The sequence below is a fragment of the Pelmatolapia mariae genome, linkage group LG9 (genome assembly GCF_036321145.2).
Source record: "Pelmatolapia mariae isolate MD_Pm_ZW linkage group LG9, Pm_UMD_F_2, whole genome shotgun sequence".
In the NCBI taxonomy this organism is placed as follows: domain Eukaryota; kingdom Metazoa; phylum Chordata; class Actinopteri; order Cichliformes; family Cichlidae; genus Pelmatolapia; species Pelmatolapia mariae.
Genome location: NC_086235.1, coordinates 28095874 through 28219961, shown reverse-complemented (window position 1 = coordinate 28219961; position 124088 = coordinate 28095874). Strand labels below are relative to the sequence as shown.

The 124088-nt window shown below is 39.0% G+C and overlaps 1 protein-coding gene across 3 annotated transcripts; it reads right to left on the bottom strand.

Moving 5' to 3' along the window:
• Positions 1-29772: 29772 nt before the first annotated feature.
• Positions 29773-99559, bottom strand: col11a1a (collagen, type XI, alpha 1a). 3 transcript variants are annotated; one of them, XM_063484054.1, is made up of 67 exons: positions 99209-99559; positions 94347-94511; positions 93830-94043; positions 91417-91579; positions 83989-84111; positions 82454-82546; positions 81267-81365; positions 79507-79791; positions 78277-78342; positions 77907-77948; positions 77727-77789; positions 75757-75831; positions 75540-75623; positions 74704-74760; positions 73754-73807; positions 73595-73648; positions 72585-72638; positions 72414-72467; positions 71471-71524; positions 71008-71052; positions 70748-70801; positions 70609-70653; positions 69836-69889; positions 68384-68428; positions 67900-67953; positions 66112-66156; positions 65677-65730; positions 65515-65559; positions 64114-64167; positions 63881-63988; positions 63755-63808; positions 62900-62953; positions 61837-61881; positions 61587-61640; positions 61350-61394; positions 59011-59064; positions 58324-58377; positions 55349-55402; positions 54797-54904; positions 52568-52657; positions 51426-51479; positions 50227-50334; positions 50021-50128; positions 49007-49060; positions 48798-48851; positions 48582-48689; positions 46748-46801; positions 46609-46662; positions 46379-46432; positions 45869-45922; positions 43953-44060; positions 43508-43561; positions 43304-43357; positions 42259-42312; positions 39800-39853; positions 38281-38388; positions 37900-37953; positions 37366-37419; positions 36509-36616; positions 35491-35544; positions 35368-35403; positions 35217-35270; positions 34860-35100; positions 34119-34231; positions 33640-33708; positions 31854-32087; positions 29773-31291 (listed from the first exon to the last, which is right to left on the bottom strand). In XM_063484054.1, the coding sequence occupies exons 1-67, from the start codon at positions 99321-99323 to the stop codon at positions 31145-31147; spliced, it is 5427 nt and encodes a 1808-aa protein (XP_063340124.1). In that variant the 5' UTR covers positions 99324-99559; the 3' UTR covers positions 29773-31144. The 3 variants fall into 3 exon arrangements, with proteins under 3 accessions (XP_063340124.1, XP_063340125.1, XP_063340126.1); XM_063484055.1 differs by lacking the exon at positions 79507-79791; XM_063484056.1 differs by lacking the exons at positions 79507-79791; positions 81267-81365 and having other exon boundaries at positions 99209-99558.
• Positions 99560-124088: the final 24529 nt, after the last annotated feature.

The following is a 124088-nucleotide window of genomic DNA, read 5'->3' as shown; positions in this document are numbered from 1 at the left end:
TTTCTAGTTGTTTATATGGGTTTCCTCCTACAGTCCAAAGACACGGAAAGGGTAAACAGTGATTCCTGTTTGGTAATGGATGTGGGGTGGATAAAGTCCTAGTGTATAGCGTCTAGACTTGTGATCTAAAACAATTTGAGTAGAGAGTAAGACTAGAAAAGCACTATGGAAGTACACTACATTGCATTCACACAGAATTTGCATATTGCCTCTAGAAAAATTGTAATAACTTCAGCTATGTTTAATTATTAGCAGCATTATAGTTTTATGGCATAAAAATGGCATTCACATCACTATGTAATTAGAGGTAATTGACTCCTCTTGGTGTGCTAACACTCGAAAGTGGGATGATAAACAATAATCTTATAGCTATCTATATAAATTAGAGATGATGTAACATAAGCATGTTGACATGCTCATTTTGAGCGTCAAAGAGCCGCCAGGATGGAAGCTCAATAGAAAAAGTGACATACATTAAAGACAAAGTGTCACCAGTGACACTGTTGCCAATGTGGAGTGATGCGCAGTGTTACACTGTGTAAACACAGGGACTTATGATTGGTTGATGCCTCAACATTATTTCTGTGCTAGAAATGTTGAGCCCAGCCAACTTTGATTGGTCACATTTTCTTTTTCATCTGTACAAGGTCAGTCTATCCTTAAAAAATTTACTCAAATCTCCAGTTTGTCCTACTCAGAATGCAGTTCAGTAGATGCTGGTGTAGCTGATGAAATGTTTAATTCTGAAATTCATTCAAACAAGCCACATCCAATATCATGTTATTATTATTCATGCTACTATGAATTAGGGGGTAGCTAAGTAGAATTGTGCAGAGGATTATGGCTAATGTACATGATGATTAAAATAAGGTCATTTTGATTCATTTGCTACACAGATCAAACAGACATGCAATTCAACCTTATCTTTCTTTGACCCATCTTAATACATATTTACATATAGAGAAGGAGGTCTAAAAAAGAAGAAGAAGAAAACATTCTTCATTTACTTCCCAAGCTCTAAGCCTTAAAAAAGTTATTATTGTTATTTTCACCTGGGAAAAACACCCCCAGATTTAGTCAACAGTAACATTCAAGCAAAATCTTGAGCTCTCTGGATAAGACACACTTTAGTTTCCTTATCCTCATGCCAAAGTAAGATTTCAAAAAATACCAGAAAAAGTAGTTTTACTTCTGCAATATCTTATTAAACATGCTTAAAAGACACAACAAAACAAAAACTCTCATTTTAAGCTGTAAATATTAAATTTCTATACTCTGAGGCAGTGTCATTGAAATTAAACTTTAGCTTTGAGAAGTTTTACCTGAAAGAAAGAAAAACATTTATAAAACACACTGAGCAGACAGAAGCAACAGGACAACTTAAACAGATAACACCCAAAAAGGTAAAAAGGTAATAAAGCATTGAGATCTCCAGGGGGATATAGTAATTTGAGGGTAGTTTGAAGGTAGTTCAAAGAAGTGAGAAGTATACTAACTGATACCACCTTCATCAAGTGCAAACATCGGGAATATGAAAGGTTAAATATTAAATGGCTCTTTATAAAGCTTTTAAAATATAACAGTTAGGACGCACCAACAGTGGACACTAAGCTTGTGTCTGGTTCACTCGTGATGCTCCCAGATGCTCTTAGAATAAATGTGTAAAACCTTTACAATTAGTAAGTCTGGATAATGTTTTCCTCAGCAAACCAATTAGATTACATCAGGTGAGATCAGATTAGCATTGTGCTTTGTGGCCTTTGCTTATTCACCCCCTCATAGTTTACTTCTAATTCCTTATAGGATGTTTTTCAGCAGTCTGCTGTTCCAGGTGTTTTGCTGTATTCAGACTGCAGCACAGTGTTTCTTTAGTAGCAGACAGAAATTTTGGTCATAGTTTTACAGCAACGGGGAGTGAAGCAGTTTTCTCTACACCACCATAAACACTGCTTACCAATGAGCCCCACAAAGACTTTCTCAGCCCTACTTTTTAAATGAAGAAACACTGACAGTGAAAGGAAAAGCAGCTTGCATCCGTGTTTGCATCTTAATTAAATGTGACCTCTAGTTTTTTTTTCCTAGGACAATTAAAGGAATTAAATCTGTAGTTGAACAGAAAAGAAATACCAGAAGTGATGCGATGCCTGTTCCCACCAGTATAATGGAGTCTTAATGGAGCAAGAACAGAGCCGGTTCAGACGGTTAAGTTCAAGTAATTAAAATTAAACAGACCTGCTACTGCTCGGAGACCAATGGGCTTATTTCTATATTCTTTAAGAAGATTGTGTTTGGGAACTCCAGGCTCTGCTGTTTGTCATGTGTAAAGCTGTTAACACACATCTATGTACAATGCTTTTGCGTCATTTATTGCTCCATCTCTGAATAGTGCTATTTGTTTTGATGATTCAAAGCTTCCATCTGATCGCTGTTTTTTTACACCTTGAAACAGCTCAGCCTCACACTCTCTTTGCTTCTCATCTCCCTGTGGTCTTCAGTTCTATTTTGGACTTATCAAAGGTCATCAGTAAAACACAGAAGTACAGCCGTCCATAATGTATCAGCTGTTTAGCTGGTGTATGAGACACCATTAGTGTTATTTCACATTAGCTGAAATGTTTGCACATATGTCTGTGTGCTTACCAGATGTAAGCTGAGGTTAAAGGTTAATGCATCACTGAGGGATAAATGTTTGTGTGTGAATGTGTGTGTGTGTATGTTCATCTACATTAGCTTTCTTTGTAGGGCATCTAATAAGTAGTCTGGGGAGCTGGCCAGTCAGAGTCTCAGTAAACAAGATTTACCAGCAGCCACAGTGGGGTTTTTTGTTTTGTTTTCCCAGTGGTTTTGTTCAGAAGGGGACTCTTGAGCTTCAGCTCAGCGTGGAAGGGCCGACTTTTTAAGATAGTTAAGCCGTGGATGATAAGAACACACCAAGTCCAAAGGAAGTGTGAGCAGTTCACATGGACACATCTTAGTATGGGCAAGTTTTCACTCCAGCATGGACTGTAAAGCCTCCAGATATTTGAAGTAGCAGCATGGCTGGTAAATAAACACTGATGTGGACGGTGTTTTTAACAGTTTTCATAAGTACTTACCTTGTTCAAGCTGAAGCTGCCAGTCTCACTTCCAAAAATCAGACACTCCAAAGCAGGGCACAGCGGTATGATCGGGGCATGTAAAGTATATAATGGTACACAGACAACAAGAGCCGGATTTTTATAGATCCTTTGTGTCTGATATTTCATGGCACCAGATCTCTACTGCAGTGAAAGAATTATGAAAGATATGTTTGAGATAGGTCCGTTACTCATCAAGGCAAGTTTCATTACAGTTTATACAAAAAGTTTGAAAAAAGCACCAAAAGCGATGTGTGGATTCCATATGAACATGACTAATAATTGAAATTATTGAAAGTACCTTTAATCCACTGATAACATAAAGCTCATGGTGAAGTCAAAGGAAAGGTCAGCAGAGCAGTAAAGCCTGTAAGATTCATCACCTGTGAACCTGTGAATGTGTATTCAAGAAATCAATGAGTGGTTGTTAAACTGAGTCACCCATGAGAGATGAAGCATACCACGAAGCATGATGTGCTGCTCCATGCAAAGGAGTTATAGAGTTCTACTGTGCAATGCAACATTTTAACTTGTTGTCATCATAGTGGCAACAGTGACATAATATTTGAAAAAAAGTGCTTTGCATCCAATTTATACCATAAAAACAATGTGCCTCCATGGATTTCTCCAGTCTGGTTTAAAAGACGTAGACAGTCTGTCCATGACAAGTGTCTGTCAGAAAAAAGTGTTTGTTCACATTAATGAAAAATAAAAATGTTTTGAGATATCTCATAGATCTATAGGGGTCTTAACTTCTTTTAGTCAAAGGTAACACAAGAGCAGCACTTGTGCAAATCAGGGGGACATCTGAGTCAACAGGGGGCACTCTGTTTTACACTTTAGTTTTAGTTTTACACTTGAATTGCTGAAGTTCTCTTCTGTAACATGATTGATGTCAGTAGTTCACACATGCACAAACACTGTAGGCTGATTAAAGGTGTTTATCTCCAATCAGAGGAAAGAAGGAATAAACTCATTTTCTTTAAATAACTTTCCAAAATAAAGATGATACTTAAGAGCAAATGTGTACAGTTAATACTAATATATGTTAGATATATATGAAATATATCAAAACTAACACAGTTAACAGGCATAAAATAGCAGTTTTTTGCCGACAAGGTAATTCCTGAAGACCCATAACCTGAAAACTTGAGCCTGGATCTTGTAATTGTTGAAGCAATGTGGGATAATCTTGACAGAGAATAGAACAAATGGCACAAAAGAGGTTTGGTTGTCCTTCAAAGTTGGAGAGCTTTTCCTGAAGACTACTCAAAGAGATTACAAGAAAGCTTGCCTTGGAGAATCCAGGATGTGTTGAAGAAGAAAGTTGACTTTCAAGCTCATTATAAAACATGCAAACTCTATAAAAATATAAAGAAAAGAGGTTAGCTCAAGACTTGTGCAGCACTGCATGTTTAGCATTTGGTGCTCTATATCCTATTTGAGAAAAGCATTGAAACTTAAAATGCTTCTTACATCCTCTTCAGTTTGTCAAGACTCTCTTCTTTTCTTACCAGAAACATCACACAGGCAGACATTAGTGCACCATCCATAGCTCTGAAAGCTACAAAAAGTGAGTGTGCATGTGAATCGTGTTTTTCATGCCAAAGCTTAATAGACCAATATCCAATTTTTTTCAAAATTGTTCTTTTACTCCTTCCTCTATTTCCCCTTTCTTGTGTTCTCACCCTAGCATTTTGCAGGAATTGCATTCCTAGCCTTTTGCTGTGCTCATCTAAAAACCTTATATGCTATTGCTTTGCTATCCTTTTACTGTCATTCCCTCTGCTGTGCTATTCCTTTTTCATACGCTTGCTTCCTCTTTTCTGGCATTAGTTGCTCAGCAACATCAAGTGGTATTTGTTGGTACAGAAAAAATAGTGAGGCAGAAACAGCAGTTCATTGTGAGGGGTCTTTTGTCATTCTGCAGAGCTGCAGGGTCCAAAAAGCAAATAACTTTGACTGGAGTCATACCGAGGCTGTCTTTTAGTGATTAAACATTTTGCTAGTTATTATTTCAAAACTTAGAAAACAAAATAAATATTGAATTTATTTATTTGATGTGTACATCTAAGTATAACCTTTATTCTGATGTGCAATGAGTGACAAGCACACTGTTAATACAGGAGTGCACATTACTACAGCACCAGTTTGTGGCAGTTATCCACCGTATAATACTGGGTTTTATGGGATGATGCCAAAACCACATTCTTGAAGAGACAATAACTTTACCAGTGATCTGCCAATATATGTATACATATACAATGGATACAGTGAAGGCTGTGAATATGAGTATAGTATTAAAGTGGTCGATGAAGCCACTGTGACATCATATAAGATTATTTTAAAGTCACAACTGCAGCTCCAGTGTGGAGACCTGGCGGGCAATCCACTGTTCCAACACATATGTGAGAACAAACTGCAAATTCTTTATAGACTTTATTAATCGCACACTGATGATATTCACTTGTAAATTCACCTCTGGGACTGTTGCAGTATTTTAACCACTAAAAACAGTGACATCCCTGCCAGATTTCTACTTTGGCGATGTTTATACATGCCACATCTTTTAAAGTCTCTCCAGTTACTCTGTCATCAAAGTGTACAAAAGTATATCCAGTTATATGTATTTTCCATCAGGATGTGTCAGTAACGTGGTTGAGAAATTTTTTCATTTTCAGGCCAAAGTTGCCAGTTAACTAGCTAATGTAAGTTAATATTCAGTTCAGCATTATCAGGATTAGTTCTCAGGAGTAACATCAAAATTACTCAGAATTCTGGGGCAATAATGACAAATGAGAAGGTTATATGACATGAACCTAGTCAAAACACGAATAAATGACATACTAACAGCCTTGGCTGTTATACTATGGAGGAGGGATTGTGGAATTTGGCCACAACATTTGCATGACAGCATTAGCAGTGTGTTCACATCCAGAGCCTTACCCTATGTTTTCCTAGCTGTTGTGCAAAGACTGAGTGGTCAGTTGTTAGCATTTTGGCTAGACAGTCCTAATAAAAAAGCTAGAAAGCACAAATAGGAGCTCATTTTGCCTTTCAGCTGTATTTTCCCTTAATTATGTGACATCATGTGAAAACAACAGTATGAAACTATTGTTTTATAGCAGCCAGAGGTGATGATACTTCGACAAGAGTGCTACGTCAGCTGAAAATGCTGCCTAGCTTGGATAGCAAGGTGTATCCTGTAGACTGCTCTGTCATACACTGTGCGTGCATACAGTCTTAAAAATAAATCAGCTCGTGTAATCAAAATCAAATCAAAAACAGATGTGTGGCATTGCTATAGCTATGCTAATCTTTTACTTGTTAATGCAGTTTGACTTTATTAATTAAACTTCCACTTTCACATGTCAGGCTGAAAAAAGTCCATTTGCAGAAATAACTGCTCAGTGAATAGCATTTAGCTGCAAAGCTAGGGCTGTATTAGTGTACCTTATCACTGTGAGTCATTAATTTTGCTTCAGATGATGTCATTAATGGGAAATAGTTGTCATATTTTATTTATTATTTTTTTGAAAATCAAAAGCTCATTACTTTGCAGATTAATGTTAACCCACTATGTGAGAATAAAGTTTAAACATGTTTTATTTGACCTCTTCTCTGCTCTGATTAGCATTCTTGGCTTTATGAAAGGAAGTTTTGATAAATTCTCATTGTGAGAGATAAAATAGACTCATTGAAATGGTGTTTTCTCTTCAAATGAAGCTCAAGAACCTTCAGTAACACACTGATCCTACTGCGCATAGCTAATTACAATGTACAGTGTGCCAATTAGCTTATACTTGGATAATTGGCTGTTGAATGCTGGAAGCTGAGTGGCCTCTTGAGTATGACTCCTCCTTTGTTTGAGCCAAATATAGATCTCTTTATTACTCACCATAATAAAATAGGCTTTCGCCTATTAGTCGGATTTGATATTTAAGACAGTTAAGAGTGTAATGCATTCTGCCCCTGTATCTGGTATTTACAAGATTATGCTAATTTAGCCAAAGGATTAATTCGATTAGCTGAAAACCAATTTTATTAGGGAATATATATTTCTCCATTATACTTAAAGCTAATTTTACCAATAGCCGTGCATTTAGGGAAAGAAATGCAGGATTCTCTGTCTGGATTTCCCACAGATGCTGAGGTTAAAGGTTACTATGTACGGATTTCACATTATAGAAAGGTATACTGTGTGGCACTTATAGAGTAGTAATGCACGATAAAATTAGAGTAAGCACTTTGCTCATTATGACACCGACAGTAAGTTATTCAGTTTTGCTGTATCTCTCATTTCTTTATTGATTTATTCAAACATGCACAAACATAAATGTAAATGCAGCATATAGGGAAAAAACCAAGTCTGTATGATTCTATCAAACTTGAAGTCAATATTTGGTACGATCATCTTTATTCTTCAACACAGCCTGAACTCTCTTAGTCAAGTTTTCTTGTATTTCTTTAAGTAGTCTTCAGGAATAGTTTTTCCCAGCTTCTTCAAATACATCCAGAGATTTGCTTTGGATGTTGACTGCCTTTGGTTCGGTTCTCTGTCAAGGTAATCAACACTTCTTTGATAATGTTGAGGTGTGGGGTCTGGGGATGTCAGTCCATGACTGTTACTGATCCATATTGTGTTTTTCTAACCAGGTGTGATTTTACTGCATTGGCAGTGTGTTTGGGATAATTGACATACAGAAAAACACGTTCCAGATAACACTGCATGCTGGACTAAAATCTGACCACACTTTTTTATGCATTCCCAATCCATTTTGACAAAATCCCCAACACCACCACTGTGTCTTACAGGCGCCCGTAGACACTCGTTGCTTTACCTCTGTCCTGACCTCCTCAGTTCCCACATATTTGATGCTACAGATAAATCTACAGCAAAAATCGTTAATACGATGGAATCTTTTAATCTGACTCAACAAGCATCAGGCCCCACTCATAACAAGGAACATGTTTTAGAGCATGTTTTTCTCTGGGCCTGAACACAGACTATTTTTATATCTGAACACACGTGTATTCTTTTTAATTCCTCCTCAGATCTGACTCATCCTACCATCTATTTATCTCTCGCATCATCTTTAAGTAGATACATTTTCTGCTGTATTTAACCTCAATTATCCTTTTTGTTTTCCTGAACAATTATGCAAATTTCATGGTCCAGTCATTTAATGATTACAGGTTATCTGTTTTAAACGAAGCAGCTCCTTTTAAAACCAGAAATGGCCCTTCTGCTAAATCCTTACCCTGGATGAATGAAAGTATTGACTGTTTCAAGTGTAGCTGACAAAATGTGGCGCATTTGTGAAAATCCAGAAAGCTCCAGGTTCATCTTAATCATCATTATCTAAGAGAACTCCTACACTGTTTTAATAACATGGTGAAAGATGGAAGAGCTACATATATTTCAAACTTAATTCAAAACAGCAGAGGGAGTCCAAAAGTTTTACTGGACACCATCAGAAAGATTGTTACACCTGTATCTCCTGCTCAAATACCAAGAATATGAAAACTTTCTTTCCTGCTTTTTTTATAAGGGCTAACATATCAGAGCAAACATTAATCCTCCTGCTTTCTCTGCGACACCATGCCTTAACTGGGCATCAGCTTAAAGAGCTTTGCACCGATATCTCTGAATGCTCTCGTCCAGTAGGGTTGATAAAATGAAAACCTCTTCTTGCCCACTTGACATTTTACCAACCTCACTGCTCAAAAAGGTCATTCACACAACTGGGCCATGAGTTTGTTGGATAATTAACAACCCTTTAACTTCTAGCTGTGATCCCTTCATATTGTAACCATTCTGTTATTTAACTTCTTTTAAAAAAGCGCTTACCTTTCCCTCCCTCAGGATTTTAGACCACTTTCAAAATTTCCTTTCATTTCCAAAATTTTAGAAAAGGTGTCTGTGAAGGTTCTCAGTCATCCAGGTCATCGTAGTCAAAGGAGTTTGCAAAGAAAAGCGTCTGGACTTCTTTAAGTTGCTTGAAGACATTTCACCTCTCATCCCAAGAAGCTTCTTCAGTTCTAAGATCAAATGGTGGGGAGTCCCAGATTTAAACCCAGTGGGAGTATCCCCCCAAAGAGGGACAAAGGACCCCCTGATGATCTTCTAATCACATGAGCCAAGGTGTGAAAGCGGGTGTGGGACCTAATCAGCCAGGGTTTCGGGTGAGCTCATTGTGAAACCTGGCCCCGCCTTGTCATGTGAATTTCTGAGGTCAGATGGCCCAGGATGTGAGTGGGCATTAAGGCGTCTGGGGAGGGAACTCAAAACTGGATTATAGATGGCAGACAGTTGGTGTCGTAACCCACTGCCTCTGTTCAAAGATGGTCGCTCACAGTGGACATAGATGGCCTCTTTCACTCCTCTTTCAAACCATCTGTCCTCTCTGTCCAAAATGTGAACATTGGCATCCTCGAAAGAGTGACCTTTATCCTTAAGATGCAGATGGACTGCTGAGTCTTGTCCTGTGGAGGTGGCTCTTCTATGTTGTGAAGTGGCTGTTTGGTCTCTCCAATGTAGAGGTCTGGGCATTCCTCGCTGCACTGTACAGCATACACCACGTTGTTAAGTCTGTGTTTTGGAGTTTTGTCTTTCGGGTGAACCAGTTTCTGTCTGAGTGTGTTGCTGGGTCTGAAGTACACTGGGATGTCGTGCTTGGAGAAAACTCTCCTGAGTTTCTCTGATACACCGGCTACATAGGGGATGACAACGTTGTTGCGTCTGTCTTTCTTATCCTCCCTCGATGGTGTCTGATCTTCTTTTCTGTGCCTCTTTGCTGACTTCATGAACGCCCAGTTAGGATAACCGCATGTTTTGAGTGCTTCCTTTACGTGTGTGTGTTCCTTCTTTTTTCCCTCCGGCTTAGAGGGAACATGTTCTGCCCGGTGGTGTAGGGTCCTGATTACTCCAAGTTTGTGTTCCAGAGGGTGATGGGAGTCAAAGAGGAGGTACTGGTCCGTGTGTGCGGGCTTCCGGTAAACTTCGATGTTGAGGTTGCCGTTTTCTTCAATGTGCACAGCGCAGTCCAGGAAGGGCAAGCAGTTGTCCTTTGTGTCTTCCCTGGTGAACTTGATGTTTTTATCCACGGCGTTAATGTGCGCAGTGAAGGATTCCACTTCTTGTGTATTGATTTTGACCCAGGTGTCGTCTACATATCTGTACCAGTGGCTGGGTACTCTTCCTTTGAAAGAGCCGAGAGCCTTCCTTTCCACTTCCTCCATGTAAAGGTTGGCTACAATAGGTAACACGGGGGAGCCCATGGCACAGCCATGTTTTTGTCTGTAGAAGCCTTCGTTGTATTTGAAGTATGTTGTGGTAAGGCAGAGGTCTAACAGTGTGCAGATCTGATCAGGTGTGAAGTTGGTCCTGTCTTCCAAGGAGCTGTCTTCTTGTAGGTGTTTTCTGAAGTGAAGAGAGAGACTACATCAAAGGACACCATGGTTTCATCTGGATCCAGGGTAAGTTTCTGGACCTTGTCGGTGAAGTCGGTGGAGTTCTTGATGTGGTGTGGGGTGTTCCCCACGAGAGGTGCAAGGATGGTAGCAAGGTGTTTCGCAATGTTATAAGTGGCTGAGTTTATGCTACTGACTATGGGTCTGAGTGGGACCCCTTCCTTGTGGATTTTTGGAAGTCCATAAATGCAGGGTATGGCATCCCCTGGATAAAGGCGGTGATATGTAATGCGGTCAATGATTTTGTCCTTTTCAAGGTCTTGTAGATGACACCTGGGTCAAAATCAAGACACAAGAAGTGGAATCCTTCACTGCGCACATTAACGCCGTGGATAAAAACATCAAGTTCACCAGGGAAGACACAAAGGATAACTGTTTGCCTTTCCTGGACTGCGCTGTGCACATTGAAGAGAATGGCAACCTCAACATCGAGGTTTACCGGAAGCCCACACACACGGACCAGTACCTCCTCTTTGACTCCCATCACCCTCTGGAACACAAACTTGGAGTAATCAGGACCCTACACCACCGGGCAGAACATGTTCCCTCTAAGCCGGAGGGAAAAAAGAAGGAACACACACACGTAAAGGAAGCACTCAAAACATGCGGTTATCCTAACTGGGCGTTCATAAAGTCAGCAAAGAGGCACAGAAAAGAAGATCAGACACCAGCGAGGGAGGATAAGAAAGACAGACGCAACAACGTTGTCATCCCCTATGTAGCCGGTGTATCAGAGAAACTCAGGAGAGTTTTCTCCAAGCACGACATCCCAGTGTACTTCAGACCCAGCAACACACTCAGACAGAAACTGGTTCACCCGAAAGACAAAACTCCAAAACACAGACTTAACAACGTGGTGTATGCTGTACAGTGCAGCGAGGAATGCCCAGACCTCTACATTGGAGAGACCAAACAGCCACTTCACAAGCGCATGGCACAACATAGAAGAGCCACCTCCACAGGACAAGACTCAGCAGTCCATCTGCATCTTAAGGACAAAGGTCACTCTTTCGAGGATGCCAATGTTCACATTTTGGACAGAGAGGACAGATGGTTTGAAAGAGGAGTGAAAGAGGCCATCTATGTCCACTGTGAGCGACCATCTTTGAACAGAGGCGGTGGTTTACGACACCAACTGTCTGCCATCTATAATCCAGTTTTGAGTTCCCTCCCCAGACGCCTTAATGCCCACTCACATCCTGGGCCATCTGACCTCAGAAATTCACATGACAAGGCGGGGCCAGGTTTTACAATGAGCTCACCCGAAACCCTGGCTGATTAGGTCCCACACCCACTTTCACACCTTGGCTCAAGCGATTAGAGGATCATCAGGGGGTCCTTTGTCCCTCTTTGGGGGGATACTCCCACTGGGTTTAAATCTGGGACTCTCGGCCATTTGACCTTAGAACTGAAGAAGCTTCTCGGATGAGAGGTGAAACGTCTTCAAGCAACTTAAAGAAGTCCAGACGCTTTTCTTTGCAAATTCCTTTGACTTTAGAAAAGGTGGTTACAGAGTTTCTAATAATATTTTAGATACTTTTTAGTCATATCGGCTAAACAGTTCTTCTTCAAATAATACTTTATATATATATATATATTTTAATGCATAGAGACTGGAGAAGTCACTTGGATGAGTGACAAAACGTTCCTCCCACTGGAAACGCTATGTCCAGATGAACAGAATCAATTTTGGGGGATTTAATGCAAAGAGTTTAATATTTTTGTTCCTGTACTTTTAGATTTTTCTTCTGCCAGCATCTTTGGGTTAGCACTGAATTGGTTCTCTTCCTGTCACTCCCGTGCTTCCACTTGGACATCCTGAATGATTTTAAGGACATGACATACCACTGTTACACAGATGATATCCATCTATATAAATCATTCACAATATACAAAAACGTTCTAAAGAACTGAATGGCAGCTAATTATTTGTCTTTTTTTTTCTTTTTTTTAAAAAAAACAACAACTTATTTTTGTCTCTCTTAGCTTTTTCCCCCCATGGACTCATTTCATCTTCCTGTGAGAAATGGGTGTTTTGATAAGTATTCAGCTTTGATAAGCATCTTGGCTGTTTTGTACAAGTTTCTACAAAACAGCCAAGATTATGATTATGATTATATATGCTTTTACCTGATCATGCATTGATTATTCCAATCCATTATTCCTTTGCCTAAGGAAAACATCCCTGGATCACTTACAGAATGCTGCTGCAAGGCTTCTCACCAGTTCATCTAAAAGGTCCCATGTCTAAGGTCAGCTCATCAATAGTTGTTGGTGCTGCCTAGGTCCAAGTTAAGGACACAAGAAGACTGTGGATACAAGGAGACTTAAAGGTTGTGACTCCCAGGTTGTGGACCTTGCTTCCATTGCACTTTCTGTGGCCGCTGTTGATACCTTTAAAAGAAGCCCAAGATTTACCTGCGCATGTGTGCTTTAGTTTTTTAATTTAGTTTTTTAATTTAGTTTTGTCTATTCATACTTAATGGTTGTATCTCATTTTATATTGTAACACGTTTTGTGACTTTTGTTCTTGAAAAGCTCTATAAAATTAAACTTTACTACTTACTGACATAAGAAAAAAACAGCTGCCCTTCCATTGAGGCCATTTTAGATCAACTGAATAGCCAGATGCGTCTCTCAGGACCTGTGTCAGGTCTTTATTGTATTTTTTTCCTATTTCCTAGGGACTTTCAGATTCATATGTTCTTCTACCATATACAGTTTTAGATCTACCTACTACTTATCTTGTGACCCACTTTTCTCATTTCCTTAAAATGTTTATGAGCACAGAGCACACCATACCAAGTTTTTTGGCATATAACTGGTTAATCACCTTGTTTGTTATCACTGGCATTTTTAATAGATTCAGCTAAAGGAATGGGAACAAATGATATGTTTTTGTAACAGATTGCCAGCAACAAAGTGCCAAAACGTACTATTTAATATAGGTTCTTTACTCAAAACCATAAAATGAGGGGTGGCTAAATACTTTTGCACGATAACGGATTATTTGTATTGTTATTTGATCCTAACTGGCCACCCACCAAAATGGTAGTAATGTCTAATAATTCAACCCCAGTGAATAAGCATAGCCTACATATTCTGTTTATTTAGCCATTCACGGTGACCACACTAAAAATTTCTGCATTATTCAGATTTGATTAAATAACCTGGGCTCATCTCACCAATATGAGAAGGTTTGAGTGGATGCGTCACATCAGAGACATGTTCATAGTGGCATCAGGTAAATATTAAGAAAAGTCCTGCTAATACAATGCAGCCTCACTTTCCACATACCAAAGGCATGGATCTCTGCTCACTCACTTCTTTAGGAGAGCTGCTTTTCTGTTTGGAAGAGAGAACAAACCCTGAGACTTTTGGGAGGAAACAGAGATCACAAAGCACTGCTAACAAACACTAAAATATGTACACTCTATGAAATATTAGTGCAGACTTATCTGTGGATATAAGAATCTGCTATCAATTTTTTCATGCCAACTAGGACTCTTAAGTTTAATATCGCGCTTATAAAGAACACCCTGAGTATATCTGATGACATGGGTGAATTATTCCATTGATTTATTCCCACTGTAACTCACCAGATTCTGAATGATTCATAGTGGTCTGGACCCTTGCTGCAAATATAATTAGCTTGTCTTGCTATATCCTCTCCTATTTTCAGCTCACTTTTCAGATCTCTCAGTGTTTTTTTTCTTCTGTTTTGACATGAAATATTGTATACTACTGAGATGTGTGGACAAGTAATCTCACTACTCTTGCTGCTTGACTGGCAAGTCTTGGGGAAATGTCAGCTTGCTCATGCTGAAACACTGCTGAATCAGTGTTTGTGTGGATTAAATTCAGCCAAATTAACAATAATAATATGGACCAAAGCTGCTGTTGGCCTTCACACAGGGGACACCGGCAGCAGTTAAAAGTCCAGTTTTGATCCCATTTATCAGCAGTTTACCCCGTTACTTCGTACACGGTACACCTTGGCACAACAAGTATTGTAATAACATTATATCTATCAGTAATGAAGTAATTTAACGGGTTAGAGCACTGGAGGTTGTAGCTCATCAGCTGAGTTTGTGTGCAGCAGCAGGAAAATGGTGATGTGGGCTACAGCTGTTCATGAGTGAAGATATGAACATTTCTTTTATTCTTAGTGCACGAAAGAAGAAGTGTGGAATTGTAAACGGCAAACTGCCACCACAACAAAAACACAATGGCATTATACTGCTAACACAACTTTGGCTCTTTGCAAGCATCTGCACATATAGCATGCTAACAAAAAGCTAGCCAAAAATCCAGAATGATGTTCAAGCTGAGTGTATGCTGACCCCCAACCCAACATCCAGAATCTGAACTTAAACAGGCAGCAATGAGAGGTCAGACCTGCAGCATTCATTTCTACCTGTTCATGTTTCTCAGCAGAATAACTGTGGAGATCACATTGAAGTCTAGTTAGGCTGGTTTTCAATTTTGCCTTGTGTGTCAACATTATGTTCACATGTGAACACTAAAAGAAAGATAGTGTGTCCTCATTAGGGGCAGGGATAACTCAGTAGGTAGAGTGGTGGCCCCGTGATCGGAAGGTCAAGAGTTCAAATCCACTGAACGGCTGCCCTAAGGTACTGTCCCTACACACTGCTCCCCAGCCGCCCAATGGCTGTCCACTGCTTCACTGAGCGAATGGGTTAAATACAGCGAGGAGTTTCCCCACGGGGATCAATAAAGTATACGTTGTTGTTGTTGTTGTTGTTATTAGGAGGAGGAGGATCTGTATTGGTGTTTGGGACTGTAGCCTTTTTATGGAGTAATACAAATATAATGTAATGAGTAGTGTAAACGGGTTGCTTTCTCCGGTGAGTAACTGAGTAATTTAATGCAACACTTTTTAGAAAAGTAACAAGTAATGTGCAACAAATTATTTTTTATGAGTAAACACCCCAACACTGCTTATTAGTCCAGCACTAACCCATCTTCAGTATCAATTGCTTCCATCTAATGCAAAATGTTTGAGAGCATTGTCAGAAACATGTGAATCCAGTGTGCGGCGGTGAAGAGCACATCTTGCCACCTCTCACTTGCAAAAACACTCCTTTACTTGTGAATGACTCCTGCGCTCCTTTCCAGCTGTACTATTAACCAAAACTTGGATTCAACAAGGACTTTTCTTAGGGGATTGTTCAAAGTCCTTCTGGAAAAAGACATTTAGTGAAGGAAGTAAACTGAAAGGGGCTAAAACAGCAGAGTAAATTTAGACATTTTTCATCACACAAACTCCTAGGTATTAAAGCTAAATGTGTGTGAATGTTTAAGCTAAGACCCAAGCATTTTTAGGCATGGATTTTTTTAAACCCCCTTAAAGTTTGTATTAAGAACAAAGTGAGAACTGAGTGGCATCAATAAGGCAACGATTTTTCACCTTATTCTTAGCACCTATTCATTGTGTTAACAACAGCTGCCATATTTGAGTATTCTTAATAGCTGTGATAATTGTTTCACTGTGATTTAACAGAGTAGAGACATCAAGCAAGAAATCATGAATTTGCTTTCTACATTTTTATAAATTACTTGTCTCCTAATTGTTTTGCAACCTAATTAATTTAATGACTAATTAGTTCTAAACTACAATAAAAGACTGCTGTTTCTTATGGTAAATGGACTGGTTCTTATACAGTGCTTTTCTACTCTAACTGAGCTTTACACAACTTGCCTCATTCACAGAAGCACTTTTATCTAACATTCACACTCTGAGCGAAACCTTAAGTTGCATGCAGACTGGAGTAGACAGGGACTGAACCATCAACCTTCTGATTAGTAGGTGACCTGCTCTACCACCTGAGCTACAGTCACAGAAATGATTCTTTTTTTCCTCTGTCTTCTACAAGGAACAGAATAACATGCTTCATAGATGTAATTTTCCAGATAAAATGTCAGGCTCCATGTCAACATGCCCTATCTCAAAGGTTCCAGCATCCACGATTTTCTCCTATGTGTAAGTGTTTGTGAGATTAAGGTGAAGATCAGTTCATTTTCTTCGGCCTCCTGAGGAGAGAAATGCTGTGACACTTTTTTTTTGCTCAGGCTACACAGAGATGAAACTGCTCTGGAGATGTATCATTAAAATGTCAGGCCAGATGGATCGCGGTCAAATGCGCAATGATTGCTTTCAGTTCACCTCCATTCCTGAGGGTCTTAATTTCAAGTCTCAGTGGGAAAAATGCCTCCCAAGTTTTTCACATTTAAATGCAAGAATATCCTTTACTCCTGTCTGTGGTCTTCATCTACTTTAATTTATTGTCAATAAATACAGTAATAGTGAGAGGCTGAAGCCTCTGCCTCTCTTTACAACCACCTTTAATCAACATCCGCTGAGGTGATGAGGCTGTTAAATGAAATTTGCAATGTGTGAAGAAGGTTGATGTCTTTATTTTTGAACTTTGCATGAACATAAAATGAAATTCTATCAGCATTTGAATGCAGGAACAAATGCTTTCATATCCAAGAACATTAATGTCCTCTACTCCGGTGGGTTTTTTTCTCCTCACACAATCTGTGCTGAATGTTGTGGAAAAATTGTTATGTTATGTGAAGGCTGAATGAGGACAGCCGCATGTCATTTACTGCACCGAGGACCTGTTTAAAATCAGAAAACAACCTCTGTGTTAATGTATGTAAGGAATACATAAGGGATAAGAGTGGACACTTAATAAACATAAAGGCATTGTCAAGTAGGACAAGATATAGTCCACGTTGTGCAGCCATGGAGGGGGTTCTCAGGTCAAAGGTTCAGACTGTTGATGTGAAACATCATCAATTTTTGGCTAAATTAAGAAATTTGGTTCAAAACAAGTTTTTCATTGCAGGTTGAACACACGTTGATATTTACCAGGGTGATTTTCTGTAGATCTCTAAACCAATTTTAATGAGTCAGAAGCTTGTAAGTCATTTGAAGGTCATCACCATTCAGCAGCTCAACACAATTTCAATAACAATGATAAAAGAAAAAATAGTGATAGGAACCCAACGGGCTAACTATCTACAGCCGTGTTGACAAATAAAAAAAGGAGCTGGCTCTGAAAGGATGACAGCATCTCAGTGGCGTATAGTTTATGTCCAAATGAAAATGTCATTCTTTCAGGTAGACTATTTTGGACGTCAGGACTTCAAGTGGTCGTGATGTGAATAAGGCTGTCGAGGAGGTGCACGCTAAATATCAGATCCATCAGTGGTGGGTGGATATGTGCGACCTTGTGTAGAACATTCTTACCTGTGAAAAGCAAGTGGCATTCTTTGCAGAAGGAAACAGTGAATGTGAAAGTGAATCCTGTCAGAGTTTCATGGCTTTCTCTTATTTTCCAGCCATCCTGTGACTGAAGAGCTATCCAGACCTTTTTCTTCAATTAAAAATGATGTGAAAGGACCAAGTATAGTATCAGAAAATTTGTTAGAAATACACTCAAGTATATACTGAAAAACAGTAGTTAATATGCAAATTAAATGCATATAAAGTTAACACAGATGTTTGATAAGCATGCAAAAAAAATGGACGATCAGTTTAAAAATAATATTTTCATGCAATATTTACTTAAATATGAAGGGGAGTAAAATGATTAGTTTGACCGGGGGGGAAAAAAGGTATCGTTGTGTATTATTCTGCTCCACAAACTGCTGTTGTGAGTTCAGTAAAAGGGACCTAATTGCTAAGATGAACAGCAGTCAGTGAGGTAGAATAAACCAAAGGTACTTGGATAAAGTCTGTGGGAGAAGGCAACAAAGGTTGACAGTGAAATAACAACAGGTGGCTGATGAGTTGCTGGGTTAGGGTTTAGGTAACTCCTACACAGAAAACCCTCAGGGGACAATGTGAGGGCACAAAGAGACACTCAGAAAGGATGCAGGACACACAGACAGTTAAGCAGAAGGGTGCCTTTAATTCAGCTAACATGTCTACATAATCTTTTCACTCGACTCTCATCTCCACTTTTTAGCTCTTTCTAGCCAAGACGTGAGTGAGAGCTGGAATCAGGAGAAGGAAGAGATGAAAAGCCAAAGCTGCCAAATGACATTGGCTCTTCAGCCAGTCTCAAGACTGAGGAGGTGTGGCTTTTTGTCACATGGCGCACCACTTGATAACAAATCTCTGTAGAATACAAATGTGTTCCCGTTCTCTAAGCTCCTCCAGAAGCTGCCTCTTTACTTTCACCTTGAAGTTCAATTAAAAAACTGAAAGCTTATCCATGATGATGATGATGGAGGAAGGTGGGGGATGATTTTCCAGATCACAGGATGAGAGAAGTTGTGTAAGTTAGCATAAAGAAAAGGAGGGAGGAAATGTGGAAGCAGGTGGAAACAACCCGAAAATACAGGAAAGAAAAAGAATGTTAAAAGCTCCAAGTAAGAGGACAAACACGAAGGGAGGAAGATACAGCAGGGATGGGAATAATGTAGTGTGCGTTTTAATGACCACAGTATAGTAAACACACACACACACACACACACACACACACACACACACACACACACACACACACACACACACACACACACACACACATTAACTGACCAAGTAAGCACAAGTAACTGCAGCATTTTCAGAGAGTTAATAATTGATGTAATCCTAGAGACAGACCACAGACTTCACTCAAGATGCTTATAATACACTCAGACTATACAGGTTTTTGCTGAACTTGTTTACTTCGAGGTATTGTTTGTCTGACATCAGCTTGATTACAACTTTATAATTAAATGTAAATGCATGTATGATGTATTCTTGCCCTTTCAAAGAAATTACTTTTGAAAAGTCGACTTGTTAAATGTTTTAACAGGTGCTGCCAAGATCTATTCTGCCTGCCCTGTCTTCCCCCGGCCTGGGGTATTTGCCTCCCGTGTCCTTGGCTGGTAAACACAATCTTCACGCTTGTCCCTTACCTGCTATTTAAGAGCGTATCGGCTCACTACTTCCCAGGAGATGTACTAAAATTTATTGGTAGCGAGGTCAGAGAGCCTGCTGTCCTGTTCGAGATTCATGGCCATGCACCGGCTGCAGCACCCCGTGCATAGGATGAGAGGGTGGAGTGCAGAACTCATCTAAACTTATTCAAATGAGAGTGTGTCTTTGAAGCATTGCATGGGGTGAGCTTTGTTATGGTTCCCAGTGGATGTGCCGTTGACAGTCTCAGGTTTTCTAACGAGGGGAGCCTTGGCATTTGCCTTAGGGCTTATTCACAATCACTTCGGGTGCTTCTCTGATCACTCCCTCTGCTTCTTTATACCCTTCTTTTTAATTGTGACCTTGAAGTCCACTAGAGCATTTTAAAAGGCAAATATAGAACAAGAACAAATACACTAGCTGCCAATTCAGGCCATTTTATTCAATGAATCCCTGATAACAGTCCAAGTTTTTTCTCCAAGGATGTTCTGAGAGTGACTGATACCAGTCTGTCCACTCGGACTCTTGAAATTCATCCAGAAAACTCCTACATGGTTCTGTCTTCGCAGTCAGTCTATGACATGATTATGACTGCAGACCTTGAGACATTAATACCTGATGATGTTCAGCAAGAAGAAAGCATTCCACTGATTAACAATCAAGGGGGTATAATGTTAACATATAATAAGTATGTCTGTTGCTTTCTTCTTAAAGAAACTGAATTGAAACGACACTGAGCCCTTGTGTGTCAGGAGTGTTGTTGGAACAGCTCAGATGCATATTGAAAAAAGTCTTGTGACTTCTAAACCCCAAAACACTCTATACTAGAAATCAGTCCACCCTACGAATCGGATCCCCCGGCACAAACAGACCAACGTAGCACATGTAGTTAAGTGCCAAGAGGATTTACATGAATTATACACTCAAACAACCTTTACCTAAGTGGATGGCTCAACACAGAAGAACTACCTTAGACCAGAACTTTGCATTTACATCCATAGCCCAGTGGCCACTCTTTTAATGAACAGGATGTACATAACCCGTGCAGGGAGGGACATGGTTTGAGCAGGGAGTTGAAGAGGCCACTTACATAAAAAATGAAGTCTTAGTGTACATCTTCTCTGGATTCTCTAGTTCTCAGTGAAAAGTACACGTTGCCATTGGACGACAGTCATGGAACTGATCTCTCAAAATATAGACTCAACTCCAGATCAATAATAATGAAGGAACAATAACGAGGGAACATACATCACCTGCTTGTGGTAAACCTTTTGAATTAAAGTTGTAAGTCTGCACTTCAGCCACAAGTTGATTGTTTTATTTAAAGCCCGCTGTGGTGAAGTACAGAAAAAAAATCAAATTGTACAAACCTTTAAGGGCCTAAATTTGAAGTCTTTTAAAATGTGAAATTATTAGGAAAATAAACAGCTACTTATTAAAAACCTGATACTGGACTCCCCTTGAGGTCTGTCAGTTCAATTAGACAAAGAACCAAAGAAAATGTGCTGCCTGTTGACATAATGACAGTCATTAAATCACAATTAAATCAAATCAGTGAGCATGCAACACTAGTGAGTGACCCTAATTGCTTACTCCGATATACTTGTCAAGACAGTCAAAAAATGCCAAACTATCTGAAAACAGAGTAAATCAGTTGAGCTTAATGTTATATGCCAACATTTAAGTGCAATTCAATCATAGAGGTACACAACTGGTGAGATTTGTGAGGACTGTGGGTAACGCAGCATTTTGCATGCAGGGCTTCAGCAGGAGCTTGTGCTACATGAATGATAAAATTACAAGGTCTGCAATTCAATCTGAAATACCCAGGGTAATCAAAATGTAAAAATTACAAAAAACAATCAACTTGGAGTTTAGTTAACAAATGAAAACTTTCAGGTGTAGTAGAATCTGCAGCGAGCTGACTTTTGCTGTACGTAGAAACAAACACTACTTGCAAAGTAAAAAGATGAACATAAAGTAAGCCAAACTAGTTATGTGTCTTTGTGATGGACAGAGTTGAAAAAAGCAGGAGTCGTCACAGAAATTATTAGAAAAATAGGGTTTCCATTTATTTAACCCAAAAATTATATTTACAAAAGTAATAAATGTTGAGCTCATAAAAGAGGTCAAAGAAACAAAACTGAACTCAGGCAAAGAACTGCAAACTTAGCAAACCAAAAGACTGCCCAAACAAACATAACTGACCTAAACAGGAAATGACACACAAGGTTATATATAATGGTGATCAAACCACTATGACACACGAGGGGTAACTCAACAAACACAATCATAAACCACAAAAATGATGCAGTGCAGTCTAGTTTGTTATTAAACTAAACACCAAGGAAGAAAATCCAAACCCACTAAATCCTAAACTCAAATATTTAATCAAATACAAAAGTTTTTTTAATTAAAGAAAGTACACGTTCTCCCCTTCAGCAGGAAGTGGTGATGCTGTCCAATTATCCCTCTTTATATTTAAGGCTTCAAACCACCTTTTGTCTGGCAACCCCCAGAGATCATGGCAGGTAAGAAGCAAGTAAAGAAACAAAGGTTAGTCAAAAATCAAACAAAGTAATAAACTGGTATGAAGACATAAGTAAACTGAATGTGCATGCTTACAAATAGAACAAATGTACCTAAACCAATCAATAAACTTACTGGAAACTAAATAATGTGACACAAATATTTAGATGACAATCTAGTGTTTTTGTCATTTTATTTCACATTTCTTCATCTTCTTTTTTGTTTGGTTTTGTACTGAAATGAGTTTTTTAAATAACGTGTAAAGAATCTTTTCAAAGTTTTGCAATGGTACCAACTAAAGAACTGCAGGTCTTTCAGCTGATTACAGACAAGCTTGTAAAACATTTTTAAAAAAATGTTTAAAAAGTCCCATGTAGCTGCTAGTTGTTATCGAAGTAATTTCAGCTCACTGGCTTCCTTCAGCCCTTTCATCTTCTTTAGACAATACAGTAACATGTGGGAATGAGGATGCTAATTAATTCAAACACAAAAATAGCTTAGAGCGCACACAAACACACATAAAGTTGTCCATGTTTGAATATGATAGTGACTGTCAGGAGATCATTTCCTTGAGTTTCCCAGCCAGTGTATTGTGTAGATTTCCTTATTTTTGACTATTGCATTGAGTAGAAATCCAGGCTGATGCATTCAGATGATTGCCACTCACTTTCTGTGCTGACTGAGCACTCAGCCTGCATGTTTGATGCACTGCTTTTAGTTGCAGAGTCATATAGGAGTAGTAAAAATGAAGTGCACATCTGGTGATAACCCAGCTGACATGTAGAGATGTCCTGAACAGAAAAGAGTGAGAGGAAATTTGGAAGGGAGAGAAATAGCAGTTCAGAGCTGAGCTTTGCTGTTATTTCTTTTTAAAGTTTAACATTTGGGGGAAATTTCTGCTGTAATCATTTATAGTTTGAGCATTAGCCAATTTTAATTCCATAATAACAGCTGAAGTCTGTCTTTGAACACTGAAACCACTAACTGTCAGGTCAGATTTGAAGTGAATAACACCGGTCCCGATTGCCACTAGAAAATTCAGTTTGCATTAAAGCTCGAGAGTCTCCACTTAGCTAGTTTACCTCATTTGAACCGTGAAGCTTCTGTTGCTTTCAGCCAATCAGAGCCTACTATTGTGGCACTGACAACTCTCTGTTTTCAAATTGCATTCAATTTAAGTCATTTTAAGTAAATTGCACTTTTTCTTTTGTGAAACATAACATTGAAAATAAAATAATGATAATTAAGTAATGGAAAACATGATGTGACTCAGTAAGCCATCAGCCCTCATGATTTAGCCTTTCAGGCTGTGTGTATTTGCTGCTGACATTTAGGCTCTTTTCAGCTTTTCTTTATCGCTAATTGCAAAATGACAAAATTACCTCCTGCAAAGGTAACATCAAAGTACCAAAATGGTAATAACGTCATTCAAAAATGCAGTTTGAATCAGCAGGATGCAGTAGATAAATGATCTCACTCCGACACAAGGCACACTGGCATTGACGCACAAGTTCCCTGCAGAAGAACGTGATTTGCTAAGCTACTTTCACAGCCAAAAGCAGCCAAGCCTGCGCAACAAAGAGCTCTGTAATTATACTGAAAAAGCAAGATCTGGAGAGGTAAACACACCGGCGGACATTACCAGAGTGACTTAGAAATGTATTTGTGTGATCTACTGACAGCGTTTGAATGTATGAGAACAGACTCACCTTTATCATTTCCATATTGTTTTGCAATCAAGCAGACCACAAAATGGTGTGAGTGATGACTAAAAATAAGTACAGGTTTTATACATGTTTTTATTTTACAGAACAAGCAGAGGAACTGCTCGGTGTGGAATAACTGAAGTTAGTGGAGGAATTGATCAAATACATGGCAAAACCTAACCTGCCAGCAAAAAGGACATCTGTAACACAGCATGCCCACAAATGCATGTGCAGCATGCGGACAAAGTACATTGCACAAGATAACACGAGCTTATCAGTCATAGCTGCTGTAGGCCTGACCAGCAGCCAGCATCTGTAGGATTTTTTTTCTTAACCAAAATCATCCACCAACATCCATCCAGGATCCTAAAGCCATTTAAAACAAAGAAAAAGAAAAAATAGTAAAAGAAAAGGGAAATTTATGGATTATTAAGCTGAAGATTTGATGTTGTCTAGACGTGTACTGTAGGCATGACATGAATCCTTACAACGTTTGTGAAGGAGTTGTTAGAGCCCTGCTTGAGCTCTTAAAAAGGAGAGGCAGCAAACAGAGAAACGCACAAAAACAAAAAAAGAGTTCCAAGACGTTTTGTGACAGAGGGCATTGCATAATTCCTATTATAAATTTGGAATAATCTTTCTTAGCAACTGATAAGTTCTGATAATTGAATATATTTTATTTTTCTATTACACGACTCTCTCTCTCTCTGATAGCTCGACTGTTTTGTGGTGTACACATTCACTTAGTAAGCAAAACTCTGACAAATCAAATATGTGGAGCTACCTGCTGTGGTGACCCCTAGTTGCAGGCAGCCAGCTAACAGTAGCTTTTAATCTCTCTCTCTCTCTCCCTCTCTGTTTTTAGCACTTCCTCCCACCACCTGCAAATGAAGCCACATCAAGTAGAAATTGGTTGACATGCTGTTTTTAAGTCTACAATGATATAAGCAGGAAATTGACCAAAGCAAAGTTGTATGATTGTGTGATTGTAAAGCCTGTATGATTAAATTTAACCCCTAAATTTAGCTGTTTGAAAGGGGAAGCCCACACCTTTCCATCACACACCTTTAACAACTTTAGCAAATCCTGAGAAGTTTTGTAATCCCCAGAAAGGGTTTGTTCTGTTGAAAACATTTAATCTTATTTCCATTTATTCTAATTATCTTTTGCTTTCAATACTATATGTTTTCTGTTTTTAGTGGTATGAGGTTCCCTTGCATCATAATTGTATGAGAAACTGTTAGAACGTCTACACCTCGATCTCCAAATAAATAACATGTTCCTCATTCTCATGCCACGGCGTCAGGCGTATTAGCTTGCTGTATATGAGCTTGCTAAATCGACCCTGTCTTGTTTTCATTAAAAAGGAGCTGTATGCTACAGTTCAAGGTGATTTTGATTAAGAATTACCGCTTTCTTGTCTCACTAGAGTATCTTAGCCACACTTAGTTCTTGCTGTGACTGTGAAGTCCCTGTGTGATCCTTGGGGTGCCGTGTAATCTTTTCATATCCACTGATCCAGAGGAATAGAGCAGTAATTTGGACAGCCAAATGCTTTTCCTCCCTCTCTGCTGAAGCAACTGAAGACTTAATGTTCCCTGTGAGTGGTGTCCTTGTAATTATTTACCTTCTGTATACACTGAACCAACACAAACATTTGCTGGAGTCAGTAAAACCGGACTTGATTAGGTCTATGAATGAGTTTAGAAACAAACTAGACCCATCAACTGCTTATAAAAGTGCTGTGGTTTTAGGTTTTGGATATCTTATTCCAAAGCGATCTTTATTAACTCCAGTTAGGGCAGGGGTGGGCAATCTCAGTCCACGAGGGCCGGTGTCCCTGCAGGTTTTAGATGTGTCCTCGAACCAACACAGCTGATTTAAATGGCTAAATTAGCTCCTCAACATGTCCTGAAGTTCTCCAGAGGCCTGGTAACGAACTAGTCATGTGATTCAGGTGTGTTGACCCAAGGTGAGATCTAAAACCTGCAGGGACACCGGCCCTCGTGGACTGAGATTGCCCACCCCTGGGTTAGGGACATGAAATAGAGATTTATGTTATTAAAAAGCTGCTGGAAACATGATCTTGTGTTAGGGACAACCAGAATATTGTGTTTTCGCTGAAATTTGAGGGTTTCCCCCACTTGACATTTGGCTTCTTTCAAGTTGCACAGCTTAGTGTATCTTTGCTTTGTTGTTAACAAGCTATTGTTGTGATGCTTTTGAGCCACGCTACTCACTAATCATCAATCATTCATCCGGTGCAATTGCAGCTTGTTTTGCCCATTGATCTCCTGTTAATAAAGAATGATGTTCTGTCAGCGGGACTCTTTGAGATCTTGTTCTGTGCACAATTCACCCCACAGTGTACGACAGCAAATGCAGCAAAAGTGACATTTATATGGTAATGTAGGAGATTATTATTACGACTATCTTTCACAACAACTCAAGGAAGTTTGATTGCTTCATTTGAATAAACTATGTGAATTGAATATTTAAAAAGAGCTATTAAGGGTGTGAGCAATCTCTTGAGACACACGCGGTATTTGCTAAAGGACTATAAAGAAGGTTGGAAGTAGCGTGAGTTGTGGAGCTGAATTTGCTTCTGAACCCATGGGGAGCATTTCTTGATTGTTTTGCTTGTGTGCAGTTCCACATGAGTATTCTCTTTGGTCGCTTCCCTACAAAGACCCACTCTCTGAAGGAAAAAAAAAGATAAAAGAAAATGCAAAGTCCATTTCTTTTGCTGCCTAGCACAGACATGTCAGTTGTTATTATGAGGATTTCTTCTGCACCTTTCAAGGAGAAAATAAAAGGTTTAGCGGTGGTCAGTCCTTTGAAGTGACACAGGCCATTGCTAACATTTGTTTCAAGAAGGCGCAGGAGGACTGAATACTAATTAGGCCTGTTTTGCCCCTCATAATTTCAAGGAGAGAAGGGGAGCTGCAGAACTGCAGTGATTTGGCTGGAACAACCTACACAACTGTAATGGAATTACAATTATTAGAAAGACAATGGGCACTTTCAGGATGAATTAAGAGGGATGCAAACTGTAGAGCAATAGTTTTACATTTGAAATGCATTTATTTGATTTCTCAGCCATTAGATAGACGAGGCCTGTCTCTGTTTTCGTTAATACAATCACGTCTAGTTACTGTGGAGTCCAAGAGTAATCAGCAAAGACACACAACACTGTATTCTTGCCATACACGCTTTCATTCAGCTTTTTCAAGTTACTGATGAAAAAGCAAGGCCAAGTACCAAGAACTTTCAACTCTAGAACAAACCTGTGGAGATCAGCTATATTCTAATGACCTCAAAGGCTAATTTAAACTCATGTCTCTATTAAACAATGATAAATCTAACCAAACTTTTCCTTCTCTCAGTGCACCAAAGATGTACTCATAAACTGGATTTTCTCTTTTTGATTACACTCTGAAAATGTTTTATGCACCAGAGTTAGTGATTATATGGTATTTTGCAAATACTGTTTCCATGATTATATTTCGATAGCAATGTTAATATTTAATTATTGCACTTTTAATATGCTCCTGATTTGATTTTGCTACCTTTGCGCAGAGGCAGACCAAGCTAGCTGTTCATTGCGTTAACTGGTCATTACACTAACCAGCAAAGTGCTTCTGTTACTCTCTGACACAAACATTGAGCAAATTAAATGGTCAGGTTTGATGTAATTTGTTGTTGGGAATTTCATTACTCGTGGACACAGCCAGGGTAGTTTATTATGATTGCATATTTTCAGTTATTCTGTTAAGCAAAGCTAGCTAGCCTTCTGGCTCATATTTACAACACTTGACAGTGGCATTTCATCTTTATGGTCTATACACATTATGGATTGTAGGAGTTAAAACAGGCTTTAGCTCTCCAATTCTAACTTGAACTTAACCACTGTACTCACAATTTTCCTCTGTTTAAAAAAAAATGAATTAGCGATTTGATGACAAAGTATTGCCAGACTAATAAAACAGATATTTTACGAGCTTGATTTAAATCCCCTTTTTAGATTGGGGCCACACTGGGCCATGTTTGCCAGATCACTTTAATACAAAACATCTGGTCAAATAAGTAATGCATACATGAACAACCAGCTACAGTATACAGTCATGTGAAAGAGAAAGTTTTCACAGGACTTATTCACCCTACAGAGGGTAAGTAGTAGCCATGTGCTGTTAATCATATGCACTTGATTAAGCTTAGAAGTTTGGTGGTCTGGAGTGTTCACCAGAATCTCCCCAGGAATGGACCACCCAGCAAATTCACTATAAGGTCAAAGTGTGCAGTTTGCAGAGAAATTGCAAAAAACCCAAGCTCTACATCTGAGACTCAGTTAGCATGTTAAATGTTAAAGTTCATGTCAGTGCCATTAGAAAGAAGGCTGAAGTACTGTAGTATGGCTTGTTTGGAAGGGTTGCAAGCTGTACAAACAACAAGACCTCTGGAACAATGACAGATGAGACCAAATTGGAGGTATTTGGCCCAAATGTGCAGTGCCACAGTCAAGAAACCAAACACAACACATCAGCTCAAATACCTTATGCCAGCTGTCAAGCACAGTGGTGGAGGTGTGATGATTAGGGCTTGTTTTGCAGACACAGGGTCTGGGAACCTTGCAGTTGCCATGCCAACCGTGACCTACTCAGTGCACCAAAACATTCTAGAATCAGATGTGAAGCCATCTGTCCAACAGCTGAAGCTTGTTCCAAATTGGGTCATGCAACAGGAAAATGGTCCCAAGCACAGCAGCAACTACAACAGAATGGCTGAAAAAGAAATGGCCTGTATTTGTATAGAGCTTTTCCAGTCCCTAAGGACCCCAAAGCGCTTTACACAAGCGGTCATCCACCCATTCACACACTGGTGATGGCAAGCTACATTGTAGCCACAGCCACCCTGGGGCGCACTGACAGAGGCGAGGCTGCCGGACACTGGCGCCACCGGGCCCTCTGACCACCACCAGTAGGCAACAGGTGAAGTGTCTTGCCCAAGGACACAACGACTGAAACTGTCCGAGCCGGGGCTCGAACCGGCAACCTTCCGATTACAAGGCAAACTCCCAACTCTTGAGCCACAATCGCCGCGATCTAAGTGTTGCAGTGGCCCAGTCTGAGACCAGACATAAACCTGACCGAAGTGCTGTGGGGGTCATACATAGAATTATTACTGATAGTCCCTGCTGCTGATGGTAGCTCTACGAGCAACTGAATCATGCGGCGTATGCAGTTTCTCACAGGTTTGCAGAGTGCTATGAAAACTTTCTTTTTACGACTGTATTCTTACTTATCAGATAGAAAAAAAAAAAGGATAAAAATGCTTTAATGATACTGTAGAATGAGATTGTAACCTCATTCTCAGCAGTTATAAATTCAGCTTTATTTTGTAAGAGTGCTGTAAAATAGGAATATCTGCTGCTCTAAATCCTTTTCGTTTAGGTAGCTGTGGTTTTCACAGAAATCTGTGCTTGGCACCACACTGAAAAGCCACGGCATAACTTGGTATATTACCGCTTTCAAAGTACTATTAATGACTTTGGTGAAGGGGATAAATTCTGTCCCCACGAGGGCTAAAAATAATTCAGGAGAGGCAAGGATACATAGACCAGCGGGGGAGAAACCCCTCAAGTAAATTGCACCCAGCATGTAACATCTATATGCAAAGAATAATACTCTAACATTCAACCCCACTTGCTGCATTTTTTACATCCTTTTCTGTATAAGCCCAGTTTTTTTTCCACCAACTGAATGAAATAAAGTGTATTCCCTGGAATTAAGTGTTATTGTGTGCGCATGCTTCTCAAATAGGCATCATAGTGAAATACAGCATGCATTTCACAGGCTGATCATAACCAGGGGTAAATAAGCAGCAGATACTGAAATATTTAAAAATGAAGGCAGGTAAGTCTCTTTCATCCATCCCATGGCAAATAAAAGACATTTTAAGTTTCCATTCATATACTCCAAATGAAAGTAAATTAGTGTAAGATGGTACTTTATTGGTTTCAAGAGATGGAATTGCACCAGCCCAGAGTCTTAGTTGAATGAACATATCCTTGATTTAAAGCATTTCACATGTACAGTAGGTAGATTTTCTCCAAAATCATCTTACACAAACTGTTGAGACATTCAGTTCACTGTTGTTTAGAATCCGGTTTTTAATATTTAAATGAACTATAAAAAGCACATTAAAACATCTTAGTTACAAAAATGGGTCACCGAAAGGGATTCTCAATGCATTCACAGAAGGATCTGAACAGTGGATCTCTAACAGTTAATGTATTTCTCTCTTAAAAAAAAAATCCCCACCCAAATATATATAAACTTAATTGCTTAACCAAGGTATATACAGGGCATGGCAACCTTGCATCTTAAAGGTTATCAAGAAAGTTTGAGGTATACAACCAAAATGAAAGCCTGTCAGAAAATGGAAAAAAAAACAAACAAACAAAAGAAAAATAGAATTAAATAAAAGAAGATGAATGCCATGATTGCTTCCTACTAGCACAGGATCACAACATTAGTGGGAGATGTTGTCATATACGTGCGGGTGTAATACTTCCAGTTGTTTCACCTACGGTCACAAGGGCAAAACAGCAAGTAACCTCAAGCTTTGGACTGTCAATATATACAAAGGGCATACAGTCTAATTTAGCAATAGAGAACTGTTTGAATGCTCACGTTTATTTTCTTCATGACATGTACACAGTAAGTGTTGGAACAAAAAGACAGAATTATAAATTGACTTGACTTAATGATGCCTTTAACTTACACTGTATGTCTTTAAACCAGCGTTGAAATGAAAGAGCCAAAAGTGAAATCTGATACACATGCAAGTTTTGAAAGTGGATTTAGAAATAAAAGTTTTGTACAAAATAATAATTACAGTATTTTATAATTAGCAAAATACACCTTCTTTTGTAGCACCTCTTTTATACTTTGTGTGTGTTTTGAACAAGCACCATTGTTATTGTTGTTTTCATACAGCACCTGGAGAATCCATAGAGGAGACGCGTGTCACCCCCCTTACGTCGCCCGACCTCCTCTCTCGGTTACGTCCGATTCACCCTCCTCTGCCACACGATTCGATTGTCCTTCACCTTTGCTCCGTGACGTGGTTAAGTCATGTGGTTCGAGCCCCACAAGGGCAACAAGTATTTTCCTGGGTTACACATACATACATGGAAAGACATGTTTGCTACACCATCTCTTATTCAAAACTTGCATGTGGCATGGAAAAGGGTGGGGGGCTAAAAATGGGGTTTGGTAGTACCAAGAATGTCTCAACTTGACTTTCTTTGCTGGCCCCATCAAGTCCTTTTTTTGTTTGTTTTTTGTTTTTTTTTTATTTGACTTTTTCATTTGTATTTAGCCAAGGAAGCAGACAGGCCCAACTTCAAACCCAAACTTCTGGTTCGGATCCCCAAAGTCAGTCAACATGACATCGATAATTGGAACCTGATCAATTTTGGGAGTATTAATCTCCATCACAGTCTTTCCGTAGCCCTTCCTCGTCTGCAACAAGAGAGAGAGGAACACATTAAAAACAAACAAGCAGTCAGATGAGAAATGATCAAAAAAATAAACCGGGACCTTCAGATGTGTGCTCAATCTGTAAGCTCATCATAAAGCCATTTCATTTATATCTTACAGAAAAAAGCTACTGGAAAAACTCTGCTGTTTGGAGGAAGATGTTACCAACTGATAACTTTAATTGCATGAGTAATAAAAGTTGTAATTAAAGTAATTAAAGGTGCCAGCAGCTCAATTTTTTATCCATTCTCTGATATTTTCTCATTTTTCATATTGTATGAATGTTTGGAATCAGTTGAATGATTTAAATTGTGATTTAGATCACTCAACTGTGGATGTAAAAGCCCAACAAAGCCCAGTATTGGAACCATGTCAAACTGCATTGTCTCTTTTAAATAAATGAAATAAATGAATAAAATAGCTCTGTTCAACAAATGTGAATTAGATAACAAACAGAGATTATAACCATTCAAAGCAGGAATGTTCTTTATCTTTAAATTTAATACACCACAATAAACATTCTTATTTAGGCGGTCAAGCTTACCTCGCATCCATCTGAGATGGCCTTGATGAAAGGGTTGTTCTCGTAGGACATCTCCTCATCATTGGCGCCCAAGAAACGCAGCGCCTTGTCGTAGCTGTCGCTAGAGGCGTCGTACCACGCCACAGACTGGTGGCAGCTGTAGGTGAAGTTTTGTCTGGCTGAGGCTGTCAGTAGTCTGAGGAAGGTCATTTGTACCATGTTTATTGCGTTACCATCTGCGTCGACATAGGAAAACTGGACAGAGATGGAAAGAGAGAGAATGAGCAGCAATTACCAAAAGTTTGTGAAATACATATAAATAAATGTGATGACTGATACCTGATCTTATTTAACAAGAACAAAATGTTCTGTCTCTCCATGCAAGATGGTACAAACTATGTGAAAAACAGTGCAAAATAACTTCAGATCCCTAAATACTTTAAGTTTAAAGACTCATGTGAATAGTAATGTATGTAGTATGGATGCAGAGCATCCGTACACATGCGCAGACTTGCAGACAAAATATGAAGAGTATATGAAGCTATAAAATTTTTCCTGCAGCAAACAGTCACAGGGCTATTTGCATTGATGAGAAATAGTAGAAAATGGTTTACAGTAGACACTGTGTTGTTCTCTTGGAAAGCTTCAAGAGAAACAAGACCTTTAGACACGACACAGTTCTGACAGATACTTTGTGTAACTCTTGTCTGAACATGTGCATTAAAAGCACTCACTGTCCAATGTCAGGAAATGCACCGCGCTTTCAGTACCTCAAAGTTGTGTCATTTTCTGTCACAGCCAGACTTTGTGCTGTTGTGGAATGAACCATGACACCAGTTTGATGGAGCGGGACAAACCTGGTTCTTTTATTGGTGAATACAGTAAATAGCTGACGTTTAGAGAGAGATTTTCACTGCCCAGGGACAGAGTGAGGACAGCTGGAATACTAACATCCTGAAGAATTCTCCTCGGTTTCACTCTGATGTTTTAGTGATACTTTCTTCTGTATATGGCATAGTCTGGTTATAGAAATGTTTCAACAATAACCATTTTATGGGTGGTGTTACTGTCTAAGCAAGTTTTTGAAGTTCAATGATAAACTTCAGTGTATGCACCCATAAAAAGCAAATCCATACCTGCTTTAAATGTTTTTGCTTTCACTCTCAAGGTCATCTTCTTGTAAAGCAGTGCAGTGCTTCCAGCACCTCTGTTACATTTACATTACTCACTAAAAGTCCCGTTTTGACTCCTTGACTTCTTGCACTTCTGATCTTCATCTCAGGTTTGGCAGAGATCAACTTCTGTGTCAAACTGACCAAACCTTATATTGCAGTTTGGGCCTCCAAGTCAGGAGAAAGTGCATTAGATCAGTTCTTTCTTTCTTTCTTTCTTTTTTAAAAAAAAAAAAATGTTTTTACAATTACAACTGTGAATCTTGCCCAAAGGAAAAAACTGGTAACATGTTTTTGCATTTTTTATTGAAGTTTTTGCTAAAACAACACAATCATGGGACACGACCAGGAGTATTTGCCCCTGTTTTGACACACTGGAGTTGATCCAGCAATTGGGATAAATGAACACTTCCAAGTGAAAATGGGACTTTGACAGAGTGACTGAAACCTAGCAGGACTGCTCAAAGAGACAACCTTGAAAGAGTTTGTAGCCAAATTCAAACTAAGCCTTTTTTTTTTTTTGCTTTTAATAGGTGCTGAATCATGTTGTTGAACCAACAGCTGACTAAATATGTTTCAGTTTATGTTAGATCTCTAAGAGATGGATGAGAGATGAAAACAAAAAGAAAACTTACTATTTTACCACGCTTAAATTCACTAAACCATGAACCTGGGACTTCTTTGGGCCATGAAGATATTCTGACCTTTGGAAAATAAAAAGACAAAGTTTATTAATATTTTAGATTATCACAGGCATAATATGTGAACGTTTCTGTTGTATACAGCAATGCCTCAAGCATAGCATCAAAGTTTATCATCCGGGAAAGAAGATAAAACTGTTATTTTTATATCTCCGAGAGAACATTTTCACAAACTTCTTGAGTTGAATCATTGTGTAGTGTTTGCCTCTCGGTGGTGTTTGAGGTGCTTGCACAAAATCTGATCTGAACAGGTTTCTACCTGCAGCAGATCAAACAGGTTCTTATAACAATGGCAGCCTTGTGATGTGCCTTCTGTTGCTTCATTGTCTAAGCATAATGGCTTAATAGTAATTTAGAAAGGATGATTAACAATAGTCAGTTTGAAATAATTCGTAAAAACCTAAGTTACTTACTCCACTGGACTTCTTATCCGGATAGATGCAGGTTTCGCCTCCGGCAGTGAAGTTACAGTAGACTTTGAAGGAATCCCCTGAGCAGCCTTGATTCGGGTCAATCCAGTACTCACCTGAAGAGAACCAAGAACAGCCAAATTTTCTCTTCAACTGACATCGATAGAAAATTGCAGAAAGCTCAATTTCAAACGTTAGTGTGCTTGATTTCTTTACCTTAAGTAAAAATTTGTTGCTCATTTTCATGGCTCACGCACAGCTGGATTAAATGATGTTTTTATGCCTGAGCCAAGGTACATTTTATTCCTCAAAGGAAGTAAAGCAGCAGTAATAAACCTACTGCGCAGCAACAGCTATGGTTATAAGCTTTAGAAGCAGATAATCCCACATTGTACCGAGAGGACAGACGGCCTAAAATTCATGCATTAATTATAAGGCAAAGACAGGGCACAAAGTTTCAAAAAGGAGATATACAAAGAACTATCAAACAAACACTAATGCTCACTAATGAATTTAATTCTTTCAGAGCAGGTCTGCCAATCCCTGTTATCAGCCGGTTTTATTTTTTTCAATAGAGAATCCATTTGTCACAATAATGGCTGTTAGGATGAGCAATAGTATCTGAAAACATGAGGAGAATCTCTGGTGTCTGCTTCTCTGTGCTGATACATATCCCTATGAAACATGACAACAACATGGGTGTGTTTTCCTTTCAGGCTGAAGTCTTGCTGGGCTTAAACTTACCATCGGCAAACTCTGGGTGGCAGAGCTGCAGATCTTTACATGTCCTGGCGGGGTTGTTTTGGGTGCCCATGGGGTATTTCATGCGTTCAATGTCTTGCTTAAGGTTGTTGAGGGAGCCAAAAATGTCCTCCATACCCTCGCCATAATCCATGATGGTACCATCTGACTGGATATCACTGGAGCGCTTTGTCTTCTTTGGTGACTGAATTGGCAGGGGCTGGATAGCTTCACCTGGTGGGCCCTGTAAGGTGTTTTAGATTTCATACAATATAAAAATATGCAACAGACTTTGTACAGTGGTAGTGTGACAACTTTAAGGTAATGGAAACAATGGAAACAGTAGTTTAAAAGACTCACAGGAGGACCAGGAGGACCAATTGCACCAGTGTCTCCTTTTGGACCAGCAGGACCCTTTAAAGTATACAAACATGTTATTAAAGCTCCATTTAAAGTAAATGCTTACTGTCACAGCAGCAATGCATTATTAGAAACATGGGCTTGTACTCACACTTGAACCCTTGGCTCCTTTGGGACCTTGAGGACCCTGTATGACAAAGAACACAGTACAGCAATTTATCAAAGTCATTCTGTTATGAGATTAATATATAAGTAGAATAAGTAACAAACATACGGGCAAACCAGGTGGGCCTGGGGGACCAAGGGGACCAGTGGCTCCAGCGATACCCTGTTATGAGATGAGATCGAAGTAGAAGGTACATATATTTGAAAGAAAAACAAAACAACAACAAAAAACATTGCAGGAAACAGAATTACTGTCAAACTTGAATAATTGGTGACATAAAAAAAATACGATAAGAGAACCAGTGACATTCAAAGAAAACTATCAAAAGTGGCCAAACACTGCACTTGTGACAGGGCTGTTGCTTCTCAGACCTTAAAGTAAACATACTAATCTGAATAAAATGTTTACATTCTTTAGCTTTGATAAAAGGAGGCAGTGCAGTATCACAAGGATAGATAACCAGCACACCACCTTAAATCACTAAACGAAGGCAGGCTGAAGACTACAGCAGAATGTGTTACAAATGTAACATATTCAGTGATCCTGCAGTGTGTGTATGTTTTTTTAATGGATGAAGGCTGTCATGTCCTCCTTTCACTACTGCTTCTTATTTAAGTGGAAAAGCCAGAAAAAAAGAAGTCTGATTTTTAATGATGTGGCTCAGAATGAAAGCAGTTTTTCACATCACACAGTGTGATATTATAACAGCAGGTGTCACACACACATAGAAACTGACCACAGTCTTAATGAGTCGTCAAAGAATATCTATACTAGTGTTGATGCTCATATACTTGAACTGCTTGTTTCCATGATGTTGATATTCTACATGCTAACGCAGTGTCAACTAAAGAGTTTGGTTTAAACACCTCACAGCCATAATTATACAGTTTTCTCTACACATTTTAAGCAATTTGCATCAGTAATCCAATGAGACAAATGTTTTGGATACAGCAAGAGAAGAGATGTGCAGTGCATTGCAGAGCTCTAGTAAAAAACTGTAGTCAAAAACAAGTGACTGTGGCAAGATCTGTGGCCACAGTAGAAGGGCAAATGGGCTAAAAATGGCAAGAGGTGCAGGGCAAGTGGCCTGTGGACCAGTGTGGGAATAGAGTCATCAATCACTTACACTGTCGCCCTTGCCACCAGGAGAACCTTGAGGCCCGGGCAAACCTCGGTCTCCCTTCTCTCCTTGCTCGCCAGGGGGTCCAATCAGACCAATCAAACCTGGGTGACCCTGCAGGATGAAAACAAATGTCCCTTTGTGAACTCTACCATAAAAAAATTTTCATATCTCCCGACAAAGGTGAAGTTATTTTTTTATCCCCAAAAATGAAATGTACATGGGAGGCTGCGAAGGGTGAAGTTTCATTACAGTACAAATCCTCAGGGATTAAAACTGGAATGCCTTTCTTACAGCACACACCGAAGAACTTCTCTGAAAATCAAACATGAGCCAGGCCAATTCACAACACCAGTACATGATTACTGAGAAACCGGTAAGTTCTAACCAGGCCCGCTAAATTGACAACATGCAACACGGTGCCTAAATTGTGCACTTTTAAACTGCTCACTCCCAAGCCGACCCTGTCAGTGGGTGGGAGGCAATTTAGCTTAGCAATGTGTGCTGTCTGAATATCCTCTGCAGTTATATTTCATCAGCAAATTTGACAGTGTTTAGTTTAGACAGATTTACAGTGATACATCACATTCAACTGCATATTCAATCACTTTAAGGCATTTTCCCTTACAGAAAGTATGACAGAACTCATTTTGGTTAATTTTAATGTAAGGGTATAGTTGTCTTCTTAATTAAATCTGTTGCTTTTGATAATTTCCAAAAGGCATGGAAGCTGGGTAGAAGTTGTAGTCTTGACTCACTTCTGCCCCAAAGTTCCTCTCTCTAATTATAGGGTTATCTCCTATATCAAAGATGAGAAATGAAACCAGTCTGCAATCAGACGAAGAAGAAAGTGCTACGCTCACCTTTTCACCTTTAGAACCCGGGTCACCTTTCAGGCCAGGAAGACCAGGAGGACCCTGAAGAACAATAACTGAAGTTAAAAATCAATTTTCACAGAGACGAACAAAAAAAGAAAGAAAGAAAAGAACTCATGACAGTACAAGCAAAATTGTAAAGTTACAAGACTTGATTTTTTTTTTAAATGAGGCAATAAAGAGAAAGAAAGGGAAGACAGAGTAAGAGAGAACTTGGAGTGTCAAAATGAGAGGGAACAAAAGAAGTGACTCAAAAATCACACGTTTCACAGAGAGGGAAGCAAAGAAACAACACAAAAGATGAAAATACTTTCAATTGAGACATTGTTTAAGGGGATAGGCTATGGTTTTGTTAAACAGCCAAATCTGGAACAAGTCTAATGTGAGTTAACTTCTGCAAGTCTGGAAGCAAGAAAAAACACTGTTTCAAAAACACCCCCTTCCAACAACACCAGCTCTAGTTAGACAGATAAATGCCAAGAGTAGAAGGCAGAGAGTGTAGGGGACGCTATGCATACTAACCATAGGACCTGGTGGGCCATCTTGTCCTGGGGAGCCGGGCATTCCTTGTTCACCCTGTGAAAAACCATTCAATTGTAGTGAGCATTAAAGGCTGCTGTATTTTCTCTGGTTTGCCATTGATTTTCTGTGCCCAGCATGATGATTAATAGCCCAAACAGGGAAGAAAAGTGTGCTGGAATAAACAAGCGAAACTAAAGTATAAGCCAAATGGGAGTATTGATTATTCCATGAAGTCTATCATCATGCCTTAGCCGTAGGTTTTTTTTTTAGAAAAAACGTGTGTGCACTTTGAGTGTGAGTCTTAGTTTAAGTATGCGTATCACTCTGGAGCGGAGTATATCGTATGAACAGGAAGGCATCATTACTGAAGCTTCAACTTACCACAGGGCCTGGGATTCCACGCAAACCCTCTGGACCAGGTTTTCCTGGAGGTCCCTGGGGGCCAACTGGTCCTGTTTTACCTGCTGGACCCTCCACACCTGACTCACCCTGTATGTGGACATACAAATGATCTAATGGCAAATGCAGGTTTTAAAGTAGCTAGTCCAAAGTGTTCAGTCATTGAGGAAATTTAGGAAATGTGTCCTGGAGCCTACAAGCAGTAAAACAAACAAATAAATCAATATGCACACAGTTTTTAGGTAAGCATAGCCTGCAAGCACTCACCACAGATTAATGACAAAACCAGTGGTATATAGCTGGTTATTCATAAAAGTCTTAATGTGTAATAGCAGTGTGTAATATAATGGGATAGATTAAAAAAATGTGTGTGGCGTCTGAGATCTGCAACACACACACACAACCTTTGATAGCTTATTAAGTATTTTTCTGAAGCGACTCAGCACTACAGACTAATTTCAACTGCAGGCTGCTGTGAGTTTTAAATTATGCCGAGATAGTATCTCGTCTTTACACTGGGTAAATGGGGGCCAGTAAAAAATTCATATATAAATAAATGAATAAAATTAAAAAGATCCTGAGTTTTCAAAGTTATGTTCCTGTTGCTTTACACAGGGTTGAAAATGGGCCCAATAGATGGTAGTTACTCTGGTCATGTTTTAATCAAAAGCTCGTGAGAACATAAAGTCCTCATGTTCTACAGCTGAATACTGACAAGCTGTAATCTGAAACACAGCATTATGCAAACAGAGCACATGGAAATAAGCTATCATGTCTGAGCTGCAAGGCACTTACAGATTAAAGGCTTATTGCAAAGCTGTCAGAACAACTTCACTGAATTTATTATGACCACTGTGTATGACATCTGCAATGTTTTCGATCAGGAATCAGATAGTTAAGGCCAAATCTCTGTTTTAAGAACACCGTAGAGTGTCATTCATTAACAGTGATTATCAAACATGTATGCAAAGTGTGCAACACTACTGGCATTAAAAAATATTATTTTCTTCAGGTTAACATCCACATCCTCCCTGTTATCCATAAACAGAGAGGTATCTTGTTGCAAGCAGCATCTGGTGTTAAATGTTTTTGCCTATGCACAAAGCAGCAGAGCATGTGTGTACATTTAGACAATGATGAAACAAAGAAATTGGCTTACAACAAGTGCAAACTCAAGAGGAATTTCAGCGAGCTCAGATTTGCACAAAAAAGAGAAACGCATGATAACTGAAGAATACCTGAGGGCTATACGTAAATAGCCTTGACTTCCTTTGTAGGCCTCGAAATTAAGCCACAGAACAATAGGAGAAACAAGTGAATCTCGGTTTTACTCAAATAGACTGTGTTCATAAATTTCCATCTAATCTGCGATGGAAATTAAATGACTTCAGCGCTTTTTTGGCGATTTTAATTCCACAATGTGGGCGCAGTGAGGGAGGAGGAAGTCCGAGGGACTTGCTGAGACGGCTCTACTTTGCAAAGGAAGAATTGATTTTCCTACCTTAGCGCCCTTCTCTCCTTGCCTGCCCTCTGCACCAGCAGCCCCCGGAGGTCCCTGAGGAGGATGATAGTACACTGCTTCAGCATTCCGACATAACATCAGCACAAGCCAACTGTACAAGAAGACTGCACAAACACGTACAGTAAATGAACATCAGAGTTATTCACAGACTAAGTTGTTACTCTGTCTGTTGGCTCATTTTTTCAAGTTACATACAACTCTGCATCATGCATATTTCGGTCTCAAAAGGAGAATCGCTGGAAATTTTTGTCAGTTGTCTTTCTAATTAAATTCTTGGTGGATGTTTTCTTCAAACAGGGTGATTCTTTCTCTATCATCCAGTGTGAAGTGCAACAGGTCTATTATGCAAAGACCTATCTGAATGACTCTCCTGTGTCTGCCTTCAATAATTTGCAATCAGCCATGTTAAAAAAAAAGAAAAGAAAATCACATTTAAGAAACACACACAGAAACACTTCGGTCAGAGCCGACAGTTGTTGGGTCGTCTTATCTTTCTGGTCAGGCTCTTCGAGGCCCACAATGATTTCTTTCAACTCCACCCTCTTCAAATCCACTCTCTATCCAAATTCCACTCTGATCTGGCCGACTGCAGCCTGAGTGCTATTGACTGAGAGCCTATAATGTGAGCTTGCCTCCTGTCTTGGCGCTTTCATCTTCTCCTGATGTGCACCTCTTACTGGTGATGAAGAGGCAGGCTCTTGATCAGCACAAAGAACCATTTCAGTAGTGGCACAATATACAGCAGCTAGAGTCAATATGTAGGTGTATGTCAAGGTTGCTAAAGCACTTTGTCATATGCCATGTGTTTAGGATAGAGATTATTAGTGTTCCAGTTAAAAAAAAGAAAAAAGAAAGAAAAGCTGTGACCTGTACCCAAATAAAAAGAATTAAAGCCAGACGGGGTTAATAAATTTTCCCACCTCTCTTTTTTCAGGAAGCATAGGTGAATAAATTTCCAGCATTAACGCATTATAAGAATAAATGAAGCTAAATTTGTGGACAGGCTCAACTGACTAATTAAGAATCACAGGCTGAAGCAGACAACGATTTAAGGACGGTTGCAGATTTTTAAAAGGCCAAATGCAGAGAAAATACAAAAAAGTGTTAGGAGGAGTTATGTATGAGCGACCGGGCATGGACTACCAAGGATCTGTGTGGGGGGAAAAATGGCCCTTATCCTAACTATAATCCCTAGGACATTAAGGTGCAGCATATGCTGATACCATGCTAAAGACTCGGAATATAAATTTGACTGGAGACATTAGAAAAGCAATCAACCCTGGTTTATAAATGCACGACATGTTTTTTTATCCCATTGGACCGAAGCCCAGTGCTTTTCTTTGAAATGCAGTGAGGCACTCAAGTTTGTAACTTTTCTTTCAAATTCGGGAGAATAGCTGCTCATTTTCATGTGGACTTTGAGTTTCACATGGGATTGAAAATATGTTAATGTTCAATCTTTGAACTGCGCATTCTGTTCAGCAATTTATCGGCTTTGATATTTCTCACTGACATCTCAGCCTCATGAAGTATATGAAGGACATCTGTTTTACTCACATTATCTTTTAATGTGGCTATATGCTTTTTTTTTTTTTTTTTACATTTTAAATCAGACCTGCAACCTTGAGAAGATTCTCCCAACGTTGAGATCCTCTATTATGGCAGCCAAAATCGTAGTGGTGACAAATCTCAGCTGTCACACATCCTTTGACTGGTTGCTGTGCACTGGCCTTGACATCACTCAGCTCTTCTCTTTTAATAACATCCTAGCAATTTTTCCATGTCCATGTTTTTGTTTTGCTCTGCCTGTCAGTCTAGCACCCATGGATCAATAGTGTGTCAGACTCGCTATATATCTCTCTCGCGTTTGCTCTTTCTGCCATATGGACCTAAATGAGTTTGGAACCCACAGATTCTCGCTTTTTTTTCTCCTCTTCCCAGCAATTTTTTCGGTAAGCCTTTCCAATTTCTTGCTAAGAAAAAAAAATTGATTCATGATTTTCACATCCTGACGTTCATCTCTCAGTAGGCTTTAAGGCGGCTTCTCTTCGCAGACAGCGGAACGCCTCGACCCCTTAAATCTCCCACTTTGTTGTCCCAATTCTACTTTTAATGAAAATGAGTCTCTCCGAGCTTTACTGCCAAAATTGAGCTGTTGAGGAGGAGTTGTCGCAAAGCGAGGCAGAATACTCGCCCGCTGGCTAAAGAGGCTTTGTACAGTGCCAACAGAAATCCCACCTCCTTTATCTATTTTAAAAACGACCTAATACACATCTCAAATGAGCATAATAAGTTAAGATGTTATAGCTGACAAAAGCGTTAGTTAGCAATGAAAACTGTAACAATGGGACCATCTGATTGGTCGATCGTGGATTGTAGCTGGAACCATACCAGTGATGTAAACACTTTGAAATGAGTTTTAACTGCCTCAGGCTTACTCTCTTGCCAGGTGGTCCAGGTGGGCCGGCTTCTCCTGATGGACCTGGAGGTCCCTAAAACAAGCAAGCCAAAAAACAAAAGAAAACAGAGAAACACTATTAACAGTTTGCATTAACAAGTAAATCTGTACTGATTATGAATTTTTATGAAAGCACAGCATTCGTCTTCTGTCTGCCAGAAGGATAATAACGCAGAAGCCGAATACACATTTTGGGAATACTAAACCCCTCGATAGTCTGTAAGAGTTACACCCAGACCCAAAGTTGGATGGTGCACAGCACTGCTTGAAATAATACACACTGTGTTCCCTGAGATACTTTCATCCAATTATCTCTGAGTTAATTGCAGACAATCAGAGTATTTTTTTTAAACATTCAAACTGGTAAATATTCACAGTGTTAATCAGCTCATTTTTGGGATGACTGCACAGTGACATATAAATACAAAAGTCATGGTGTGTAGATCTGATTTCAAAGAAGGGGAAGCCATCATATGAAGTTCACGTTATGTATTAATATACCTTCTAAATCAACATATTTCACTGCAGCATTCAAAGATGCAAACCGGCTTCATAAACAAACAAACAAAAAAACTGAATATGTAACATCGGTCGAGTTTTTCTCTGGCAATGATAAAGGCTTATTTACATCTATAAATATTCAGTGTTGTAATTCGTTGCACTTTACACGGGGCCAGCACATTAATATGTGGATTTTATTTCTAATTACACTTAATGAATCTACAAAGCAGATAAGTCCATTTACCCTACACCCATACGTATGAGGTAACTAGCATGAATTAAAATGCCGCAGTGTAAATTATTTACTCACTAAATATAATTAGAGCATTTAGTGGCAAACTTGTGGTGGAGTACTAAAGTCTAATATAAAACGAAAAAATAATAAAAGCACTGTGGCAGAGAAACTGACTGTTAAGCTGATGTCCTCATATGATGTGCTTGCACCAAGTGTACCAAATGTTATACATGATATAAGGTCATGCAGTCATTTCTTCATTCCAAATTATAAAAAAGTGTCAACTTACCGGTTGACCAGCCTCTCCATCCTCTCCTTTCTCTCCTGGTTCTCCATCAGTGCCCTGCAAAAAAGACATTAGAGATTAGTCTGACACTGGAAATATCCATTAGGACCATACTCTTTAATTCTTGCATTAAACATGATCCACCTGGAACAGAGTTATACATACTCTGTACTCTATATAGGGCTAACATAAGGGTTTCATACTTACAGCTACACCTGGCTCTCCAGGAGGGCCAGGGTCTCCAGGGAATCCAACAGGACCCTTTGGAAGAAAGAAATAAGATGATGAGATGCATCAGTGTTTAAAAAAAGACATAATTTCCCTGGCTTCAAGCATTAAGGATATGGTTAGTAATTCCGACAGTGATTTAGACTTGGTGTACTTGGTTACAGCCTCTGAAGGAAATATGATGGACTTAATGATAATGTTGCAAATCTTTGAGAAAAGGCTTCACTGCATCCCATTTCTATGCAGGCATAAAATATAATCTCCATCAATAAAAAGGCTTTTTAGCTCTTGAATATGTTCTAGGCTAAAATTGCCTGCCTTATGGCTGCAAGAGATATTTCCTTTAGAGCAGTACATTTAAGCTTGTCTGAGTCTGTCCTAAAAAAACTCTTATAGAGATATTGAGAGTATGTGCCAGACGTACAGGGTTGCCCTTTGGGCCATCATCTCCAGGGGGTCCTTTGGCGCCAGCAGGTCCAGCAGCTCCAGGGGGGCCAGCTTCTCCTTTCTCTCCCCTCTCACCTTTAGGTCCCTGTAGTGATGGGGGGCAAGGGAGGGCATTCAATACATCAATTCCACAAGAGGGAGCATTTTTTTTTCCCAAGGCTGACACTGAACAGGATGGGGTGATAAAAACAGACAAGCAGTCAGAGGCTGCTGAGAGAAACTGGATCCAAAGATCATCCCAGTGTGGGTAACAGAGCACAGCAACCCTGGATGGTCAACAACACTGATATGAAATGAGGTGCAACATATATTTTTTTAAAAAGCCTTATTTAAATTATATAGATAAAATATATTTTAAAACCTCCCTGATGAAAAAATGTGCTGGTTATGATTTTCAAGTTTTCAAACCGTGTCTATTATTTGCAAGTCCAGTTATTAAGTGTTGTAAAGGATTAAAGCTGATTTGGTGAGAAATCTGGAGAAGATTTGGATACATGCGAAACAATCTTTTATTCTGAAAATTCTGACTTTAAAGTAATTTGATTGTAAATTTAATGGAATCTAGTCAGTATATAGTCAGTTTATACAAAGATATTTTCCTTACTGATCAATAATTTGAGGAAATAAATCTTTACTTTTACACATTTCAGGCTCTTTTTATTAATTGCTTCATGTTTATGAGGGTGAAAAATCAAGTCTTTGAGCGTACGAGTTGGTAATTAATGTCCTTGGTTCCTGCAACATTTCTTAAAGTAAGATGATTCAGAGTTCAGTTAAGATGTGGAAACAAGCAAACAAACAGAAAACTAGAAACTCATGTAGTCCACTACTGTTTCATTTCTTAACATTCTTAATATTTTTATTATTAATTAATTAATTGTGTCTGAATCTGATGTACAGCATGTAGAGGTTAATGTGTGTAAGCAAATAGGATGAAAGCTAGATTTAGATTTATTTTATACTAACTGAACTATACGGTACCAACACTATTGCTTATGATAGGAACGTAAACTGCACCCTAACTCTGAAACTGTCACACCAGCAATTCAATGACGAACTAATAGAGGGCATACATGACACCTGTAATCACACTTTTTTACAACTTTTCAATCTGCTGTTGTACCTCAATAATGATAACTTAAGCCGCAGAGCTAAAAAGCAAACACTTATGGGTGTTTTTCTTCGACAGCAACAAGGTCAAGTGTATGACTGCAGTACATTAATGAGTTTAAAGCTTTTAGAAGTAACTCCAAACAAGTATGGCACTGAAGAGCACTTCCGATTTCTTTCAACATCCCCAGTGTAACTATCAAGAAGGACAAATCCCAACTTAAGCTGCATTAACACGGATGTCTGATGTTTTGAAGGCAACTTGCTTCAGGGTTGCTGCAATCATTGTTCATAAGGTCAGAAGCAGTGTGCAGATCCTCCTGCTAATTAGGCTATGTCTTAAGAGTCTAGGAAGAGACTGGGCTTGGCAGGTCATGTGGATCCAGGGTGCAAAGCAGAAGAGTCATGCTGAGATGAACTACCAGCTTAAATGTGAGGAACAATTACTATCATGGTGATGAATACACAGTGTCACTTACAAAAAACAAACAAAAACACCTCCTCATTAGGTTGGAGTTGGTTGTAAATATACCTGAAGTTACTGAGTCTTGCTTTTTTTCCTTGTCACTATTCAATTGCAATGGTGTGCACAAAGTGAGTTTATCCATTTTAAAGACGGGCCCTACAATCACGCTACAGTGCTAGAATCTACAGTAAAATACTGAATGTATGTCGATAAGCATGGTCCGGTGTGTAAACATGTAACATGTAACACAGTGACACAAATATACATTAGCAACACATATTTAGCTTGACAGAAAACCAAAACAAAAGCTTGCTTACCTTAGTTCCAGGCTCTCCAGGTGGTCCTGGGTTTCCAGCCTCACCTTGCTCACCCTGTGGTTAGACAAATGTCAATGTCAAAACAAATAAATCTTCAACATCACACATTTTTTTTCCAAATTCAGATACGATATCTGAAATTGAGCTATAACTACCTAGGTCATACATGAGAATAAGTATTATTGTCAGAATAAATAATGAAATTATTACTAACAGTTAACTCTATTAAATCTATAACTGTAGCTGACTAATAATGTGCCACTACATTCAAAGTATTTGTAGTCCTAGTCCTGGAAGTGCTATAAAATTTTTTTTTTTAAAAAGACATTGTGTCCAAGCACTAAGTCATAAAAACATACTGAAATGAAAACGCGGTGATCAAAAACAAGAAGGCAACTGGGTTGTCTGAAGAGGTTGGCTGGAAGGTGTAAGAGACTCTAATTCAGTCTCAGTGCCTAACATCCTTCAGTGCAGGCACAACACACTGGGGTGCCAAGTTTTGATTCTTACCTTCTCACCTACAGATCCCATGGGGCCCACACCACCTGGAGGACCTTGTGGACCCTGCAGCAGGACATAAGAAAGAGATAAATCATCATCAATCACCACAGGGAAGGACAAGTAATGATATAAAGGCCTCACAATGTAAGTTGGTAGAAGTAAAAAAAAAATGTCACAGACTAGTATGCATATGAGTATAGTTGTACTTTGTACAGTTGTTAACAACTATTTGTACGTACATCAGCTCCACTAGGACCCTGAGGACCTCTGGGACCAGGTGGACCAGGGGGGCCCTGCAGGAATGAGTCAGACAGTTGTTACAGTGTATTTAACAAACTTTTATAAGTACTAACAAATATCGAGTGGTTTTTCTCTTACCATAGGTCCAACATCGCCGTTCTCACCCTTTTCACCAGGAGGTCCTGGAAGCCCCTGTGGACAAACAAAATAAATAAATGATCATGTTACTAGAAAAGAAAACAATCATTTTACAAGAGTTGTTAACTGTAGTCACAACGGCTGATGCTACTGATGCAGTGATGCTCTAAAATATTAAACGTATCTGTGAGCCAAATGTGCACAAATGAATTACTTGAATTCATGTTTCACCCGCTGTCTGTGTTCAATTAAATATTCAGTGAGTATGATCAGTAAGGTCAAGGAAAACTGCTGCCCTAAAAGGTTGAATTTATTAGCCTCTATGTTACGTACTTGTTGCCTGAGCAAAACAGGGGGGGGGTTAAGCTCCCTTATGAATTCTTCGGTGAAGGTGTCATGTTTTTATTCTACAATTCTTCCCGCAGCTCTGCAGACATGTAAGAGAGTACTGATCTATTATTTCTTTCTCCTTTTTGCAGTCAGTAACTTGTCCATCCTTATTCCAAGGTGTAGACATAAATCCTGCTCACTCATTCTTGTAAAATAAGCTGCGTGGTCCAGACCTCATATGTGTTTTTGATCTGCGACATTTCTACCAGTAATTGCCATGATATCACTGCTGAAGGTTGCTTTGCTTCTGTGTGATTTAGGAGCTGATCGTGAGTGAGTGGTGGAGGTTTGCTGGGGGAGATCAAAGAATTTATTTCTCCCCACGTTACACTAAGGACACACAACGAAAACAAAGACCCTGTGCTGACTGTTTTGAGCTTGTGCATGCATGCGTCTCAGCATGTGTGTGCTCACTGGGTGCTGAAAAAACGGTGTGTGGATGCATGCTAATGTCTCCTGTGCTGAGTAATATAATCTGTGTAAAGGTCCCGTCTAGTCTAAGATCATTAGCAGTGCTACTCATTATGTAGAATAGTAAATGTGCTCAATGAGGACCAGACTATTGGAGTGGGTCAGTCCATGCAATTAATGGAATCGTGATGGGAAGTGAATTACTCCCAATTAAAAGTCCATTGAATAAAATCCTGCAGAGACAGGATAGCACCGCGGATTGATGAATAGCAGTCTATGTAATTTGATCAAGACAATGACCCCAATCTCTGCAGTAAATGCCCAACACGTCTAGCTTAAGAAGTTGATTACTAATAAACAGATAATTACAAAGAAATGAGGTCTATCTATGGGAAAGGTCCTACCTCGTTAGAATATTATCATAGTTCAGGAAAACATCATTAAAGTTTATGTGTACCTTTTTGTGTCAAAGTGTTGGGTTTTTAAAATGCCCCCAATAACTTCAGTCTGGCCTAAAGTATTTCCTTGGATGAATAACCCTCACCAATGAATACCATACAAAAGAAAAATACGCCACTGATAATAATCTATTTTGCAATACATGCACTGGCAGGCCTCGTTGGTTTTTGTGAATTCTTTGCGGGGGCTGACACTGCACAGAGACGCCAGGCCGTGATAAAAAAAGGATTTTGTCGTTGAATGGAGGTGAGAAGTGCAATCGTTGCAGGTCAAAGCAAGTTCACTGGCCGTGACATTCCAGATCCAATTAAAATGCTTAAGCAATGGTGTAAATATGAATTTGTTTGTGTCTACCATTTTTCCACCGTAGCTTGTAACCTGAAGGTCACAGAGTAGTTAAAAAAGGTAAATGAGTGTTTCTGACTATAACGTGTGACATCATTAGACACACTATTACAGGCAGACAGAATGGAAAAAAAATAACATGAATATTATCCTGTGTGACAGCTACAAGACAAAGAATATATATATATATACATATCTTACAAATTGTATTGATAGTTATGGCACAAACCTGCAGACCAATAGGACCAGGAGGTCCAGGGAAACCTCTGGAGCCCTCATCTCCCTTCTGTCCAAACATGCCCTGTTGACCCCTGGGACCAGGCTCTCCATCACCTCCCTTATTAACAATAAACAGAAGTAAACATGTGAACAGCGCTGCTGTGACCTCCTGCTCAGGTTTAACGCCTTGACTGAATGCAACTTCTTATTCTTCGTCAGTACTTACAGCAGGACCAGGAGCGCCTACAGGACCTTGGAGACCAGCTGGACCAGGAGGACCCTGAGACATACAGCGAAAAATGATGCCACCAAAATGCACATCCCCACAGAGTCAAAGAAAAATCCAAGCACCCATGAATCACTTTCTGACTAGAAGTCTAACGGGCTATTTTTTATTTTGAAGAAGGATGCATATAAATGTTCTGTATCACCTACCTGTTCTCCCTTGTCACCTTTGCTTCCTTTCTGACCTGGTTCTCCAACTTCTCCCTGGTAAAGAAACACACACACAGTCAATTTTTGAGATAATGAAAAACCACTACAAAATCAGTGACTTGACTAATAACCAAAACATGTCCCAAACCCAACAATAAACAACAACAATAATAGTTATCAGCTAGTGCTGATATTCTTCTTCTCTGCATATTTGCAAATTCAAGCCCAAACACCACATGTAGGATTTAAGACTTCTAAATGAGCATACTACATTCTGTTATTGCAAAATCACTGAAAACCTCAGCTTAACAGAAATATACATTATCTATAACTGTAATGGTGAGAGGGTATACCCACACAGTCTGCACAAATGCACTCCTGGGACTAATTATTAGACCTGAAACTAACTATGTCAACCTTTCTGAGGGCCATAAAGGTATGCATATGTATAATATTTGTTCTTGATATTAAGGTGGAATATCAGAAAATGGTTAGGTTAGGCTGAATATTGTTTTCATTCCCAGTTTCAATTGAAGATAAATTACAGCATTTAATACACGGTGACAAGTTTCATTCTTTATCTAATTTTATGTAATGGAAGAATGAGGTTCAAGAAGAAAATAAGTGCTTCCTGTCAAGGTGCAATTAGGTACTTTATTTCCCGAGAGTTGCACTCTATGCATATACAAGTACAGAAATGTATTTTGTCAGTCTAAGTTAATGCACTGCAAATCTCTGCATAGGCATTTGTTTGGCAGCTTTTATAGAATGTCTGATAGTAACCCTAAAGGCCATAATAATTACAAGAAATGAATGATGCAACAGCGTCTCCTGTAATTGTGCTTTCTGGTACATCTGTTTATGAAGATGGATAAGCAACAGTTAGAAAAAGAGGAATATATTTTTGTCGCAGATTAATATGGGAAAATGACTGATTTACCAACATGCCCCACTTAGGGAACACAAGCAGCTGTAACAGGATGAAATTGGTGGTGCTGAATGTAGGTAACTGACCTTGTCACCATCCTCACCAGGTGGGCCCTGGGGTCCAGCAGGTCCAGGCAGACCTACAGGACCCTGGACACCATCACGACCAGCTGGACCTTGAGGCCCCTTCTCACCCTATAAGAAGACAGAAATGTCTTTTAATTATATTCTGAAAATTGGTGACCAAAGAAAAGACAAGAAGAATGAAGCTTTAGGAGCAAAGTAACACTTACAGGTGCTCCCTTCTCTCCAGCGGGACCTGGGGGACCCTGAGGGCCAGGTCTACCAGATGGGCCAATTGGACCTCCTGGGCCAGCAGCACCTCTCTCACCAGGAGAACCCTGTAAGCATGAGCACAATGCGAACAAGATTAATGAAAAACAAGGGCAGAAGGATTTTTTAAAGATTTCAGTTTTGTTGGCCTGTTTGCACTGAACAAACACTAAGGACATTAGGAAACTGGCAAAGAAAGACCCCACTGTGTCTTTCTGTTAATAATGTATCAATAGATACACAGCTACACACAAAACTCTCTTTTTAAAAGGAAAAGTGTGAAAACATTAGCAGAAACATGCAGTATCAGGTGGCTTTCAAGTTCTAAAAGAGAGCAAAGCTCATTGAAAGTAGTCAACATTATCTCCTGTCAGGGAGCCGATGTCTTAGTGGTTCTCCAAGCCCTGAGCAACTCTCACCTGCAGCTGAAATGCATTACTAAATGACACAGACTTCTGTTGCATATATATTATACTACTCAGTGTTCAGCTCAATCCATAAAACATGATTATGAATGATACTCAGCACTATTTGTTTTATATCATCGATGCAGTGAACCAACCTGCATGCACACTAATTTTGTTTACAGAAACACAACATAAAAACTCTGAGTATAAAAGCCAAACAGATCATTTAGACTCTGTTTTTATTGAACAAATGCTTTATGTAGAGACAGGGATGCATCTTCTTTTTTTTAAATGATAAATTCATACAAACGACTGGTAGTTTTGACTTACTGAGGCTGTTCTACACTAATCAAACTTAAAACACTACAACGTTCAACATAACAATAACCCTAAATATGTAAATAAATAATAAAAACTTAAATCTGGTTTATATTCTATTTAGCCAGTACTGTGTTACGCAAGTGTCATGATGACACAATGGGCATCAGCAGAATATGTTCGTGTGCAGTGTGGCATGATCAGCTCAAAAAGAACATACTACAGTCTCAACTTGGGTAATAAAAGCCAGAACAAACAAATATCTGAATTAAAGTAATATTTGAATATTCAAGTCTTAATAATACTTCAAATGTATAGTGTGGAACTATCTAGAATAATCTAAGATGATAATATAAATGGCATGCAAACCAACATAATCCAGAGAGCATAAAAACAGTTATCTTTACATAGCTCTCAGGTAACACTGTACTTACAACAGGACCAGGTGGACCCTGCGGACCCTCTCCTCCCTTCAGACCAGCTGGGCCCTGAGGTAAAGATGGAACAAGAGACATAAATACTTTCACACAGCTGTTGAACTTTGTGTTTTAATTGCATTTAACCAAGCCAATCTCCACTACAGCTGAGCGCTGAGATTTTCATCCTAGTAAACACAAATCAAAGGCCAAAGCTATAGATTGCTAGTGTATTGTAAATCTAATATCTGTAATACATATCTCAGTCGCAATATACAACACTTCAAAAAACACATTTCATCTATAATTGTGTTGTTGTGAATACTGCAGGGAAAGTGTAGTGGGATTCTTTTGCACATAGATGGCTGCTTAAAGTTGTAAGCTATTGTATGGGTGCATACAATTTTCTCCATCTTGTTCTGCATATGCAAGCTTGTAAATTCAGTTTTGCTCATGCAGGGGTGTGCATAATACGCTAGACGCATGTGTGCTGTTTTATATATTTGTCAGTTCCCATCATGTGCATGTGCAGCTCCCCAGTGGGCCACAAAAGAACACATAGCAGTATGGGTAATGAGTTTTTGCTGGCTCTGGCTGTTTGCAGGAGTAAATTACAATGGCAGAAAACAATCAGTGGTGCTGCTGTCCTGCAGAGCCCGACTGACCTTGAGGATGGAGGAAGCACAACACTTCCTCTCCCTGCAGTATATCCATTCCCAGATAACCCAGTCTAATTGCCAACATTTCTCACTTAATAATTTATTAGGTAAATAATGCATATAGAAACAGCACATAACTTTGCCCTCCCCACAAGAAAAAATGTTTGGGTTAAACTTTTACAAATGAATCCCTAATCAACAATTCCCAATTCTGTAATACAGGCCCAAGATCCATTGCGGCTGTTAAAACAGCGCCGTCGGTGGCAGCAGAGCAATGCCGAGGCACGCCTGTTCATTTGTAAAATGTCACTTTGGATTTCCTCTGCATCGGATTGATCACTTGGTGTGAATTCCGGGGCCGGAGTCTGTAATGAAGTGACTTGCTCTAGATAGATGCTGGTTCATTTATTATGTAGCTATGTTCTGTCACTTTCTACTAGCAAACACGTGTAAAGGAAAACTGATGATGATGAATAGATGCAGGTGAAATGGAGCACTTACCGGGGCACCGGGTAAACCTCTCTCTCCAGGGAAGCCACGAAGACCAGGGGGACCGTCTTTACCAGGGGATCCCTGTGGCCCAGGATCTCCCTATACAGGCAATAACATATGTTTAATTGGACTTACTATAATTCAAAATGTTGCATTAATTTTTAAGTATAACTACAAATGTGTCATTTGAAACTTTCCTGTACCAAACTAATTTTTACATTAAGACTGTTATAAAAGATGAATCATCTGCCACCATTCACAAAGATTTTTATTCGGGCACTGTTGCTGAATAATAAAAGCTCACTTTCCATAGAAAAGTATTTAATAACTTCACTCTTCATATAGTCTCAGTCTGAAAAGGTGTTCATTCTTTACTGCAGGAGTATGGCCTTGTAATGAAAAAGACTTACAATTACTGTTTTAGTATGTTTGATATATATAGAGAGATTTTTACACAAAACTACATCATCCACATAACAACTGCTAATGTAACTTTACTGCATAGGAACTGATGATGTTAGTATGGGTTTGGAGATGCAACACATATGAAAAGAAAACCAAGGGATTTTTAGTTGCACTACAAAGAAAAACTTGAAATTGAGAAACTTATGAAATGACCAAGTCACTTAATGATTCTCAGCCCACTGGTGGAATATGCATTGTAGCCATTTATGTATTTAAAAAAGGACTACACTGCAGTGCTGGCTGCTGAGTAGCAGGAGGCAGAGAGAGAGAGAGAGAGAGAGAGAGAGAGATACATTGCACTGGGAAAATGAGCAAATATATGTACTAATGCCTCTGAACTCCCCAGCAGGGACAGGAGTGAACCCGTTTCAAAACTGACAGCCATCATGAGCTATTAGATGCAATTAGTTTTACAGACACATGTTTCCTGTGGATTCATTAGTACTGTCATTACACAGTCAATAAATAACTCTTAAGACCAATGCAGTATTGCTTTTGCATCATCAGGCACAATATGAAACATAAAGACTTCAGTCAGATTTTAAAAACAAAATCAAAAATCAAGAGTACTCCACTCCAGCAGCCAGTTTCTTGCTACAATGAAGCAAAACAAAAACCAAAAAAAACAGAGAAAAAAAGACAAAGTTCACATCCTTCTGGTGCTGTATGCACAAACTCAACCCTTCTCTAACATAAGACATCTCCTTCAGAAGTTCTTTTGTGTTCTGCCTACAAGAAAAAAACTTTGTACTGCATCCTCACTGAGTACAGATTTTTATTCTGGTTTGTTTGTTTTTCTTTTTCTTTTATATGGTGCAATTCTAAAACAAGGACATTTGACTTCAGAAAAAGTAACTTCTGGCTTCGTTTTCTCTTCTTTAGTGCTGGCAGGCTGACTTTATCTGCAAACAGGGAGGCAGAGAAGAGTGGGCTTGAGAGGTATAAGAGGATTTGGGCTCTGCTGCCAAGGTCTCTTCAAAGTGTCCCTGGCATACTGATGCGCAGGTCTGAACGGAGTAGGAAGGAAAGAGGGCCTGTGACTGGCACAGGGTTTGGAGTTAGCCGACAGACTTGATTAAACTGTCTGCTTGGGGAAGACAGGGAGAAAATGAAAGAAGAACACATGAGGATTTGAGGGTTGTGGGGGTTGGGGAGCAGGGTATGCTGAGTGGCCCTGGGAATCAGGGGGTTGGTTAGGAGCAGCCCATACTTCTACAAAATGCCTGCTGTCTGCTCCTAATGGGCACTCACTTCTCGAGCAGGGAGGCCCAGTGAGAGAACGTAGCCAGACACTGCTCAAATCTCAGCCTCTGTATCTTCAGCAGTCACTTCCTGCAATTTTGCACTGTCTAGCATAGAGAGCAATGGTGATAGTCGGGTGATTGCTGGGATGTGTTTCTGCGCGAAACACATCCCACACTCTCACAGTGTTATCAAAGCAATATGTAATCTATCAAGCATTGTATGCCCCCAAAAAGTATAAGTGTTTATGAGGACAGCTGGCTCAGTCTGCAAAATCAAATCATGTAGAACACTGTGTAGGTTTAATTTGCAGCTCGTGTATACACTATTGAACTTCCTATCAATGTCATGGGCATCCTCTTCTTCAGTTTACATGAAAAGCCAAGGCCGCTTTTCTTGTTTGTTTGTTTTTGAGTGTTTTCAGAAGGTTAGTGTGTAAAAGTGTTAGCTGCTAGAAAAGCATAGTTTGCTATTATACTATATCTAAAATAAATTGGAAAAGTAAAATTAAAGGGAATCCAATATACATACCTTGGCTCCCTCCTTGCCAGCAGCACCTGGAAGACCCTGCTCTCCAGGTGGGCCAGGAGGTCCAGGGTGGCCTCTCTCACCGACGGGACCAGTTTCTCCTGTGGGTCCCTAAGATGTTATCACACATTTGGATTTACAGGTCAATGTATGAAAATGACCATAAATCAGTAAGTTACATTTAGAAAATAAGTAATGAAAGGCTTTGTGAATTTTACAGCTGTTTTTTAACTTTTCTATTTTCGTAACCTTCTTTAAAATGTGCCATATAAATAAAGCTTATCAGTTTTTCACTTATAATTTATGCCAGTACCGTAGAGACCAAAGTCAGTAGGTGTCCAAGATCCAACTGAGTAAATGATGACCTATCTACTGTATATGAGCAATTATGTGTTTTCTTTTAATTGCCCACAGTACTTCTTGTTGGAATAAAATTGTAATATAGAAGAATTTGATCCACAGCACTGCCAATACAGCACTTACTTTGTATCACCTTCTGCTTTGCTGTTTCTTTAGTAATATATGTATTTGCCTTTCCTGTATATCTCCTCTTACCTGGGGCCCAACAACACCTCCTGGTCCTGGAGGACCGGTCTTTCCTTGGAAACCCTGAAAAAAGAAAAGAGAGAGTATGAAACCTTATTTATACAAGTTACAGCAGCATTGGACACATAAATCGTATCTATTCAAGCCCATGTAAAGCAATTATTGTGATATTATTTATGATGATGAGCAGGGATTTACTATATGTTTGGGTCTGACGTTTCCTTGATTCTGGAACAAGAGTTTTTCAGCTTCTATCCACAGTCAAGGATATATTGTTTTGCAATACAGTGCAGGGTAGTAAATAACTAGAGTTATATGTACAGTTGTTTAATATGTTGCATATCTTAATGTCTATGTGGACATTAAGTCTAAGCTTTTAGCTTTTTTTTTGCTTGCCAAACCAGGCAGTAAAGACACTCAGATAATAAAGTGGGGTACCTGTACTTGGATGCTATAATTAAGATTTAAAAAGCAGACAACAGACAACAGATTTGACATGTAACTGACAATAAGAAGAGTAAGTCTTTTCTTTTCATTTGTTTGCTATGAGAGTTACGGATTTCTACATGAAGAATAAAAATGTGCAAAATTATGACATTTTGGCTTCTAAGTCCTATCCTTCTTCTTATAACTGGGCTTTGGTCGCTAACACAACACGACTGCAGGCTAACTCGTGGTTCCCAGAGTATTTAAAAGCCTTCAGCTTTCATGCCCCTCTTCTGTGGAACCAGCTCCTAGGTTGGACTTAGGAGACAGCCACACCCTGTACTTTTAAGATTAGGCTTCAAACTTTCCTTTTTTGATTTTGCATATAGTTACCCTTAAAAATCCCTTAGTTATATAATCTGTATTTAATCATTAGTTATTATTAATCTCTGGCTGTCTTCCACAGTGTATCTATTGTCCTGTCTTCCTCCCCTCACCCCTACTGGTCAGAGCAGATAGCCGCCCCTCCCTGAGCCTGATTCTGCTGAAGGTTTCTTTCTGTTAAAAGGGACCTCCTATGAGCAAGCACCAAGAGCTTGCTCATAGGAGGTCATCTGATTGTTGGGGTTTTTCTTGAATTTAATTTGAAATCTTTAATAAAATACTGACTTTATGTCAATAAGGTGACATAAAACTCTGGTCATGTTGTGTATGAATGTGTAACTAGCCAACTTCAAAGCCAGCAGTATAATAGTATAGCTGCTCTACTACTACTGCATACAGCGTTAAGTGTACAAGTCACCATTAAGTTATATGTTCTCTGGGAGAATACAGACCAGTTAGTTGTAGTTAACTTTTAAGTTTACATTCACAGCATATGGCTGATTTGCATTGAAGTACTCCCTGTGGATACGTTTAAGCAAATTTAAACAGCAAAACAGGACGAGCCAAAAAAGATCCAAGTTCAAAATTCCCGAGCATTGAATCCAACAGTGCAGTACAAATCAGATGAACTTCTGTCTTCAGGGAGAGGAACAATCCAATCCACATTGACCAGAGTCCAAGTGCACTCCAGTATATTCCTGAAATACTAATTAAACAGTTTTCTTAAAACACACTATTAAGTGTACTGATACAACCAGATAAAGAATGGTATCTTCTACCTGTATCACAGCTGTAATAAGGCTACACACTTGTAGACAGTGAACAGTGTACAGCTTAATTAAGCTTCCTGAGAGTTACTGAGAAGCAAACAAGTACAACCCCAGGATCAGCACAAGAGGAGTGTTAGATGAAATCAGCTTTTTCTATTGGATCCCTCATTCTCTGGCCTTTTCTATAACCTATACACACTGAGGTATTACAATCGCAGGACATTTGATTTGAAACTTATTATCCTATAACTAAACAAAGTTTCAAATGCAAACTTCTTACAAAGTCAATACTGAAAGACTTATGACTCCAGGCCTATTGATCACTATGTGCTGTGATTTATGATGATGTATTTTTTAAAGGAAGCCCTCAAGCCATGCTGCTGCAGCATCGGCCGTGGCTTAGAGACACCGGCTCAAATCTTTATTTGCACTTACTTAAATGTAACTTGCATTTCTGAGGATGTGCGCCTATGAGCATCTTTATTGCTGTGTGGAGCCCACTCATCAGCACATAAACACCTTAATGAAGACTACTATTGGGGCCTGAATTACAGAAAAGGCAGGGAAGCACTTGTGTGTGCTGTATTATATTATCTAAGGGAAAGAGGCAGATGGAAAAGGAAGCTTTGATAAAGGCAATGATGTCAAGCTTTTAGTAGAATCATTGTCCTCCGAGCCTCATCAAACCATGGTGCACTGGTGCATACCAAGCGCAGAGGAATCGAAGAGCGGGGGATTCTAACTTCATTTGATCAAATCTTACTCTGCTTTGTTTTTTTATTGTTGTTATCTATGTGCCAATTCAGCCATTTTTCATTTAGCTCATGCACATTTTGGAACAATAAACAAACAATACAAATAAAAAAGCAACAAACTGTTTTATCCTGCTGCAACAAATATTATGCTGGCTGGCTTAGTTATCTCTAAGGTGTTATTGTTATACAGTAGGCAGTGATACACAAGTAAACCTTAGTGGAACTAAACAGTCAAGGCTTAGCATCTATTCACTGGATATTTGCAAATATGCCAAAGTAACAATAAGATAGAAACTCCATCAGAAATAGATGGCTACACAGCCCACAGTCTGAGCCCTGTGGATTTACCTCGACGGTGTCTGTGTGTATTCTGTCTGTGTGAATAAAGACCAGCTGAGCAGCAGACTCAGGCAGTATTCACAAGGGCTTTCTCTTTTAGAGTTTGCTTTACGAAATGGGTCTGCACCCTGTAGCATAGCCACACTAATAAGTCTTGTTTTAAAGTAGTTTAAATGTAGAAAGCTAAAAAAAAGTATGTATAATATATATAATAATATATACATATATATGTGTATAATTCTTAGATCATGCTGGGTTTAAGTTCAGCGTGAGGTCTGTAATGTTCATACAAGATATTGCAATTACTCACTGTTTCTCCACGCTGGCCAGGGTGTCCGGGCAGCCCATCCTTGCCAGGTGGTCCCTGTCAGGTAGAAAACAAGACATACATTCACCAGGCAGCCAGGGACATTCATTGTTATCACACTTATATCTTAAGTGACAGCCCTTTGATTGTGTAAAAGTTTTATTTTTCTAAGCAACAAGTTTTATACTACAATTTTGTGCAAATGGTTTGTGGGCAGTGTAAACATAATATTGAGAAAGGAAAAACCTTTGAGTATCCTGAAGTAGTTGAATGGTATGGAAATAGGCTCAGGGTTGTTTTTTTTGTTGTTGTTTTTGTTACTGGCTGAGACGTGAGAGCCAGCTATGAATCTAACCGGAATCAATAGGTGGAAATTACCACTTGTCTCCTGCCTTGACTGGGTAGTGAGAAAATGAGCTCTGCTTCAATAACAGTTAGAGTAATGACCTCTGAACAGAATTAGGGATATTGCTATGTATTACTGCACCCTATGAATTCTTCAAATTGAATCAATTGTGACTTATAATGTTTGCAAACAGGCTAATTTGCTATTGCAACACCGAGGAAGGGTAAATAAAGTAAGAGATTAGACACAGAGCCTTGCAAAACCACAAAGCCTCAGTGTAGATGGTTTTTTAGTCTGAGAGACCAAGTGGCTTTCTTCTGTTCCAAGGAAGGAGAAATACTTACTGGGGGGCCCTTTGGTCCAGGGAAACCTACTGGTCCCTGTGGTCCTTGAGGTCCCTGCAATCAACACACAGTCAAATTAAGGTTATGACATTATGCAAAATGCAAAACAAAACCTAAAAGTGAAAAAGTGTCAGGCTCTGCGATTGCTTATGACTAATTCCAAATAAGGTTGGAGAAATGGAGCTTTTCGAATTGAAAAACTAGCCTCACCATGAGGTGAGTAACTGTGCCTCAGGTCATAAATGATATGATATGAATACTGGTAAGACTCGCCTCACTTTCTAACCACACAGAAAAGTAGTGAGAGTGAAAGTGTATCTGGAGTTTTTCTTTGCAATGATTTATTTGTTCAGCTAACCTTAAAATTTCAGTAGCATGGATATTTTTTGAAATCCAATATTATATTGTTATAAAGATAACTTAAAAAAAAGTCCCTATCTGATCCTACTAAATCAAGCAGACAACATCACAGGGAAGATTATAATCATGGCAATAATAATAAGCTAAAAATACCTTTTGAATTCTCCAAGTTCATCAACATTAACATTAACTCCAAATAAACTTTGTTGTATCCTAATATATTACTTTCCATTGTTGTAGAAAATTAGCTGTAGCTTATCAGGTAACAAATCTTCATCAATGTTGCTGCATATGCCAAATACTGTATGCTCAGTTTATATAATTAATGAGGGGTTAAAACCAGCTGAAAGCTAAACTGCATGTTAAAAAAATCAGGGTAATGACTAAAAACTGTTATACAAATAGTATCTTAATCAATTAAGGAAAAAAAGTGTCTTTGCCACCCACAATGTTACAAATAGAGACATTCATATTGTGGGGTTGTGTATCCGAGTTTGTAGAGTCAAATATGCTGAAGAAGGATTTCAGTTACTATACATTATTGAGGTAACAAGTGTTTTATTTAAGGAGATTAAACATAAATCGATGAAACATCTAATACAAGTTTGATTTTCTGCAGTTTAATAAAAGCTTCAAAGCTGACTCGATCATTTAAGCTTATCTTTTAATCATCCTTATTCATCAGATTAAAATTTATTTTACCTCACTTGTCCATGTTCATAGGAGTTTAACAAAAGAGGCTGTTCATACTGTTACAGAGTTCATGACACTACATCTCAGACAGCTTAAATATCAAAGAACTGTTGACAGCAGTCCATTAATATCTGCTTCAATCACTGTGCCATTACTGTATTAGATCAGTAAAAGAAGAAAACTTTAAGTCTGTGAAAGCATATCTATGATAAACATTTACCTTTGAGACTGAAAAAACTATTTTATGACTGATTAATGATGAAATCCCTGTACCTAGCCGAGGACAAGTAGGAGCAACATGTGCCATTATTGCATTTCTGTTGTTACCAACTTTCAACTTTCAGAAAAGAGGCTCAGTTTTCCCGATCAACTAAAATTCATCACACTGTGTCAGTACAAATAGTGCTGGTAAATGCTAATGCTAATGCAAACAGAGCATATGTTGCAGGTGCTTAACAGCCTTCCTTCTTTCAGGCCTTCACTAAATCAAGCCAATGTTTCTCATTTCTTTGATACACAGCAAAATCAAATTCCACTAAAACGGCACTAGAAATCTAACAAAATCTAATGGAAGTTATTAAATAAGGTGTCACTGCTGGGAATCTCTTTTTGTGCAGCAACTGCACACTGTTTACTTTTCCTTTTTTTTGCTGAGTAAGCCACCCAGCACTAAACATCTAGTTTTGAAGCGCTTTCTTTCCTTTCTTTCCTCCTTTCCTTTTGGAGTGTCAGTTTGAAATGCTGCAAAGGAGCAATTTACTTTATTGCAATGCTGGGAGCCAAGTGATAGGGTGAAAAAACACAAAACAAAAATGCTGCTGTCTGTAGGAACAGTGATATAGCATTAAGGCAAAACCCCAGCTGACAGCAACGTATAGAGCAGCAGTCTTATTATAATATTATATGATGCCTGAATTGCCCCTTATTAAAAATGAAACAAACGATTTATCGATTGATCAACTAATTTCTTAATTATTTCCAGTCTATCTTTATTTATTCTCCTGTTGAACTAGAAAAGTAAAAGTAAGGCACAGCCATCATTTTAGTAGATGCTAGAGATCTACTGGGAAGAAAAAAAGCACATTATGTGTACCCTACTAGGTTAGCATCTTTTCTTACTATTTATCTTTAATGCTTAGAATCCAGTTTGATGAGATAGACCTAATACCAACAATTACAAGTATATTTCTAATGCAAGGACAACAGCAACAAACTGGTATGGATCTAAACCTTATGTGCTTTTAAAATGCATAACAGCCACTGCAGACTCAGTGTGTTGGACTTACTCTCTCACCAGGTGGGCCAGGAGGACCGTCGTTGCCTGCTGTGCCCTTCAACACACAAAAACAAATCATCATCAGCTCACATTTCGCCGTTTTGACACTATGCAGACTGCATTTAGCGCCCGGACAGGTCGGAAGCAGAAAGCAGCTCTATTTAATAATGTTCAAAATGACAAAGTAGCAATTTAACTACTACTCTTTGTAAGTAGTGTTTTGTTGTAATGGCTATAGCATCAGAACCTTGGGTCCAGGTTTTCCTGTTGGACCTCTGGCTCCTCGAGCGCCTCTGGGACCCTAAAGAGAGAGAGAAAAAAGTCATGTTAAGCACACGACTTTATGGTAACATCATATCTATGATCAGCCACAACAGTCTAGTTCAACAGCTATAATATATGCACATAATTTGACTAGAAGAATAATTTAAAAGATTCAACAATGTTTACACTATTAGCCCATTAATCACAAAAAATATGGCGTGAACAGCACCTACCGTCGGACCTCTTTGTCCTCTCGGACCAGATTTGCCAGCAGTGCCCTGTTAGGTAACAAAAAAATTTAAAAAAGGCTTAAGCACAGATTCTGCTCGTCTGTCCTCATCCAGCATTAATCCACTTAACATATGAAACCCCATTAACATGTGTTCCACACAAAGCATCTCTGCTACATCGAGCAACAACCAGAGAACAGTGTGTTCCCTGTTCAAGCAGGGAACACACTGTAGTGGCTCATTATTTCCTTTTAACTGATAAATAAACAATAATTTGTAATTACAGGACACAGTGCAATGTCATTTACTTGTATGGGCCTACTAAGAAAAGCTTGAAAACCTTTAATTTAAACTGTGATCACATTAATAAATGTAAACAGGTCATATGGCAATATAAATAAAGAGTACAGGAGTTATGTTCATTGAAAGCAAAGATTTTTTTAAGTAACTAGTTGGCTTCTCACATCAGAAGAGAAATTTTGACTTTGGCTGGATTGCTTCATTTCACAAAATAACCTCTGTGTGCCAAATAAAGCTGTTAGATGGACCTGGCTTTAGTCAAATAATACAGTTTAAAGTATCCACTTAATGGTTCTGAGCCATTTAATAAAAGATTTTTAAGCCAATTTATTTAATAACTCTTTATACTTTTAATAATCTTTATATTAAAGTGGATTTCAAACTAATACTCTCTCCCATTACCTCCGCCTTTAATAAAACAAATGGTGTTGAGCTGGGGATACCTGGCTTACTGCACACATCAATGGTGAACGTGCAAATATGAAAACTCAAACAGCATCTCAGCAACTCTCCAAAACTGCGTGAGTGCAACTCTTTTTCAAGCCAAGAAATGAGGCCATGGGCTCAATGAAAGCACAATTGTTTCCGCACCTTTTGTTCTCTCCCCGACATTGATTTCGCTGCTGTTATTCATTTATTTATTTATTTATTTTTGTGCCGAGTCACCATGCAGATGCTTTGTAATGGGAATCAATTTTCTTTTGTGCTGGGCCGTGATGTCGTGGTGATTTTCATACACAAAAACTTAATGCATGTGTTTTCTTACCCTGGCTCCTTTCTCGCCATTGGCTCCGGGGAATCCAGGGAAACCGCTTGAGCCCTGTCGACAGGAGGTAGATATGTCATGGAGGGAAAGTACAGAAACACAAGAGAAGCTGTGAGGGTCAGCACATGCATAATAATTAAAGCTCATCCTGTATTTATCTGCACTGCTGTTGAATGTCATCTTCAGTTACTTTTACACTGTTAACTCCACGCTCCTGTAAAATAGCCTGAATCTAGAGTTTGAAACATAAAGGGGTTTAAAAAAGCTGTTCCTTATCTATACTGCACTTTCTTGTTAAAGAACATTTTCTCAGTCCATATAAAATAATTGACACACTGAAACAAGAGGAGGGTAACTTTACAACATGGCACAAAATATCTTTAAACACGAGACAAAGCGACATTTTCTGTAATCATACTGTGAACAGGGGAATTTTAAAAAAAGCTTACCTATTCTGCAGAGCCTCAAATGTTGCATTGGGGACATTCAACAAAAATTGAATCCATGGCAAACTTTACCTCCGTAAAGCAATAACACTAAAATTTTGCACTGCCAAAATAAAGCTGTATTGTTTACTCATTTAGGGAATTATAGCCTTGTTAGTGACACCTAATTAAAAAGTGATGCCAATATTTTTTTAATATTTTTTTTGAAAAATAACCAAAAAAAAACCCCCAAAAAACCCAGCGTGCTACCTAATATGGGATGTTTGTCAGCTGCGTTATTTCCGAGTAACCTGGCAAACCTGATGACTTGAAGTACCACAGCCAACAAAGTAAACCACCATTTAATATTTGTTATCTATTATTATCCAAGAAAAAACCCAACAAAAAACCTTGATTTTCACAAACGTACCTTAGGTCCTTGTCTTCCAGGATAACCTGGCAATCCTGGGACACCCAGTTTACCCTGAGAGACATTAACACCACAAGTAAGCACAGGAATACAATTTTAGCACAACTGCAGTCAGAGCTATGTTACCTTTTCTCCAGCAAGACCAAGAGGACCAGATTCACCAGGGGGCCCAGCTCTGCCTTTAGGACCCTCAGGACCATCCTCTCCACGGGGCCCAATCAAACCAATTTCACCCTACAATCAACAAATATATAATAACATATGGTTTCATTTTTATATATCTTAATTCTCCATCCAAATAGTAAAGATTCGACTAAACGTTGAGTCATCAGTGTTTTTATTTCAGTCAAGCTCCTCACCCGGTCTCCTTTAATTCCCATGTCCCCCTTGAAACCCGGGAAACCGTCCTCACCCTGAAATGAGAGAAGTTAGTGAATTTTCTGGCATTTTGGGGGTTAATTTACTATATTCTTGCTAAAAGCATTGTTTAACTGTCTGAAATTGATTATTTTTTCTAAGAAACTCCCTGAAACTTTTTTTAAAAGTTATCTTTTGAAAATCTTTTAAAGCTTCAGCCTTCTTAGGTTCACCGTGTAAATCACAGGATTGACAGTGCTATCTGCTGGTCAGATAGTGGAATAGCACCTGTATGGAAACGTAAAGCTGTTGATATTTTCATCCTCTACATTTGCAGCAGTGCCCATTCACTTTTATTTGTGACTGTTCATATACCGATGTACCAAATTAGAAAACATGATATAATTTGCTCTAGTTTTAAAGACACTAGACACTCAGTATATCTACAATACACCGAATGATGCTCGGGTTTATTAACTTTGTGAAACTCGTAAATGGACTGAAGGACATGATTGAGTTCATCCAAACTTATTCCTCTTTTCTTTGAAACTTTCACTTGTCCATGTTTTCAACTCTCTGATGCATAATGCAGTACTGAGCACGTCTGTTGCCACCAACTCGCATCGCAAAGACCACACGCACACACCTCAAGAAAAGCACATCCTTTATTCATAACAAACTCTTTCTCCTCGAGGTTTTGGCTTTTGGATCTCTTGCTATAAATAATTCAATAAAAAAATGATATGAATACCTGTCATTGTAGTAAGAACAACATCTCTCAGTCAGATATTAGATTTTTTTTTTACAGTGACACAGCTGTATTGATCTTGAATAAAAGTTATGCCTATCTATATATAAAAAATATTAGTTTAAATTCTACATGGATACATGCACAGTTCAACACTTCAAAAACTGCTTGGAATTGATTGTAGTGGGCTTTCAAAAATATTCTAGAGCATGACAGCTTTACATTCAACAGTGGATCGAGGGTCACTTTAAGAAAGTCTCCGTCTTTGCTGAAGAAGGCTATCGACTGACCTCTACATTCAGGCTCCAGCAGCTGTCCACTCCAGCTCAAAGGACTCAAACCAAAGCTGGGAGTGCAGGTAAACAGCCACTGTTGGAGAGGTCCTGCCTGTGACGTGCAACTATCTGCTGGCTGTTCCCAAACATTATTTTTGATGCCTTCAGCTTTATCACAAGTTTAGACTGACAGTCTGCAATTCACTATGCCAACTTCCTTAACAGAAACCAAGGGAGTTATCCCATTGAACTGACTCCCATTTGGTTCCTTACTTTGACTTTAGCAATATATTATGTATAATTATTAAGCTATTTTTCTTCATGTTTTATATCAAAAACTTGTGTAAAATAATATATATATTTTAAAAAGACATATATACCTTCTCTCCCTTTGATCCCTTGAGACCACGGACACCGTCTGCACCCTGTAGGACAGAAGCCAGAGATTAGAATACGACACAATGATGTCTAGCGGGACAAACTACTGTAGAATAATAAAAAGCGTTTGGACAATCAAATACATGCTTCATCAAACATCATACCTTAACACCACGAGGCCCAGGATAACCAATGGGACCCTGTGGGCCTGATGGACCCTGGAGCAAAGAAACTGTATGAATACTGGGGCTAACGCTTAGCAGATAAATGCAGATGGCATTAATAATAACTTGTAATTACATATTTAAATACACCGATTAGTGTCAGTTTAAGATGACTAGGTTTGCCATTACAATTGCATCGTAAACAATCAGTGTTGGTCAATTATTGAACCCAAGCTTGTAAATAAATTGCTCATTAAACTGTAATATTAAATAGTGGCACAACATACGCTCAGTTAACAAAAGGTTATGTGATCTGAATATGAACAACAATTAAAAGGTTAAATTAAAACAAATATTGCTGCCTGATACTATGAAATGAAAAAAATAAAAAATAAATAAAAATAAGAAAAAACTATGTGACTTCAAAACACCTACTTGGGCTCCTTTCTCTCCAGGTGGCCCCTCCTTACCAGGATGACCCTGCAAAACAAAACAAAGACATCACAACATGGTTAAAACTTGCAAAACTATTCAACTTAGTGAATGCTGTGACCTAATGTGTGTCACTGAGCTACGTGATGCAACCGTTTATGATGTTGAAGCAACTTCACAAAAAAGAACCCCAGTGTTTCTCTCTGAATTTATATTAATATCAATTTCTAGCTTTTGTGCTGTCCTTCAAACACATGGCAAACAAACAAAAGAGTTACTATTTCAGAGCAAAGCTGAACTGTAGTGCATTCACACAATGCTGCATTAATTATAAGGGTAAACTTGTGTGCTCTATGGTGCTTTTTTGCAAACAATAGCATAGTATATTAGCAGATATACTACTACAAGTACAAGTTTTTCTAGTAATAATATTAAATTAGATATTTGTGTGATGGCCACTGATGAAGTAAGGTTTATCGTACAGACAGACAGGTTGGATATAAACTGCCCACAAACATATGGGATCCTTTAGCCTCTGACATTCCCGATCTGAAGTGTGAGATTGAGGTAGAGGGCTGTAAATCACCAGGCTCTGGGGCCTGAGGCCAGCTAAGGCTGTCTGCCTGTTGAACTTACACACCTCTCCAAGTAAGGGCAGTGAAGGAGGTATGACATGAACAACTACGGGTCTGAAATAACAAGTCCCGTAGGCTATTTATCAAATTTCTGGTGATGGAAAATGCCACGAGAGATGTCTGAGGTACAGCTCTGCCATGTTGCACAAAAAGGATTAAATAAAAATAAAAATATTGTCCATGTGCATTTTTTGAAGCACATAGCTTGCACAACAACTTCATTTATAGTCTGAAATGCATATGAGATATTTCAAGAAAAACAAACAAACAAAAAAGGGGGCTATTTCCAAAAATCATTTTACCAACAGACTGAAGGTATAACACAAATAAGTCAAGGAGTCACTGTATATGTGTGCATCTGTGTGTGCGCTGTCTGTTTTCTTAGCAATCTACTTTCCACTTGGTGGGTTTACTGCAGAGGATTCAATAGAGAATAGTTATTTCAGGTCATTTGAATGAATGGTTCTTATTTAACTGTATAAGCTTTTTATTTTTTCTGCTTTCACAACTTCTGATAACTTGCAGGTGAGACGTGTGAGACGAATATTCTCAAAACCACCTCCACATGTAAATTTTCAATCTGTGTGCGTTATGGCCACCACAATTTTACAATGTTCCAGACATGGTTCCTGACTTTTAAGTGGAAGCATGTAACTAATTTAACTTGGGTTTTGGTTTGATTGTTTATTAATGACCGCACTTTTTGTTTGCATACTTAAGAGCAATTTTTAGTAAAAATGTCCATTTTATCTACCCAGCACCCATAGTTAAATTCTTAATCTATGGGAACTAAAACTTTCCTTTATTTTTGCAAAGCAAATAAAGGAAAGGCTCTTAAATTGGATTGTCCACAAACTACACTGTGCACGTCTATTGTTTCGCTAATCCTCAATAATCGTAGGTACATTAGCTGTGCAGCTATCTTTGAACTTGGTGGTTATATAAAAGTACACAATTGCCCCATATTTAAACAGCAAATTCAGTACTTAACTACTACTAATACTAGTACAAAATAAAAAGTAAAAAAAAAATAGCACCCACAATTTTAGTGAATATTAAATGAGTAAAGTGGTGTTAGATTATCTTGTTTGTGGGATATGTATGTGTGTAATGTTGATATACAGTATGCATGTATATAGTTCACAAGAGCACTCACAGGAGGCCCATCAGCTCCAGGTAATCCAGGCAACCCCGACCTGCCCTGAGGTCCCTGTATGAGGAAAAGAAAAAGACAGATTAAAAAAAACGTCCAGAATTCTTATGAAGATCACGTGCAGGTTCAAATAAGCTAAATGCAACTTTTTGACTTTAGTAATTAAATTGTAGTTAGATAAATACAACTAAGCTTACTTAACAAACAGACATGACAAAGAAGTATGCAGTACATAGCATACTTAGCATGAATCTTGCTAACCTGCAGATACCAAATTTGCCTTATTTTACCAAATAATGCAAAAGTTACATCAAATCATGAATCTTTATATCTTATATCAAATACAGTTTACTGATTCGGCAACTTAATAATTCCTCGCACAAGACTACGTTTGTTGTACCAACAAACATTTCATTCAATCACCATGTACAAACCGTAATGCTTTAATAATAAGCCATAAAAATAATGAAGACAGAAATAAACACACTTTTTCTCCAGGTGGTCCAATGGGGCCTTGAGGACCAGGAAGACCCTGCAAAACAAGAGACAGATAGAGATGAGAGTCGCTATAGCAACAACAGGCATGCTCAAACACATGCGCAAGCTGGATAAACTGAAAAGTTTGTTGGAGCTGTAAATAGTTAAGCTGGTAAAGAAATGTTAAGCTTGTGTGTTTAAGTGTGCTTGTTCTTTCTAAGTGGGGTATATTGGCCCTTAGCATGCTTGCAAACCCTTAAATATTTGTTTATGTGCTCCCATATATGCAGTCCCTACCTGCCATTGCCCTTTATATTTGTTGGTTTGGTTGTGTTTCTGGTGTCCTTGTTTCCCATGCTTTTGTCTTCATGTCTTTCAGCATTAGTTATTTATCTTTTGGTTACTTTCCGTTGTACTGTGAAAGTTCGTCTTCCCATTTGTCTTGTATTTTTACTTCCCACCTTTGCTCTTTTGCCTTCTATGCCTGACAGTCGGCCCATGTGCCTTTTTCCCACTTGTGTGTCATTTTTTAAACCAATGCTCAGTGTATACAGAGGCTACAAGCAAACTGTTAAACTTGCTTAGGAAGAATCCTAACAGACGGAAGTGACACAGAATCTCTCTGAGTGGCAGCCATAATAACCCTTAATAAAAACTGGATGAATTTTCTAATGACTAAGGAAAGGTGCTCCAGTGATTCTTTCATCACCTCCTTCAGCAGTAGATAGACTAGACCAATCCTTTTATGAAGTGAAAGGAGATAATGCCCTCCCATTATTCATAGCGACATAATACGTGAACATCATTAACTGCAATGAGCATAACTGACATGTGGCAGCTAAATGTTCATTAGTATTGCAGTTTCTATTTGACGCCAAAACGTGCTGATAAAATTTGAACCTTCAATGAGAGGTGACCTCTCAGGTGAACATTATTTGTATTTAATGATGAGTTCGAATTCCGTTCTTTGTAACAAAGTGATATTTTTCACTGGTTTCTCTCTTTCATAAGACTTGCATGTAACAGCACAGTAACACTGCATGAGGCATCTAAGATGTATTTTGTGTAGTCCATCTTTGAGACACTGTTTCACCACATCAGACCCTCATCAACAACATCCGCTGCCACATTATTAAGCTGTCTGAGATTCTCTGACCGCTGCACTTCTCTTTTCCTAGGTCCTTATAAATTCTGCCTCACACTTTTCTTTGACCTCATGATGTTTTCCACTGAAGCACAACGTAACACTATCTGATATGTGCTTATATATTTATGTGTGTGTGTCAGCTTGAAGCAACAGTTGTAGAAGCTTTGCAGGAATTAAACCAACACAAAGACAATGAATACAAAACCAAACAAATAGTTCTTCTCCTAAGATAAGTCCATGGACAATATCCCTGCACTGCACTTGTCTTTGCTTGTTTCAGGTGCAGTGATGACACCTCATGATTGATTCGTTCACCTGTGTCCCAGGGATTCCCTGCTGCCCGGGTGGGCCTGGCTCTCCTTGAGGTCCCTGAAAAAAAAAAGAAGACTGTCAAAACTAGACAAGAAACATTATTCCCGGAGCAACTCTCACAAATACAGTGCAGTTGAATTACACCCAGTGTGGCACTGTTAAAAGGTGTGCTCTGTCGCCAGGACTATTTACTCCCCAGATAACAAAGAAAAAACAATGATATCTCATGGGATAAGTTACAGAAGAATTTAATTAACTAATTGAAATATTTCGGTATGCCTACTTTTCCCAATCTGCTTCATATACTCCAATCTGGATTGCCTTTTTACTGAGCTTAATGTATTTTACTTTGGTTACAAAAGCAAAGTCCAAAAAAAATCCACTCTTTCCTAAAATATCACAGCATGTTTATTTAGGGGTCTAGGACAAAAATAAATGAAAGAGAGGCTATACTCTTGGTGGACATTTAATTCTCAATAGCAGCAAAACATATTAATAACACATTTCTGTAAGTTGTTGTATTTATATATATTTATCTTAACATAATGTAACTTTTAACACATCTTTAAGATATAATGATCACAGCAGACTCACAACTGAGCACTGAACCTTTGATCTCACAGCTGTGCATCCTACAACCTAAAAGTTAACTTTAACAATGCGCACTGAGTAAAAGCATTCTGTATAGTTCAGCCCAGGGTCTGAAGATCTGCAGCACTAAAAGCTGATATAGTCACATGTTGGTGACTATAATAAAGAGGAAGCTGTGTTTGTACCATGTTTCCTTTTGGACCTTGAGGACCATCAACTCCAGCAACACCCTGCAGAGGACACATTAAACAAGACTCGTGACCGATCATATTAATTGCAGGCAGTGATACTACATGAGGACATGGTAAAAGTCAGAGTACGTACAGGTGATCCAGGGGGTCCTGGAGGACCACGAGGTCCCAGCAAACCTCTTGGACCCTATGAGGAACAAACGACAAAGAGTTCAAATAAACTGAGAATTGTTTTATGGTCATAATATTCATGAATAATTGTCAGAAGGGCACTACTGCCCCTGCTGGATGCTTGTGTTAGCTTTTTTAAATGACTTAAGGAAGATCATGTTGCAGCTTGTTGTCATTTCATAGATCTGGGATGGCATGATATAATAAAACCAGGAGCCTTACACTCTCTCCAGCTAATCCTCTAGGCCCAATCTCTCCATCCTCGCCCTGAGGGAAGAAACAGACAGAATCAGAGAAAATGAAATATAATGATCTTTACTGAACTTTTAGTGTTTATCATATTAATTCAAATAAACCAGAGCTGGAAGTAAACAGTGGCATCTTGTATTATATATTAATAATCATCACTTTTAATTTTAGGTGCTCAAAATCCTCTATCAGTTAGAGCTTTATGTTAAACCACTGCAAACATTACTGAATGCACCAACAGCCAGGAGTTGGTTATGGTAGTTTCATAAGAAGAAAAGGTTAGACACAACCTCCCCTCATTCCCAGTTCCCAGTCTCAACCCAGCTGCTGCTGCCTGAGGGCTGAGCTGGTGAAGCACATCTGATCTAAATAAGTATGTTGGTGATGCATCTCAGCTGAGTGCAGGTATTTGAGAGATAAAAGAGGAAGCATTTACTCTCTGTCCATCCTCTCCAGGGGCACCTGGGGGTCCCATTGGTCCTGGTTCTCCCTGAGAAAAAGAAGGAAAAGAAGAAAGAGATCAGAAAGGCACACAGGTTGAGGTTAATGTCTCACATTATGATGTTTTTCATTTATTTTGTAGAATTGTCCAGTTGGAGTTTTTAATTTGAAAACTACGTTAGTGTCCTTTCATTCACTGGTTACTTTTTTGTTTCTTCATCCTTGCATACTAAACACATTATGTTTTTACTTCCTGCTGAATCTCACTATACTGTAAAAGCCTTCATACCAAACCTTTACTGCTATAAACCTTTGCTGAGAATGAACCAAATACGACATCATAACACAGATTTCGAATAACCAGGTGACACGCAGGATGGCGTACTCTACAGTGATTTCATTCGTAATTTTTCAATGTACAAACCAATTACCGAGCTTCAGTGCGTGATTAATGCAGGTACATTAGCGGAAGCCATGTAGCAAATTATAAATTGTTAATCCATTTTCCCCTCTTGGCATAACAGTTCTTCACTCAGCACACTGAAATTTAAGGATGTTACTCAACATGATCTTAGAAAGATACTGAAATTCCAAACTATATCACCCACTACAGCCACCTAAAAGAGATCCAAGATATCCAAACCTTTGGTTATTATTGTAATCTAAGACGGCTAATCTTGTATAACTGAGAGAGTTTGTTTTAATGCCAGTTTTGTGACTTATCACACGAGGAAGCAGTGTTTTGTTCACCAGCTCAAAAACATCTAGAGTTGTTTCTCAGGCAAACAATACTCTGTTTCATATTTACTCTCAGTGACTAAATCTCACAGCTATTCTAAATCAGAGGGATCTGCAAAAGGAGCAGACTAAAAAGCTGCTGTTTGAAAACATTACAAACTGCACATGATTTAACGTATGAAGTGCCATATTATGCTCACCCTGTGTCCTTTTTCACCAGGCAGCCCAGGAAGTCCATCAAATCCTCTGTCACCCTGTAAGGAAACAGTACGCAATATTACAAAAGCAATCTTTATATGGACAAGAGCACTTCTACTATTTGCTCTTTTCTAGTGAAATAAACTTTAAATGTTATTTAGCAGCATTTGTACCTTAGAACCTGATTCTCCAGGCATCCCACGGGCACCATCAGCTCCAGCACGACCCTTAAAACAGAAGAGAGATTAAAAATATGAATACAGATTTTGATACTGCGGAGAAGTTGAGAACATAACTATTGGATTCTAGATAAGTAAGATAATAATATTTTTTTTGTTATATCTGCTTTAAAAACACACACTTTCTATTTTGTATTTTGCTATCAGTCTCCTTTTTCATTTCTGTAGAAAACTACCAGCGATTGCGTTCTATTTATATCATCAGATAAAATGTCAATATTTGTTTTTTCATTTAGATTTACTCTTCCTGTGAGCCAGTTGGCTTCCTGGATGTTGCAAATTCTTACCGATAGATGAAGAAAATTAGTATTTGTTTGGTTGTTATAATCAGTAAATAATGAAGTAAAACCAAAGAATATGTTTATTTTTCAGATTCGACTCATTTTTGAAGGGCAGTTTACATTTCTCTTATTATCTCTATCTCCTCCTTGCCTCACTAGTTTTTAGGGAAAACATTAGAAATGACAGTGCAAGATACATTTCATCCACTGCATCTGTACATAACTAGCTTGCATACTATTTATTTAATTAAGCAATATTTAATCACATTTTGTGACATTAAAATCAGCTAAGGTCCTGCATTTTAATTAAGCTTGTATTACTAACTTGCAAATGACTGGTTTATGTTTATTAGTATCCAATTAGGTCACGATGTTTGGCCCTGCGGAGGGACTGAACCGTGACACTAATTGCGCCCTACATCCATAGTCAGTGTTAATGTTTTGGCATTTTCAGACAGATTAACTGCCCAGCCATTGATCCGAGGATTGGAGGGACCACAGGCCTTTAAGCACATCTCAAGCAATTGTTTGTTGGAGTGGAAATAAGCTTCTCAGCTACTGAGGAGGGACGACAAGTACAAACAACCACACAACAAACACAGAGGCATGCAAGCACACACACACACTGCAGTGCGAGTGCTGGAGGTGAGTGAGTTCACTCACCCGCTTGCCTGCCTTGCCAGGCTGCCCTGGGGGACCTTGGGTGCCACGAGGACCCTGTAAAAGCACACGAGGACCAGTTTGGTGATCAGCAGCACTATTTATTTCTCAGTTTGTGTGAAATGTTTTCACCCATTCATTAAGTCATAACTTATCCCTCACCTGAGGACCAGGGTCTCCACTTTCACCTTTCAATCCAGCAATGCCAGGTTGACCCTAAAGTAAGAGAACACAAACCAAGCATGCTTATATATACATATCTTTTCAAGCTTTTTCACACGCAGTTTCCTTCAGGACAGATTACGGAAAACAGTTCTTTAAAGAAAACAGCAGATGGCGACATTTTACAGCACACAAACCATACACCAATGCTCATAAAAATAAATATCACTGCACAGATTATTTTTTAAAAGCACAAATTGGCACATATAATATTATAAACTCTAAGACACTCCTATCAGATTTTTGAGTCATGGATTACATGCACCTGGCTTAAACGCTGATCTTTATTTGCTGCAAACGATTTGTTTTCAGCTTCTAAATTCTTTGTGCCAAGTTAGAGTTAAAACTTATTTGCAAGATTAGACTGATAGCTCCAGATCTAGCTGGCACCAGAAGCCTAAGATTACACATACAGGTACAGTGATAGATCTGTGTTTTATCTGGCATTCATCTCTGGGCAAGTCTTTTGTAGGGTCTTTTCCTGGAGATAAGCTGTGGATCTTGTATCAACAAGCCCAAGAAAAAAAGTTTGCCCGGTTGCAATATGTAAAGCAGCTGTTAATACACGTGTATTTTTCCTCTGTTCCACTGAGCAACAAAAAAAACGTATTACTCTGTATTTGATTGTACTTTCTTCTAGTACCAACAGTACAAAGAAAAATGCACAAGCAACAAAAGAAGATATTTTATAATCCAGTCTAATACAACACTGCATTTTTAAAAATATGCATTTGATTAACTTAATCTTAAAGACTTGTTCCAGATATACAATGGCTGTAAATAACAACTTTAATTAATACAATCAAACACAAAACTATGAATAATAAACATGTTTACAGATTGAAAAGCTGTGTTGCAGCATAAATTCAACAGGATAAATTCTCACTCACCACTGGCCCCGATCTTCCTGTCAAACCCATTGGCCCAGGGGGTCCTCTCATAGCCAGCTGCAGGTATGGGCACAGACAAGAGCAAGGTCAAACTTCACTGAGCAAAAAAACCCATTCATAATACTTTTTGCAAACTGCATAAGCAGCACATAATACATATCTTTATGCATTTTTCAGCATTTTCCTTTCCATTTTACATATTTTGATAGTCTGTTTTCTAGTATCCTGGCATGTCTGTACTGAATAATCCTTTTTTTTTTGGTCTTGGTTAAGAAAGTTTTGGCACTGCTTGCACTCCATGATCACTACATCCTATTCTGAGATGCCTCTCATCTGGACTGCAGTAAACATTCTTTATCATCCTCCAGTTGCTGTCTCATTGTGATGACTTATGTTGTCGGCAATTTACATTTTAACATTTAATAATCAGATTTAGTAATTATTCGGTTTACCTGTTCAGTTATTGACTCTAAAGTGAATTGTCGCTTTTCGTCTAAGTGCCCATCTTTTCTCCCACAAAGATGCAAAGACTACACCTGTTTCTTAGCCCACCTGCAGACGCTGAGCCCCTGAAGTATTTTTAACAGTCTCTCCTGCCTGTCCACCTGTTCAAAGTGGCCTTTTCATGCTGTTGCTCTTTAGCCCACTGGGCATGTCTCCTTTTAGCCCCACAAGGCCAAAAAAATGCAGTGCAACCCCTCCTCACCAAAATGCTGTCTCTGTCTTCCTTCCCCTCCTTTCCCCCTACAGCTCTATGTAGCGAGCAAGAGGGGGGTGGGGGTTTGTCCACAGCCTTTTGGTTTCCCTGTGGCTTTTAAAATGTTGTTTCTACTTACTCTAGCCTGTGAAAGGATGGCCTGCGCTTGGGCTTCTTGGGCCGACACCACTGGACCCTTCTCACCATCCCCGCCGAAACGGAACTGTTGGACACACACAGACAGCGCATTTTGTTCAGCTCACTCTGTCATCACTACGCAATATCCTAAAAATGATCCTGGTTATGGATATATGATAAGTTTGGATGGAATGTAGTTCTGCTGTATGAGCACTTACTGGAAGCATCAGCATGGTACCAGGGGGCCCCGGCAAACCGTCAGCACCAGGCAGACCAGAGCGTCCAGGAGGACCCTGTGATACAGAAGAGGCAAAAAATTATTAATAGCATCAACAGTAAAAACAAATTATGGCACATGAAAAAAGTGTAAAAAATAAATTTCCATAGCTGGTTATCTTTATAACATCTAACCATTAGCAAATCAGTTGTGGCAAAAGCTCTCTGGCAGTTTTCTGTGGGCTTTGTCACATCTTTGTATGTACTACCATTTATATTTTGGTACAGATCGCTAAAATGAATCAAACACGAGGGGGCGCGTTTTTATATTACACAGAATATAAAAACATAATTATCTATATGCTCTGCACTGCTGAAAAATAGACCTAACCAAGAGATTTTCATCACTGCACCCTGTGACTCTGTTTATGTTTGTGTGTTTGTGACACTTAAACAAAATGTGAACGCGGGGAGGATAAAATGATTGCCTTTACTACTTTGCTGGGTGTTTATATGTCTCTCTGTCGATCTATAGATTTGAACTAAACTGCATAGTTGATGTTCAAATTAAGGCTCTGGTCAAAGATGGGTCTACACTGAGTACTTTTTTTCCTCTTGCCAGATTACAGCCCTGTTTGACATTTTTTTACATTTTCTGTCTATCTGTAACTACATAATAAGCATCTTTATCTGAGCTACAAAATTACAATTTTTACCTGACACACTGATGTAGCTGGTGTGGCTGTAATCATGTGTCTGTGTATGTGTGTGTCATCACGGCAAAAAGGCAGACGCGAAGATACCTGCTATACCAGGATTTACAGCAATTTGCTGGGTGTTTGTTTGTCCGTATGTCTGTAGACAGGCTGTGTCATGACAGCATCAAAACTATACTATTTACATTCGGGACACTGTTTAGGTGTATAGATGGCAACAAGAAGATGTCAACTTTACACTATATAAAGACTAGTTTGATGTTGGACACACGAAACTACTGAATCTCTACTCGGGTGATTTATTACTGTTTTTGCTCCTTTTTAGTTTAAGTTTTAATCTTATATTGTGCTATTTCTATTCATATCATTAACATGAAAAATGCAAATCAAGCCATAAACTTTCACATAAAAATTTAAGACACAGTTACACAGTTTGTTATTTTGATTATCATTCGCTTCCTCCGCCTAACTGCACAGATACTAGGAGTGTCCATCGGTAAGCAACACAACCATCTGCAATCCAAAACTAACATCCTTTTTCCATCTTTTCTTTTTAGCCACATTTGTGCACATGTGCTGCAGAACTGTGGAACAGTTGGTTTTTAGACTTTTATAACAATATTTCACATCTCAGGTATAGTCTCACTCACCCTTGGCTATTGCTCCTTATGCTAATGATGAGCAGCAAGGAAGTGAAAATAATAGCTCAAGACTATTTCTGTCTACTGACAATAATCTATTAATACACTTTCAAGTGCACTATTGTAGAAATGAATGACTGTCAGAGTTTGAATGTGCTAAAACTTGCATCTCTATCCCAGAGACTGCTTTTAACCATTCTGACAACAAGAAGTTTAATTTCAGTGAACTGTGTGTAGCACAAGTAATGCCTCCAAGTTCACTAGTGTTTGATATTCATATTACCTTTTAATGGTGAGCTACACACAATTCATTCAGTGTTATTCTCAATGCAGTTTTCAATGCAATTAGTGTGCTATAAAATTTCTACTCCTCACACTGGCTTCCTTTCACATATAAAACACTGACACAGATCATTATTCTTCAACGCGTAAATGAAGTCCACCAATAAATGAACCTATAACAAAATAATTTCACTAATTTGGAGTGTCTATTAAGCTGTCCAGACATTCATTTTCTGAAAGAGTGTAACCGGAAAGAACATAGTTGAATTCAGAATTCAGAAGAAATCCACATAAAAAAAACCATGAGCTTGGGGACATAAATGATAAACCTACCCTGTCACCAGGATCTCCAGAGGTGCCTGGGGGTCCTTGTAGGCCTGCGGGTCCTGGAAGACCCTGAATAAGCAAAACAAAGTTAGCAGACCAACGGAGTGTCAACTCAGGAAATTCTGACAAAGAGTTCATAATTACGCATAATTAGGTTTTTGGTTTTTTTTCCAAAAATATACTCACTGCTGGGCCGGGGGGTCCTGGTGGTCCTTCAATTAGCATGCCCTTAAAATACAAGCAAAGTGTTTATCACCACAAATAGTGGGATATGCAAAAGCAGTATCATAGATAAGTTCAAAATTAGATAATAATAGGAAAAAATTGTGTTCTGGAGATGTTTAGATAGCACTGTAATGGGATCTTTAAAGAAGTATATAGATAAAATAAAACTGCAGTTAGGGTTTGACACTATTTCATTTGGGTTTAATGATTTAAAATTCTAATAAAAGTGAGACTGCTCGCTCTGAGAATAACATTTTTAAAAAAATATGTGTACCAGGAAAGTGATAATAAGTCATAATGTTTGGACAATTATCGACTTTTTGGACCTTACAGGTTCAATCACAGCCGGCTCGCCCTTCTCTCCCTTCTGGCCAAAGCCTGCTACGGAACCAGCGACCTGCAGTTACAAACCAAGAAAAGTGGTGGCAGTTTTATAAATGTAAAGCTAAACCATGGAGCAGTTATACTCCACAGGTATAAACAGCACTAGACTAAGCAAATCATGGATAATACAAAGCAAGATATTGACAAACACTAACAAAGAAGAAGGTTAGTCCTCATGAGCGACAACGGACCTCTGCATGCTTGATATGGAGTCGTGCTATCATTGCATCGTCACTGAGCAGTGTGGTTAATAAATGATGACCCAATATAACATACAATCACCAGCGGTTATTTAGTATATTTTATTTCCCATTATTTTTCCAACATTGCAATTTAGCAAATACACATGAGTAGCTGAACACAACAAACGTATAATATGAGTAAGTTCTTCCTTATGGAGGTGGAGAAGGTGTGGTGAGATTAGAAGGTGCTAGTCTGGGTGAACTGTGTGTGAGATGGGTAATAAAAAGGCATATAAGGCCTCATCCTAACATGCTACAGTATCAATACCCAAAGGCGCACAGACACATAATGCACTTAATGGAGTCTGGTTGTGTACATTTAGCACAAAGTTGGGGCCAAATTTTCCAACATAGACACAAAATGAGGAGTTATGTTAATCTATATGGTCTTTATACTGACTAAATAACATACTGTGACAAACTGTTGATTAGTAAAGTCTGCATGTTCTTTACAACTGTGTGGGTGCACTATGCAGACAGCTGCCTACGATTTATAGGCTAATTGCAGTCCACAGTGAGACGAGCAGAGGGAGGGATCACAGCCAGCTGCTGAAAGATGAGTGGGTAGGGAGGTGCAATAGGCCTTGTTTGGTATCAGTGGGTGTAGGCTGGGCCAGCATACACTGATTAAAAGATGTGTATGGAATAAGTGTCTGTGCTATGTTAAATAGAAATCCACCTTAATAACAAAAACTCTAGCGAAATAGATGCATGCATAGTCCCTATGATCGCTGAATCACCAGACACACACTGTTGAAACAGCAGCAGATCACCTGATTCCACACTTAACATGTCAATGACGCATTTCCCATGCCAAGCAACAAACAAAGAAGACGTGCACTGAAGGACTAAGTGAAACCACGACACACAGAGTCTCTAATGCATGCTGTTCATGCGCACACCCGTCAGTCACCAGGTCCGGGTGTGATACTTACAGTACTCTCCGAAACATCGGTTTCAGCAGCGACCCCAGGCCCCACCTCATCATCGTAGGTCACCTCAGGTTTAGGCAGGGCTGTGCCATACTCATCATACGCCCCATAATCATACAACCTGCTGTCAACCTCGCCCAAGTCATACTGGTTTAGGTCATACTCCTTAAAGTCATATGTGTCCGCACCAGTATCCAAGGTGTCCTGTGCTTCTGCAACAACGGTGGGCTCTGGAGCAATGTGAGTGGCCTCGGTGACATATGCACCGACAACATCCTCCTCCACAGCCTTTCATGTGTTAACCAAGCCAAGGGGGTGGGGGTAATAGTGAGCAACCAAGGAAATAACAATGTTAGTTAAGCGACTGAGGTAATATAATCCAATTTAAGATGTTATTAAAGAAAATTGCAAGTTCATTCAACAGGAAATGCAGAAAAGAAAAGAAATGGTAACACTTCACTTATTTTGAATACCATATTGTCAATCTTAGATTATCTTTGTACTTTGTGAGAAAAACAACAACACTCTTTTCACTCTTCAATATATCACTCCATTACAGCCAAGTACTGTGATATATGTATTTCAACAAATTGACTTGTTATACCAGAAAAAAAAGGAACAAATAAAGTGTTACCATTATAACAAAACATAATCATTATCAGTTTGGCAATCATAGATATAAAGAAAGGCTTAATGTTATACGAGCCTGCTTTTCTCTCTCATCGTATGGCCGTTCTGTAAATGGCATACTGATGCAAAAAGCAAAGAAAGGCTCAAACAGATGTCACTAAAGACATCAGCAACATGCAAAAACATCAAATTATTTGAAGTGAAGTAACTTAAACGCAAATAAAATCAAAATTAGCAAATCAATTTCTATTAAATTTTTTTAGCCACAGCGATTTTCACCACAACCACAATCACCTGGCACAATAGTGCTTTTCAAACACAGTGGTGATCGCTGTGGATTTAGTTCTAGAGCAAGACAAAGTGGATGCAATTACACTTGCTGTGGACATTTAGTCAAATTAAGTATTCAAAATAGCTCGAATAATCACATCAACTTTGTCAAAAACTGCAGTATACAATGCACAGTCATAGCTGGCTGTTAAGCCTTTTGATCATAGTTCTTTTCAAGGTAATAAGAACAAATAGTGACCAACACAAGGCTCATGTTGTGATGGACAACAGGAAATTTTGTATTTTGTTTAGCAGATAATCTCTGCTAAATAATATTTACAATCAGTATTTTTGATGAGACAGCTTCTGCCATACAAACACACACACACACACACACACACGTATATGTATGTATATATATATATATATATATATATATATATGTGTGTGTGTTAGTGCTGTCAGCGTTAATCTCGTTAAAATGATGTTAACACCATAACCGCATTAATGAGCTAAACAAGCTAACGTGTTGACGCCGTGCAGCCCCATGAATGGGGCGATCCGCGCTAACTCACTAACGGAGATTTGCCGCCTTAATGCGGTCACGGGGTTAACGTAATTTTTATGAGATTAACACTGACAGCACTAATATATATGTATATATATGTTTGTGTATGTTTGTGTGTGTGTATTTTTTTTAAGCATTTAAAATTATCCGCTGTCCATCAGTTCAAAGGTCAAAAGACAGAGATTCACTGACTTGAATTTCAATGTCTTTGTCATATCATACCAGGCACTTCCTTGGGCAAAATCCTGGTTCATACTCCCCAAAATAACTAACACAGAAGTGAGTTGAAAATTACCTCATAGGGTCCACTCGTGGCAAAGGGGGACTGAGTTTGAGTACCATCTACAGTTCCGTAGTCAGTGTCTGTATTGTAATCTCCTTCTAAATTGTTTATCTGAGTCATGTTGAAAAAAGCAAAGAAGAATAAAGGTTAGCATAAAAGCTCAGACTAGAGGTTATTTGCTGAGGTCTTCTCAAGCTGACTGAAGTCGCTGCTACCTCTACACTGAGAAGGTTAGCGAGGTTGAAATCTGCCATCACAGATTTTCCCTTCAGAATTCAGGGCGGGAAGATCTTGATGGGATGTTCTCTAATCTCGAAATGAATTTTTACCCTAATATCGCCTCGGTGTTGCTCCGGTGCTGTAGCCTGGTAGCCAGGCATCTGATGTTTCTTCTTAGTGGAATACTTTTTAGCTTTTAAGGGCTTGGGCTTAGTTTTACTGGGGGGCTTTCTGGTCATCTTCTTTTTCGAGGACAGACTACGTTTCTTTCTCTGGAAGAGGTGACGGTGATAAATAATACCAAACATGGAACATCCGAAAATGGAAATGATTTGAAGCCACACTCCTTGATTGATGTACAGTATTATTTCAATACAATTGCCAGTGTTTCCAGAAGCAGCTGGATACACAGTACTTGGTCTGCATGTATCACTTTACATATTGTTCATGCAGATCAACTAAAAAGGGCTGCAACTGGAGCCCTGATCATGTTAATACTACTACGTGACAGTTGGGTAGAATAGGGTGCTGTACAACAATCAAGGACTGAGCTGTTCATGTGACACACAGGAACGTTTTTAGGACACAGTCAGGCACAAGTGCACAAAAAACAAATAAATAAATACATAGATATGAAATCCACAGAAGAGTACAGAGTTGCTGATATTCCACAGTGTATACAGTACTCTCAAAGATATGTTAGAAATTCACTTAAAGCAGATGGCATTCCAAGAGAAGGCTGTAGACAGACAAGACAGGACTAGCACACTGTGTATGTTTGCATCCACATTCAAATTTACACCTGCAGTACTGCACACTAAGGGCATAATCTCAATATTTTAATGTCGCAGGGCAATTCGACCTTTTTAGCTTTGACATGAATGTAAACATAACAGTGGGACACAGAGACAACACACGAAAGAACCAAAATCTAAATGAGACAGCGCAAAAACATCTTGTCCTTCGCTTTTTCCATTTACCTGCGGCTCAAAATCATCATAGGTTGGACTGGTTTCTGTGGTTCCCTCGGAATACTCATCAAACGGAGAGTAATCTAAATCATCAGTAGTGTACTGGAGAGGATGACAGAGCAGGGAGAGAGGTTTTCGTGTTAGCAATAGCAAGACATATCTTCTTTCAACTTCTTTCAACAAGAAGATGACACACATAACATAAATCAGCTTCATCGTGCGATGTGTTTAAACAGCAATCAGCTAGAAAATATGCTTGAGGTAAGGTGTTCAACTACATTAAGCATTAAAAAATTTAAGTGTTTAAAGAGGAAAATACTGAGGACATTATACATTATTTGAACTGCTACAAGACACACAATGTAATGCCATGTTATATTCCATTATAGTGTATGCATGAAAATTATATGTATATTTTATAGCTAATATTTTTTGATGATGGTCTCTTCAAATAACAAAGTGTTGCTAAATTATATAGTAGTTTTATTTTAGGAAACTAATACTGAATCTAGCAATACAGGTTTGACCTACAAGCAAACAGGTGGGGATGGTGTAAAATCTCATAAAACAAAGAAAAACAAGCAGCATTTCAGGGACATTGTAATGGAAATTTCTCACTGAAGTCATGTAAATTATACACTACAGGACTTCTAAGATCAGCTGGAATATCTGGTCTGATTAAAAAAAATAAAAGTGGAACTACTCAGTCATGTATTTATATAGCAGTTCCTTATTAAGGAGTGATGGTGACTTTTGAACTTTAATTTGCAGTCTCAACATGATGCCTTCATGGTTAAATGATTAACATATTAAGGCAGGTAGAATTTCTTTTAGCAGTTACTAATTGATCAAATATAGGTAGATCACACTTACATTGGCCCTTAAGGTACAAATACACCTTCCAGGACATCGCTGATTAAATTGTGGCCAGATGTACAGCAGCTTCTGACATGACTGTGTATTCACCAATGAATAATCAATAGTGCAATTTATGGCATCTTTCTGAGTATATGAAAAAATAAAAGGCAGGTTTTGGACAGCTCCAGATAACTGAGAATTCATGGATGTGTTGGATAAATATATCTGTATTGTACTGAACACAAATGGAAAATCAGCCAGTCAGTACTCTTTTACTCCTTATTTGTATAGTCTGCAACTAAAATACAACATTGCAGTAGTAGTAGCAGTTTTAGTCATGATTATTAAATCCTAACAGCTTTGCATGTCTGTCAGTATGTCAGCATGCATCACTCTAGTGCAAATGATGAACTGATTCTCCAGGATCATAAACCTTTAGGTTTGTGAAACAGTGAAAGATCAAGTCAGTGGCCTTTCCTAAGGCACTTGTCAAAGCATTGCACTTTACCCTGGGGAGTATTTCCCAATATCTAATTTATTTTAATACATTAAAATATAAAAAGATGGGTAATTAAGGCTTTAAAACATCTAAGCCCCTCCTCTGTCACAGTTTAGTTTATATTTTTATGTTAGTTATTATGGTTGATTTGTGGAATCTCCACCACCCTCCCTGGTGGTTGCCTGACCTCTTCTGGCTCCTGTGCCTGCAAAGAATCGCTGAGGGCAGTGTCACAGTCTGGGCTGTAATGTTCACAGTAGTCATATGCTGCTTTGGGATCATCCACAATCAGAAGCTGCTGGATGTCCCCCTGCAGAAAACAGAAAAACAGAAAAAAATAAGCAAATTTCTACCACACATGAACTTCTTTGCCAGTTTTAAAAATATACAGTCAACATCTGAAATCATTATTTTGTTGCCTGTTAATTTGCATGAATATTACTAATACTGACAACTCCCTAAAGGCTGATGAAACCTGATCACTACCTCCCTGACAAGGCAATGCTGTACCCAGGCCTACTGGCATGAGGGTCATGCCTCATCTTGCTCACAGACTCACACGACATCCACACACACTGTGTAAAGTGGAATAAATGAAAATCTTAAATTATAGACACTTATAGAGTCTGGCAGAGTAGAGTCTTGTATGATTAAACAGCTTGAAGCACAGACCACAGAGTCCACACCGACAAGGCGCAGGGAGGAAACTGAGTTCAGACACTGGGAAATTATTGTTATCAGCACTGGGTTTTACCTCAGGAAAAATAAATAAAAGAGTATCATCAAGACACAAGAAACACCTGGTGTAGTCGTGTGTTTTACTATAAATATAAAAGACTTTATACTCAGTACAACAACTGTAGTGAACGAAAGATAAGAAAATGAAATGCAAACAATCCTGGCAATGCAGTATTTCTGTTTTTATGCCATATATGCCTTATCACATGTGCACAGGGAATATACATTGAGAAAATTAAAATTTAAGTGATACTTATCTTTGTCATTTGTGGTTTTGATCATTTAATTCTAACTTCATATCCTGCCAAGCACACAGCTTTTTTACACCACTTCAAAAAACAAAACAAAAACATATTTGCCAAAAATGTTGGCAGTGCTACGTAAAAAGCAAACACAAGAATCTTTGTTTCCCCTGAAATCCTTGGTCACAAATCAGCCAGCTATCTGACTCAAACTCAGTATTTTCTGATTTGCCTAGTAAACCCACAAGACGACATGTTTACCCATAAGGTTTGCAGTAAGTGTCAAAAGGCAATTGTGTCACAGCTCAGCTGACCACTAAATAAAGACAACCAATTAAGCAAAATTTGTATTGCACACAGTTTTGGTCTGAAAACCATTAAAATTCCTAAAACACAAACAAGGGTAGATTTCAGACATGGTTTATGAATGTTTACTGTGTGACCGGATACCGCAACGCTTGACACCACTCCAACACTGCCGAGCCCTTGGTCTTATAGCCAAATCAAACAGTTTTTTTCTTTGGCGCCTAGAACTGCTTGAACTGAGTCTCTGCAGACTGGCTTTGTGCATCTACACGCTACACCACCACTGAACCAATGGCTGGGTGAGGGGTGTTGGATTTTGGGCAGCTCACAGGTACAATCCCAACATATCTGTGTCAGCAGAGGCACTATAGGTTGAAGAGCAGAACAGAGTATTGGAAGGCAGACAGAAGAGAAATCAAGCAAGCTGAAACTTGCCAGGAGAATGTGTTTGTGTGTCTGTGTGCACGTGTGTGTGTGCATGCATGAACTCTCCTTTTGTAAAAAAAAAATTGATCTATGGATCCTTAACATGTACCTCAGAATAAACATCAATGTGTTAGGGCTTGCTCCGTGTATAACGATCCATCCGCATCGTGTTTGACTGCATCACTTTGGCAGTCCAGATAATCCCGCCTATGTCTAACAATTAAACCTCATACTGTCAGTCAGTTTAAAGTTAAACACACTGCATCTGCACACAAAAGTCTATCTGATGTACCATAGAAAGCACCTTCTCTGTCTCTGGTTCTTCTAGCTACTGCATTTGCTCCATTCCTTAGACTGCAAAACATCTGATCTTATCTGTCATGCCTAATTCAAACTTTCTGTTTTATTAGGCTAGTCACAACATTTCTGCTCATGCCAAGTCATTACACTACATATATTACATTTTAGTAGCCACACTCTTGGATTGCACAGTGGGACAATTAAATAGCTGCACCCGCAATGTCTGAAAGATACCACACAACTAAGCTTTTAGTAACCACTCAGTACCAAGGTCCAGTCTCTTCCCTCTAAGGACACAAATGGAGACAAACAATGGTAGCAAAATGCCAGCCACAGAGCCCAAACACACATTTATAAAGCTTAAGGGTGATGTCTTTTTGTTTAGTTTGATTTAACATACCTGTCTGTGTATACATTTACAAATAAAAACTTCACTTGTGTTATCAGTTAAAGACATTTGCCATATTGTTCATTACATCAAAATTTTACTTGTATAATGATCATTGGACAGCTATAAATCAAGCCTGGAAAGAGATTTGTGTGTGCCTCAGTCCAAGTGTTTTGGGGGAGGGGACTCAATAAAAAAAAAAAGGTAAGATCAAGCTTTGCCCTGAATCAAGCTGACATGTATTACCTCACATGTGTCACCATAAGACCAACAGTGAATGCTTGAACCCTGCTTTGAGTCAGCTGTAATTAGTCCACGTCTGAGAGCCACCCGTCTGCACACAAATAGGTTGTGGAGACATGGTGTTCTCACTCAAAACCAGCTCAGCACAATTAGTAAACTTCTGACTGCGTCATGACCAACACATTCAACAATAGTTGTAATTAGAAAAAAAATGATCAAAGACGGGCATTCACGATCAAGAACACCAATAAAGTTTTAATAGATAAAAACATGTTAAATTAAATTTAAGATTTTATTCTTGGAGGCTGCTGGGATGATAAATGTTAAAGCAAATCTATATGAATCATCTCATCATCAATATACCTGCCAAGTTCTTCTTTCATCTCTCAGGTATAAAACGAAATCCCACAGACAGCTTCTTCCTTTAACGGTTCGTTAAAATGTCTTTCCAGTAAATAATAAGACTGCTGCAAACAAGAGCCAAACCACAAAACCAAGACAAGGTAAGAGAGAAACTAATATTACATCTGGAAAGTAACACCATGAGGGCTCCAGAGACAGACGGGGATTTAGAGAGAGCAGCTGGGATGGTAAAAGATGTTTTGTACTGGGAAACACCTGGGAAGAGTTACACCACAGTTCTAAGCCTGTCTTCTAATGTGGACTGCTGAGAAAAAAAGGGGGTGAAAAAAAGCCAAAGCAACTTGGAGTAAAGCCAGAACTCCAAAATATGCCCCTCCTGGCTACAGAATACCTCTGTGCAGCATGGAAGCAAGCCCATGAGGTTATACATTAATGACTGCACTGTTAGAGGTCAATAAGAAAAGAGAGGGCATGAATAAGAGCAGGATCAACAGCTGATACTTGTCAGTCCTTGTAGAAATCAGTTTGCTACTCTATACCTGCTTTATCCACCGTTGTGAAGCATCCCATGCTACCAAAATAGTAAAGTTATGTAGTGCCTTTAAAAAAAATCCACTTTCACAAAGGGCTTTGGCAAAGAAGTTAAAGCAAAATACAAGACTAAGAAACGGAGATGCACTAATCAACCAGCCAGGGACCACAATCAGCTGATTTCCAAATTGGTCTGTTTCAGGCATGCGCAACATGCACACCTGTGCACACTCACAGCACTCACAGCCACATGCTAACATGTTGTTAGCATGGAAGCTCTTCACTCTGTGTGTAGACACAAAGTTTGCCAAGGTAAACCGCATCTGTTGTCACAAAAACAAATGCAATAACAAATGTAATCAGACACTTAGATCACCCTCACCCACACATCTAATGGATCTCTTAAAGAAGCTAACAAGGGAAAAGTAACTAAAATTAAAGCTATGCTAATTTTAGTTACTCAGAATAAGCAGGGTCAAAGCAGTTACGAAGAACATTATGGAGATGAGTGAAAAAGAGAAAAGGGTCGATGCCCCTTTTCTCTTTTTTTCAAATAAATTGACCAATTATTACATTATGCTCTGAAACATTTTTTTATTTCACGAATCATTGTTAACATGTACTAGTTAAGTCAAGGAGTCGCTAATAAAAAGTTATGTTCGTTTGTTTGGAAAAACTGCATCTGTCTTATACTTTATGTAGCACAAAGTGACAGAAATAAACCTGGAAAATAATCATATTTGTGATCTGTAAAGGGCAAATTCTGCCATATATCTTTTTTTACATTCTACCTCATCCTAACCACAAGGCAACTTGGGATATAAATAAACATGGAAGAGGTCAAGGGTTACAGCCGCGCATAGTAAAATTGTTGGAATCGATAGCTATATTGAAATAACATCTATTTTTTGAACCATTAGCATGCAACAGTGTCACCTTTTTCTGTGACAGATAGCTATTTGGGTTTTTTCTCTCGGTTAAAATCCTACTACAAGTTCTAAATACAGAGGCAAGTTATCACTGGCCAAATTTGTCATCAGCATGCGTCCTTTGACATACTGTAGCCAAAGGCAACATACCTTTAAGTCTAACCACAGTCAGCTGTAATTAGACAGCCTCACACAACAATTACAACAATATTTGATTTATAATCCTAGTAAACACTAGAAAGGTAAGTATGCGTAAGTAAGAAAAAGAACTCAAAAGGCAAAGTGATATATCTGTGCATATATATATATATATATATATATATATGTGTGTGTGTGTGTGTGTGTGTGTGTGTGTTCACCAGGCATGAATAGACATTCTCGTTTAGCACAGTAGGGAGGCCTCAACCTAGGGAGGATGGGGTGGTGAGCACGGGTGAGTATGCAGGGAGGGGAGGAGATGAGGAACTAAGAAGGCCTGAAGGCTCAATGAAAGACTCCCATTCATCTAAGCCAGATCCCTTTGCCATGGTGGTCGCCTCAAACCTGAGGCAGGTACTGCATGAATAGACATTTATGAAAAATGCAGGTGAAGTTGGGAAAATAAATTCCAAAATTTGAGTAAAGAAGCACATAACAGCAATGTGTGCTATCTAACCCTATAAATCAAACACTACTCATTTAACACAGAAGTAAAACTTTTGGGGAAACTGACAATTTTGTATTTCTTACATTTCAAAACTTTTCTTATACATATACAGTTATATTTTTACCAGGTCAAATCTCATAAAACTCGAGCAATGACCAATTTTACAAAAAAAAAAAAAAAAAAATCAAAGCATCAGGGGGAGGTCTGACATCATCTCTCATTATAAAAAAATTGGCATGAATGCAAAAGGTCGAGGTATTTCCTTCCCCTCTACTGTACATCCCAGCATGCAATGGGCACTGAGGATATCTGAAGAGCGCAAGGACAGAGAACAGACAGGAGACCTGTTCCAAAAACTACACAGAGAAGACCCTGTTAGGTGACTTATGGCTCATATTTTCAGCCCTTCCAGTGCCAGCCTCTGACTAGACACACTGTTTGATACAAACATGGGCCTCAGTGGCCCCCCATAAATATAATCAAAACTGACAGGATATGTGAAAGCAAATCTGCTTATAAACGTTTAAAAAATAGTACAGCAAATAGGAATAAGTCTACCATCATATATCATAAACTACAATCTGGTTTTGTCAGCTGATAAACATTTTTAGATGTTTTTAGAAAGAATATTCACTTGAGATGAACAATCCTTTTTTAAGGGGCTCTCACAAAAATAATCAGGATATACAACATAAAAAGCAAAATAATGCTTTATAAACTTAAACAGGATAAACAAACATATTCTCATAATATGAAGTGGTGTGACTGAGTGTGCTAACTGTCTATGTCTTTGTGTCTGATTTGAGCTTTTAAAGGTCTTTAATGTTGGATTTATATATTAGACACTGATGTCTTTGTTTGATCTTTTCTCATCTTTGTGGAATATATTAAAATACATAAGTGAAACATCCACATAAATATATGCTTTAGTATACACCTGCAATGGTTAGGGGCAAGACCAAGTTTTTTTAAAATAAAAGTAAAAGAAGGCAGGAAAGTGCTATTAAATCAAACGGTACTTTATATTAAAATTCCCATCGTGATAGATATTATTATCATAGGATAAAGGTGACTGCATTGATCAGCAGTAAAATGGGCCACTCGATCCCCTCAGCACTGAGTCAACGGTTCCTTCAAGTTCTTCCTTTAACAGTTTCACTAGCAAGTTATATATATAATAGTGATAATTCAACAAGGGAGACAAGAAATACAACCTTGATAGACACGCTTAAGTTCACAATGTGTTTTGAATTAGATAGAGCATAGCTATATAGTCAAACATGGATAGTCTAAGGAGCTTGGAAAGAAAAGTCCTTTAATTTTTCTTGAAGATGTTTCACCTCTCATCCAAGAAGCTTCTTCAGTTCTAAGAGCATTTGGTTGGAGAGTCCCAGATTTTGAGTGCTATGGGAGTTTCTCCAAGAGGATCATGGACCCCCTATTGATCCTCTACCTAATCACATGAGCCAAGGTGCGAAAATGGGTGTAGGTCACAATCAGCCAAGGTTTTGGGTAAACCCACTGTGAAGCCTAGCCCCACCCTATCATGTGATTTGCTGAGGTCAAATGGCCCAGGATGTGCGTGGGCGTTAAGACGTATAGGAAGGGATCTCAAACGCCTTAATGCCCACTCACACTATTTTTTATATATATATTTTAAGTAAGCATATTACCAAATAATCTCAATGTGGCACCAAGTCTGAAAGTTAAAATGCAAGACAAAATAAAATAAAATAAAAACCTTGTGCTCACTCATGTGGGTTACGGGCACTCTATGTCTCTGTGGTGATTTTAAGGTATACCAACAAAAACTAGGACAAAAGTAGAAGACTCAGTCTGTACCACTTAGGCAAACCTCAGTCCAAAATAGTTCCCATGCAGCCTCCCAGTGACCTTTATGTTTCACCATAAATATCATGACAATTCAGCCTTTGTTTGTCATTATTTACGTCTGCCTGACCCACTGCCACCATCAACCTCTGGATGAACTGTGCCTCAAAGCAGAACAAACATCACACTGAACGAACAAATGGTAACAAACCCAAACTCCCAGACAGTTACTCATACAGTCTGGGAGTTTGAAGCAGAACAAAGCAGATTTGTATTCAATTTATATTCAATATTCCTTAGTTATGGAAAATTCTTCTGTGGGAAGATCAAATAAAACAGCAAATGTTAAAGTTGCCACAAAGTAGCTATACTAAAAATGAGAAGCGACAAAGCTCAAACGGTCTCAGATACCTCATATCTGATACGCATGTTGGCAGGATCACAAGGATCAGTGCGATTTAAACTAAAACCTACTAAATAACGCATTTTCAAAACTGGGTAGACAGTAAATGCTCTTTCAAATTAAACAAGGGGAAAATGCATTTAATAAACACAGTAACGGATTAAACTTCTACTTTTTCAAAATACAAATTAGCAAAGGTGTCAAAATGCAGATTAGACAACTCAATCACAAACACTATACATACGCAATCCATCACGTTGACAACCTTACCTGGAAACCCTCCTGATCCAGTATCCTGGTGCCGAACACAGTAATGCCATTGGTGCTGACGGAGGCATGGTCACTCCTGGGGAGGTTTTTGGTGACCTTGTTCTTACAGTCTACAATGATAGTGGCCACTTTCTTCTCCACACTGATGGCTACACGATGCCACCTAATCAAGGACACACAAAAGGAGAAAAGCAATAAATGATAAAAAGGAAAGCTCTATAAAGTTCGATGAGTTAAGTGTTTGTTATTTAATCATTTTGAAATGTTGTTGCATGTTGTTGCTGTGGGAATTCTCACATAATAAAAAGGCATTGACACAGCAGATAGCTGCTAAAAATTATTATTATAGGTGTAAAGTAAAAATTAGGATATTTAATTGAATTTAATCATAGTCTAAAACAACATCAGCACTTTAACAGTATGTAGTCCACTTTGACTGCCTCACAACACAACTCAAGGAGAAGGAAACTCACAATACTCTGATGTATAATGATGCAATTCATTACAATACATGCTCCAGTGTTTATGGTATATTTTGATCGACAACCGCCATCGATGCAATGGGTTAACTGGGGTCACACGTGAGTCTGACACCTTCCTTGCCTCAGCATCATTTGCGCTGCACTTGAGGGCTATTGCATACCAGGCAGCACTGGACCACATTCTTGCCCCCACACTTTGGCCCTGTTTAACACGGGATTACACTCATTAAACTCCAAACTTAATCCTCCTTCTGGGTTACTTAGCATGACAGACGTTGTGAACATTGTGGAAAGTGTGTGTCAAGATCCAGGAAGGCTTGCCTTGCCAGAGCAGGAGACAGACAGTCAAAACATTGTTCACAGGTGGAAGATGAGACCTGACAACATCTTAACTTAAGATAGCAATCAAAGACCTTTTTTTTTTATCACAGATATAACTGTTTCTGATAATTCATTTATCTGCGTGGTTAATTGTGTTACCAAAAGTGAAAATGTGTCTTTGAATATCAGCTAAGTCATACAGACACATTCCAGGGCAGGAAATGGAGCTTGGAGAAAAATAAACGTGCAACACTCTCTGGGATAAGCACTACGGCACAAAGGACTAGTTGTCACCTTATACGGCAGAAAAGCAAATGTTGACTTCAGTGAGTTTTCACAGACTTTAAGTGCATATTGATCGGAGGGGTACGATTATATTTGAAATAGCATATTATTATATAAATCATATTTAAAAAGTGTAATTATGGTAAAACTAAGTTGCATCATACCGTACCCCTTTTTCTATCTAAAAGAATGCTCCTTATTGCCTCATTAATAGCAGATCATTGTACCTCCCTATTCAGCCTGAGTGTCTGCTTGCTAGTAGCAATGAATCCATCCATGCATGCAGCTATAGCCACTGAAGTTTTAAACAAGGAATTGAGCTGGAAAGTCCTCCACAAAAAACAGTGTACTCTCTAACAAAGCAAGTAGCACATAATGGGCAAAACCACCTACAAGACTAGCACAAAGCCGGCTCAGAGTATCTTTCATTTGCTGAAAAATGCTCATGAAGCAGCATTATTGCTGACTTTTCAAGGATTTGTCAAGCTTATTTCTATTATGATAACAGCATACATACTATAACTTATCTTAAGCCAATTTAGAGCACAAAAATATTGTGACTGGGTTCTGACTTCCTTCTAAAGTTCAGCATGTTCAGCAAGTGCAAAATCCTTTAATAACACTAGAAGAAACTGTAAAGCACAGCATCCTTTCTGATATTTATCCCCAGCCTGTCCCTGCACATGGACTCTTGACAGTGACCTAAAAACTCCCACTGAGCATTTTGTGATTTTTGAACATGGGAGAAGATAATCAGGTTTATGCTAAATGTTAAGAGGCCTGTATTTCTGGTACTGCCCCTTGCCTCCGTCTCTAAAATAACAAAGGCAGTGAGTTCATAGATGAGGTCAGGTTGTCCATAGCAGTCCTGCTGTGCCCCAATAATCCAGTGTCTCTCTGTCTCTGACCTGTCTCTATGCCCACAGACCCCTGATGAGATGGCTAATCCGGTGATGAGCACCTGCAGTGCAACAAGGGGAAGATCTGGGTTGTTTTCTCACTTTTATTAAAAAGAACAAGTCAGTGGGAATCAGAAAATATTTTAGCTTTACATGGTCATTAAACTATTTTTAGGCTGATTAAAATGGCATGATATTCAATGCATTATAGGAAAGCATAGTCCAGCAAAACTGGCACCAATAAATAAATGCTGGATCACTTTGTTCAAAACTATTCAGTGCTGCAAAATGCCAAAGCACTGGCATGTTTCCTTTGCCTCATGTTGCATTTTAACACCCTTCACTCTCCACACCCATTCCCTCTGAGGTCCTGTGCATGTGTTCGAATACGTGACTACGTGAGTGAATGTTCGAGATCTGACGTACTTTCCGTCAGCAAGGTTAAGACCATCAAACAGGGGGTATTCCTCTGGGACTGGCTTGCCATTATGATCCTCATACAGGAAGATAGGTGAGCGTCCAACCTCCACGCCCAGCTGCTGGACTCCTTGCTCATTGTAAATGGACAGCAAGAAGGACTGGATGCCAGATTTGGGACGCACTGTGGCTAGGATGGAGAAATCCTCAGGAAAAACACCACCTGCATGTTCAAAACAGAAAAGTTAATGTGACTGAGATGATCTAATAAATAATATTTAATTTCGCCCAGCATCACTTTTCTTTTCAAAAGTAATAAATAATTACCAATAAATATTTTTAGTACGTTCTCAGTAAATACTCATTTTATCACAGTGAATTACTATAATAATAACACTATAATGATGTGACATTACTCGTTACACAAATCTGCATGGTATATTTTTCTCATGCTCACCTAATGTCGTGATAAAAGCAGTCACTAGCAGTTTGCACATAGCAGTCTAAGGTTAAAGGTTGAACTTACCAGGGAATAGCTGTGTGGTGGGGGCACTGATCTGGACCTCCTTGGCAACTCTGTAAGCTGTATCTGGCGTCGATGCTCTTCGGTTTGCGCAAAATCCTGTTGTTTTTGTCACTCCTTTGGGGTAATTTTCAAATGCTAATACTTTTAGGACATCCACTGGCTCTGCTGTTTAAAAGGCAAAGAAAACATCAGGTTATTGCAGCGATTTCTGTGGGCAACATGAAGGTGCACTTCCTTTTCATAACCACCTCATGAACGATCCAGGTTGGAAACAGAAAACGCAGTCCATCGAGATAGTGTGCTAAAGTGAAGGTGCATTCTCAACAAAGTCCAAAGATATTAAGGGAACAATGACGAGTGTTGGGGCTTTTAACTTTTATTTTTATATAAATGAACATGTCATTGTGCTTGTAAATAAATGCAGGGCACTAACAGGACTTCTACCTAATGTTAAATTAAATTTTTATAAATTATGGCTTTTTATCAAAAATATGTGTGTTATGCTGGTTAAATGTGGAGTTCAGTTTCTTACAATAAATAGTTAAATTAGGAAATGTGGCCTTGCCCAGGCTCTACAATCTCATCTGACAGGAAATGTCTAAGCCAAGGCATACCAATGAACAATGCACCAACAGAGTTCGAGCTCTATAACACCTGGATAGGTTTACCTTGATAAGACTCTTCAATCTGATGTGCTTTACATAAAGGAGCCTATGTGGGTGCAAATGGACTCCCATGGGAAAGCATTGTAATTATGCCTTCTATTCAGACCACTGTCTCATCATAAAACAATAGGTTGGGAAAACATCAACTGCAACATATACTGACCATTGGCCATATAGGCCATTAGCAGCTGGAAGATTTTTTTTCCCTGTCCAAGGTCTGATAAAAATGCGAAATATTTGATGGATAAATTCAGCAATTTCATCCGTACTTGACAGTGCAAGTGTTATTTATAGACAAATGAGTTTAACTCCTGAATATGCTCAAATGACAGTTACTCAGTTTACTCCATGAAGCAGACAGCGGTATCTGAATAAATCAGGCAATACAGCTGCAGACTGTTGGATGTAATAACACTAATGTGTTTTTCTGGAGCGGAAGCATGCCAAGGTGCCTGAAAGCATCAGTAAGCCTCTTCTGATCGCTCTCAAGCCGCTGTTATGGTTGGCATGTTGAGGTCAAATAACCCTTGTATTTCTCTAACTTCTTGACACAAGAGGATGTTAAAAAAAAGTCACTGATGTCGATCTCAACACTTTCTGGTTAGCATTCCAGCAATGGTTAGGAAAAGAAAAGAAAGAGCATGTTTCATTCATTTGGAGAAGCATGTGCTCTGGGAACAAGTTCCTGTCTTAACATCTACAGCTGAATACTGAATGTACCACTAGCAGCTCTCATACAGAAGGTTTGTATAAGATCATTAGATAGTCACAAAAGGCCAAAATCCTACGTAGGATAGTTACTTTGGTAAATTATTTAGACTGAAAACACTAAGAATATCTCCAGGGTAGTGAGTCAGTGCAACGTACTGTTTTTATTAAATAAGCATAAACACATTGAATAAATATTTTTGGTGTCTTATAGTTGTAGAAATGTAGAAGACATTTGGATTTTTTCATAGTGCAAGCAGAGAGCTGATCTCCTTAAACTTGGTGCACTTTGAACTCGAGAAGTAATCTGAAGAAGTCACAAGCCCGTTCACAAACACCAACCGCTAATAGATCCCTCTAAGAAAAATCTGTTATGGGTGATTAACTCACTCTCATTTCAACAAAACACTCAAAGGAAGATAAGGCAAAGTATCTAAAAACATCTTAAATAAATGCGAAGTTGAGAGCAGTATCAGCCGTGACTGTGGGAATACCCTCACTAAGGACAACATGGTCATTTTTGTAGCTTGTGAGGATGAAGCAGCTACTTATTTTGGAGAGTGAACTGAGGAGCTTATTGTGAGTTCCCGCAGAGTTGCTTTCAGTTCAGACTCCAGGACTCATATGTTCCAGATGTGCCAGTTTGGCCAGGCTACGACCCTCACACAGTGGTGCTGTGAAAACGTCAATACTGGCCAATCCATCAAGGTGGCCAAATGAGTGTGCACAGATTTTAAAAGAGTGCATCTGATGAGCTGGTGTGTTTGCCCTCAGGGCTAAGTAAACAGGCCACATAGCTGTGAGAAGAACTCAGGATGGACCTTCCTTAGTGTGGAGGAGGAACCAGTACCTGAGCTGCTAAATACTCTGTTGTTTCATCACTCCTTGCGTGGATGATAATGCAAGCTATAGAGAAAAAGGAGAATGGGAGGAGCAATATAAAGCTTTGATACCATAAGACATCAAAATGGACAGATTGAATATATTTGTCATGTTCACAAGTGTACATCATTGTAAACTGGATGTTCCAAAATATATCATCATTCACATCTGAGGCCAAATACTCTCATCTCTAACTAAACTGTACATAACATTTAGGCATACTCCTATAATAAATCACACACTCACTTTCTCATTTTCAGCATTTTTGTCTTTGAAGGTAAAGAAATGTAAAATTGGCTGGTAAATGGAAGAGGACCTTTTCACCTGCAGCTCCCGGAGACTCTAATAACATCTTCAGAGTGTCTCTCTCCCTCTCTCTCTCTTTCTATATATATAGCCCCTCTCCCCCACTCTCCCTCTCTGCTTCCTTTAGCTTCCACCACGCTGCTGGCTAAAACAAGACGACTTTATGCTGCTGTCATACCAAAGAAACTTCACTGAGACCAACCCAGTTTTCAAAGCATTTTCCCCCACTCCTCTTCCTTCACTTTACTTTTCCTCACATTATCTCTTTTTACTGTATGCCTCCATATAGAAATATGGGTTTGTTTGCCCCATTGTGTTTAAATCTCTAAATGAACTGACAATAACTATGAATGTGTGACAGCTTCAGCAGACAAAGGTCCAGCAAGGAGCTGATTAGCTCTTGTTCACAGTTGGGCATTTTAAGGAGAAGACTCTGGAAATGCTAGCTTTGTCTGCTGGAATGCACATCTGAGCCTGCGCCCCAGGGGCTGAGAAAACGTGTCTGTACACTGCTAGATGGAGAGGGCACCCTGCAGGAACAGCTCCTACTGCCATAAAGAGCTCCGAAGAAATTAGGACCATAGAGCACAGAGTCTGCAGGAGGATACTTAAATTGTATAAAAATGTCGCTAGTTGTTCAGTTATTAAACGGTACATTTTCAATTTAGAATTATAATTATCATCAAATTTAACAGGTTCTGTAGTACTTAAACACAACAAATGATACCAAAATGCTGTGTGAAGTAGATAAATGCACAATAACGTAATCATGAACCCCTGCATTTGCACAACATCAAGTGAAACAGTTAAACTGCATTTATTTAAACCTTTAGTGATTTCTTGTTTTGCAGAACACGCTTTCAGTCTACCACTGAAAACCCACTAGACAAACTGCAGGTATTGGATAAATATCACTATGAAGTTCATGTTTATCTCCAACAGCCTTTTTTTAAACAAGGAGTCCTTACAGAGTTGTCGGCCAAGATGTGAGACCCATGTAATCCTGAACCATGTCACTTGTGGCTGTAATGGCAGGCTAGGCCCATACGCAGGTCTGCTCTTTGAAGGCTCTTAAATCATAGGGAAGCTCAACAAGGACCATCATCAAATAACTGCTCAATACTTAGAGAGGAAGCATTCCCACCACGGACACAACACAGCCTTGTCCTGCAGCTGACCAAACCTTTAAGTGCAAAGTTGGTGGGTGGCAAGGGGGAGGGGGGATGCACAGGCCAGTTTTTGGGCTTTGGTGTGGACCAGGGCAGTGTGGAGATAGGGTGAACCTGCATGACCACTTTTAGCACCCACACCGACAGATGCTTTGCGCTCTGCTCTGACAGGTCGGAGGTCCACTGAGACCTTTCATAAAAGCGGACTTCATGAAACGATTGCTGCTGTTCCCCAAACCACAACTTTCACGTCAAAATGTTTGTGCCCAAGAACCTTCAATTAAATATCTTTCCACACGTTAGAATTTCACCCACTGTATTCATTTAATATGAGACTGGCAATCAGATCACGGCCAAATTTAAACACCAATCCACTGTTGAATATATCTTCAGCCAGGCATGAAGTAAAGAACTGCATTCTGATATGAGTGGTGCAGTTAAACAGTTGTAAGAAACAAGTGAAGTCCAGGGTCCGACAAATGTCCAGTGCCATCTGGCTGGAAAAGCCCACCCTGCTAACCGTGTTCCAATCCACCTAGGGGACCACAGTTCAAACAAAGAGGTTTCTTTTTGCCCAAGTGAATCTTACAAAAAAGAGAGAGAAAAAGCACCATGCTCTGTTTCCTGATCTTTATAAGTGCATACCAGCGGCTTAGGATGAATTTAATTAGGCCATGTGTTTCATCTTTGCCGCAGACGCTTTTCATTCATGCGTAAAAGTAGCACGAGGTAAAATTTGCTTTAATTAACGGGATTTTGATCAACAAATACACGCATTTCAATCGATTCCTCACGAGCACTACCTGCGCCGCCTGTCTTAAAGTATTTAACGGTTCTCCTCACAGTGGCAGTAACAGGGCACACCTTTGCTGTGCCTTTGGTTCGGCTTTCATCGGCTTCTAAATATGGGGCAATCTCACCTTATTGTGACTCGTTTGTTTGTGAAACGGGAAAACACGTCTAATTGCGATGCGAGCATAACGCTGCCTTCTCCAGGTAAGTATGCTACACCCCCACCCCGTAATCTCCATCATCAGTTACCTAGGTTTGCCATCCAGTCGGCGTTCCGTACACCGTCCCCTTTTCGGCAATACAAAGTTTATTAGAGGCGTTTGGGACCTAGTAATCTTACCTGCTCTGACATTAGCAGCCTGTAGAACCAAGGTTATAGTGATGAATCCGGTTACAGTGGAATCCATAAGCCACCTTTTCGTTTTCCACCTTGTGGACCACCTTTGCATCTCCATGGTCGCGCGCCCACAAGTGTATAAAACTTCTGGGCGACTTAAGTGATTTTTACTGACGTCCCTTCCACAATCCCAAGTAATGATAGATACTGTCCTACAAAAAAGCCATATGTGACGAATTTAAGCCTCTTCTCTCAGCCACAACGAGGCCCTGATCCTCCTGTACCGTGCCCAGCCTTCACAGTGAAGGTAGTCGGGCTTTATCCAAAACGCAAAGAGTGCAATCGGTACACTTGGTGCGTCCACGGACAGGAGGGCTGGGCGAGCTCCACAAACCAGAGCAAGGATTACAGGGAAATGACAAGTGAACCAGCCCCCGATTAGCAAATCACGGGGCTGGAAATTCTCCTTCGGGTCCACCCATTGGCTTTGTTGTGCGCCCCCCGAAGTCTCTTCAGAGTGCTTTTCATGAAAGAAAACTCTGACACAGCTCATAATGACCTGGGAAAACTGTGCACGCAGGATGTTCGGTAACACTGATAATATCTACAGTTCACCAGAGACTACATCATTTGCTATCCGTAGTGTTTTCTTATACAACATTCAAAAAATAATAGTAGTGAATTATAATGCACCAATGAATCAAACAAAAACACCAGACAGTGCTAGAGAGTCACTGAGGATTAAATAGTTTACATCACTACAAATACTAATCCACAGGGTTTTCCTTGGACAGAAACATGAAAGAACAGAAAAAGGAAAAGAAAACAGATCCTGAAAGGTCCTGCGGGTGTGGAATGAAAGAAAACACTTGAATAAATTAGAGGAATGCAGATGTTTTGCTTTGGGGTATGAGAGATCAATAAATGTTTTGATGTTATGCCTCATAAACATCCAGACCAACTAGACCTACGGAATATTTTAGAGTCATACACTGACCTTCAACAAGCTAACAGAATATTATTTGTTTGTTTGTTTTTGGTCGTGAAGGGTAATGTTCTCCTGATGTGTAGTTAAACTAAAAAAAAAATAACAACAAGACCTGAAGATACATTTAATTTTATTTGCTAATGTTATCGCTTTTTTATACTTACACCATGCTCTTATTCAAAGCCAATAAACCTAATGTTATGCTTATCAGTGATTAGGTCATTTTGCTTTTAAAGTTTTTTAAAGGAAAGAAAAAAAAGACAGAAAGACAGAGAGTTACTTCCTGAATTTCTTGGACCACAACACACTAAGTCAAGTTACCTTCTTTTGTTTTGTTTTTTTTCTTTTAAACAACTTTAACTTGTAATTGAATGAAGTTGAAGCATTCCAGGATTTAGGAGTCAGATCCGTATGTCTTTCGGCTCACTCCACTGATGGCAAGAGCTCTGATCAGCCTCTGTCTTTTCAGCCAGCTCATCCTCCCAGGCCAGCCTAACTCAGCCAGCTCCCAGCCAAATAGTATCAGATGCTGCTCCCAGTGCCCAGTGACCGAATCCATGGCTATTTTCCTGGGAAGAATAGCTGTCTGGTCAGAGATGGTTTCATGCTACATCTCATCCTAGCATGGTTCACAGAGCAGGGGCAGTCATTCAAGAAAAGTTGGCTCCAGTGACGTCCATGGGTTCTTTTGGAGGTCCGCTTAATCCTGAGTGTTATTTTATTTTTTGGTTCATAAGAAATTGTTCCAGTTAAAGATTTAAGACACATTTGGTGTCAATGTATCTAGCTTGTGGGATCTTACCTGTTTTTATTGTTATTTTCCTGATCAGATGTAAATCGTGCACGTAACTTTGTTACATTGATCTAATGAAAAATCTGTTTTGCATGATTGGCATGCATTCAGTTCATACAAGCATATTTTCCTTAATGATTAAACCTTTGATTTTATATATTTCAGATGCATTTTATTTAAAATGATTGTTTCAAGTCTTTCAGGGCCAAGAATCTTTTTTTTGTGTGTATTTTCACTTATTTTTATTGCTTTAGAGTCAGAAGTGCACTTCAAAGGAGATAAAGTTGGGGTGAGTGAATCAGCTACAGTACAGTTCAAAGATGCCAGGGTGACAGCAGCAGATGGTAGCCCCGGGGACATTGAGGCACACTTAAGGCTGGTTTGATTTCCTGTTGGACAATAAGTAAAGCAAATTCTCCCCTCTGTTTTAGAAATAGGGCGCAACCAAATAATTGTACTTAGTGATTATTTATGTTGTTATAAATATTAGATAGCTAAATACAAGTAGTGCCAGAAAGCTTTATGTGCCTAATCTGTTGGGTGTAATGTATCCAAAATGCATGTATAGTTAAAGTGACACATTAGAGGTGTACTTTAGAGTTGACATCCATTTAATGACGTTTTAACTGTTTCATCGTCCCTATTTATAAAATAAAAACTCTTTCAGTGTAATATATAGTCTGTCTCAGATATTCTCCCGTAGTTACTGCCAGCGTGTGTATGTAGCTGTTATCAGCTGTGAATATTAGAACAATCAGCCTTTGTTCAAAATTATTACCATCTCCACTAATGAGATGGCCCTAAAACCAAAAGAACCAAAGCCAACTAACTGCTGCCAGAGAAGTGATGAATAATCTCTCTGGCTATCTGCTTTAGCCTCTTACTATTTTCACAGTAATGATTAGTGATTCTGTTCAGCAACTTGTAAATAAGTGTTTATGTCTTACAGCCAAAATTAGTATACATTGCTGTATGAAGACTATAACTGCACAAGAGTTTGGGTAGTGCTCTGCTACAACTTTGGGGTTCTGGTATTTAAAGTTATACAATTCAGTATTCATTATTACATGTATATCCAGAAACGGCTGAGAATGCTTTTATTAGTTATTATTTGGTCACAGTAGGAAAAGTGCAGGAGGAGTTAATACTGGTTTAGTTCAAGCATGCTGTCTTATGGCTCAGTCACAATAGAGTTATAATAGGTCAGTAACCTCCTTGCAGCTAGGAAGAATTGATGGTTGCTTGATCACTGCGCTGATTTTTCTTTGTATTTGTTAACCAGTTGCAAGTTATTGAGGTGACCAGCTGGTTGTCCAGCGGTTGAACGTGCAACCCTCTCAACCTTGCTTTCAGTTCCTAGGTGACTGCATGGTCGCCAAGGTCACCTGTAGGAAGGGAACCTCTAGTAATCACACTGAGACTGGTGAAAGCTTGCAAATATATTAACTTAAAAATGCAAACAGATTTCCAGCATGTTGCAACCAGTTTTGTCAGGTTGCACCAAAGAGTGCAACGCATCTGTGAAACGTCTCTCTGAAATTGGAGACTTAACTCAGCTGTTTGCAGTATACTGGTTTTATTCGTATGTAAAAGCAAGGTTCCCAAGTGCCTCTGTCATTATGCAGTTCAATCACCATGCTGCTGTGTCACTAAAGGTGGAGGAATTTCTGAATTTTTGTCTCAGATCTATAAGGTTTTGCTTAATTTGAAATTTTGCAATTTTTGTTGATTTATCAAAGTTATTATTACAAACTGATGTGATGCATTTGCCAACTTGACCGCATACAATTGCAAACTGATAGCAGACTGACAATTTATCACTATTTTGACACATTTGACCAAGTAACACATAAAGGGATTTATAATTCATTCATTCATGTGAGGAAAAAAAATCTATTTTATAACTAAGAGTGTTAAGAGACAAAAGAAATTGTGTGTGTTGTGTTGTTGATACAATCAAGGTCAGAATAAAAATCAGTCTGCACAAAAGCAAGCTTGTGTGTTAATGTGCTAAAGTGGCAAATATGCAAATCTATGTTAAGGATTGCAAATCATTTGCAACTATTTTGCCATTTGTCAAAACCTTAATTTAAACATATGGAACAGCAGTCAGTGATATTTCAAGCACAAAACACAGAACCCTTCTAACGCAAAATAGACCTGCAATAAAAATACTCTGGTACTATATAAGCAGAAGTGTAAAAATTAGAGTTCTTTAACCTGCTTTGACTTTTACCTGACATGGTATTGAAACACAAGCACTTTTCACAGGCAAACTTGAGCCCACCTCCAGCCACTGTCTGTCACTGTTTACACACTGCACAGAGGCGAGTATAAAGAGCTCTTTCTCCACACTCACTCTAGTCCTCTGTCTAAAACAAGTAAGAAAAGGTTCCCTGACTTCAGTAACATTATTTTTGGCTGTTACTGTATTGCAAAGGATATATACAGTACTGTGCAAAAATCTTGAGCCAACAATCATTAGCTTCTATTTTCTAGGAAAGTGGGAAGTTTATTGAAACTTTTGCAAACATAAGGAAATACAGTATATAAAGCAAAAGTTGAAGTCTAATTTGCTTGAAAGTCAATATTTGGTGTGATCACAGCCTGAACTCTCTTACACAGCTTTCTTGTCATGTCTTTAAGTAGTCTTCAGGAATAGTTCTCCAGGCTTCTTGAAGGACATTCAAAGCTCTTCTTTGGATGTTTATGCCTTTGTTCTGCGCTTTGTCGAGATGATTCCACACTGCTACCATCATTTTTAAAGTCTGTACTGTGTTTTTCTATCCAGTTGTGCTTTTACCACATTGGCAGTGTGTTTGGGGTCATTGTTATGCTGAGCAATTGAACTGTTGACAATCAGATGTTTCAAGCTGATATTGGATGATGAAAAACTGACTCATCACTTTCAACCCTCAACACCAATGGCTGAAAAGGAACTTCAAACCATGATGGAGCCTTCACTGTGTTTAACTTACGGCTTTAGACAGTCACTGTTGGTCCTCCCTCTTGTACATACAACATGAAAAAAATGTTCCATTTGGATTCATAGCTTCATAAGACCTGTTGAAACGGATTTTCAGTACAGTTGTTGTATAATTTGGCTTTTTTGTCCCTGCAACCCTTTCACAGCGACCTTTTCTGATTAGGCTTCAGTGAACAGTAGATCAACAGAAGGGGCGTATGTACCTCTGAGGTCCTGTGTCAGGTGTTTTTTGTCTTTTTTTTTAAGGGTGGGCTGTTCAGATACTGTTCATATGCTGTAGATAGTTTGTTTTCAGTACTTGCGTCCTCCAGCAATCCAAGCTTTGCCAAGTTTTGGCTAATAGCAGTCTGGGAATCATCTTATTGGTTCAAAAATGCCATTTTGTGCCGATCAAACTATATTATCTTTGGCATTTACATGCTTTTACAACAGGCTGCTACTAACAAAGTCTCTTGAAACACAATCTAAAATGACTTCTTTGCTAAATTTTCTGTTATGTGCCTAAAGACACAATGTTGGTTTGTCTCACCAATTAGGTGCCTTTTTATGGTTGAATGATTCATAGGTCAGTGTTAAGTGGCTTAAAAAAACATTCCTCTGAAAATGATCAGGTACCAATATCCAAAGAAAACTCTGAGGGACCTTTAGAAAGCTTGGAGAACTATTCCTCAAGACCACTTTGAAAAAAGAACAAGAACATATGGTTCCTTCGAAGCAAAAATGATAGACGACTCAAGACTTTTGCACAGTACTGTGTAAAATATACGTATCTTTATATTTATATAAACATATGTATCTTTTACGACTTTCTCTCTCTCTCGCTCTCTCACACACACAAATAATTAACAAAAACTCTGGCTAAAGGATATTCTTGGGCACAAGAGAACTATTTATATGGGGTTTGTGTTGCTTATTAAATTTAACATTCTGTTTTAAGCAGGCCTGAGATAAAAAGCTACTCCAAACATGCCTCTATTGTTTATATGGATAAAAAAACACAAATCTGTGTCAACTATTTTGGGCCAAGAGAAAAAGAAATGAACTGCAGTCAGTCTGGCCTGGTCTACAGGTGTTCTTAATGGGAAGCAGCTCAATGCTACAGCACATAAGAGAAAGAAAGCAGCAATTTTGCAGCCAGACATGCAACAAGCCATTTATGTGTCTCAGAAAGTCAGGAATGTCTTTCCGTCTGAGCACGCTGTAGCTAAGAGGCTTCTAAAATGATGGCTTCAGTTGATAAAAGTATAATTTCAAGGGTGCTGTGATATTCACAACTCAGATGGCTTAATAATTACTATTTTATGTATGCTGTATGAGCCACAGGTAATAACAGCTCAGATCCAGATCTCGGGTAAGTTTGTCTCACAAGACAGAGCGGAAATGTAGTCAGCATTTCTAGTGTGCTAGCCCTGTGATTTAAGAATACTATTCTACTTTTTGCTCATAAAGCGCAGAGAGCCATAGTAAAAAAAACAAGAAAGAAAAAAAAAGAAAGAAAATCATTTTCAAATTTCAGCCGTACCATAAAACACACCAGAGCACATCAGAATAACTTCATTTAATATATTGATGGACAGTTTGAATATGACACCAGTTTCCTTCACTGAAAAGAATGGTTTATCACTGAAAAGCGCTACATTCAGCCAATGAAAAGAGAGCTGCACATTTTTCCACCAACTGATCAGGGCGCTTCCAAAGTGAGCCCTCAGGACAATGGAGAATTAGAAGAGTTGCACAAACGTGGTATGTAAAAGTCTGTGGAAAAACATACTGCACATCATTCTTCTTACAGGTGTTAAGGTGAAGATTATGACACTAGGAGCAAGGTGTGCTGTGACACTAACGCGAAACATCTGAATAAAGAAGAACATTTTACAAAAGGTTGAAGCAAACTTGAACTGACTGGGGTATGAGTGAAGAAAGCAGGTGAACACTGTGGCTGAATCACAAGATAGCAACTCTGGCTAAAGGTAATGGAGGATGGCCCACAACTAGCTAGTGTTTTTTGTGTTTGTAAGCAACAAACATTTTTATAGGTCAGTGAGAAAGCCACCATCTATCACTATGTAATAATATGTGAAGACCGGAGTGAGTTAACTGAACAGTATCAAAATAATCCTGTAAATGAATTTTTAAGAACCCCTTTAAGTGCCTTAGCTGCACACATGTCACCAATACAGAGCAGAGGTTTCTTAGCAGGCACCAACTAAAATATTCTTCCTCGTGTTTCCGGGTTTGCTCTGTGGGCAGCTGGAGTCAGGCTTCATTCATAGAGCTCCTTTTCATGCACTATGTCTCTCTCCTCCCACCCTGTAACTGAGTGCACCCACAGGGGTGGCACTGAAAATACTGCAGCCTCTAAATGGAAGCCCATGAGGAAGACTGGCTGAGTGATGAATTGTAGGAGGTAAACTATAGTTTGCTATTCATGTTACAAAATGACAGGGTGTGTGCATTACCATACGCATTTGATGTGGTGGAGCTTGGATGCAGTGTTTGATCCAAGTCTGTCTGCAACCACCATATGATTGCAAAAGAGTTTATGAGCATTAGCGTTTGTTTTATCAGCTTCTTTCACATATAAACATGACCACCCCACTTATGTTAATACACAGTTTGCGTACATGCTTATCCATTTCCTTGTTCCTTGTTTCCTTGTTCTTAAGAAGTCCCGAAGAACTTCTTAAGAATTCACCCCAAACTAAAAAGACCCAAATATTGAGTTTATACAAGTTCACTTTTACCCATACTGTCAAGAGATTTAAAATGATGGGTTGGGCTACTTACAATCACAGATGTTTATACAGGCAAATGTTCAGTATACTCATTTAATTTTTGGGTGGTACAAAACACTGTAACCATACTCTCTTTAATTTGAAACATGCACATTAAGAGAGACTTTCCCTTACTTACATTAAATGGACTCATTTTGTTGATACTTTCTACAGACATGTATTGGGCCACCTACACATTACACCTACAGCATGATGTCACATTCGTTATCCCCTCCACCCATTGCCAGCTATAATGGCTTACGTTTGTCAGACAATGATTTCTACAAGATTTTTTAAAGTGTCTGTGGATTTTTTTTTCATTTTTTGTTGTTGTTTTTGCCCATTCAGAAGAGTGTTTGTTAGGTCAGACACCGATGTTGGGTGTTTGCAATCTCCATTCCGGTCCATCACAATGGTGCTCGATGGGGTTAAGGTCAGGGTTTAAAGCAAGCCAGTCAGCTTCTATGCCAAACACATTCAGTCATGTCTTTATGGACCATGTTTTGTGCATTAGGCCACAGTTATGTTGAGAGAGAAAAAGAAATTCCTAAAACTGTTCTCACAATGTTTTAAGCACAGACTGGTCCAAAATGTCTTTGTAACCTGAATCTCCAAAAGTTGATTCTGTTCATCTGGACGTAGCGTTTTGTGGGAGAAACATTTCGTCACTCATCCAAGTGACTTCTTCAGTCTCAGCTGTCTGCAGGTTTCCCCAAATCTTATAAACAGTACATTTGCATAATGACTGAAACCAGCCCACTGAAGGAACAATGGGCTGGGAGGTCAGTTCCTTAATCTTAATTATGCAAATTCTCATGACCATTGATCAACAACCACTGACCAAAACCCACTGATGATCAACCTGAAGCGTCCTTTCACTGGAACCACAAGACCCAGGCCAAACTCAAAGGATAAATAAAAGGATACAATTAAAAACCTTTAACTTTAAGCTTTCAACTCCTAAAGCCAATGCAGGTTAAACCTCAAATTATAGTGAAATAACGTAGATGGTAAATTCTAAGGAGAATAGCAGACACCATTAGAGGCAAAGATATTAGTAAAGTATTGTGAGTGTGAACAAATCTGTTGTAAGCTGGATGAACACAAAGCAGACTGTACACACTTACCAAGTTAATGTTTCTTCTTTCTTCTTCAAAATGTAAATATAATGTGTACGTTTTGAAAAATGCTAGCTTGTTGAGTTCTCAGTGTTGTAAGGTTAAAGGTCTGAAGTTCTGCTCAAACTGTTTACTCTTAAACTGTGAGAGTTCTGTGGCCTTACGATGTCTCTCTCTCTCTCTCTCTTTTCTACCCCCCCCCCCCACACACACACAAACACACACATACGCAGTAAGGCTTCGCTGGTTTCAATTGAAACAATTTCAGTGTTTCAAAGCATATTCCAGTGTTTTTAGTTCACCATTTATGAGGCTTCAACAGGAAAGATCTGAATGTTTGAAATTGTTTTGGAAATTGTTCTGGAAAAATTCTGTAATGAATAGATGAAAAATACTCAAAGGAGCAATTCAGTTGGTTTATTATTTTGTTACATAAGTTGAAAAAAAAGTTAAAGAAAAACAAGTAAATAAAGAAACAAGGTAAAACGAAGTGAGAACAAAAAAGTTAAACAAGTAAATAAAGAGACAAGTCAACTGCCAGGACTGGTTGGGGGTGAGATGTCTCTCCTCTGGAACAAGTGGAAGCGTTTTTTCTTCTTTTTCAGACACTTTTCCACAAGCGCTTTTTTCTCCAGAATGAGGATTTTCAACTCATCGATTGTTTCAGCATTTTGCTTCTCGAGTTTCTGGTATCTTTGCTTCACTTCTTCTAATGTTGCTTGTGTTTCTTCAAGCTTTTCTTTCAGTTCTTTCGATGTTGCCTCATGTCCTTCGTTTTGCATGTCTTCTAACTGCTCATTTCTTCTTTGGACTTCTTGAAGCGTACGCTGCAGGTCTTCATTCATTTTCTCTTGTTGTTGCTTTTGTGCCTGCATTTCTGTGTTTTCACGCTTCACGTGGGTGGCTGTGGCTCAGGTGGTAGAGCAGATCAGCTACTGATCGGAAGGTTGGTGGTTCGATCCTAGGCTTCCCCAGTCTGCATGTCAAGTGTCCTTGGGCAAGATACTAACCCCAAATTGCCCTCCGATGCGCTCATCGGAGTGTGAATGTGTGTGAATGTAGTTATAGTTTGCACTTGAGTTTAGAAGTGCTTGCGTGAATGAGGCATGTTGTATGCAGCGCTTTGAGTACTCCGGGAGAGTAGAAAAGCGCTATATAAGAATCAGTCCATTTACCAAGTCATTGTAGTTCAACAACACCACCTTAATGTGCTGTGAGTTGTTTCTTGCTATTCCACTGATCCTATGCTGCATCTCTGAGCATTGTTTTTCCAGTCTTTCCTTTTCTCCTTCAAGTTCAGTTGTTTTGCCCTCCATTTTATCACAGAATTGTTGCAGTTGTAGGTTTTTCCTCTTAAAGTCCTGGAGAATACGTTTTTCTTCTTCCTGTCTTTCCTTCTGTTGCTCTTTTTCTTGAAGAAGCTCTTCATTGTTGCGCAGTGTTTGATCAAGTCTGGCTTTCAGCACTCTGTTTACTTCCTCCATGCCTTTGAATTTGCGCTCCATTTCTCTCTCCTGTTCTTCCTTCTGTTGGAGGATTTCTTTATTTTTTTTCAGCACTTCATAGAGCTTTCCTCGGAGCATCTGATTCTTTTGCTCCATGTCTTGGAGATCCCATTGGATCACCTCAATAGTAGCATTTCTGTCTTGAAGCTGGGCAGACATTTATTTTAATTCAGCACTCTTTTTCTTGTTTTCTTTAGTCAGGAACACAATCTGCTCTCGTGCTTGACCAAACATTATTCCCCAACCCTCATTAATAATTTTTATGTCCGGCTGGCATTGTTGTTTTTCTTCCAGCTCTTTATTTTGTGCTTCCATTCGTCTGCACTTCTGCTCTAGTTGATTAATTTTGTTCTGTAGGTCGTAGTTTTCCTTTCTACTTTTTTGTAATGCCCTTTGAATGATTAAGATGCCATCCAGGGAAATTTCCCCTGGAGAAATTTGCTGGCCACGCCAGGAATGAGAGGCGGCGTAATCTTTTTTTTCTTTGTTGGCGTTTTTGTGGATACATGTTGGAGTCTGTACACAGGGACTCTGTAAAGGTTTCCAAATGTATCTCTGGTCAAACGTTTGAAGGCTGCGAACACAACTTCTGCGAACAAACTAACTAAAAATTGCTGATTCCCACTCTCCTTTACGCATGCAAAGGGTCTAAGATCCTTCATGATGTCTTTGTGACATCATCACTCTGTAAGCCAATGAGATTGTCACATAACATTTTGGAATGGGAATATTTTTTTAAACTGTTTTCAAAATTAACTTAAAGAAAACACCAGTAACTCAGTTATTTAGCTAAGTCCAAAGATGTGCTGGAAAATGTTCAACAGTGATCAACCAAAAATAACCAAGCTGATGACTGACTCAGTTTGAATCACTCTGCCCATTTTAGAGGATAAAAAAATGACATTTTAACTGCACACTACTTCCTCATTGTTCCTTGGCAGTGTTCATCCTGTTCCTCCTTGCACAAAGGAGCAGATACCAGTCCTCCTGATTGCTTAAGGGTCTTCTACAGCCTGTCTTCTGGAATCTCCATCGTACTCTTGAGACTGTGCTGTTAGTCACAGCAAACCCTCTGGCATTGGTATGTGTTGATGTGCCATTCTGGAAGAGCTGGAATATCTGTGCAACTTCTTTAGGGTCCAGGTATCACCTCATGCTGCTAATAGACACTGACCTTAGCCAAATGAAACTAGGGGAAAAACATTGAGAAAAGATGACAAGGGACAAAATGTCAGAGGCATCCAACTGTTAAACCATTCCTGTTTTGGGGGGTTGTCTCATTGTTGGCCCCCTAGTGCACCTGTTGTTAATTTCATTAACACCAAAGCAGCAGAAAGTGATCAAAACCCTGCTCTGCTACTTAACTGACCACATAATTATCCCACTACTAACTCACTCGATGCTACATTCCGGATCAAAAGTCTTTTTTCGTGCGTTGCAGTTGCCATGTAGCAAGTTACATAGGCAGCTGGAAAATCCTACGAGTCCTTTTAGGCATCAACATTTCAATGCAGTGATAACACCATAAAGAGTAAAGTAAGTGTGAGCTTTCACTGTATTTCACTGTGATGGATTACATGTCAAGCAGCTTGCACGTTTCTGCAAGCTGGTGCTCATACCACCCAGTCATGACTTGTGACCAGCTGCTGCTGAAAACACAGGAATCACAGCAAATCCAAAGCACACTTTAGAAAAAGTCTTAAACTAAAATAAATACAATAAAACACAAATGCCGACAAATGCTTTAAATAATAAATAAAGACATTACTTAGTCTATGCATGAACAGTATTTGGACTGTGAATTGAATGTTTGCTTTTTCATTTTAGCAGGAATTTGAAAAAAAATATGAATGTAAAAACATTTTTTTTACAAAGTAACTATTGACTACATCATAGCTCAGAGGGTGAATGAGTGTCCATGAGTTGAATTTGTCATCCTGGCAATCAATTGTGATTTTGGCCAGCAAACATATTAGCTCATTGTCAGGAATTGAATGAAAAAGGGTTGGATGGAAAAGTTAGGTATCATGCTGCTTTTATGTTTAGTTGCCCTGTTTTGTTTAGCCTTTAACCCCTCTGAGAGTTTGATGAAGAAGTCCCAAAATCAAAACAAGTCATCAAGCCCTGAACCCCAACCAGAGCTGTCTGTTTTGTGCCTCGATTGCGTTCTTTTACCTTGTTGGGTCTGTGCAAGTTATCCAACACAGCGCCCCAGGTAAGCTTGGGGTAAACTTCAACTGCAGACCTTCAGTGTTCAGGTATGCTGCAAAAAGTATGTCAGAAGAATTTGATTTATATAAATGTATTCTTCTTGGTTATTTTAGCGTGAGCTGCCTAGCTTTGGAGGTATCCACTGTGGACATATGTGTAACTGGGTCATAAATTACATATTGTTATAATTAAACAAAATGTGTTCTAGACCCCAAACCGTTCCTTTTATACCTGACTTTTAGGACCTCCAAGCGTGTAGTTGTGTTCATTATCAGTTAGAGCCCCTTCTCATTCTTCTTCTTCTTCTTTGGTGCAACCCTATAAATACAGTGTACCCCTTTGGCCTCTCCCCTTTTCTACACTTCCGCTGTGGGAGAGGTTGGTGTCATTTCTATTCCAACACTGTAAAACACACATATACGGTATATTTAGCCACCCTGATATTTCTGATTGTGTGTTTTTAGTTCAATTTTATCATCATTATGCCTGTCTTTGCTAGATAAATGTGTAGTACGTATGTGCCGGTATGTGTTATAGGCACAGTTAATGCTAGCATGAATAGATAATTCTTGCTAGCTTGGAAGTTGTGGTGGGTTGAGCTAACCCTCTTCCCTACTGTTTGTATTTGGTTGTAGGAGCTGAAGCGGGCAAGTTCATTACTTGGAGGTCTTTCTTTCTTTTACCTTTCATTGTCAGACATAACGCAGGAACACACCGGTTACATATGCATTCTCTTGAGTTTAACTGAGCTAAAAAAAACACCAATATAAGTTACTCATGTTAGTTTGCTAGCCAGTTTTAATTAGCATAAGCTCAGTGGCTGCTCAGTTCCAATGCTGGACCATCATTTTTTATCACATGTGAAGAAGGTGCTGGAGAGACTAGCCTTGACTAGTTCTGAGACTACAGTTGAAAAACACCTTTCAACACTCTAGTTTGCATACAAACCAAATCTGAGATTGGATGACCATCAACCTGCTGCAAAGAGCTTCTTTCCATCTATAAAGTAACAGGTGAATGGTGAGAATGGCTTTCTTTGATTTCACAAATGCATTTAACATGATCCAGCAGCTGGTACTGAGAGCTAGAGGAGATTTCAGTAAACACATACACTATCTCGTGGATCACTGACTACCTGACAGACAGGATGCAAAAGTGGAAGTAGGAAGTGCTCTGCCTGATTTTGTGATCTGCAGTAAAGAAGCTCCACAGGGAGAGCTCCTGTGCTGTATCCATTCCTGTTCACCTGGAACACCTCAAACTTTGAGCACAACTCCGGGTCATGCTATCTTTAGAAATACTCAGATGATTCTGCAGTGGTTGCATGCATTAATGATGGGCAGGAGGAGGAGTATGAGCACAAGTGGATGATTTTGTGACGTTTATTTAATTAATTTATTTATTTTCTTTAGAAAGAGGGGCAACACATATTAATGAACATTTTAACAATGTAAATATGCCAGATTATAGCCTAATTTACATCTGCAGACCCTCTGGCAGGTTGGTGTTAAACACAAGTTAGTAAAAACATACAGACACTATTTACAGATCATGTGACAAGGACAAAAACAGTGATCCCATTATACTAAACACATTAAGTGGTCTGAAAGAAATCCTCTGTGAATAAGAACAAAGAGATGATCAATTTCAGAGGGAAGAGAATGGCCACACAGTCTGTGTCAATCCTGAGACAGGATATGGATGGATGGGGTACCTGGGCACTGATAGCAGGCTGAAAGAGGAGGAGCGGGTCCTTCAGTGTGTGCCGCAAAATAATTAAGATTTTCTAGTATTCAGTTATTATGAGGGAAGTGTACTTTGCTGTGGTCTGCTGGGGGAGCAGCATCAGAGCAGGTGACACCAATGGACTGAATAAATGATCAGAAAGGCTGACCCTGTGATTGGTGGCAAACTGGACACTTCTGAAGCTGTGATTGAGAGGAGGTCACTGACAAGCTGTTAGTTTATGGAGAATCCTGACCAGCTGTTGCACCACTTACTGAACAGGCAGCAGTCTGAAACAGACTGATTCAGCTCTGCTGAGGACACATAAAAGAAATCTTTCGCTCATTCTGTCACCCTCTACAGTACACTATATCTGTCTGGCAGAGAATTATCATTATTATTATCTCTTATTTATATCTAAGATCTTATGTAAACTAATAAGTAACGTAAGGTTGATGAGTCATCACAGGATATTTAAAGGATTATCATTTACAGGATTTTTTTTCGAGTTGACTGATACTCTTTTTACTGTGCCCACTCAACCTCTGTTTTTAAATGTGCTATATAAATAAATTGGATTTGGAAATTTCAACAGCTGAGTTGGAGAATTCCAGCCTGAGAAGAGAGTTAGTGGAGACTAGCAGACAAGACATGTAAAGAGGTGGGAATCTTTCTCCATCCTTCCCACATTATGGCTGTCCTTAAATAGCGCTGTGACTTTAACTGCATGGGAAATCTCTTCCATATTACTTCACAATCCATAACAGTACTGTTATGGATTGTGAATCCCAGCAATCCCACACGTGGCTGCATAGAGCATTTTAGTGCATGAAAAGAGCTAACGTATAAGACCATTTGAAGCTTAACAATGAGTCTAACGTCCCAAAGCAAAAAATGATCATGTTATGAGAAGAAAGATGTGTGTGTACTACCATTAAATCAACGCCTGTTTTCTTCAGCAGTGGTTTTGAGCACAGCTGCGAGGCCGTATCTGGAATCTATCAGACTTGTGAATGGTCTCCGTATGTGCCTTTTGTTCCCAATGCCATGGAAGTCTCACTTGGTATATTTTGTGAGGTGTTTAAATTATGTCAGATCAATGTGGAGGGTTTTTGCTCTTTTCTTTTCTTTTCTTTTCTTTTCTTTTCTTTTCTTTCTGGAAATTTGTTTTTTGATGCGACTGAAATCGCTGTTTTCAATAATTTTGCTCTGTTTTCTAGTGTTGACAATCTGAATTTTTAGGGAAAAGCTTTTGAGGTAATGTCAGAGTGAAGTAAAGATAAAATCATGCTCAATTATTGTGTTACATAAAAAGAAACAGTTGTGGCTTTATTGCCGAGACACCAAACATGCATCAATCTGCGGCTGAAAAGCCCTCTCTTAGTAAAACAACCTTGTTAGTAAAACAACCTTTAAGGGACCTGAAATGCCTGCAGAAAGTGGAAGATGCCTGCTTTAATCCAGCTGTGTGCCTACAGTCACAATGTGGTCCAGTCAGACTCTGGGAGGTGCCCTTGCATTAGAGAGATAATTAGCAGTTTGGGGCGGGCGCAGGCTGAACGGGCAGATTGGGATGACGTGGCCTGACAAAATATCAAACAGGATGGCAAAGCAAAATACAGGGTAAAAACCTTTTTACTAAAATTGTCAATAAAGGACCTTTGAGCTGAGCAAAGTGCTGTGGCCTAGTTTACATTTTGGTTTCTATTCAGAAAGTGCTCTCTCCATTTGCTAACTTTGGACATTTTAAGGATTATTTTCTTTGGTTCCTATTTTGAGTGACAGAGAGCACAAATATATGTGTAATGCACTCACCAGACACTTGAGTGCACGTGCATGTTGCTTCTCCCCCCTTGAACTGCCTTATATCTTCATGGCATAGATTCAGCAAGATGCTCGAAGCATTCCTCAGAGATTTTGGTCCACATTGACATGACAGCATCACACAGTTGCTGTAGATTTACTGGCTGCAAGTCCATGATTCTGAAATCATTCGAGCTTTGTGGGGTCATATAAGGATAGGGATTATTTCAGTTATTGTTGCTTTTCACCTCAGACCAGTTGAAAACTATTTTCCAGACTTCTGGCATCAATAAGGAATTTTCACCCAAAATTGCCACTCACTGAATACTTTAAATAAATCTTTTCAGATCATTCTCTTTAAACCGTACAGATGGTTCTATGGGAAAATCATATCAGCAGTGATTTAAGTGACTATGAACATCAAATTAAAAGTCACTTAAATCACCTTCCTTCCCTATTCTGATGCTCCGTTCACACTTCAGCAGGTCATCGTGACCAGATCTACAAGCCTAAATGTTTGGAGCTGATGCCCCGTGATTGGCTGATTAGGTATTTGTGTTAACAAGCAGTTGAACAGCTGCATCGAAAAGTGGCTGGTGAAGGTATACTGGAGACTATCGTGCAATTGGATCATTTTACATGACAAGGGAAAGACCTTACAGTATTTTAGAGACATTTCTCCCTCGAGTAAGCACTTAGTGACAGTGGAGAGGAAATCTCCTGACCCAAATGTATCAGTGACATTTGATATGTTTTCATTATTAAAGTTTAATATATGCAATTCTAATGATTTTTTAAAGTAACTCCCTGACTAAAAAAAGGCTATTCAACCTCAGCTGTATGTATTTGACACTAATCAGTGAATGCAAACATGTTAACACAAACATCATGTTGAACGTGTTAAACATCTGCTAAAGATCAGATCTCAGCATTGTTGTTGTGAACATTCTGCCATTAGTGACTCGCTCAAAGCACTGCTGTGACTAACTACTTCCTGACAGAGGCAATAAATAAATAAACTCTCAGTCCTGTTCAAACGAAGGGTAAAACTATAATGTAGACTTTAAAAGGAATTCAAATCATTATTGCAGCTTTTCTTCTTGAAATCTTTTCACGTCTTTGTTGTATTGATCGTGTCATATTCCAGGCTAACAGTGAGCGAATCCGTCACCATACCAGCTGACTAGTGCTAGCATAAACCACAGCTTAACAGCCTTATGCCCAGAGCCCTCTGTGGTTTCCTCAAACCTCAGCATGGATGAAGATCATGTAATGGTGTTGAAGCACCCCACTAGGAGGAAGAAAATGCTTCAACTGACATGTTACTGCACGTGTTTTGAGTTACGTGCTATAATGTGAAATAATCATTTGTTAAGTGGTAGTTATTGGTGACCTGGACATGAAAGTCATGTACAGCTTGTTTTCATTTTACTTGCTGAAAAAGGTGCAGCCCTTCATCGGTGCAAACGGCCCTTCCTTCACATGACTTCATGCATTTGTCATCAATTTAGCTTTGGGCCGGACCCTCACTAATATAGCTCAGCCTTTAACTTTGACCCCTTTGCTGCTACTCTGCAAATCCTTAGATAGCATCTCTCTATGGCTGCTGGTTTTCACTGTTCAGGTCTGGAGGGAACATTCCTCACATTCTGCCTCAACCCTGGATTCCTGACCTCCCTTCACCCCTTGCAGTCTTCTTCCACGGTGGGTGACGCGGTGTTTGATCCCCTGCTCGCTTCTTGCCTTCTTTCATCAAGGCTTTCCCTGCATAGTCAGGAAGACAAAAGGAAACTCGTGAGCTTGTTTAAGCCTATCCAATGACAGTGCAGCCTGTAGCAGGAGAATGCTCTCATTATCATTAATCGCAGAGCACAGCTGAGGGCTGGAGTGGTGTGTGGACTGGCCAGACATAAATGATCTCTCAAGTCGCCTGTTTACACGATTCTAAATCAGGGGAATTTGTTCTTCAGTATTTTCTGTCTGCAGAACAGAAGAAAAGAAAGATTTTACAACTGCAGCTTTACTTTTTGGCAAAGTGATTTTGGTGTGTTTTAACACACAGTTACACTACATCGTTGTGACTATAAAGCTCGTGTTTGGGCTGATTCTGAAACTGCTTATCATGTAAAACCTAGTAGGCTGAACTTTACCATTTCCTCTACATCACCACCCATCAAATTCTTGTTGGGAAATGCTGTTTAAACAACAGCTCCCCAGTTCATGTTATTTCCGTCTTTGCCCGGACTCCGATAAGCTGCAAGGACTCCTGAGAATGAGAGGTTAGCTCAGTACCTGAGAACCACTCTATGCCATGATTACCAACTTGCGCTATCCAGATCCACAATGTGCATCTTTAAATATCACATGCCACATCTCCTTTTTCTAAGCATTGTTTAGGCTCGAGGGGAAAACAGACATTATGTTAGAATATTTCTTACAAAGAGACTCAAACTATAGTAACTGTTGCGTAACTTATAATGACATTCAAATTATAACTTCATAGTACCTCCAATATGGAACATCTGCAGGCCACATGAATCTTCAGTTTTCACATGGCTTGATCCACTATATCTGTCAGCACAATGGCTTTGTAATCCACTCTGACACAAATTAAACGCAACACAAACAGCATGTGGTGCCTGTTGTGACTGGCTGAAACATAATTTATATGCAGTGTCAGCTTGGGACATTCAGTTTATCATTCATATGTCTGTGGGACGTTTTTATGGCGTCTCAAAAGACCGACTGTCTTGTTAAATGACTTAAACACAAGGTAATTGAATCTAGCAGAAGCAACCACCACCATTGCTGGTTTGCAGTACGCAACTACTTAGCAGATGCTTTAAAATGAAAGGATTTGGTATGATTCTGTTAGCTGTCTTGCTAATTTTTCTAGGTTAACTGAGCTGAATTGTGTTACCTCGGTGGTTTCAATGACGTTTAGGCTCACTGTGGAAGAAATTCAAATAATCATATTACTAAAGAGTTACTGAACAAATGCCCATCAACATCGTTGTACTTTGTACACATGTTGCATACAACCAAAACCTGAAAGAAGACTTAGATGACATAATTATCTCCGAAGCTTTCGATAATGTCAATATCTTGAAGATAATCTCTGCAATTGGTCTAACTGCTGCAATTTAATCAGCCTCAAATAGGGACTACAATACTAGTTTCCAGCTATGGACTCTACTGTAGTAGTTTTGGATAATTTAAAATTCAAAATTTCTGTATATTGGACCTTGGTACATTGTTTCTGTTTCTAGGCTGTGTTCACAACCAGATTTGTTCGCCTAAAGTGATCCACTGTAAAATGAAAGCTAAAAACAAAATAAAATATTTTTTAAGGTAAAAGAAAAGGAAAATATTTTATGTCTTTACATTAGTCTGTAATTATCATTATTATTATTACAAAAATAATCCTAATCCTAATAATAATCCTCCCGGGGCCTCCTCCCAGGACAGACCCAGGACACACTGGAGAGATTATATCTCTCGGCTGGCCTGGGAACGCTTTGGTGTTCCCCCGGATAAGCTGGAGGAGGTGGCTGGGGAGAGGGAGGTCTGGGCTTCTCTGCTTGGGCTGCTGCCCCCGCGACCCGGCTCCGGATAAGCGGAAGAAAATGGATGGATGGATGGATATTATTACAAAAAGTTCCTTAATTTTAAAAGAATACATTGATACACTGTGCAGAACTTTTTACTGATTTTTTTAGGCCGAGTTTTTGATTTACAGGCCTTACTTGGGCATAATTTGACCCTTTTATTTGAAAATCTTGGCCATGGTTAAAGGGCATCCACCACTGTACCAATATAAAGTCATGTGAAAAAGAGTTACTGTGTGCAGTCATGTGTAAAACTAAGTACATCCTTACTGTTTCCACAGCAATTAAGAGGGTAAGTAGCAGTCAGGTGCGGTTAATCACAAGTATTTGGACAGTGATCATCAGCAAATGTGAGCGCCTCTATAAAAGAAAAAAACTTTGGAACTTTGTTAAACTTGTTAAAGCTCATGACAATACAATTAGACTGAAAACAACATGGTAGCACAGTTTAGGTTTGTAAAGTTGCATCTGAACAAACCACAAGACTTCTGAAGCAGTGACCTTTGGACAGATGAGACTAAAGTGGTCAGTCTAATGAACAACTCAAACATCAGCACAAACACCTCATACTTGCCGTCAGGCATGGTGGTGGAGGGGTGATGATTTGGGCTTGTTTTGCATCCACATGACCTGGCAACCTTGCAGTCATTGAGTTAACTTGATGACTGTATACCAAAGGATTCCAGAGTTGAGACCATCTGTCTGACAACTAAAGCTTGTCTCAAATCATCCAACAGGACAATGAGCAACAAATCTGCTACAGAACAGCTGAAAGAGAAAAAAGTCCAAACTTCAACCTGACTTGAAAAGCAGCGGTGGGATCTTAAGAGCGCTGTGCACAAATGAATGCCCTCAAACCTCAATGAACAGAAGCAACGCCATAAAGAGCAGGTGGCCAAATTCCTCCACAACAATGTGAGAGACTGATAACATGCAATAAATATCACTGTTAAGCGTTGTTCTACAAGCTGTTGAATCATGAGGTGTGCTTAGTCCCATGGAAGTCTCTTTAATGTGTATTGACTAACAGGCAATAATAAATTGCTATTTATTTATTTCAGCAATTACCATTTCACACAATAGTTCAATTCTAGTAACAATCAGTCCTAGTTACTGGCAGGGTCTTCTGTGAAAGTCACAACTTACAACACACAAATCTATAAATAGCAAATGTTTGTTGTTTGAATATTTACTGTGGTTTCTACACTTCTATAACCATGAATGACCGAAGTGAAAGAGTGCTGCTCTAAGAGAGAGGAGAGCGAAGACTGTGTGCTTGCATTCCACACCAATCCGAGAGATGACCTTTGTCAAACACACACATGCAAAGTTTCAAACAGACAGACAGGAAGAGGAAGGGATTCAGCTGCCTGCTCTGCATGCAACTAGCAAAATGAAAGCTAGGTGCACTCACTGTGAAAGGAATAGTTTGACGTTTGGGCAAATATGTTAAGTTATCTGTCACATCTTCATTGTGAAGCCAGAGCAGACAGTCAGTTAGAATACTTTAACACAGGGTTGGGAAACAGGTAACTACGTCTGTCTATACTAAAGTAACAAAGACTATTTAAAAAAATACATAAATGAAATTTAAAAAAACAAACAAACAGACATGTCTCAATCAGCCCCACCAAGTTTCCAGCAGCTAAACCAAATCATGTCTGATGTGACATATTTGTACAAGCACAATAGAGGCATGTTATAGTGGAGTCTAAGTTCTTCAATGCTGTTTCCATGCAGGGTTCTGGAAATACACACTATCCCACCACAGAGCACCCTTCTGCCTCGTACATTGCCCCCAACCATGAAAGAGTCCATTTAAAGCTTCAGAGGCTGGGCATGACCTGAGTTTACTGTCTAAGGGGTATTAGCCTAAATCCTTCTGTGTCCAGTCAGGGAAAACTGGTCATGGGGAGTTGCTGAGGACTGTAGGACCCTGTTGAAGGTGCAGAGCCTGAAGAGATTATTTTGCTCCCAAATTAGTTTGAATTTCTGGGCAAAAACACTCATCACATATGAAGGAAGCATGCGTTTTCTTATAGGTTTATTTGAATTTATTTGGATCACTCTTCCAGTTGAAATGCTGTAAGGTTCTTTCTTTTTTTGTTTTTTCAGGTTGTCCCTCAAACTCACAAACAGGAGTCGATGTGTGTAGTTTCCAGTATTTTTCTCGTGTGGGTAGAACCACGCAGGAAAGTATTTTGGTGGGCAAACTCGGGGAAAAAAAGATGAAATACTGAAGAGGCAAGTAGAATTTTAAGCATTCACCTAAATCCTTGTGCCTTCACTTTAAATAGCCAGGAGAGAAACTGTGCCTGGTAGATTACCATCAATATAAAACATAATTAATTCAACACATACACCTAAGCAAGGTCACTTCATATCGGATTATAAACTATTATCGTAACATCTGACTAAGTAAAGCAGCAATTTAGCGTATTTTTCAAAATTTCATTTTTGCTCAGTTCATGTCACCCACACATGGTTCATATTTGGTCCATAAATAAGGATAAAAGTGCTAATTCTTTGCCCAAACAGGCCCGGATCTTCACACCTCAAACCTAACCATAATCTGGTAACTGGTACTAGGCCAGAATTTCCTAACTCTCGGTCCGCTGTTGACAACACAGCTGAGTACCAGGAACAGCACGGTTGTGCGCTGGTCCATTAAAAAGCCTACACACAACTTTGCAGACCAAGGCTGTGCACTGTCACTAGTGTTTAGAATCAAAAACTACTCTTCTGCACATTTTTGCTGTTGTTGGTGTTTTAGCTCAGCCACTGATGAAGTGAAGGAAGAATATACAAAGAATTATTTTATAGTGAAGAGAAAGAAAGTATTAAAAACAACAAAAACTTGCAGTAAACTGTCACCTTGTCTCTTTCTAAGCCAGGATCACTGTCACGTGACTTACAGATCTCAAGAGGTTTCACACACCTGATTGGGCATCTTGGTCACGATCCTTACACCTGACCCTCACCGTGTTTTTTGGGCAACTGCTCAAAAGTACATCTGCAAAGGTCATTCTGACAAATACCTACACAAACGCACTACCACAAATCCTGCATTAGCCTCATTTAGCCTCAGCTAACTACCCAAATCAGGATATCTCCTTAGGATTTAATACCAGTGATTACAAATAGAAAACCCCTGCCTCTGGTCTTGTTCATGCCTTAATCACACGTCAAACAACATTTCCACAACACCGTTCATCACCAGACCTCACCTGCCTGTCCTGCTCAGCACTGACAAAAGCATTTATAGTTTTTTCTGTGCAAAGACCAAAACTGATTGTTGTTGTTGTGCAGCAGGAGGGGGGAGCGAGCCCAACTTGTGCCAAGTCTACAAGAAATTTCATGAAGTAGAGGAAATCAGAGGACTACAGATTAAGTCTGGGAGATTTACAGGCTTGTTGTTGTTGTTTGTCGTCATGTTTTAATACCACACCGATGGCACAGCAGTAAGTACTTACATACACTTTTCCAGAGGATGTTACTTTAAGTGGACACCTTCATATATGCAATGCTTTTTTTTTTAAATACCAAAATACAGTTGACATATACTATCCAGATCAACTCAGCTCATGTGCCATGATTGTTATTGCTTTCTACTGCTTCCACCAACCAGTTTCCTGGCTGTAGTAACACATGTCGAGTTAGCAGGCATAAAAACTATCAAAATGAGCTTTGGAAATAAAACAAACAGTAATACTGTGTTTTCTGAGAGAGACAGAGAAGCAGTGCAGCAGTGATGGAAATAAAAATAATAGATCTAACACCTCCACTTAAAAGGAGCATGCTGCTTCTATATTGAGCCTTAACGTCTCCCTAATGACTCTGTTTGATTTTCCAATAAATCACTGAAAGGCTGCTAAGCTTTTTTTCTTTTGGGTTGAAATGAGAATCTTACTCCGCATCCCAAAGCTGTAAGTGTGTCTGGATGAGAGGATTGGCTAAATGACAAGTAGGAGCATCAATATCCCCCACGGGGGCCTCTCTGCATTTAAAATGTCCTACTGAGAAAGACAGGGGCCTTTTTCTAATTCTGTCATTTCCTCAGATTTCTTACAGAGGCAGCCACAGCGTTTCATCTTCACCTCTCTTACTACCTGAAACTCTTTTACAGTTTTAGTAGTCCATGCCCCCCTTTTCACCTCTTTCCTTAAAACCCATGTGTGGGGTGGGGCTTGCATTTTATTAATGGTGCGATAGAGCCACCTCTGATATGTCAAACATCACAATTTCATTACAACAAATTATTACCTATCTGCATCTTTAGTCCCTGAAATAATGCTCTCAGCACAGTCAACAGATATTGAGTCACTGCTCCACACTCCGCATTTTTCCTCTTTCTCCATGCAGCAGCCACATTCCTGCTTCCTCGGGCTGATGTGTTACACTGGAGAGGGGAGGGAGGATCGAGTGTCCACCGTTCCTCCCATCACCTGTGAAATTTCAGAGCCAGGCCACGGTGAAAGGGGGTATTGTGTCCCCCTGATGAGGAATGCCCTCGCGTCGCTCGTCAAAGAAAAGGCCTCATTTGGCCAGGAATTTGGAGGGACCTCGAGAGGTGTAGGGAGATTTTCTCAGAGGTGGGGATAGGAACCTGGATGTTTTCACGAGGCTGGACAGGAGAAGGACAGATCTTAACTTGAGTCTCTGTGACAGTAACAGATTAGAATTCATACAATATAAGCAAACAATGAACACTGTAAACTTGTTTTTCTTAGAAAATAGTCAGTTACATTAGACAGGTTTTTTTTTGTAGTATTAAAACACACTTAGCTTTAATCACATCGCACTGTTTTGTTTAATAATAAAATACCATATAACTGTGGCTTAAGGGAGAATCTGGAAGTTACTGTTGAACCTGCTTAGAGCAGTCAGACTAATCAGAGTCTGATGTAGTGAGGATGCCACCTGCTGGTGAAAAATCACCACTAACGCATTACACTGCATAGAGCTGTGAATTTATTGTGCCTCTGAATTTTTTTTATAGCATTTATACATGGATTATACTAAATGATATAGAATCCATGACCGGGAAAGAGCAATTAGCATAAAAAAGATTGTTTTTCAGCAATTTTGTTACAAATTTCTATGAATCGATATCTACGTATTGTGATTTAATAATTTAAAAAAAGAAAAAAATAAGATTTTTTTTGTACAGGAAGCTTAAATAAGCTTTTTTTTTTTTTTTTTAAATCGTAATGTATCTGCTGGACATGTGTGGGTACACAGGAAACCTCGAAATGAGCAGGCACGCTGACAGGTTCCCGTATTTGTTTATTTCCTCGATTTTGTCGTTGTATTTTGGAGGTAGTCATTGGAAGTGTCTGTGTGCTCTCACCTTTGGCTTGACGAATTTATTC

Coding starts and splice junctions, on each gene's coding strand:
- col11a1a (XM_063484054.1), bottom strand. CDS start 99,323: ATGGAGATGCAAAGGTGGTCCACAAGGTGGAAAACGAAAAGGTGGCTT. Junction 94,044..94,346: donor CACCACACAGCTATTCCCTG/GTAAGTTCAACC, acceptor TTGAACATGCAG/GTGGTGTTTTTCCTGAGGAT. Junction 50,335..51,425: donor AGGGTCCACCTGGTCCTGTT/GTAAGTACAGTG, acceptor TCATGCTTACAG/GGTTCTCCTGGTGAGAGAGG.